This window comes from Neofelis nebulosa, chromosome 1, assembly GCF_028018385.1.
Source record: "Neofelis nebulosa isolate mNeoNeb1 chromosome 1, mNeoNeb1.pri, whole genome shotgun sequence".
NCBI lineage: Eukaryota > Metazoa > Chordata > Mammalia > Carnivora > Felidae > Neofelis > Neofelis nebulosa.
In genome coordinates, this window is record NC_080782.1 from 116,828,121 (window position 1) to 116,972,299 (window position 144,179).

The 144,179-nt window shown below is 37.3% G+C and overlaps 1 protein-coding gene, 1 long non-coding RNA gene and 1 pseudogene across 2 annotated transcripts; 1 reads left to right on the plus strand and 2 right to left on the minus strand.

Annotated features, from left to right (window-relative positions):
* Positions 1 to 1,378: 1,378 nt before the first annotated feature.
* On the minus strand, positions 1,379 to 76,792 carry SPINK5 (serine peptidase inhibitor Kazal type 5). Its single transcript, XM_058732539.1, has 33 exons — positions 76,659 to 76,792; positions 75,164 to 75,189; positions 70,938 to 71,065; positions 68,947 to 69,019; positions 53,547 to 53,674; positions 51,456 to 51,519; positions 50,229 to 50,356; positions 48,732 to 48,798; positions 44,385 to 44,512; positions 42,970 to 43,057; positions 41,743 to 41,870; positions 40,413 to 40,494; positions 38,915 to 39,042; positions 37,338 to 37,416; positions 36,887 to 37,014; positions 34,248 to 34,296; positions 32,122 to 32,249; positions 30,205 to 30,292; positions 27,406 to 27,533; positions 26,694 to 26,760; positions 25,464 to 25,591; positions 23,790 to 23,892; positions 22,254 to 22,381; positions 18,544 to 18,613; positions 17,521 to 17,648; positions 17,021 to 17,099; positions 14,026 to 14,153; positions 12,931 to 13,003; positions 11,720 to 11,847; positions 10,731 to 10,830; positions 7,001 to 7,131; positions 4,660 to 4,750; positions 1,379 to 1,677 (listed from the first exon to the last, which is right to left on the minus strand). The coding sequence occupies exons 1-33, from the start codon at positions 76,711 to 76,713 to the stop codon at positions 1,669 to 1,671; spliced, it is 3,186 nt and encodes a 1,061-aa protein (XP_058588522.1). The 5' UTR covers positions 76,714 to 76,792; the 3' UTR covers positions 1,379 to 1,668.
* On the plus strand, positions 40,489 to 47,602 carry LOC131513188 (uncharacterized). Its single transcript, XR_009262458.1, has 3 exons — positions 40,489 to 40,650; positions 41,385 to 41,518; positions 45,760 to 47,602. It is a non-coding gene; the product is annotated as an uncharacterized LOC131513188 (long non-coding RNA).
* Positions 76,793 to 79,936: 3,144 nt separating the features above from the next.
* On the minus strand, positions 79,937 to 80,721 carry LOC131513021 (transcription elongation factor A protein-like 3; annotated as a pseudogene).
* Between the last annotated feature and the right edge of the window lie 63,458 nt (positions 80,722 to 144,179).

The window sequence follows — 144,179 nt, forward strand, 5'->3', positions numbered from 1 at the left end:
TTGTAAACGGTTTATTGTTTATATTTCAAATGTTCAAAGTGACATAAAAAAGCAACTACTTCTCAAAAAACAATATGTCTTGGCCATGAAGATAGAGTTTCTGGATTTCCGAGAACTACCCACTTAGGAGATAAAATCTCATGTTAAAGAATCTCTAACCCATCCCTTATATCCTGGAATTGCCAAAGAAAATAGCAACATTGTTTTCTCACTTTTTTTTTCTTTCCAGAAATGACAGTATTTTCATGCTTGAAAAAAAAAAAGGATTTATAACCTTCTTTTTTTTTTTCTGTTACCTTAATGATAACATAAGGGGAAAAACAGCATAGAATTGATTTTTCACGCAGTTACAAAGGACAATGATTACAAAATCCTAACTGTAATTGCCCTAGCAACAACTTATCTAAGAGAAAAGGGCAGAGGGAAAAAACAAAGTTAACTCCCCAAATCCAAGTAGACCTACCATTCTGGGTACAGTTCTTCAGCTGAGAACAACTTCAACCATGATGGATTCTCCATAGCTTTTTCCCTCTAGGATGTGTTTATCCCATCTAGGTGCTGTCACAGGATGTCAGTATCAAGATGCTGAACGTGACAGAGTTTCAGCGCTGAGGCAGGAGCTTACAAGCTGTTCCATCCCACCCCTACCTAGCACTTGTATTCCCTGGTTAATTTCTCAAGTGCATTAGCTCACTGTCTCATTTGGTGGCCTCTAGCTACATGTAGCACTTGAAATGTGGTTGGTCCAAACAGGTATGCTGTGAATATAAAATATCAATGACCTGCTAAAATGAAAGTGTATATTGACTATATTTTGAAATGATAAGAGTTTTGACATACTGGGTTCTAAATAAAATACATTATTAAAGTTGATTTTACCCATTTCTTTACCTACTAGAAAATTTGAGATTACATGTGACTTGAATTCTTTTTCTATTGGATTGTGCTGCTCTAGAGACTTGCAACACATTGGTAATTCTCATCTGCTTAGTCTTCTCCCAGACTGTGATATAGGAAATGGTCAATAGGCAACATGACCGAATATGAGAAACTACTGGTTTGTGTCTTTGGATGGTATCTGTGTCACAGAGGTAGTTACGCTCTGCATGGAAATACGGAAGTTACATAGGAGAGCTGGTAAAGTGACAGATATGGAAGGTGATTCATAGCTGGTTTGGCTTTATACAGCTCTTGAATGCCTGGAGCCCATACCTCCCTACCTCTCTTCTAGACATTTCTTCCTAACTAGGACAGCAACTTGAAACTGAAAAAAAAGTGAGCATTTTGTGTCCACCAATAGCTTAGCAAGACAAAAGGGTAGTTTTCAGCTTCTGTAAAGCCTGTAAATCCAGGCAGTGATGAAGAAATCCCAGAAATGGTGTTCTGCTGGGTTTACTTTTATTGAACAAGTAGTTGAACAGACAGCATTGTGATCAGGAGATTTTCAAGCACAGACAGATGGAGATATCTCTGTGCCCTTGGATCACAGATTCTAGGAGGAAAGAGATGAGAAAGACTGAAAGTCAGTGAGTCCATTCCCCCAACAGCACTGTATCATTTTCTATAGTAAATAATAAGCTCTGAAGAATTCTTTGTATATACAGATGGTGAGAGGCAATTCAGAATTAGGGCATATATTTTCCCTCATGGCTTTCTCCAATTCTTCCATCATTTGTCCTGGAAGAGAAGATGGATAGTTTAGGTGCTAGAAACTCAGAGATATAATAGAGATGTGGGCTATACATTTATAGTTATGTTGTAGTCAGAGAAATCCACAGATCCCTGCATTCTGCCAAGAACTCACCATTTAAAATCACTTCCACATTTATTCAATTGATTCAATGAGTACTGAACACCTAGTACATACTACCTGTTGAGACAGATACAAATACGAACTCTGTGCTTGATTACATGTGGTCCTCATGGTAATGAAAAGAGGTAGGTGTCATTAACATCGTTTGACAGAGCAGGGAACTGAGCTCCAGAGAAGGCTAGTGACTTGCCAAGGTCTTACATTTGGTCAGAACTTAAATCCAATTCCTCCAACACTAAGGCTTTACTATTACAGCTTCTTTGGGTTGTAAGAATTTAATCATCTCTCTGATTTTTAGAAGAAGGCAAGGGCCTCAGGAAGTTTTCTTCCATATTACTGTGCGTTATCAGCTAGTACCACCTGGAGCACCAGCAGCACTGTTGTTCTAAACCTAAACCTCCAGTTTAGTCCTCACATCCACCCCAGGAGATTTACTTTGGTTTGAAAGTGGAAATCTATGGTCTTGTTACATCTTTGAAAATCTTTGTCAGGAAATTTCCTTTCAAGGTAGCTAATTTTTATTTAATTGAGATATGTAATCCCTTTTCTAGAGCTCCTGGTTTTCAGAATCTCCTGATAACCAAGGGATAGTAGCAGAGCATAAGCTCTGAAGTCAGAAGACCTACACCAGACCCAAAATGTAATATTGAATAATTCTGATAATTGCAGGATCTTCCCCGGGCTGATTTTCTATAAAATGGGAAAGATAATAATCCCTGTCCTAATCACAGGCCTACTGTGAAGATGCGCACAAGGAAAGAGCACATAAAATTCCGAGTTACATAAATCATAGTAGTTATCGTACAATAGAAAATACTTCTTAGATATTAAGTGTAAGTATGTGTTCTAGGATCCTCGGTCTGTTATTCCAGGAAAGTTGTGATCTGGCGTTTAATTCATTCTTCAGACTCCAGACTGTCTTATAGAATCTTTCTATACAGGAACAAAGTTCAGGCAATAGGTTTCGACCTCCAGGACACGCATCATCATAGTCATCAGAGCAATGCTGGGCCATCACCCACCTGTACCACCTTGGTGTATCCAAGATCACACCACGAATCCTACAGAGGGAAATGAACCCATGTTCTGGACATCTTTTGTTCTAATGATTTATTCCATCATCTAATACCATAAATAAGTCCTGTTGTTAATAATGTCTGTTACATAATTCTAGTGGAAAGAACACACCCAAAAATGAAAGGAAGGCATTCTCTTACAAAACCTTTTAAAATGCTTAGCCCTGGCAACTTCCTTATTTGAATAAATACATCTTATCAGTATTTCCTATGGCAAATTCCTCATAAAGTACTTTTTGTCAAGTTGTCTACATGAGATAACAGCATGATATGGTCTGAGGTGTGGTCTTTAGGATTCACATAAAGAGTATTTTTACATCCCTGCCCTCAGTTATATGTAACAGGGTATGTTTGTGAGATGGGAGGGATAATATATTCTGTCAATAAGGAACAAACCACTAAGAATTTAAATGTAATAGTTAAAAAAGAATTTATATTTAATAAGACAGCAAACACAATAATAGGAGTAGAGCAAAAGTTTATACCTTTTCTTTATGGATGTGTAGAATCCAGAGAAAAGAGATGACTGCCAAGTACACACGAGGAAAAAGGAAGGTCTCCTGATTTCACCCCTATACTCTGCCTACTCTACCTGGCCTTCTAGCCGCTAACGTAAAACCGAAAACACCTAGCTTACGTCTCTTATTTTTCCAGTTTGCCATGTCAAGGCTCACTGAGTAGTTCTTTTGAACATGGTCTCATCTAGTGTTGCTTTGGAGCCCCAAATCTGGCAGAGAGGTTTCCAATTCCATTATTGCCAAAGCTTTTTATGGCAGTGGAGTGGCATGAAACCAGTTGTGAATAATAAGAAATATTTTTTTAGTAAATGTAATTGATTAAAATATTTTGTTTTATTGAATACAAATATATATTTTAACATCAAATGTAAATTTATTAAGCTATAATTTGTTAATATTATTAAAAATACATAAGCACTCTACCAGGGTCTGTTACTCTAAGTTTATACTATGGACTCTTTGTCTAACTTCATACTTTGGTCTCTTCAACATAACAATAATAAATGCCATTAGTTTGTAGACACTGTGCCAAATACTTAAAAGTCAGTATTTATTGACTATTTTCAATAACTTGGTGAGATCTTTGGTTTAGATCTTTGATTTGCCAAAGGTCTCATATATGAGGAATATAAAAAACTGAAATTTAAACCCCTAGTTACCTGAATAGTTTCTCTTATTTGAAAATTCCTACATTTTCCCCCAAGTTACATATCATCTTGCCTGAGGAAGAGCATCCTCAAATGCAATCATCAGGGAGAATGGCAAACCCAATAATGTGTGTCAAAACGTCTTTGCAGGGATTTAAGAAAGACCAGCTGTTCATGCCGGGAAACAGCTTAATGCACTATGAAGTGCAAGAACATGTGGCTTACACAGAAATGGTTGAAATTTGGTTCTGTCACTGTGTGACCACTCTCAATCTTTGTCCTGTCTTTTTATGGTAGATCACAGAAAATAAAACCTACTTTGCAAAAGTCGTATGTCAGGGACATTGCTTATAAACAATCTATTAATGATCCCAGTAAACAGTAAATATTTTAAAATATTAACTATTATATTATTATCCCTGCATATTTCAGTAATTAATTATCTTCACAAGGAAGACGTGACCAGTTCTGGGGTCACATGACCCAGAATCACTTCCCTAGCCGAGAAACGTCCATCAGCCAGTGGAAGACACAGAAGCAGAACCACTGCTCTGACCAGAACCAGTGTGGCTCTGACACTGTAATCACAAATGTGGTGTACTTACAGATGCTGGCACATCGAGAGGTGTTGTTCCTGGGGTGCTGTTCTCTTCACACCTCCCTTCACTGCGTATGTGTGTGCTAGTCTGGCGTATTCTAAAACAGAACAGAGGAAATTTAAAGGCTGGAAAAACTCACAGTTATAATGAGAAAACAACAACAAGGATCAATGTGGGTGACATCTGGGCATCACACCAGAACTGAAATTAAAGGTAGGACCTGGGATCTGAATTCAACTATTTTCCAGTAGGGATCACCCAGGTTCAGTCCTCTCTTCAGATTCAGCTCCAAATTCATTCCCCAGTCCTAGATCCATTCCATCGCATTTCAATCCACCTATCTACTTATGAAATTGTTCAACATTGGAAATAAACCTGGAAACTATCTAGTCCAAAGCCATTATTTTACAGATGGGAAAACTAGATAATGTGGGATTACAAAATATAATACATATACATAATAAAATACATAAAATATACTAAATATAGAATATAGATTTTATAAAATATAACAATACATAATCAGTTTGAATTTTATTGCTGGAAAAATCTTAAAAGGTATGAAATTTTAATGCCTCTCTTAAGAAATATCATATATTAAACATCTACTTGTTTGCCTCTGTGATGAGAAACTCACTATCTATCAAGATAGTTTGCCTTGTCTTTGGACATTGCTCAAGTCAAAATGGCTTCCCTCTAACTTCCTCTGAGAACACAGAAACCAGTACTATTCTCTCTTGCTTGGATAGCCTGGATCTTCTCTCCGTAATATATATTCCCAGTTCCTTTAGGTAAAAAATCCATCCTGAGGCATGCTTTATTAATATTTTTACCATTGAAGTGTGTGACTCAATGTTCCCTTGACTAGAGTATCACTTGTTATGGGTTTATACAGTTAATGGAATGACAAGAACACTGAGTGGATAATTTAGGCTCTGACCTTTACAGTAATGGGAAGTTGAAAATTTTCTGGGCTGAAGAGAAGGCATATATAAAACAAATTCCTGAATGGTTGCGTTCATTTCTTGAATGGAGATTTCTTAATTCTTAAAACTCTGTAAGATCCATGGATGGATTTCAAGAGATTTATGAGCCCATAGATAATAAACATACAAATTATTAATGTTGCTTCATTTTTTTTTCTTTTCTGGAAAGAGGTAACTTTCTCCATATCGACAAAGAAATTTTTGATCCCCAAATGTTTAAAGAACTACCACCTTGGATATAACAGTAGTGTAGTGGACAGAAAAGAAAACTGTATTTAGATCTAAACCAACAAGGTTAAAATCCTGTCTGATCTACTTCTTAGCTTTGCGACTTTAAACAAATTACCTAGACTCTCTGAGCCTCAGATTCATCCTCTGTACAATATAGTGAGGATTCAGTGAGAGGATTAAAGTGCAAGTGCTTTACCTACAGACGTGAGAACACATAAAACACTCTTCAGATGTTATTCTAAGTATATGAACTGCAGAGGGTACCATCCTCACATTCTGACCTTTGCTTATAGTGTCCTCAGAAGACTAGAACATACATGGACTACAGTGCAAATCTAGGTGGGGTGAGGCAGGATGGAAAAGTCAAGATTTGTCACCATGCTTTCACTCCGAGCTGGTCCAATGGAGGCTGGGAACGGAGGGGAGGGTAAGACAGTATTTGAGCAGAAAACAACAGAGCTAAAACCAATGATGACAGTATTAAAACAAATCCCTTATATTTAATTTCAAATAAAAATGGCAATTCTTCTTAACAACCTAGTGAAGTCAGCTGGCTCAGAGAACAGTGTGCATTTCTCCAGTGGAAAAACTGAATCTCCGAATGATAATATGCCCAAGATGCACAAATCTGAGAGCCCACAGCAAGTCTGCCATTTGTTCCCAGTTGCTTTCTCTTGCATGACACCACTTCTTCACCAAGAAGACTTGGAGAGGATCTGAAATACCTGGCTATCAGGTAGTCAATAGGCCCAGTAGAGGTTATAGGCTGGGCTGACTCAGCATAGCAATAATTCTCAACTTTTTCCTTTTTATATAGTGGGTGGACGATGTTCACATTCTCCTGAGTACACATGGGCTAATAGAAACTTTCTCTAATTGTTATAACCCCACCACTTTTCCTTTTTCTTCTACTCAGTAAAGTATATAAGCAATTTAGCCAAAAGGATAATCTTCAATGTTCTCTATTTTATATATGAATAAGATCATCCACAAATTTTGAATTTTTAACTGTTATGGTTAGTAAATTGGTACAACACACCTCAAATTGCTATCAGTGCAGTGCTGTGGGTCAACACCACAGTCAAGAACCTCTACCCTTGAAGATATAATAGTGCAACTTGTAGACTTACAGGTTTTCATGACAGAGCATGCAGGGATTGTTGTATGTCTGGCCATCATCACCACAGACAGGATGTAAATTCTTCGGGCAAAGGTAACCCATCTTGGGTAATACTCGGTAGTGTTTGCACATCTCAGAATCCTGAGCAAGCAAAACATAAATCAGATTTTGTCAATGGCACTCAAGAGGGATGGGCTTGGAAAAACCTTTTGATTTCCTCAGTCACATCTGAATAAAAGATTAGTAAAGGAACTGTAACATAGGTCATAGGCACTCACTATTTAAAAATCAACCAACCCACTTCTAAATAACTCATGATTCAAAGTAATCATAATGGAATGTAGAAGTGTTTTGAACTGAATGATGACAAAACTACCAGATGTCAAATCACAGCAGCTAAAGCAGTGATATGGGGACAGTTGTAACAATTTTATAATTGGCAAAGAAGAAAGTTTTAAGATCAGTGACCCAAACTTTCATGTCGAGAAGCTAGCAAATAATAAACAAACTAAATTCAAAGAAAATAGAAGAAAACAATAATACAGAAGAGAAATTAATGAAATAGAAAACAGAACAAAGCCAACCACTGGTTGTTTAAAAAGATTAATAAATTGATAAACCATTTGCAAAACTGATAAAGTCAAGAAATATACATTACCAATATTAAAAATAAAAAGGGGTTTCACTAGATATAGATATTAAAGGATGATGTGGATATGTTATAGCTATATGCCAATAAACATGACAACTTAGATGAAATTAATAAATTCCTTAAAAACCACTCTTTGAAATAGACTGAAAAGATAGAAAATTTAATAGTATCTTATCTGTAGCCATTCATACAGAAATACTTGTTTGCTAGTGTAGTTGTTTAGATAAATAATTAAAACATCCAAATAGACTGCTTTAGATTATGGTGAGTTCCATATTAATAGATAATCAGGGAGAATTTAGACAAGCACTGTCAATGAATCACTGACAAAGGTAGGACTGAACCACATATATCCTTAGTATTTTTTCATGTATCTGCTGCTACAAGGTTCAAAACTACTAGGATAAAGCATTATACAGAAGCATCAAAGACAGGCTGCTTTTCTTTTTTTTATATATTAAAAAACAATTTTAATGTTGATTTATTTTTGAGAGAGAGAGACAGAATGCGAGTGGGAGAGGGGCAGAGAGAAAGGGAGACACAAAATCTGAAGGAGGCTCCAAGCTCTGAGCTGTCAGCACAGAGCCGGATATGGGGCTTGAACTCACAAACCGCGAGATCGTGACCTGAGCCAAAGTTGGATGCTTAACTGACTGAGCAACCCAGGCATCCCTGCTTCTCTTTTTTCTTATGTAGTACAACAACTCTGAACCAAGTATGGTTGATTCTACCTTCAGAGCAGACCCAGGATCCAACCACCTCTCATGACTTCTACCACCACTGCTGTGGTATAAACTACCTCCATCTCTTCCATTGATGACTGCTATGACTAGCCAGCTGTCCAGATTTTGCTCTTGCCTCCCTGTAGTTTATTTTCAATATAGTATGCAAAGTTATTCTTTTAAAAAATAAATCAGATCACATCACTCCTCTTTATAAAACCTTGGTTCAGAATGATAGTCAGTGTCTTTATTTTTTTAATATTTTTTAATGTTTTATTTATTTTTGAGACACAGACACAGCATGAGTGGGAAGGGGCAGAGAGAGAGGGAGACAGAATCTGAAGCAGGCTTTAGGCTCCAAGCTGTCAGCACAGAGCCCGACATGGGGCTCGAACTCATGGACCATGAGATCATGACCTGAGCCCAAGTCTGACGCCCAACCAACTGAGCCACCCAGGGGCCCCTCAGTATCTTTAGTCTGGTCTACAAAATCCTATATAATATGGCTTTCTGTTACTTTAATGACCTCCTCTTCTATGGCTCTCTTTGAGGTTACTCTATTTCAGCTACACTGGATTCTTTGCTGTCTTTAACCCCTTCCTTGGAGCTTTGCTATTCTTTTCTTGGAATGCTGTCTTCTCACTTACATGTATGGAATCAATCCCATTAGGCCTTGGTGTAAATGTACCTGTACAGGCTACTTAAAATTGTATCCCCCTCCTTACTCCGATCCCAGCACAATGTAGCAAACTACATCGTTATTTTATTTTATTATCCCCTTGGATTTATGCTTTATTCATTTATGTTATCGATTACCTATGTTCTTCAAATATAAACTCCATGAGTGTAGACAGTTTTGTCTGCTGTGTTTATGGCTATCATTCTCATACACATAAATAATGCTTGGAAAATGTGGGTGTTCAATAAACATTTGTCAAATGAATGGATGGATGATGAAATGAATAATGGATATGGTTCTCATCTCCAAGGAAAAGCTCAGCTCAAAATGAGATTGTACATTAGGAAGAACCTTGATGAGGCTTCTGGTCTGCTGGCAATACCTCATTTCTTGACTTAGGTGCTATTATCACAGGCGTGGTCCCTTTGTGATATTTCATGTAGCTGTACACTCATGAAAAGCATACTCCTTCTATATGACTATTACACTTCAGTAAAATGTTTAAAAAAAAACAGTGAATAAATCTTAAATGTTCTCAACACACACAAAAATGGTAGTTATATGAGGTGATGGCAATGTTTGCTAACACTATGGTGGTATCATTTTGGAACAAAGAAGTGTACTAAATCCACACACTGTACATCTTAAATTCACACAATGTTATATGTCAATTATATCTCAATAAAGCTGGGGAAAAAAAGAACAGATTTGTGAATAGTTTATTTTCATGCTTATGGGATTCCTAGCGAAGTGTCTAATTTACTAGAAATATGTCATTACTATGTATTTCACTAGTGCAACTCATCTATTATCCTACTTAAATTGGGCAAATAATAAGATAAAATTCATGTTTGATACTTTTCTTTCTTTTTTTCTTGGTCATCGGACTAGGTGCTAAAGTCTTACTTTTCGGGGCCAATTTGATATTCTACTTCATGAGTATACTTCATGTTCTCTTACCCCCCTTTCCTCCTTTCTAGTCCCCACCTTGGCAAAGCTCTAAAAAAGCAAACAGTGGGGCACTTGTTTGGCTCAGTTCATTAAGCGTCCAGCTTCGACTCAGGTCATGATCACACAGTTCATGAATTTGAACCTGACATTGAGCTCTCTGCTGCCAGAGCAGAGCCCACTTCAGATCCTCTGTCTCCCTCTCTCTCAGCCCCTCTCCCACTCGCACTCTCTCTCTCAGGCTAATTTACACTAAGGTATACATTACTGATGGCCTTCAACTTGTATTTTGAAGAAGCAAGTTTTAACCACTGTGAATTGCTGATCGGTGGAATTTCACAAGTTTGAACATGCTCAGCATACCTCTCTGGGCTATTGGGAGGAGGGCTGGTTTGGGGATGAGGAGCAAAAGGAAGCTGGATGAGGAGTCTTTCTGGTCTGCTAAAATTATTTATTGGACCACATGAGCAATAAGTCACATTCATGTTTTAAAATGTTGAAAACGTACTAAATTGGCTTGGAGCAGGACTAATAATCTAAAAGAGCACAGAATAATATGCCCAGTCATCCTAGAACTCTCACTGAGCATGAACTACAGACAAAGGATTTGGAGTTACACTGGATTAGCCTTTCCAAGGCCTTTCCATAGAAATGAATTTCATGGAGAGCAAGTGGCAACACGCCCCAAGCATAGGTGCTTTAAGTTAATGAGTAGCTTTTCTGAAGCAGCCATTCTTACCAGAGAAGAACTGGAGGAAGCTGGGCTGTTTTTCTCTGCAGAAGATCTAATGTGGGATGACTTTTCTCGAATTCTTGCCCTTTCCAAAGCTTCTTTTTGACTATAGAAGAAGACAGAAAGTAGTTTAAAGGTATAGCCACAAAGACTACCTCCTATAACTTCCAGGGGGATGTTAAGTAACCCTGAATAAAATGTGATATAGAACATTCAACCAGAGGATGATGTAAAGAAAGGTACACAAAGGCGAACTGGTTTAGAGTGCTCATCACTTAATCGACATATAACCTTGGACAAGTTGCTTCAATTCCTTGAGATTAGCTTTCCTAGAACATAAAAAGAGGGTAGTATTGATGATTCTTATCTCCAGGAACATACTACAAAGAGCTAAAAAAAAAAATACTGATTATTATTATCATGTTCACACAGTGTTTTTCATAGCCATGCTCATTAATCTCTACCATGTCCATTGTCCCCAAATATGGTTGTTTGTCAAAATAACCTAGAAACCCTTTCTAAAAAACAAGTTCCTTAGCTCTGAATTTTCTGACAATATATTTTGGGGTGTAAAAATCTATATTTCTTAAAAAGAGACTTCTCTGATGAGTCTGATCTAGTCACAGAACAAAGATTTGGAACAATTTCTTGTAGCTATGATCCTGAGAGTTGAAAAAAATTTTTCTTTTGAGTGACACAGTTAGTAAATATCATAGTTAGAATTTACACCTGGATTTCCTGTCTCCAAGTCCAAGTGTTCTTTCTCCTATACCAGGTGTTCTCAACTTTTAAGGGCCTTGAATCTAAAGACTTATTTTAAGGATTCCATTGATTTGTGTGCACACATTTATTTAACCAGCAGCTCCTAAAAATGCAATTTCCACATATCCTATCTCCATGCTTTAATAAAGACTCCTTTTTGCATTGAAAAATATAAAAATAAAAATAAAATGCAATTGCCCCAATGAAGAGGGTAACAGGATCCTCTTACTCACATGATAGTTCTGCACATGTAGCACTTGTTTTTGTATAACTTTCCATCAGCACCTCGCACGGGGTCATTCTCTCGCGTGCACATGAGCTCATCATTCCTCACGTACTCCCGAAAGTTACTGCACTCATCCTAGAAAATGAGAAAGGGCAAGTGAACAGGACTTTCCCCCTTCTTGGCTTGGTGGCTTTCTCAAGCTTGATTTCTGAAAGTCTTTTCTTAGCTCTGAGTTCAGACTCAGTGCACTTCCCCTGGCAATGTAGGCCAAGGAGCACCCAGACTTTAAACTTTCCATCCCCCACTTCATTCTGAATCTCTCTGCACTGGTCCCAAAAATGCAGGGGGGTAATTCTTGACAGATCTCCTTGTCTCCCATACCCTTTCCTTCCTTGCTTCCTTTCTTCCTTTCTCTCATTTTCCACATGAGGTGTACTTTTGACCCAAGGACAATATCACAGGAATCTAATGCTACAAATGTGATTATTATTGCAAAGGACCAAACATGTCTTCTTTGCATTGAAAAGTAAATAGAAAAGGCAGCATCACACATACACACTATTGAGTCATTGATGCTCAGAAAGCCATCTGGAGGAAACAGAAAAAAGAGATCAAGGAGAGAAGCTGAAGAGGAAGCTTTGAAATTAGTTTATATTACCTGAATTGTAAAAATCAATGTCAACAAACTACCTGAAACCTCATTTCACATTTAGTGTCAGAGATAAGCATGCAGTTGAGGTTGTAAAGATTTTTACACTCTATTTTTCAATCCCTATTTCTCCCAAAGAGGAGAGAATAAAGCAATAGTGGACACACACTGCAGGAAAATTCTCTACAAAATTGAGAACAATGTTAAACCTTAAGGACAGAAAAAAATGTTGTTATAACCAAAATGCAAATATTAGCAGTCTCTTTTCTTTGAAGCAGAACATTAGCATTTTTATTATCCAAAAACTGGAGAATGTAAGATGCTGAGGATAGATGGCAAAATAGTCATCTTCATATCTTTTAAGAAATAATCTTTGTGGGGTGCCTACGTGGCTCCGTGGGTTGAGTGTCCAACGTGGGCTCACGGTTTGTGAGTTCCCAGCCCAGCATCGGGCTCTCTGTTGTCAGTGTGGAGCCTGCTTTGTATCCTCTGTCCTCCTCTCTCTGTTCTGTCCCTCCCCTGCTCGTGCTCTATCTCTCAGAAATAAATAAACATTAAGAAAAAATAACCTTTGCGTCATTTGAGGGCTTGGTGTTTGATTTTTCTTCATCGTTCTGTTTTCTTTCATTAGCTTCTCGTTCACTGCAGAATAAAAAGGGCTAGATCATTTTTTTTTATAGGGTTATTAGTGAGTTTTTTAAACTAAGTATTTCTCTAATTCTAAACCTTAGCAAATTTAACACCATTTTCTTGAATCTAAAAAATATCTAATATCTATCTATATATATATTTACTAATGAGTCCTAATTGTTGGAATTGTCATAATTCATTTGTGGCAATGTTATCAACTTTCATAAGTTCAGCTACTATGCTGTCACCCGAATGATATATGCTCCTAGAAGGCCATTGCATGTTTTCCTTAGTAAAATATTTGTATGGCCCTCATGTGGTGTGATGTTTCATTTCTCTTTTTTCTTTTTCATATTAAATTAGAACTGAACTCTCCAATATTCATTTTCATTATATAGTTATATTGCTTTAAAGTTTATAAATGTTTAAAAAATATTATCTCCTTGAATCCCCACAGAAAGTCTATTATGTAGTAATTTCTTCCTTTATATATAAGAGGAAGTGAAACGCTGCAGAGTGAACTGGCGTGTCCCGTGTTCCTCAGCTCCTGAAAGACTGTGATTTTGGCACACTTTACAACAGCTGTCTCCCTGTCCCAGATGCTCCAGGTACAATTATGCTTCTCATTATCAAAATGAAAATTTCTTATGAGAGTGTTCTAGAAGCTTACTGTCCTCTTCTAAAGTGAAGGCCTACTATATTTTTAATGTGTGATGCCCAGGGTCTTAACTTTTAAATTAAAAAGAATTATCTCTAGGGCACCTGGGTGGCTCAGTCACTGGTTGAGTTTCGGACTTAGGGTCAGGTCATGACCTCATGATTTGTGGGCTCGAGCCCCACATTGGGCTCTCCAGTGTTAGAGGAGAGCCCGCTTCAGATCTTCTGACCCCCTCTCTTTCTGCACTTCCCTGACTCACTCTCTCTCTCAAAAATAAATATTAAAAAAGAGACAAAAAAAAACATTACAAAAAAATAACTATCTCCTCACAAATGAGCACAACATGACAAAGTGATTGATAAACCTCTTCACGTACAAGATGCTCTGACACATAGCACACTTGTTGACGTGCATCTTGCCATCGGGGCCTCGAACAGGGTTATTTTCTCTTGTGCAGATAAGCTTTCCCTCTCTCACCATGCTCCGGAATTCATGGCATCGATCCTGAGGGAAAAAGAGGTGTTAGATAGTCTGATCTCTAAAACTTAAAATTTTTTTTTCTAATGTTTATTCATTTTTGAGAGATGGAGAGAGACAGAGCATAATCAGGGTAGGGGCAGAGAGAGAGAGGGAGACACAGAATCCAAAGCAGGTTCCAGGCTCTGAGCTGTCAGCACAAAGCCAGATGCAGGGCTCGAACTCACAAACCGTGAAATCATGACCTGAGCCAAAGTCAAACGCTCAACCGACTAAGCCACCCAGGCGCCCCGGATCTCTAAAACTTTAAATGTAACTTGCGAGATATAAACTCATAATACTTAAGGGGGGAAATAAAAATCTAGAGACAACAAAATGTTGGAGATGGAATGTGTTTCAAAGGAACTTTATTCAATATCTGCTTATGAAATTAGAATCCTCTCTATAGCATCCCAGTGGAATTCTACTACTGTGTCAGGCAGCCTGTAGTGTGTTAACACAATTTTCAGCAGGCTGAGTGCTACACCTGTCTCCCTGCACCTCTACATAATACTCCACACATACAAAAGCCCTGGAATGAACTGAAAGATGTTCTCTTGGCAAAAATCAAGTCTGTATTATCATATGCCAGGCATTTTGTTGTGTGCTCTAGTGGATTTCCTTGGGTTGTCATAAAAAAAACCTAGAAGATAAACATTCATTATCCTCATTTTACAGATGAGAAAATAAGGCTCAAAGTGATGAAGTAATTAAAGTCAACATTGGAATCGTGTTCAGAAATCTGTCAACAAGCTTTCCCGTCTTCTGGGCTTTCACCTGGCAGAGAATAAAACTCCTAAGCACTTGTAAGAAGGTAATGTGGCTTTGTACATTCATTGAAAAATAAGAACCTTAAAAAAAAGGCAATGGAATGGAGTCCATAGGATCTGGAAATTTTTGGACATCTACAGAAATTTGTAAGTTCAAAGAGCCAAAGTAGAGATATGGGAAGATGCCCTTGAAAGACACCACTAGTAACCTAGATGATAGTTAACCTTCTTTCTTTAAAGTGTGATACCCATGAACAACTCCAGAACTACTTTTAACTGCAGCAGTAAAAAAGTCCTCTGGAATTGAATACTTGATCCAAATACTAAATATCTCACAGCCATCATTTTTGGGAGTTGCTGTATTTCCTTTTCCATACACTCCAAATGCCACACACTTATATGTTTATGATAGCACCATATTGCAATCTTTGCTTTATGGGTGCAATCTCCGGCTTTTCTATTTATTATCTCTGTGTAGTTAACTTCCCTTGAGTTTTTCTCAACTGAAAAATTGCAACAGTACCGCCTACTGCATTGATTTTGGGAAGGCCTGTTTATTAGTTTTTTTAAGGAGGTATAACTGATGTACAATATTATACTAGTTTCAGGTATACAACATAGTGATTTGGCACTTGCATACTTTGCAAAATGGTCATCACAATAAATCTAGTTACCATCTGTTACCATATAAAGTTAATACATTGTTACTGACTATACTCCCCATGTGTACTTTATATCCCCATGACATTTATTCTAGAACCAAAAGTTTCTACTGGGCTGGTTTATATGATGATGCATGTGTTCTGTGAAAAATTTTACTTTGCATTTGTAGGTAAGACCATAGTTCTCTTTTTGGCACAAAACACACACAGACAATGTCTGGATATTTTTCATATATGAATGTAGAGAGTATTTTTTGTTTGAAATTTCTAAAATAGATAATTAAAAAGAGAAAAACATTGAGCAGGATTACAAATAGAATAGATGGCCCAAAGAGATCATTTAGGGTTCGATAACAAAATCTTTTCTCAAGCCCATTCATTTACCAAAATGCATATGTCCAACATATTTTTAAAAAATGAAAATTACTATTCATGGTTCATTTTGTAAGTCAGTATAGACCTAATGAAAAGTTCCCTCATTAATGGGAAAACTTCCCTGGGGAAACGTCACAATTTCTCTTTTCTAATTGGAGTCCATAGATGGATTGGAGGAGATTATGCTGTGTCACAGTCTATGTGTTAGTATTATAAAGCACTGAACATTGTTTTTTCTATTATTTTTTTAATGTTTATTTTTGAGAGAGAGAGACAGAGACAGAGACAGAGACATGGGGCTCAAACTCACAAAACAGGAGATCATGACCTGAGTTGAAATAAAGAGTCTGATGCTTAAACGACTGAGACACCCCATTGTACCTTGAACATTATTTTTAAAGCCCAAATTGGGGGCACATGTGTGGCTCAGTTGGTTAAGGATCTGACTTTGGCTCAGGTCATGATCTCACGGTTTGTGGGTTTGAGCCCTGCAGTGGGCTCTGTGCTGACAGCTCAGAGCCTGGAGTCTGCTTCAGACTTCAGTGAGTCTGGGTCTCCCTCTTTCTCTCCCCCTCCCCCACTAGCACTCTGTCTCTCTCTCTCTCAAAAATGAGTAAACATTAAAAAAATTAAAAAAAAATTTAAAGCCCAAATTGAATACAAGATGACACTGGACCACCAAGTCAAGAATTTATCATCAGAGCTCCAAGTTTTTGATATTTGCTTTCTTGTTCGTAATTTTGGTGTCTGTTTGCTTAATTGTTTGTTTATTTGTTTGTTTTAAAACCTCAGACAAGAAATCCCCTTGATAACAACCAAAACTTGACACTTGTCACTGGTCCTGCAAACAGGTGGTTAAGTGCATCAGAGTTGCTTTTAGGGCACTGGTTCACATGCTATTTCTTTGCCACATCTGGCTATGGTTTCCTGTTTATCATTATGCCCACAATGAGTGGGTTCAGTTGGCATTCCATCAATATTTGTTGAAAGAATTAACCTTACAATCAAGCATCCAGCTTTAAGTGTTAGTATGTCTAACACGCACTACCTGGTTTTCATTGCTCTTTTCCCCTGTGTTTCTCATGTTGTCCTCCTCTTTCTTTTTTTTTTCAGCTGCTTCCCTTTCCCTTGAAGAAAAAAAAGGGGGAAAAAAAAACCAAAAACATTTCAGCCAGAGTGAACGAACACCTCATTAATAATTAGATCTGTTTTATTTTTTTCATTAAAAAACATTTTTTTAATGTTTATTTATTTTTGAGAGAGAGAGATAAACAGAGTGTGAGTGGAGAAGGAGCAGAAAGAGAGAGTCATGGAACCCGAAGCAGGCTTCAGGCCCTGAGCTGTTAGCACAGAGCCTGATGTAGGCCTCGAACTTATGAACCACAAAATCATTACCTGAGTCAAAGTCAGATGCTTAACTGACTAAGCCACCCAGGCGCCCTGATCTGTTTTAAAAAAAAAGTCATTTTCTCAAACTGATGAGAAAGGAGAAACGGTTATTATACTGTAATATTCACAATTAAAGCCCCATTTTTGAAAAATACTCACAGTTTGTCCTTACACATGGCACATTTATTGCCGTGTGTTTTGCCATCTGGACCCCGAACAGGGTCACTTTCTCGGGTGCAGATAAGTTGCCCATTTTTCATTTGGCTTCTAAACTCATCACACGTATCCTAAAAATAAGGAAAGATGATATTGGAAATGACTATTTTCACATAGTATTTGATTGGGCTTGAAAGTCTGAAGATTTTGACTCAAGAGTCAGGAAGCCACTTAACCTTGCTGGGAGGCAACATAAATGACCTACAAACATGACCAGATTCTAATTGCTGGAACCTATAAATATGCTACCTTACATGGCAAGGAAAAATTAAGGTGGAAGATAGAATTAAGATTGCTAATCAGCAGACCTTAAAATGGTGACAGATTATCCTAAATTATCTGTGTGGCTCAGAGTGATCACAAAGGTTCTCAGGAGTGAAAGAGGGAGGCAGGGAAGTCAATATCAGAGTGATGCCGCATGAAAATTATTCGTGTGGACACCGCTAAGTTTAAAGGTGGCCATGAGCCAATGCAGGAAGCCTCCAGAAGTTAGAAAAGGCAACGAAACAGATCTTCTCTACAGCCTCCACAAAGAAACGCAGCCCTACTGACACCTTAGTTTTAACACAGTGTGAGATCCAGTTAGGACTTCTGAACTCCAGAAATATAAGATAACGCATCTGTGCTGTTTCAAGCCACTGTTGATAGCAATTTGTTACAGCAGCTGAGCCTCATTCTCCCCATCTATAAAATAAGGTTAAAAAAATGTATTTGATCAGGTTGTTGAGAGAAATAAACTACGATTTATAAAAGTGCTTTGTAATGTGTTAGACTGAAAGATTTCCGTTTGGCATGAAATTTCCACACTGAACAAGTTATCAGCAATACTGACATTTATGATGGCTTCTGACCTTCTTAGGGCAAAGATCTTAGTTGGCAACATTGACATTCTCTTTCTGTATTTTTGATAGCCAAGTGTTGACTTACAGAAAGACCGTTTTTATCAAAATCTAGTTAGTGACTCACCTTTTCTGATGCTGATTGAGTCTCATTTGATCTATAGTCAGAGTGCTTATTTTCCTCTGCTTCTCTTTCTCTGGAAGAGACAAGAGTCAATAGTCATCCTGTTAGTAGAAACTCAGGTTTGGACGGAGCCTTTGAGTTCATATCCTACATTTCCTTCACAGAGAATATCTGTGCATCCTCAAAGCTGAGAGTCAGCGTGGTTATTAAGAAGCTTCCTCATCACAGGGTCTATAGGGTAGATAGGTATTCTAGGTAGACAAACTCAAGTAATTTCAAAGACTCCTTTATTTGTGTCCAAATTTACCTTTAACTTTCGTCCTTTGGTCTTCACAATCCCAGGACAACACAGAACAAGTTTGCTGAACCCATTAGCTCTTCTCGATATTAACTCATCAGATATTTAGAGGCAAGTTTCAAGTCTCAGGACCGGTGTCCTCATCTTTTCATGCTATGTCTTGGTTTTTAATACCTCACCAATTCACCAGTCTAGTGCCTTGACTTGTAGATCAACCCATTAGGGTATTAGTTTTTAAAGTATGGAACCCAAGATAGAAAGAAGATAAGTAATCTAGAAAATACCTTAGGATCATGTTTTTTTTTTTTTTTAAACTCTTTTCTGATAAAATATTTATGCCAGTGGTCTCTAAGTTTTCATGCACATTAAGAAACACCTGTGAAACTTTTAAAAATTCAGATCCACTGACTATCCCAACAGGTTTACTGACAAGATCTAGACTGGGACTCTGTAGCCTGATTTTCAACAAGCCAGGTCATTCTGATGCAGTTGGCTCAAGATCTAGTACATTTACTTTTCTTTCCAAGTTTCATTTGGTGTTGTACACAGAACAACATGTGTATGTATGTATATAACATATATACATATATATATTCTTTTTAGGGAGTTCCCTTTGCATGTATAAGAAATAGGGAAGTGGCAGTAAAATAGATCCTGAAGATTCAAACAAATATAAAGTCATGAAATTTTAATCAAGTACTATTGGATGAAGAGGGTACTGTAATGATTCGGTTTAATGCCACTCGAGGGATAATCATGGCTCTGATCAAAAGCCTCCAGTGACCTCTGATCACACATGGAATAAAATCCAATATCCTTCTCTTGGCCTAAAAAAGCCTTATTTAATGTCCCCATACTCATTTTCTGCAATCTTCTATGCAATAATTTTGAGACATGATGACCTCCTTTCTGTTTTTCAGCTTGGTAATTTTACATCTTCAAAAGTTTTCACTGGTTCTTGCTCTGCCTGAAACTTTCTTCCTCTAGATGTCCACATGGTTCACTTCACTTACTCTTTACGGGTGTCCCTCACACGCCAGGCTTTCCCTGAACACCATAAATAAAGCAGCAACTGCAATCCCTTTATGTTGCCTTACTCTGCTTTATTTTCCTTATTACCATCTAGCCCTGTGCTATGTAGTTATTCTGTTTATTTATTTATAACTTGTCTGTTCTATATTACATTATAATTACATGGCAGGAACTTTGTCTTGTTCACATGAAGAATGCTTGTCCATGACCAGTGCCTATTACAATGCAGACAGTCAAAGACCATTCATTGTCAGATGAGTGATTTCTAAAGATTGTAAAAAATATTCCATGTATGTTGTGTTTTGTTAAATACTCCAGATGAGTATCTTATAATATAGATGACAACTATTACATTGGCAAAATTTTATCTTATACATTTTTTGCATTGGAGAATCGTCATTTGTTCCTTAACAAAATTATCTATTAATATATGTGGCAAAAAGAAGCAAAGTCCTAAGTGAAATGCTCTCTCAGTTATGTTAGTCATATCTGCAAAGTACAAGTTGTGCAAAAGGACAACACAGTGTAGTGCAGGAAATCATAACATTAGTTATTATTTATTAGTATTCATGCTGATGCCTATTATTTACTGAACACTACTGATGGTATTAATAGTGACAATTCACATTTATTGAATGCCTTCTTTGTGCAAGGCACTGTGTAGAGAGTTTTACCTGGTTCTTTTCATTTACCTTTCAAAACAAACACTAGTGGCTATGATGATTATTGTTGCCTCTACCACCATTATAAATATGAGCAGATGGAAGCCTAGGAAAGTGGAATAACCTGTCCAGAACATGAAGCTGAAATTATCTGATGCTAAAACCCTAGCACTGCTCTACTCTACTGCCCTGCTTCTATTGACAAATTTTCGTAATGTGAATAAATATTAGGCTAGTATTCAGAGGAACTGGATTCTGATTTTGGCTCTGAAGTTCACTTCCCCATGAGGACCCTGAAGTTAAAAAAAATTTCAGGGGCGCCTGGGTGGCTCAGTCGGTTAAGTGTCTGACTCTTCGGCTCAGGTGATGATCTCAAGGTTTCGTGAGTTCAAGCCCCGCATTAGGCTCTGTGGTGATGGTGCAGAGCCTGCTTGGGAGTGTCTCTCTCTTTCTTTCTTTCTTTCTTTCTTTCTTTCTTTCTTTCTTTCTTTCTTTCTTTCTTTCTTTCTTTCTTTCTTTCTCTCTTTCTCTCTCTCTTTCTCTCTTTCTCTCTTTCTCTCTTTCTCTCTCTTTCTTTCTCTCTTTCTCTCTTTCTCTCTCTCTCTCTTTCTCTCTTTCTCTCTCTCTCTCTCTCTCTCTTCTCTCTTCTCTCTTTCTCTCTTTCTCTCTTTTTCTTTCGTCTTTCTTCTCTCTTTCTTCTCTTCTTCTCCTTTCTTTCTCTCTTTCTTTCTCTCTTTCGTTTCTCTCTTTCTTTTCTCTCTTTCTCTCTCTCCTCTCTCTCTCTCTCTCTCTCTCTTCTCTTTCTCTCTCTCTCTCTCTCTCTCTTCTCTCTCTCTCTCTTTCTCTCTCTCTCTTCTCTCTTCTCTCTTTCTCTCTTTCTCTCTCTCTCTCTCTCTCTCTCTCTCTCTCTCTCTCCCTCTTTCTCTCCCAGCCCCGCTCTGTCTGTCCCCTACTCACACTGTCTCTGTCTCTCTCAAAATAAAAAAGTTAAAAAAAGAAAAATTTCAGTTTTTCTCATCCGTAAAATGCAACATTTGAACTAATCAGATTTTCTCACATGGCCTACACTATCACAAGACTGTAATTTCTTTTCAAGGAGAAAGGTGAAAAAGATGTATGTGTGGAGAAGCATTAAATGCTTATTAAATTCATATCGATTAAGAGTCATAATTAATAGCATTATGATATATGCATCAAATTTTAAAACTATGAGTACCTATCAAGGTCACCCAGAAAACTATCTCTGTGTACAAGGGTGGTTATGCTCCTTGACCCAGTAACACAAATCAAGAGTGGCTGAGTTGGATCAGAAAGCACTCCATTTCAGTACACTCACCATGGGAAAACACACAGAAGAAACACTCTGGATTATGCAATAAATGTTTCCACACACATGGCAAGAAACAACCCTCTTAAACTATGCTGGTCAACTATTCCAAATGACCTTCGCGAACTCTCCACAGGACTTAGGCATTATATGTTCTAAAGTGAAATGCTCTATCATGATGGCAATTGCAGGTCACAGAATTATGAGAGAACACAGACTAGGAATCAGACAATGATTAGCTGCCATTGCTAAGGCTCATTGTTTCTTACGGGATACAAGGGAAAGAGATAATACTTGGGAATTAACAAAAACAATTTTTCAGGAGGGAGCTATAAGTAAATGAGAAATAGCTAGTCATTCAGCTTTGAGACTGCCAGCTGAAAGAAGTACTTACAGTATCTCCTTACACATGGTACATTTATTGTTGTATGCCTTGCCATCAGCGTCACGTACAGGATCACGCTCCCGAGTACAGGTGAGTTTTCCGTTTTGCATCTTTCCCCGAAACTCTGCACATTGGTCCTGAAAAAGGAGAGGAGAGTAGGTCTCTTGGATTACTTGGTTTGTTGCATTGTTAAGTTCATGAAACAATTTGAGTTTCTGTTATTACAATGTCCAGCACTGCTATCTACAGAGAAAGAGGGACTGGAATCACCCATATTCTAAGAGGTCAGTTGTCATAGTTAATGATGTTGCTTCTAAGGTTCTACACAAGGAAATTATAAAGGCTGGCTGGGATTTAATAGCACAGATGAAGGGTCGGCAAACTATAGCCTATAAGACTATATAGACTTATATATAGGGGTTTTACAAATCAAAACTTGAAACACACCCTCAACTCATTCATTTAGATATATTTATGGCTGCTTTCCCACAATAATGTCAGAATGGAATAAGAGAAACAGAGTCCATATGACTCACAATGCCTAAAATATTTGCTATCTGGCCTTTTACAGAAGAAAAAAAAAAAGCTGACCTCTGGTGTAGACAGAAGGGAGAAAGAATTGCTGGAAGAAAGTACAAAGTTATACAAAATGCTAAGGAAGACAGGCTCAAGACAACTGTGGAGAAGACAAACAGGGGACTTTTGAGTCCTCATTCCTGAGAGTGAGGATGTAGCCTCCTTAAGGAGAAAAGATAGAAAAACAGAATAGCCAGAACTTATCAAAGACATATGTCAGGCCTGTGTCAGATCTGGAAGCAAAGAGAGGATCTTGATATCCGAAGGTCGTAAGAAGTGAAATCAAGCAGCTGTAATCTTATGCAGTAGTGTTCACAGGCCCAAGGACTGGGTTTATAGGCAACACTGTCATTCTGACTCTTAAAAATGTCTCAGCAAATGTGCTAAAAACTTGCCTAAATTATTTTATTTTGTCCCTGTAAGAGTACTGCTAGATAAGGGAAGCTAGAGTTCAGCGACATGAAGTAATTTATTCAATGCTGCATAATGGGTTGCAGGGTCTACCCCCAAACTATGTGGTTCTGAAAACCATGCTCTTTCACCATATTATGCTGCCTTGGTTCAACAGAAAAAATGCCCTGAAAAAGTGACCCTATCGAAGGAAAGAGAATAATAGAAGAAAATAAAGAGCATGTGATGCTGCTGAGGACTATCTCCATGTTTATACCACCTAACACTCTTATGATCAATTAATGGCCTGAGAGCTACACTATATAAAAAGGGGTCAGGAGTCTGGGATGAGGTCATCATGTTAATTATTTCCAGGGTTAAAGAAATCAAAACGAGCCATAGAGAGACTAAAATTTGCTGAGATATTACCCTGCAGTTTCAAGGGGAAACTCCCCTGTCCTTCAGAGAACACTTTCAAACTCAGCCTGACATTCATTCCCCTTTATGCCAGGCTCTGCCATGGTGCTCTTGTCAGATACTTGCGTCCACCCTGGTCGTGGAAATTAGAGGTCCTCTCACCTGCTCTTTCCCTCCTCCGCCACCACCACCATGGGAACTATGCCCCGCAGCGTTTCTCTGATCTTCCTCTTCTTTTCTCTTTCTTTCTTCATCTTCTTTCTGGCTGGAAATTAGAAAGGGGGAAGTACGGAATAACAGATTACAGAGAGCAGAGCCCATTTCTGTGAGTTGCTCATCGTGTGACCCAAATAGATTTGTACAGAATCCACCAGCATTTACTGAACATCCACTATGTTGCAGGCCCTCCTTTGAAAATAGAAAGACGAATTACATGGAGTCCTTCTGCCTAGAAGAGCTCTCACTACTGTAGAGGAAAACCAGCATGTACACAAACAGAAGCAAGGCCACGTGAGCGGTTTACTACCACTTCCTAAATGCTCACTGTGATTCTCTAGCTGGATTCTTCTCAAACACCTCATATTCAAGAGGTCCAACAAGAACTACCTCCTCCACCAAATGTGTCCTTGCTCCTGGATTCTCTACCATTCATGAAGAAGAAAACACTAGAGCCATCTCTGTCCCCTTCCCCGCAGCCCCCATGGCTGTTGACACTGTGACACTGTTTTCACATCTCCCATGTTGATCCATTCACCTTCCCTCTTATTCCTCTGGCTCTGATGAGATCTAGTGGCTCCTGGATTCCTACAAACCCCTACCATCACCAGTAGCATTCTGAATCTTAGTCTTTTCCTTCTCTTTCCCCCCCTTTTTATTGTTTATGTATGGATCTTCCCAAAGGAACCATATTTATGCCACTTACTCTCTTACCCGAAAAATGTTAGCAGCTTCCCACTATGTATAGCATTGACTTCAAAATCCTTGATCTGGCATTCAAAGCCAGCAAAGTGGCTAAGTTCTAACTAAACTACATGACTTGCTCTTTGTTGTTCAGATTACTGTTTTCTTAATTTCAGAGCTTTACCCATGCTGTTGCCCTCTGCCCCTCTCATTCCTTCCTGTACAGTTCATACCTTATCCAAATTATAAAGACCAGTTCTATGCCCCCTATAAAACTTCCTATTAACTCTCTCTTCCCTGAAGTACCAGAATACACTGTACACATCATTTTTCATTTAGCAGTTCCTCCCTCATATTTTATTAACTTGTACCCATGTCTAATCTTTAGTCAACTATATGATTTCTGAGAAGATTATTTAATCCATCTATGAACAATCATTATTCATGTTGTACATTGTAGATAGTCAGTAAATGGCTATTAAATGAGTTAAATATTTGATGTGTACTTCTGAGCTTTGTATAAAGAATTTATTTTCATTCTGTGAAAAATGTGATATTTTAAAAAATGTAGGTAGAAGAGTTAGACTGATAGCAAAATATGTGTATTATATTCCCAGTGGTAATTATAATCTAGAGAAGGGATCCATTTGACAGCAAAGGACCTAAAATTTTACCAAGAAAGATGTTGTGATCTATTAATAGGTAGGCTCTACCCCAGAACTAAGAGAGAATGTAACAACCTAGATATATTGTCTATTTCTAGAAGTGTAAATCTTGGCCTTTATAGAGGAAGATTTGCCTAAAAATGCTCTACAGATAATAATTTGCTCCTTTTATATGTAAAGAAAGGACAAACACAATGTATATTATTATCCTGGCTCTTTGCCTTCCACCATATCTGCCAGCTCACAGCAGGGGCTTCATTTGTGTACTCACAAGACAGCTTTACACATGGCACACTTGTTGCCGTGGGTCTTGCCATCTGGGCCACGCACGGGATCGTTTTCTCGTGTGCAGAAAAGATTTCCATTTTGCAAAAGGCTCCGAAATTCACTGCATGTATCCTAAAGGAGGAGAAAGGGCAAGAGTAGGGGTATTTTCTTATAAATTACTTTGTTGGGTTCCTACTAAGTGCTTCCTAGAAACAATAAAAAATGACCTATAGATATATTTTTTCCTGGCGATTGAATTTTTCAATCAATTCCTACTAAACACACACGATTTATTTATTTTTTTTCTTTTTTTTTTTCAATATATGAAGTTTATTGTCAAATTGGTTTCCATACAACACCCAGTGCTCATTCCAAAAGGTGCCCTCCTCAATACCCATCACCCACCCTCCCCTAAACACACACGATTTAAAAAGAGGTTTCTCTTCCTTTTTCCTTGAGGTGTAACCCCCAAATCCAGACTGAATCTGCAATCACACATAAGACTCGTTTTTGATGGGGGCAAGGAAATGACCACAAATTTGAAAAAATATACTTGGAATCAGTCTTTTTTTTAAGCCAAGAAAATGTTATCCTAGATTATCCTAGTGTACCCAATATATTATTTTTATTTTCCCCCAAATGCTGTCACCAGAAATAAAGGTAAAGCAAGGAAAACAACTGATTTCACCAAATGTGGTCATCGAAAACTACATGGTGGATTAGGAGTAATGCTAGATTTGGTGTCCAGAGGTCTAGGTTTCAGTTCTTTTGTTTCCATTTTTTAACTGTGAGTACTTTGAAATATGAAGATGTGGATTCAGATACCAATAGTCCCACTGCCTTTGTAAGCAAGTTCTTCCTTCTCTCTGGATTTTAAACCTTCATTTAAAACTCGGGAATGAAGTAAATCATATGTTTGCCAACTATGGCCTGTAAGCAAAATCTGGCCCACCACCTCCTTAAATAAATAAAGTTTTATTGGAACATAGCCATGCCATTTGTCTGCATATCATCTACGGCTGCTTTACAGCTACAAGAGCAGAGTTGTGACAGAGACTGGATGGCCACAACCTAAAATATCTACTATTTGATCCTTTAAGAAAATTGTATCAATTCCTAGACTCGATGAACCTTGAGTTCTCTGACACAGGCTTTCAGTAATTGCATGTTATTTTTACAGAGAAACTGCAAAACCTCATCTTTTAGTGTGGTATTAAACTTCCAGGACAACTACCTTTTCAGCTTCTCTCTTAGCTTTTGCTTTGGATTCAGCTTCTTCTTTTTCTTTTGCTTCTTGCTGGCTGCAGGAGGGGGAGGGAGAAGAATCTTTCCTAGTACCCAGTACATGTTATCCTAAATGGGAACTCTCTCTAGATAGAAATATCCCATTACCTCCATACCTCTACCAACTCAGTTGGGAGTAGGAGAGTAAACGCACACCTGTCCATATTGTTTTCTGTGTTTAATGTTGCTTAAAGAATAAGACACACATGTCATAGCAAACCAGTAAGCAAATTTACCACTACAGTTTTCTGGAAAATAAAGATATGGTTTTTCTCCCCAGAAAGCAATAAAGATGCTTGAAAATATTTACTAGATGTTAGCAAATGTTCCATTTGTTACCACCTAACGATCACATCTTTGGATTATTCATGGTAGTATGTAAGCAGAGAACAGATTTCTCAGTCCTTGTATGCCATTAACTCTGGGGGACTTTGCCCTTAGCACATAGTACTCCCTGGAACAATTCAATTACAGTTTAGAACACTGAGAACACCTCAAAGAAATGTGCTAAGGATTTGGCTTTTTAACTGTAAATCCTTGAAAATAATGCAAAGATAGCTTCCATATCTACCTCCTAGAGAAAACCTTCAAAATCACCTCCCTTGCCTGTCCCAGGCCTATCTTCTCTCACACTCAGCAGCAGTGGCTGTGGTTCTACTCACAAAAAGGCCTCACACATGGAGCACGTATTGCCATGCATTTTTCCATCTGGGCCCTCGATGGGGTCATTCTCTCTGGTGCAGGGAAGTCGTCCATTTCTCACATAGTTACGGTATTCACTGCACAGCTCCTGCCAAATAACGGTGGATTTAAGAATCAGGTAACTAAATACTGGAAAACTTCCTCTACATTACCCCTATAAAACCTATGATACAATGCCCCCAAACATAGCAGATACATCAAAACGGTGATATAGAAGGTCAACATTAGCCAAGATGCTTTTTAGGGACTTTTTAAGGTCACGCATTATCTGGAGTATAAGTTTACTATTACTTAGTTCATTAGAAAACCTTCAATTCAACTCAAATATTATTCTGGGCTAGATACTGTGAGATACATAAAGAAGAATTGAGCAGGGGTGCCTCAGTGGCTCAGTCAGTTGAGACTCTTAATTTCTGCTCAGGTCATGATCCCACAGTCATGGGATCAAGCCCCACATCATGCTCCATGTTGAGCATGGAACCCGCTTAAGATTCTCTCTCTCTCTCTCTCTCTCTCTCTCTCTGCCCCTCTTCTCCACTTGCACTCTCTCTCTCTAAAAAAATACAAATAAGAAAGAAAGAAAGAAAGAAAGAAAGAAAGAAAGAAAGAAAGAAAGAAAGAAAAAGAAGTAAAGAAAGAAAGAATTATCTATTGTTCTTTTTGTAAAAAATTTGTGGTTGGCAGAACAACAGCTCCCATCCCTCCTATTTGTCCAAGTCCTAACACCCAGAGCCTGTGATCATATTACCTTCCAGGGCAAAAGGAACTTTGCAGGTGTAATTAAGTTAAGAACCTTGAGATGGGGAGATTCTCCTGGATTATCCTGGTATGTCCAATGTGACTGTAAGAGTCAGTCCTTAACAATAGGAAGAGTGAGACAATAGAGATGGAGAGGGAAATACAACTGTAGAACAACAGTCAGAGATGTGATATTGTTGGCTTTGAAGATAATGGAAGGGACAAGGACGGCTTCTAGAAGTAAGAAAAGGCAAAGAGACAAATTCTCCCCTAGAGATTCCAGAAAGGAACAGAGCCCTACCAGCCCTTTGATTTAGTTCACTGAGACCCAGGTCAGACTTCTAATGTAAAGAACCAAAGACAGTAAGTTTGTTTTGCTTTAGGCCACCAGGTTTGTGATAATCTATTAGAGCAATCATAAAAAGCAAATACAGAGTGTTTAGAGTCTTTGAAGAAAATGCATAGAACCATCTATAACTTGGAATAAAAAGAATGAGATAATTGAGAAATAAAGGAAAATTTCTGGCATAATAGATGATAGAGCTTTAAGTATATTGTATAAATGGGGAAAATCTTTGGAGAGCAGCTAATACTTATTCCGAGCCATGGAAAGTGGCCAGAATTTTGACAAATAGAAGACAAGGACAATCATGTCTGAGTATGAGGAAAACCATATAGAAAGTAAAGTTCATTGTGTGTATAATATTGAAGACTTAAGACATGTGCTGTTATATATGGGTAAGTTCCTTGGGACTTCATAAAAATAATATACATAAAGATAGTTTATTATTTTATAAGTGAAGAAACTAAGATGCAAAAATGTTAACTGTCTGCCTTATTGGTAGGGAGACAGAGCCAGTATTTGAGCCCTGACAGTCTCAGCCCAGGTCTTTAACCACAATGTGACTGAGTCCATGAGATGGGATACCTTGAATTAATGCTTGGGATGTCCGAGAAACAACAAGGTGGCCAGTAGGGCTGGCACAAGGGCAGCAATGGGTAGAAAATAGGAAATGAGGCCTGAGAGGTGGCGGAGGTCAGATCATGGGTGGAATTATAAGCCACTAAAAGGGCCTTGGTTCTTACTCTGAGTAAGTTAGAAGCCATGGGTGGCACAGATTGTCTTATGTTTTGCAAAACTGCTTTGGTTTTGGAGTTAAGGGTAGATTGTAGGAAATAAAGATGAGAGCAGAGAGAACACTAAGGAGTGAGGTCTTCCAAATTAGAAAAAGACACAGGAGAGGAACAATGAAGATCTGAGACACATCCTGTAAAAATGATACAAATGGTGATAAAGTGCAAAATCTAAGGCGCATCATGGGCATTCAAGTCAGAACTTGTGGTCCAATTGCTAGCTCTCAAATTTTTAACTATATACATTTCCTAACTTCTAATCTGAGCCTCTGAGTCCTCTTCTATAAAATACAGATAACAATCACATACTTTGAATGGTTACTACAAAGATCAGACATAAAACTGTTATATCACATGACATATGCCAGAAACTAAATAATTAATAGTCATCACCATCATCATCATCATTACGTGAGAATGTAAACCCAAGGCTCAAAAATGCTGTTAAGTAATTTTCCCAAAATCTCACAGATAATTAATTGGGATTAAAATTTAGGTTTTATTTGTTTTGTTTTGTTTTGTTTTTTGTTTTATTTGTTTTGAACTAAACATCCTTATATAAAAAGATATGGAGAAAACTTTGAAATCTGCCTCTATTGATTTGTATTCATACAAGATAGCAATCTGTATATGCTTCTTTTTTGGGATACTACAATTCACATGGTAAGTGGAGAAAATGGTGATTGACTTCTCAAATGCACAAGCAACTAAATCATACTTGGAGTGAATAAACTGAATAGGAAGAAGGGATCTTCTTATACACGAGAATCCAATACATGTCCTCAGTCTGAGAAGTTACTAAGGACATGGGATAAGGAGGTGGGAGCAGGAGGCTTGCCTGGAGAGAATGGAACAGTTATGTGGCTCTGATGGCCTAAAACAACTACCTGGACTGCTTCTCTCTTCACTTTCTCAGCCCCTACTTTCTCCTTTCCTTCCTTGCTATTATTTTTCTTCTCTTCTTCTTCAAGTTTGCTGCAATCAAAAATAAAGAAGATACAAGCTAAGTACAGTTTTCGATTCTCTTTGGTAATGTATTTTAAAAAGGAATGAGGATCTTCGAGACAAGGTCAGATTTACTCTTCGGTACAAATTTATCCAGACTAAGAGGTGCTATTACTTTGCAGACAATAATAATAAAAAATAAATAATTCAGTAGTTTACAATTCTCCTTAAAAAAATAAAACTAGCATTTTTTTTTTTTATCAGTATGTGACCCTCATGTAGTCTTTTTCTATCAGTCAGTGACTTTAGTGATCTGACTTTAGGCAAGCCACATTGCCTTGATTTTTCTAAACTGTGCAACTTTTCCTGTGTAAATAACAACCATATCAATGATCAAAGCAGAGGTGATACCAAGTCAGATGATGGGCCCTAGTCAAAATAAACCACGTTTCACTATAAAATTAAAACTTTAGATATTATTTTAAGGGCATTAATATTCAAGTTGAATTCACGTTTTAAAGTATAATAATGATCCAAGCCCAAGAAAATTCAACAACTAACATTTTGAGGTTGATCAAGAGCCTAAGCTTCTGGCATTCTTGCCATGTTCTACTGATACACAGCTTATCAAAGCTTGAACATCTATAGCATGGATCACATTATATCCGGTCATCTCCAAAGAATGAACAAATGGAGCAAGTAAGAGAAGACCCTTGATTTCCTGAATCTGAGCCCATCACCTGCCCTACTGGCCTAGTGTGTCAACCTTTCCTTTAAGGAGCTATGTGCATATACCTGAGATTGGGTGAGGACATGCAAAAAGTTACAAGACAGAAATCAACTTTGCACCTCTTTCAACAGATACTATTTAAACATTTTCCTCAGGGCTCCTGGGTGGCTCAGTCGGTTGAGCTTCCGACTTTGGCTCAGGTCATGATCTCACGGTCTGTGAGTTGGAGCCCCGTGTCGGGCTCTGTGCTGAAAGCTCCGAGCCTGGAGCCTGCTTCGAATTCTGTGTCTCCCTCTCTCTCTGACTCTCCCCCGTTCATGCTCTGTCTCAAAAATAAATAAACATTAAACAAAATAATAAAAAAAATTTAAACATTTTCCTCAACATTTACTTTAGCGTGAGACTCTGTAGAGGACTAAGAATCTAAGGAGGAGGAGAACCAGAGGAGGTAATAATCAATTTCTCCTATACTGTTTCACACAATGGAGCTCAGGTCCGACTCACCAAAACAGCAGCAAAAAAAGTCCCTGGACCTGGCTTCACAAGAAGACATTTCAATAAACACCTATTACATGGCCCTGCCTATTAGGGGTTTTACTCTCTACACTAAACCACTTATCAAAGTATTTATCTCACCTGGGCATGGTAATGTTCCTAAAAGGATAAATGTAATTCTCTCTATTCCATTTCTCATTCAGGTTATTCTAACAGTTCTTGCACACTGGCCTCATAGATCTCTGTTCAACTGGTTCTTCCTTAGCCAATATTTGAATATATTCACATAATCATAAAATGTCAGAGGTGGGAGAGAGATCAATGATATCAGTGCATCCAGATCATCAAACTTCTGCTCCCTCTTTGTTATGCATGATGATTATCAAGTGTTACAAACATACCAGCACTAAATTAAAACTTTCCCATGACTTACCTAGAGGACAGAAAGAGAACTGAATAGAGAATCACATTGTCACTGTGTGATTCAATATTACTTCCTGCCTTGTCCATGTGCTTTTCAGCTTACCTAGCACACAACCCATGGCATATATTCTACACATTTCTAAAGAAACTGAGACTCAGACGTGATGGATAATAAAGAGATGCAGTAGAACAGATGAGCACAGGTACTCACAATAGACTTGCACACATGGAGCACTTGTTTCCATGCATTTTGCCATCTGGGCCACGGACAGGGTCATTCTCCTTGGTGCATATAAGCGTCCCGTTCCTCACCTGGTTCTGAAATTCACTGCAGAGCTCCTGGAAAATATTTTCTCAGAATGATTTCTTACCCTGACTATTCCTTTGCCTATTCTGAGGAATAAGTGATGCAGAGTAAGAAGGAAAAGGAAAAGTGATTATGTGTAGCAGTAAATCAGTAAGTATTTACAAAACTTCCATCACGGACTCAGCATTGTCCTGGCACCAGAGCAGGTCTGGAAATATTTAACATCATCATTCCCCTGAGACTGCTTACAATCTAGGTGCAGAAGAAGGCTGACAAAATTGGTAGAGAACAATATAAAATGTATGTTTGTGTTGTGTTACATATCAAAGTCTATAAATTATAACTGAATGATCAAAGGTGAGGGGGGTTCAATGGACCTAGAAGAAGAGGCTTCTTGGAGGAACTGAGAATACTGGTCAGCCTTCACAAAAAAGAAGGAAATCCTGCCTTTTACAACTACTTGGATGAAACTAGAGGGAACTCTGCTAAGTGAAATAAGTGAGGTAGACAAAAAATACTGTATGATCTCACTCATATGTGTAATCTAAAAAAGCTGAACTCATAGAAACAGAAAGTAGAACGGTACTTTCCGGGGGCTGGGTGGGGTGGGGGAAATAGGGAGATGTTGGTTAAAGGTTATAAACTTCCATTTAAAGATGAATTAAGTTCTGGAGATCTAATGTAGAGTGTGGTAATTACAGTTAACGATACAATAGTATGCAATACAGTATACTTGAAAGTTGTTAAGAGACTAGATCCTAAATGTTCTCACCACAAAAAAAGAAATGTATTTGTGTAATTATGTGATGTGATGGAAGTGTTAGGTAATGCTATGGGAGTATTATTTTATAATATATAAGCGTGCCAAATCAACACGATAGACACCTTAAACTTATACAATGTGATATGTCAATTAAATCTTAATAAAGCTGGAAAAAATTAAAATAAGAATATAGTCTCCAAAAATTATTGGTAAACCTCAATTTGTCTTTAGAAGGCTGAGAAAGAAAAGAAAATGATGCCCAAACTAAGAAATAAAGACATATTTCAAAAAAAGATATGGAGGAGAGAACAAGTATGATCCCTTGGAGAAACTGACACCTTTCTGGGAGTCACTTGATAAAGCAGAGAGATGCAGATTTCATACAGGAGAGGTACAAGAGAAGCAGAGAGAAGGAAAAATGGTTTAGGACCATTTGGAAAATCTAAGATGACTTAGCAGCTGATCAGATATTATGGATAAAACAAGTGTTCAGTTTAAAATAAAAAGATGGCTCCAACTAACAGAAAGAAAGTTAATGAGCAAGTGAGTCAGTTTAAAGGCCAACTTTTAAACTGTGTCAACTTTCCCCAAATAAATAGTAGGCTTACACCTTGCAGCTGTTAGGAAATAAAACACATAAAGGTAAATCCTGTTTATGGCCATTATATGAGAGTATTTCAATATCATATATGGACAGATTTTATTGTGTTGCCTATAAAATTATAAAATTAATCATGTACAGTAGATTAAGAATAATTAGAAAGTCAAAGGATTTAATAATTATTAACTAGGATGAGAATATTAGTACTTTCTCCATGTTTAGAGAGTGAGAAAGAAAATATGATAATATATGTGTACTTTGTTTTATAAATTGGACTAATGAAAGCAATAGGGACATTGTACTGTGTATTTGAAATAATAGAGGTTGGAATGATGTAAACTGAAATTAGTAAATTGTAAAAATTGATATTAATAATCTGTGCCTGACAACAGAAATCTAAGAAAAGCCAAATATGGAGAATATACCTTACCAAGTAAGTTAACCCTCTACTTTTTATAAAATGAAACTCAAAATTTGAATTATCATGCAATATAATTGATACTCTGGAAACTTCTAATCAAGACCTTTTTTTCAGGGTTTTTGTTGTTGTTGTTCATTTCAGGCACGACAATTGAAAAGGAAAACATTTCTGCTAATGAGATATCTAGAATGCTTTAAGGAGAAAAAAATGTCAAGGCATAGCATTAGCAGTCCTGAGAAAATTACCTTTGTAGCTTCCCTTTTAGTCTTTGTTCTTGTTCTTTCTTCTTGCTGACTATAAGGAGCAGGGGAAGAAAAAGAGAGAAAAAGAAGAAATAGGTCTTAACAGAGTAGATTCTTAATGTGTACAGGTTGATCATCCGTTGCTTTAACAGGTCTCAAACACCCACAAAGATCCACTCAGCAGTTTGTCATTTTAGTGGATAATAAACTGAAATGATTCACTTTACCTCAAGATAATAGTCTGTAAGAAAAAGTCCCTTCATGAGTAAAACCCATTTAGCTCCTCAGCAAAGGCTGCAATAATACTTCCTGTTTACGGATTCTTTTGCATCTGCGATAACTCCTTCTACTTTGGTAATATTTGGCTTCTGTGGGGCAGTCAAGCATGGTTAAGGGGACAGACTCTGGAGTCAAACTGCAGAAGGATCACAAGAAATGTCTGACCCTCTCTGTGCCTTCCTCATCTTTAAATGGGGAAGGGGAAGGGAGGGATAAGAGAAGTAGCAATGAAATTAGTTTTATAGGATTGTTGTGACTGTAAATGGGTTAATACATGTAAAACAAGTAGAATAAGTATTCGGTACATGATAAAGTGATTGTCAAAAGCAATCGGTGTCATCATCACTGTAATTATTATTACGAGTCAGTCCTCCCAAAACAGGCATATGATGGAAATAAAGTAGGGGTGATGGATCTTAACCATTTTGGATAACTAAACTGAGTTCAGCATAATTGAACCTACAGCACAATTTAATCCTGGTGTACAGACGGAAAAAAAATTAAACAACATGTAAGAAGTTTTAATTTTAAAATGCAAAAATGTTTTAGATAATATGTAAAAATTAGGTTATGTTTCAGTCAACATAAGGCTTGCTCCCATTGATCAAATTAAACTTCCTTAAAAGGTGAAAAGACAGTTTGCATTTGGTATGAATGTGTGCAAGACGAGACCATGGAGGGAAGAAGGATTCTCAAAAAAGGCAACAGCCTTTGCTAACATACCCATAAAATATGAGGTAATAAATAAAACTTTATTTCTTTTTGATAAGGAATTAAAAAAATTTTTTTAATGTTTTTGTTTATTTTTGAGACAGAGAGAGACAGAGCATGAGCAGGGGAGGGGCAGAGAGAGAGGGAGACACAGAATCCGAAGCAGGCTCCAGGCTCTGAGCCGTCAGCAGGGCTCAAACCCACACACCTGAGATTATGACCTGAGATCATGACCTGAGCTGAAGTCGGACGCCCAACCGACTGAGCCACCCAGGCGCCCCTTGATAAGGAATTTTTATAGGGATGGGAGAAAAGTACTAAAATAGTTCCAAAATTATGAGATTTCTCATACTTTTTTATATGGAAACTGACCTAAACTTTGCCATGAGTCTAAGTTGACTAAAATATTTAAGAAGCATTTTCTTTCCATCCTGGGAAATCATCAGAGGAAGCAGCAGAGCTGACCACTAGGTGGCAGAATTCCTTCCTCATCACTGAAAGACTGATGTGGAGACAGAAAAACAGACTGAAACAAGCCTAAATTCAGGCAAATATAATTACTCGAAGTAAATGATTATCTTCTATCTATACCATAGGGTGAGAAACATTATTTTCTTCATTTTTTTTTTTCCTGCACTAATGTTTCTAACTTTCCCAACTCTCTAGGCCTTTATTTTGTCATCTATAACTTGTGATAATGTAAGAAAGATCTATTTCATGTTTGTCTTGAAGATCAAATGAGATTGGGCAGCAAAGCTTTTTGCAAATATTTGTTGATGATATACATTCAATAAATGTTGGTTATAATGATTATATGTTCATGATCTTGACTTCCATCTAAGAGGTTTTTAACATTTCCGTGCCCAACCACTATGGGACAAATATTGTTCTCTACCGGGAAAGACTGAATGAATCCTTTCAGAGATTCTGAGTTTATAGCAAATCAATTGGAGTGTTTCTTGGGACAAAGATCAAAGCCTTAAGGAATATCATAGACTCTTTTTTTGTGAGAATACATCATGCCATTTATTCTACAGTTACCCTTTAGTCCCCTGTAAACAAGGATCCAACTTCCACTGTTCCTAAAACAGGCTTCACCTATTTCAAATATTACAAAGTTCATCTTTGTGTTGTGCTCAAATCTGTGTCCCTATAGCTCTCATCCATTTTAACTCTACTTCTTAAGATCACACAGAATGAGTAAGAAGAAAGGTAGTAAACTAAAACAAACACTCTCCTAAAACCTGCCATGCACCATAATGATATTTTATATGTAATCTTATCCATTTCCTATTTTAGCTGATAATCCTTCAAGTAACTAAAAAGCAATTAGTGTGGTTACCACAGAGTATTCTCTTCTCTGAATCAAAGATCTTGAGTTCTCTCTAAAATCTCTTTGTATCGCAATCATCATCATCTGAAAGCTCTCCACTTGCTTTTAGGTTTTGTATTTTAATGTGTGTGTGTGTGTGTGTGTGTGTGTGTGTGTGTGTGTGTGTGTGTGTGTGTTTAGTTCATTTAAATGTGAAACCCCAAAATGACTGCTGTACTGAAGAGAAAAATGCATTATTCACAACTGATTATTCACAAATGTTTGAAAACTTCGCTCGGTTCCTTCTCCCCCACCATCAGCAGTCCTGAGCTTTACTCACAAGAAGGCCTCACACATGGAACAGGTGTTGCCATGCACTTTCCCATCTGGGCCCTTGATGGGGTCGTTCTCTCTGGTGCAGAGAAGCTGTCCATTCTTCCTTAATTTGCGGTATTCGCTGCACAGTTCCTGTGAAATTGAGGAAGGAAGTTCGAGGTCTTGAACATAGGTTAGATCAGACTGGCAAAACAGCTGCATTTTTTCTCAAATGGGGATCAGCAAGTGACTTATTTTAGAATAGGTCTTAGAAGACATGACTATTTTTAAAGGATGAAAGTTATAAACACTTAACCTAGAAATAGTCACATATGCACATGTGTATATACTCACATGTAAACAAACACAAACTGTACAAACGTTTCCTACAACTTCAGGGCATTTATGAGTTCCCTGAATGCCATCTATGGATCCCAGGTCCACATGCCTCTGACTTTTGGAAAAGTTTCCCTTACCTCAAAGGAAGTTGTGTTCTTAGATTGTCTCTTATTTCTTGACTCACTTTCCTTCTTTTTCTTTTCTTCTTCTGCTTGACTAAAAGAGAATATAGAAAGAGATCTGTAAGGATCATAGAATGCCCAAATTGAAAGTGATCTCAAATATCAGTTAATTATTGTAGTTAACATTTAGTAAATTCTTACTATGTACCTAACCTCGTGCTCATACCATGAAATCTTCTCAACTGCATGTTGTAAAACTTCTATTACGACCCCACAGGTAAGAAAACTGACAGACAGAATGGATCACTTCCCCAAGGACACTTGCAGTTTTCCAATCTTCCAGTACTCACAATTTTCAATACTCAGTATGTCTCATTACTATCTAGCTTTGCTTTAATCTGCCAGTAAATTCTCTACTTACATCATCCGCGAAACCCCACATAGGTCATTCTACCCCTGAAGTCCTCAAACTGTTAGGAAGTTGCTCTTGGCATTGAGCTGGACCCCTTCCAGAGTTTCAACTCATTGTTCCCACTTTCATCCATACAGACAGCCTACAGTGTTGATTCCACATTTAAAAACAAAAGATACTTGGGTATTTCAAGGCCATAACTCTCCCCTTGTTAAGTATGCCATGTCTTAACAGTCCTCAGGGGACATGGTTTGTATTCATTTCCTCTAAATATGTTTTTGCTTTTCTGCTGAAGTGGAGCTCTCACAAAGGAACACAAAGTTAATCTGGACTCAGTGCTTACATTTTCTAGAATCCCTTCCATAACAACAACAATTGTCTATTGAAGAGAGAGATGTTGAACATATAGCCACACATATCAATTTACAGCTATACTAATTGTGGTTAGTGTTATAAAGGAAAGTCCTTGTCACCAAGATGGAACAATTGAGGGGCTAGGGGCATGGAGTAGGCTTCACCATGATTGTTTCAGCTGACAAGTCAACACATGGAGGGGTTTACTGTGCCAGATACTCATCTTTCCTATTCCAAGTCGTTCCCCCAGGTCCTGTGTATGGACTAATGTACCATTTTGCATACTGATATGTTTGCTTTGTGATTTGTTGTGTGATTTCAGATGACTTCACAACCTGCTCTGTAGGGGTGAGATCCTTGTTTTATATCCTGTACACTTCCAGAGGAACTCAACCAGTGATTGATATGCAGGAATTATTCTTTGGAGTTGGTTAGGAGTGACATCACCATGATGGCAACATAGGTGGTTCCTAACTTCCCTCCCCCTCACGAGAACAACCAACCTCTATTCAAGAACACGACATGACTGAGAGAATCCTACAACACAGGGGTGAGGCTGAAGCACACACTGGACCTGAGACCAAGACAGGGTGCATTAAAAGGGTAAGAGAAGGAGCTACACGTGAACCTCTCTGCCTCTCTCTCAGGACAGAACAGGAATTATTCTCTGATAATTATGACATTGTGCAAAACTGCCACTGACAAGAAATAAAACACAACTTAATTTTTAAGAAGTAAATACAACAAAGCTAACATTAAAAAATTTAAAAAATGAAGCAGAAAGGACAAAAGTCTCCTTCATTTTTCCAGCTACAGCGCTACTCACAAGAGCACCTCACACATAGAGCAGGTGTTGCCATGCATTTTCCCATCCGGGCCCTGGATGGGGTCGTTCTCTCTGGTGCAGGGGAGTCTTCCATTCCTCACAAGCTTACGGTATTCACTGCACAGCTCCTGCCGAAACAGAGAAAGCAAGTTGGGGATACTTGCTTTTATGCCTATTCCAAGCAGAATCCTGGAACATCTACAGTGGCAGAAACTAGTGTTATGTTTCTTTGATTCCAGGATTTCAGCTGTGTTTCTCTCACATGTAAAATTCAGTTCAACAAACAAAACTCATCATTTGCTAAGAGATGGGAACAAGTTGAACACAATAGGATGTCAAAATATGATACATGAGGTGGGCAAGTAAACTCCATTTTAATCTAAATGGAATAAAATAAGTGCAAACATGTAGGTACAAGAAAATCTGAGAATGCAGAGGTTGAGGCCATGAGATCTGATTGTGAAAAGCAGAGAAGATGTCATGGGACAGGAATAATTTGTATGAGACTGAAGAGCAAACAGGATTTTGTGGGTAAGAAGACGATTGGGGAATATGCATACTAGATTGTTAAAACAAACTAAGAAACAAAGTTGTAAACTACACGGGCATATAGCAGAACATGAATTTCTAAATGAAGGTAAGAAGCCAAATAAAATAGAGATAAGGAGGTTGAGGTGTATGTTGCAGTTAATGATGAGCCATTTGTGGGCTTTAAGCAGATTAATATTTTGAAACTTCAGTTGTGTTAGGGAGGATAGTTGGATAAGGGAAAGACTAAAACCTAGAGGGAGAAGTAGGAGACTTTCATCATCTAAACAATAGGTGATGGGGGGCCTGGGTGGCTCAGTCAGCTGAGCATACAACTCTTGATTTTGGCTCAGGTCATGATCCCAGGGCTGTGGGATCAAGCCCTGCATCAGGCTCTGTGCTTACTTGGGATTCCCTCTCTCCCCTTCTCCCTGCCCCTCCACCACTTGTATGCTCTCTCTCAAACACACACACACACACACACACACACACACACACACACACAACCCAAGGGAAAAAAACCCCAAAACAATATGTGATAATAACTTAATAAAAGGCTATGGAAACAAATATTATAACATTTCAGGGATAAAAATCAGGCTTTCTGTGTGCAGAATGAAGGTATTTTTATCCCAACTCAGATGTGAAATTTCCAAAACTTGCAGGTAGAAAATATACACGTAGAGTCTCTGGAAACTGGTTTGCCAAAGCTAGCACAGTCTGTACTGGTGAAACCAGTACTAGAAGTCAGTTTTTTCAGACTTCAAAGGAGTTATTCTTATTGTACAGGATTAGTCTCTGAAGCAGCGAGAATGGATCAAGCACCCATAGCAGTCATCTCAATGTCATCTCCAGAGGAAAGGGTTAAGATTTCCTGGGAATTTTTGCAGGACAATATTCTACCCTATAGACTCTGAAATATGTTCAAATTATAGTGCCCAGTAGGACTCATTGGGTGGGTTCCACTCACTGCGTATGAAGGTGCTTTTCCAGATTCTCTTTTACTTCGTGCTTCATCTTCAGCCTTTTCCTTTTCTTTAGCTTCTGCTTGGCTGAATGAGAGAAAACGAGAAGAATCCATAGGACCAAATACAGGCAATTATTTGTCCACATTCCTGCATTGGTAATTTCTCCTCCCTCTTTAGGAAGAGCAATTTTGGCCTTTTATCGCTAAACCAATGAGAAACAACAAAATAGCCTCCAGTATGGTAAGATACCATAACTTCTTCATAGTTTTTGCTTAACATTGAAAAAAATATAGTGATTGTGGATTTGGAAAACTTGCTTTCTGTAAATTACCTTTCTTGCCTGAGGTCAGAACAGAAATGTCATCAATGTCCACAGAGGAGGTATCAAAACTGGTACCATAGTGACAGTATACCTGGAGGCTGAAAGTGGCCTTTACAAGCACATTGACTGGTTCCCTTGTTTCACAGTAAGGCAGAGGCAGTTTTGGCTATACTCTTAGGACAGGACTACAACTAAACAAGTTCTCTCCTCTTAAGTCTATAGTCTATCTATCACATCATGCACACCCTAGCTTTATTAATTCACCTTACGTGTATTGCTTACTCATGGCTGTGTTATCTAAAAACAAAATATAGGGTGGTGGGAAAAGACCAATAATTTTCATACACTGATAAACCAAATGAGCTTACATTTGCTTGGCACAATGGAATTGCATAGTATGTACAGCTAACTGATGGCATTTCAATTACACAAGGCTGTCAATCAAAACAAAAGACCATAGATTTGAAATGTAAATCAACTACTTAATCTGAGCTCAATCAAATAAACTGGGAGCAATTCCAAATTTTGAAAGCAAACTGTCAATTCTAACTTATTGAGAAATGTCACATTATATATAGTAATATTTAATTTTATAAGGGTTCATGGTCGTTTCATGGGCAACACTAACTCTAATAATCACTTTCTGCTTTAGGTGTTCACTTTGGGCCCTAACGTCTCCAGAGGATGAGATGCCACAAACTTGTACAACAGGTTCACATATGATGCTTCAGCAGTGGGAAGAATCTGATATTTGCACAAGCTCATGGTTGTCAGGATGTTCCAGTGGTAAGAGGATGAATGTCGGGGAAACAGACATATTGGAATAAATAGTTCCCAGCTTTATTGGCTTTATTGCTAACATTCTATGTAAGTATTCAACTTATTCAACTCCTTTCCCTATTTTGAGCCACAGCTTCCCCATCTATGAAAGTAGCTAGTTCTATTAGACCATCTGTAAGTTCCCTTCTCTCTTTGGTGTTCTTTTAGACACTTTGACATTCTATACTCACTAGAAGGCTTGACACATGGAACACAGGTTTCCATGCATTTTCCCATCTGGACCACGAATAGGGTCATTTTCTCTGGTACAGAAAAGTATTCCATCCTTTGCATGATGCTGATATTCACTGCAGAGTTTCTAAATAATGAAAATGAGACACTTTAGATATAGTTCTCTATTCTGTTTATACATTTTAGATACTGTGGAGGATTTGAGTGACAGGAGACTGAAGTTAGAGAAAATATAGAAAAAATAAGGAAAGAAAGGGAGGGAAGAATTGAGGAAGAAAGGAAGGGAGGGAGGAAGGGAGGGAGGGAGGAAGGAGAGAGTGAAGGAAGGAGGGTAAAGAAGGAAGAGAAGGAAGAAACTGGAAATGAAAGATAAAAGGATAGTTTTGATTTGAGAACTAAAATTAAAGGATTGTGGGAAAGAAACCAGTTGAAGATGAGGGCTTGACAAAAAGATGGAGTTACATGAAGTCAGAAGGGGACTAATGAGGTAGGCTGTTTTATGAAACTGTGAAACTGCACACTAGAGAAGGTGGGCTAACTCACTGTTAGAAACAACTTAAATAGAGTTTCTTCATGGAGTGAAATGGTCCAAATATCCTCCAGGATACCTTCAAATGTTGGCTTGTCATACTACCACTGGATTGTGCCAATATTTCTGACTCTATGAACACAATGTGGAAGATGAACTGAATCTTGAGGACTGAGGGAGATGTTGGCTACAGACATAGAGACTAGGCAGAATGCTAATACCCTGACACAAAGGAAATCTATTAGAGATATGAGCTAAGTCAGTAGCAGGAGAAAAAAAACAACAACAATAGATGCCTGGTTAAGATATGTTTAGAAAGTAGAATGTGATATGATTTTAAAGGAAGCATATTAAAATGTTACCCTGAAGACCTCCAAACAACTACCACACATATCAAACTTTGAATTCAGATAGTGCTTTGATATATTACCTTCATTTAGGAACTATTTTACTAATATGACTTGATTAATTTTCTCCAAATAGAGCTAAAAATTGTAATGCCATAATTATTCTTATAAATCTTATGAATTAATAACTATAAATCACTTTCCAGAAGATCCATCAGTAATGGAGGAAAAATGAACCAACATCGAAAAGGCTTTCTAGAGTAAAATGTAAGCACACACACACACACACACACACACACACACACACACACCCCGAAAAGTCAAAACAAGGTGATCAAACTAATCATCACCTCAATTTCTCTTTTAACTTTAACTTTTTCTTTAGCCTTCCTTAGGTTTTCATGTGCTTTATTTTTTTCATCTGAAAAACGCCGTTTCCTGGAGAAAAACAAGACAAAATAAATGTATACAGATGCTTCAAATCTTTATGTTACAAAATAGTCATTTAGGTGAAGGTGGAAAAACAGCCACATGTTCATGAGTTCTAATACAAACATTTTCCAATCATCTTAAAGATCCTAATTAGATTGAAATCTTCACTCTTTACCCCCCCCAATCCCTTTCATTTTGCTTTCATGTATCCACTGCAGTGATTTTTTTTGTCATCTTCCTTTTTTTAAAATCCCCTTAGCTTAAATTCTACCTTCATTAAGAAGACATCCCAGATCTCAAAGTGGAAATGGGTTGTATAACTGTCACTGTATTTTCATACCTGAATATTCTCTTATGGGATAGTTCTCACTCTGTCTTGAAATGTGTGTGTTTGCGGAGGCACTTATTTGTACTCTTTAACTTTAAGCTTCTTGAGAGCAGGGATCTTCACTTGTACATTCGTTCAACATTTGGCCAGTAACAATTTTTTGTCAAGTGCAGGGCACTTGGGCATATACTATAGCAGCATACAAAACAGACATATACCCTGTGTTCTTGGAATTTAGAACCCAGTAGAAAAGACTAACAGTCAACAAATAGTCATAGGAATAATTACACAATTACCAGCTGTGATGATTGTTAGGAAATAAAATTAAGAGTTACAAGGATTGATTTCAATTAGGAATTTCAGGAGTCTTATCCAAAGAAGGATAATCTTGAAATGCAATCCACAGAGGGGGAGACACTAGCTGGCCAAGACTGAGACAGACTTGCTGGAGGACAGCATAAAAAAAAGAGCTTGGAAAGATCAAGGATATGAATGAGTGACAAGACCTTGTCTGAGACATCTTCATAAATGCCATGATTTCTATGTTGTGGGATTTGCCCTTCCCCAAGGTCAGATGCCCGAGATGAAAAGATAAAGTTAATCTCATTCACATATGAACCTCATGTTTTTGTGGGTGTCAACATCTGTCTATCACAATGGGATAATTACTGAAGGAAAACAGTCAAAGTCTTGGTACCTGCTTTTACCCTCATTCTGTATTATGAGTAGCTCATAAAAAGGCTTACAAAAGTGGTGGGAGGAAATATTAAGAAGTATTTTGTAATCCAGTCTTCTAACTGGAAAATCGAATCCATCTGTACTCAGAAACAGACATACATCATGAGGATCTATTTACTAGGTGATATCATGTTTTGTAGAGGGCAGAAAACTGCTCAAAAAATTCTAAACAACAAAGCTGTACCTCAACATCGTGCTTATTCACCGTGCCAATCAATCTCCACTTCACGCGCCCATTCACTCCAAAGAAACTGCATCTATACTCACAACATTTCAGCACACAGGGCACATTTGTTGCCATGCATCCTGCCATCAGGGCCATGAACTGGGTCACTCTCCCGTGTACAATAAAGTCTTCCATTCTTCACTTGGGTTTCAAATTCCTTACAAAAATCCTTCAAAAAGATAACTAATTACACTTAGCACTTTTCTACTCTTGAACACAGAAAATGTATACCATGGATTTATAGTCACAGAATGTCAGGTGTAGAAGATGTTGGTAAACATATAACATATTAATGAAGATTAGTAAGAAATAGAAATAGTAATTATGTCATGACATTACTTGGTACCTGTATCTACTATTTGGTTTATTAAAAGGTAAAGAGCATTATAAAGAATAAGGCTGAGCATTTATTTCGTAAAACGAGATAGCTCTTGTTAACTTCCAAGTCTATGAAAAAAGGATTATAAAAAAAAAAAAAAGATCTTTCAACTAGTCCCAACAAAGACATAACAAAACGCAGCTGCCAAGACAAAAGCAAAAATTTGTCAACAAGCAGAACAGAGAATCTGTGAGATGTGATGCTTAAACACTATTTAATATGGACTGAATCAAGAACAATCCAATATGGCTTGCAAGGAAATAAGGTGGCATCCAATGACATTACACTTTCTTTCATTTGTTCTCTCTGTGAATCTGGGGCCTCCTTTACTGATGTTCATTTTTATGGGCTCTGCTTCCTTTATTGATATCTATTTCTTTTTTTTTTTTTTTTTTTTTTTTTTTTTTTTTTTTTAAATTTTTTTTAACGTTTTATTTATTCTTGAGACAGAGAGAGACAGAGCATGAACGGGGGAGGGGCAGAGAGAGAGGGAGACACAGAATCGGAAACAGGCTCCAGGCTCTGAGCCATCAGCCCAGAGCCCGACGCGGGGCTCGAACTCACGGACCGCGAGATCGTGACCTGAGCTGAAGTCGGCCGCTTAACCGACTGAGCCACCCAGGCGCCCCGATATCTATTTCTAATACGGTAGATAGAAAGCACAGAAAATGAATCTAATTTTCATTCACTTCCCACTGTAGAGAGAGGAAAAACATCAAGACTAATATTTATTTAGAAAACCTTAAAAGGCTGTGACTTCCCCAAATGTTCCAAGAAAGGTTTGTACCCAGATTTCCCAATACTTTAGTTCAGTGGTTTCAGGTTTTTCTCTCTGTTTGGAAATCCTACTATTAGATGAAGGCTAAACTTTATATCTATGTCTATATTTCTATCTATACCTCCCCTAAATTGCTCTAGACTTAGGGATCTCTCAGGTCAACAAACATGTTTTGTGATGGTGTATATTACTATATAACCTACAAAAAATGCTTTTCAAAGCCTTTTTCAACTGTGTGACCTTCATTTTCCCATTTCAGCCAAGAAAACATGAGCATAAAGAATGTGGTTTGAAGTCTGAAGACCTGAGCAGCTAGATTGCCTTTAACTCCCTGGGAGATCACAGCAAAGCCCCATCACCTTAGAGACCTCAATCTCACCTACCTACACAATGAGGCTTTTGGAATAGATGCTCTTTAGGACTTTTTCTAGATCTAGTATTCTCAATTTTTAAAAAAGAACTCCTATTTCATGAGGACACTTTAAAAAAGGACTCTAATTGACTCCTAATAAGAAGATACTTGTTTTTGGAGGAGCAGTGGGTGTGCTCCAAACTTCCTGGTTATAATAATCTAGGAATAAAGACATAGAAGACAATCACCTGATAATCACAGCATAGTAACAAAATTACTGTTCAATGGTTCCCAGAAGAGAAACAATGATAATTTCAGTTTATAAGTTGTGATTCATCTAAGGAGATTCTGAAGAAATACTTTTGTGAGCAAACCACTGACAGGTTAATTATGGGGCAGTTATTGAGCCATCACTATAAAGCATCCCCATTCAATACAATCATGTCCTGTGACCCCACCAAAACAATGACCCCAGCTACAGAGAAAAAGAGGGAAAAATAGCCAAGACACGATAAAAGACAATGGAAAAGATATGTGTTTCTGAAGTAATAAAATGCTCGATATTACAAGATGACCCAACATTTTTGACTGAAATTTAACCACCAAAAGAAGAGCTTTTCAAATCTTAGTGAGTATTCAACAAATTACTGACAACTCTGAATGCTCCACTTTTCTTCATTTAAACTCTCAACACTCTATTTAGGGTGGAAAATATGCTTCATTGAATAGTATTATGAGGTGGAAGCTTAGCCCAGGTCCACCAAAAACTGGACCTATGACTATCATAGGAAAACATTTGCCCATCATCCACAAAAATAGTATCTTGTGATGCCTCTCCCGATCTGATGGGGAACCCCAAATGTGGGGTGAAAGAATTCACCCAAGGCAGAACAAAAGAGATAAAAGTTTATTGAATACATCACAAGGGTGGGGGACAGGAGAGCAAAGGAGAGGCTATCTGCCAGGAGGCAGTGGGGACTGTATTTAAAGAGGGAAAGTGAGGAGGTATGGGAATGTTTGGAATTTTCCTTTTTTGGTAAGAGTGCCTGGTTGTAAGTAGCCCATTTGTTAGTTAGGACTTGTCAATATTTTGAGGTAGGTTGCCCCAGGGTCCTGTCTGTATTCAGCCAGGGGTTAATGTGGGTCCTACGGCCTTGATCAAATTTCCATTGCTCAAGGCTATTGTCTAAAAGCAGCTTCTAAACTTGTATTAGCATGAAAAGGTACAGAGTGTGTAATCACATTCCAACAAGAAAGTAAAAATTGACATTTATCCAACCTCCTTAATTTGGAACAAAGAAATTGAGGTTCAGAGAGAAGAGATGACTTGGTCAGTTTCACAGAGCCAGAGCATAACAGAACTATAGCTAAAACTTAGATGTTCTGACTTCTCAACAAAAAGTTAGTCATTTAGCAACATAATTACTGTCACTGTCATTGAAAGTATGGTTTAATAACTGTGGTGATTTAGGAAATCCAAGTTGTATGATCTACAATGCTTATTCAATTACGAAAGGAATAATTTTTGTATAACTAGGTTAAACAATAAAATCATACAATAATTTGAAAAAACTTAAAGGGTACTTTAAAAACCACAATCTCAGAGTGCTTGGGTGGGTCAGTTAAGTATCTGACTCTCGATTTCAGCTTAGCTCATGATCTCACAGTTTGTGAGACTGAGCCCCACATTGGGCTCTGTTCTGACAGCATGGAGCCTGCTTGGGATTCTCTGTCTCTTTTCCGCTCTGTTCCTCCTCTGCTAACACTCTCTCTCAAAATAAATAAATAAACTTAAAAGAATAAAATAAAAATAAAACCTACAATCTCAATATTTGTGTGGGGTTTTTTTTGTTTAAACAGAAGCAATACTTTTATAAACATAGGCCTCATTGAATGTAATAACCATAATGGAAAAATAACTCCAATTTGTATCAGTGGGATCATATATAAAATACACCAGTGATATACTGTTTAAAAAACTCTAACTGGGTGTTGTATGGAAACCAATTTGACAATAAACTTCATATATTGAAAAAAAATAAAAAATAAAAAATAAATAAAATAAAAATAAAAAACTCTAGACTTATTTAGAAGTTATTCTGTCTATATTTATGTTGCATTAAAAAAATTTATTCAAAGCAAAATTAATCTACACTAAACCAGAGAGAAGACTGGGGGAAATTAAGTAGAACTTAATTTGCATGTTTTCTTTTTTCTTTCTTTCTTTTTTTTTTTAAGTTTTTTTTTAACATTTATTTATTTTTGAGACAGAGAGAGACAGAGCATGAATGGGGGAGGGACAGAGAGAGAGGCAGACACAGAATCAGAAGCAGGCTCCAGGCACTCAGCCATCAGCCCAGAGCCCGACGCGGGGCTCAAACTCATGGACCGTGAGATCGTGACCTGAGCTGAAGTTGGACGCTTAGCTGACTGAGCCACTCAGGCACCCCAAATTTGCATATTTTCTCACTTACATTCTTTCTCTCTTTTTTTCTTAAGCAAGGAGGGAAATTGCTTGAACTTTAGGTGTAGAAATGCTATTTTAAAATTGAATCTAATGATTAATATAGGAATAGTATTAATAAATAAATAAATAAATAAATTAATATTAATTTATAATAATTATAAATAATTATAAATTATTATATTTTATATATAAAATATATTAATATATAAATTATAAATTATAATAACTAATTAATAAATATTAATATAGGAATTAATATAGGAATAGCGAATGTGGTAAAGTTTGAAATTAAGGGAAACAATTTATTGTAAAAATTAAGGACAATGACATTATTGAATTACCTCAAAGTGTCACACCTAAGTCTGTTAATATTTTGGCCACAAGAACCAAATTATGTTGGTGAGTAATTTACCTTTTCAGCACTTCGTTGAATTCTGGTTTCACCTTCTTTCTTGGCATTTTCTTGAGCTTCTTTTAAGCTGTTATGAAAGAAAACAGTTGGTCAGTTTATGGCTCAATCATATTTTCAGCATCCCTGTGCTAGGTACTTTCACATCCTTGGCCATAACTGGTTAAACCGATCCATTTACATGAGACAAGCTTTTCCCTGTCTTGATTGAGCCAGAAAATTGCCAAAGATAAGGAAGGGTGTGAAACTGACTCACTGACAGTCAATTAGAAGCTCTGTTCTGTAAAAGTAGATGGGTGTGACTCCTTGATTGACAAACAGAAGATTGTTAGGAAAATCCCCTTTAAAAGGCAGAACTAAGAGCTTTAATACAATGCTGTGACTACAGTGAAACCAAACTAAGCATTTAAAGTATTGCCATCCACGCCCTTATGTAAACCTTTTCTATACCTTGTAAAGTATTTGTTTGCCTTCATGTAAAAGCACCTCTGTTAAAAAAAAAAAAAAAAAGCTACATTGAACTGAGCTTCTAAGTCCTCTCATATCTATTACCTACTTGCAGTCTCACCCTGGAGATGGGCATTATTAGTTCTACAGAGGAGAAAACCAAGAGTTAGAGAGGTCAAATTCTCTTTTTTAGCTAGTGCATGAAAAGAAACAGAAAGTCACAGAACTGAGGCAGGCTGGAACACTAAAATCACATGCCTCCTAGATAAGAAAGTGGAAATTAGGCTTATTTCCTGTCTGGAAACTGGTTATAATCACTGTTTTGCAAACCTGATAGGATGTGCCCCTGAATTCCATAAGAGCACACTGTAATTTTCAAAGGCAGGTGTGAAGTTTATTAATCTCTTAAATCTATTGAGGTAACTGGAACATTTTAAAGCTTGCTGACATATAGAGAGTCCATACCTTGTTTAACAGCCAGAATATTCAAAAGACTCACTGGATGGTCTTCATATCTCAGCCTCAGTACTCACAACAATGTCAGACACTCAGAAAAAGATAACCCAATTCTTCCCTTTCATAAAGTTCCACCTTTTATTTTAATAATGAATTCAGCCACATGACATTATTGTTATTATTATCATCTTAAATTAGACTTACTTTTAGTAAGAGTCTCTATACATATTCAAATGAAACAATGCATGTCAAATGACTGACCTAGATTATTCCATATGAAACTGCTTTCTAAATTTTAAAATATTGTGCCTTATAAAACATGGTGCATTGTCCTGTCGTTCTAATTAAGCAAATTAAGAGTACTGAATTTAATAATGTAATCATCTCATCCACTTCTTTTAAGAAACACTAGTAGATGACATTAATCAAAAAGAAAAGCCACTCTGAGAGCAAGGACTATTTCACCTTATGAAGACAAAGAATTATATGCTTCATGAAAAGGACTGTATCTCTCTGTGGAGTGGTTCTCAACACAGCAACCAAATGCATCCTCACCAAGTCCACCTACGTGCCCTGCTTGGGGATGACGATACTTACAAAAGCTCAGCACACATCGCGCATTTATTGCCATGTGTTTTTCCATCAGGTCCAAGGACGGGATCATTTTCCCTTGTGCATCCAAGTCTTCCATCTTTCACATAAGGCCGAAAAGCACTACATACATCCTGAAGAACAGGGAAAGGAACTTGACATTCACCATACTGATTGTAATGCCTTCCACACTGTTTTCAGAATTTTTATAATTCTCAGTGCTTCTCTGCCCAATGCACAGTAGCCACCTGGAGCAGTGCCAGATGCCTAGAAGTAGCTTAGTAAGTACTGCATTAATCATGTGGTTTAGTATGGTGCCCATTTACCTATTCATTTACTATTAAACACAGATACCCTAGTATGTGCTAGAACCAAGGTAGAACACGGTCCTTGCACTGAACTTGCTCACGATCTACTGGGGGACACAAAGAGACACTTAAAATATGATGTGTGGGGCACCTGCATGGCTCAGTTGGTTAAGCGTCTGCCTTCAGCTCAGGTCATATCTCACCAATTCATGAGTTTGAGCACCTGATTGGGCTCTGGGCTGCCAGTGCAGAGCCTGCTTGGGATTCTCTCTCCCTCTCTCTGCCCCTCCCCCACTCATGCTTTTTCTCTCTCTCTCTCAAAATAAATAAATAAACTTAAAAAAATATACATGATGTGCTAAATGTCTTGGTAGGTGCTCTACGAGCATAGAAAGGGCACCAAACCTTGACTTAGGCAAAACATTCATCTAGAAAAAGTCAAACGTGACATGTCTGAGATACTTATTTCTTTCTCCTATCATCACAAGTGCATAGAATTTTAGCCTAGAGAAAAGCCATTTAATACAAATCTCACTTTTAGATATGGAAACACTGGTACAGTGTGGGTAAGTAATTTGCCCAAGATCTCCTGACAGCAAGTGACAGTGCTAGGGTTTCAATTCAGGTTAAGTGCCTGATGCATAATGCCCTTTCAACTACAAATGTAGTTTTGTTTTGATTGATTGATTGATTGATTGATTTCTCTTTTTCATAGAAAGCAGAAAGAGAGCTGAAAGGTCTCACTACCAAAATAAGCGGTTCCAGTTTCAAGAACTATCAATTGCTTTTCATCTAAATGAGCCGTGTTTAAATGAGCAGAAGTTGCCTCCTTCCTCACACCCCACCCAAGAAGGAAGAGGAGAGCATCTTTTCTCTCTCTGGTCAGCCTCCCAAGCGTTTCCACCATTTTGACACTTGTCCTCACCTGCTCTGGATTACTGGTCTCACATTCCCCTTCACTTTTTATGCCAACTTGGGACCTGGTTTTGCTGGAATTGAAAGTTAGCAGACACAGAAGTTTAGCATCACAGAACATCTTACCATTCAAAAAATAACTTATTTTCATTGTATTATGATTCTCTTTTACCCTTGAAAACAGATGTCACACTGCATTCTTTTCCTGACTTACTCTTTATAATGACAGCCTGTGTTTATACCTTGGAGTCAAAGAAATAGAATCACGTTGGAGGGCTAATAAGATTCAGACCTGAAAATATGATTTCCAGAATTTTCCTTCCTGTGTCTAGAGGGGATCCATAACAGGAGAGAGGGAAAAACTACATCTTGTAACTAGATATGCCCCCAAAAAACTATGCTGCTGTCATTGATGGTTTTTTTAAATATACAAATTCAAGTTTATTGGATGCAACTTGCTACTATACTATTCTTTGTTTGGTTGATGCTAATATTTTAGTTGTCATGGAAAGTACCTAAAGTCCTAAGAATTTTATTCGGTCTAATAGACCTTTAAACCATCTGAAAACAGAACCATAAATGTAAAAAACACTTTCTACTTTATAAAAAGATAAAAACCACAGCATTTGTGTAACAATAAAAGACCAATATAAGGAGAATAATGAAGTCACTAAAAGCGATAAGAAAAAAGTTATATCAAAAGATATCATCGAAGGGAAAGAAAAAAATTGAATCCTAATGTTATTGCAGAGTCTTCTAGCAGACAGAGCTAAGACAGAAACACAAAGAGCAGTATGGCTATCACTGTATTATAAAAGAAGTATACCAGAAATCAGGAGAGAGAAATTTACACCTAAAACAGAGAGTTAAAGAATCTACCACAGGATCCCCACATAAAGCACAGTAGTCATTAACTGTTCAGTGTGCTCATAATAGTATTACAAAATGCATATCTAACAAAGCCTGTCTGTTCTCCCTAAGGTCTATTTGTGTTTTCATTTATGTTGGCCACTGGTGAGAGTTGAAGGCATAATTTCAGAGTACATCTCTGAAAATGGAGTAATGTGAGGGACCAGAGTGATTTAATTCAGTTGTCTTTTGGTAAAGATACTAATTACAAGGAAAGATAAAGCTTGCAGAAGCTTGAAGACCGAATATTTATTATATCCTTTACTAGCCTCAAGCACTGGTTCTTATCATTTTTGCAAAAACTGAAGAGTAGACAATTCAAGACTGAGGGCACAAACCAGAACCAGAAAAGCAGGTATGCCATCTTGTTGATTGAAGACAATTGATAACCAAACTAGCACTGAGGGTGGAGAAAAAATCAAAGAGGGACAAAATATTGGACAGTGAGATGCTTTAGCTATGTGACAAAGGTCGAATAAATGGAAAGAAGTTCAATATTAAAAGTTCCAATTAATCTACTCTAATATTATAAGTTACAGAGTATTTAATAAAAAAATACTTTGATGATTAAATAATTCTCTGTGAGAAAAGACACACTCCTAGACACATAGAAATAGATAGGTGTCTGTATGTATATGTATGTGTATGTATGTGCATATACATACATGTGTACTTATCTGTGCATGTACCTAGATATATCAGATGTCTACTTCACAGAGACACTGATAACTATTTGATAAATTACACACAAAAGTGCTTTATAAAATATAAAGTGTGACACAACATATTTTTTTCCCTAAGAATATAGTAAAAGGAGGGGCACCTGGGTGGCTCAGTCAGTTAAGTGTCCAACTATGGCTCAGGTCATGATCTCACAGTTTGTGGGTTCGAGCCCCACGTCGGGCTCTGTGCTGACAGTTCAGAGCCTAGAGCCTGTTTTGGATTCTGTGTGTGTGTCTCTCTCTGTTCCCACCCCACTCATACTCTGCCTCTCTCTGTCTCTCAAAAATTAATAAACATTAAAAAAATTAAAAAATTAAAAAAGAATATAGTAAAATGAGTGGTCCTAATAATTTATGGATGGCTAACTCCCACAAAATGAACTGATATTTTAAAGACTATAAGAAAAAAATGTGTCCTGTAATTATTCGGAGAGCATGCATTAGGGAGAAAGTCTGCTGCCGATACTCACGCGTTCTCAGCACACAGCATACATTTGTTGCTGTATGTTTTCCCATCAGTGCCACAAACAGCTGCATAATCCAGAGTACAGATAAAACCCCCATTTCTTTCTCCTTTTCTGAAATCATCGCAATTCAACTGCAAGAGACATTATCAAGGAACATCAAAATACAAGAGATAAAATATTCCTTAGGTACATAAATGAGTTAATATTTTAAACCCACAGCAATATAACTACACTGGAGAACAAAACAGGTTTAGGAGACTATAGTACACTAAAAAAGTCATGGATAATAAAACATGGTCCAAGAACAGAGATACAATTAGATTTCAGGAGAAAGAATTTCTATGTGATTTCAGTAGGGCAAGTCAGGCACCTCTGTGAAATTTAGTTTCCTGTTTGTCTGTCAAATCCTGCCTGTCTTCTCTACAGAGTAGTAATGAGGCCCAGTAGATAATGGATATGAAAACTCTCTGTAACTATAGGCTGTAACAAAGTTTTTATTATTACAGATGAGGATAGTGATCAGAAGCCAGATTGCTGGGTTCATAATTCTAACTCTCCCACATACTGGCTTTGTGATTTGGGAGTTACTTAACCCCCCTGGGCTGTAGTGTTCTTACTTGCAAAACGTGTACAATATTACTAACTTCTTAGGATTACAAAGAGGTTTCAATGTATGAATACATGCCCAGCACTTAGAATAGTGCATGGCATTTCGTAACCATTGACTATTGTTGTTTTGTTGTTATTTTAAACATTTTCCCCACAGACAATCAGGCCAATAAGACTACACAACTTTTTTTGGATGACAGAACAAATGCCCAAATCTCAGCTCTAGTGATATGACATGTACTTAGGGACACAGCTGTGCAGGGAGACAGCAACTGCTTGAGGTGATACCTGGAGACCAGCGTTTGAATCTCAGACCTGCCACCCACTCACTTCACCTCTTTGAACCTCGCTTTCCTCCTTGCCTGACAAATGGAAATTCACACCCTGGTAATATTACAGATTTATGCTGGGGATCAAGTGAACACTTGAGAAACCTTATTTGGCAACACTATTGTGACATGAGTTAAGTAAAGAAGACCTCAAGTTAACATGCATTTAATTTCTATCTAAAAGCAAACAATAACACTAGGTATTTTTTCAGTTATCAGAGGGCAACATAAGTTTTTGATTTTATTGTCATAACAAAAATATTTTAAATGCAAATGTGGAAAACTTACAATGTATAGATCTGTGACCTAGTATGTCACACAATACAAAGACTAAAAGTACAATGGATACAAATATATAATGAATTTGTGAACCAAAGGTGACATTGAGGACTTCGGAAAGACAATAAAAAAGGAAAAAGAATGTAGAATAGTAAAGAAAAGCTATGGGACATGCCCAACTATTCATGTCATATGTTTAGGAAGAAGTTAAAATAGAGGCAAAACAGGGTAAGTAATGGCTCTATGTGTTATTTCACTTGTTCGGTTGTTCATTTGTTCACTTGCGTTCTGATGAGAAGACAAAGACCATAAATATGATAATTTTAAATTATAATAAATGCTATGAAAAATAAACTGAACAATACCCACAATAGTGGCGATTTTAAATACAGTGTCGAGAATGGTCTCTCTGTAAAGGTAACATTTGAGGTGAGATGGGATTAATGAGAAGGAGCCAGACACTGAAGATCTGAGGGAAGACTATTTCAGGCATAGAGAAACTACAATTGCAAAGGATTTGTGATAGGAACTAGATTGTCCTGTTTAAGAGGCACCAAGAAGTGTGGCTGAAGTAGAAGGAAAAAGCAGGAGAGCTGCTGGCTTTCTCTCTAAGGTCATTTCTGGAGAAACGACAGAAGCATGGGTGATAGGGATTGATTTTATTAACTTGGGACAATCACTGTGATTCCCCTTCACCAGCAAAAGCAAAGGCAGCATACTAGGTCACAGGTGTTGGCAGGGTGATGACAGGGCAGATCAAGAGCCCAGCTGTGAGGTGATGAGAACAGGTGCAGGTAGTTACTACTCCACTTCCTCCTCCCCCTCCAAACTCCAAGGGCTGGTAGATCACAACCTACAGAGAACACCTCTTCCTATTGCTAACAGATTCTGAGAGCGGACAGATGGATTTCTAACCTGTGGAGTAGGGAACAAACTGGAGGAGCAACACTGGTTCCAGAACATTCTGATCTGGGCTTTATCTCTTTTCCTATCCTTACACTCAACAGGAGAGGCAGAGCCTGAAGTGTGGCCTTAAACACCATCTCACTCACTGTAGCAGAAAAAGTAACTAAAGCTATCATGGAATCTTAAGAGTAAAAATATTTGTATACATGAGGAGCAAAACAAGGTAAAAGAAATATGGTAATGTGAGCAATATTCAGTATCAGTTGAAGCAGAATTATTGGAATGCATAGAAAAATAATTTATCAAAAGTGTAACTATGCTTTAGAGAGATAAAACATCTTCAACGTGAAACAGGAAAAAAGTTATAATGGGAAAAAACTGGAAGTTTTAGATATGGAAATATTTAAACGGCAATAAATAAAACAATATAAAGAATAAAAGAAGGATAGGTGCACATACCTAATGAATTTGTGAACCAGACAATCAGATCAAGAAACTCTTATAAAAGGCAATGATAAAGGAAAACAAAATTTAACATAAAAAATTTAAAGAACATGGTGAATAGAATTAGAAGTCCCCCAAAGGAGGCAAATATATATAGACAATAATATTTGAAGAAATAGGGAACATTTCTAGAACTAATGAAAACTGAAAAAACAAGAGAAAGAGAAATAGACATAGCAAATCAAAAATAGCATCTGGTCAATAACAAATTGGGGGAGGTTTAGGGAATTTTAAGCAAACCAGACTAGCCTAACATATGTTAGGGGAGAAAATACAGATATTGACAATAAACAAAGATGTTAGCAATAGTGATAAATAATTATAAATATGGATATTTGGTTAAGGGTAGTCATAATAAGAACAAAAATAGGTATGCGACCTTTAACTCATCATCACACAAAAGCTGGAAAGAAGAGACTACTTTTAAAATATGTTTTTATTAAAGTCTGGTAACTGAAACTATGAAACATTAGGAGAACCAAGTCCTAGAAAAACAGAAATAACAAACTGTAAATGGGCTAAACACACAAGTTAAAATATAATTTGTTATTGGATTTTAAAAATTAGGATCAAATCAGGTATGGATGATAAGAGAAAAGTTAACATTAAAAAACACACAGATACTAAAACAACAGGATAAGAAAGGATACAAGGTAAAAATGAATAAGAAGAGAGCAGATGCAGTAATATTAATACTAGAAGTATAGAATTCAGTTCAAAATGCATCATAAGTGACAAAGAAGGACTCTATATAAAGTAAAAGAAAAAGCAGAACATGAAGACATAGTAATCACTGAGTATTCATTCAGTTAATTAAACAGGCTTTAACTATGTCAAACTACAACCATCAGAATGTGATAGAATTAGATAACCAGGGGGCACCTGGGTGGCTCAGTCGGTTGAACATTCAACCCTTGATTTTGGCTCAGGTCATGATGTCACAGTTCATGAGATCATGCCCTGCGTTCGGCTCTGGGCTGAAAGCATGGAGCCTGCTTGGGATTTTCTTCCTCCCTCTCTCTGTCTCTCTTTGTCTCTCTTTCTCTCTCTCTCAAAAATAAACTAAAAAAAAAAAAAAAAAAAAAAAGAATTAGATAGGGGTGCCTGGGTGGCTCAGTCAAGTGACTTCAGCTCAGGTCATGATCTCACTGTTCATAGGTTCAAGCCCCACATTGGCCTCTGTGCTGACAGCTTGGAACCTGGAGCTTGCTTGGGTTTCTGTGTCTCCCTCTCTCTCTGCCCGCACCCCCCCACCCCCGTCAGTCTCTCTCTGTTAAAAATAAATAAATATTTTAAAAAATTAAAAAAAAAAGAATTAGATAAATCAGTAGCTGGAGTTACAGACTTCAGCATGCACTTCTCAGAAATTGATAGATCAAGAGTAAAACGTTAAGATGCTTAAGCCATCAGATTTTGATAGAAAACTACATCCATGACACAGAAAATAAACACTTTTTCCAAGACATAAGAAACATTTATAAAAGTTGAATACTTATTAGGTCACTAAAAAAGTGTTAGGAAATTCCAAAGGATCAATGTCATATGATCTATGTTCTCTGACCAAAATTCAATAAAATCAAAGTTAATTTAAAATAGGCAAAAATCAAATAATCAAATCAATAATATAAAGAATGTATTACTGAATAACTTTGCAAGGGAGGAAAATTAAAGAATGTTTGGCAAAGAATGACAAATGGAAACACCTGAAGTACCAATCTTTAGATAATCATTAATATCTTTAAGTACCCCGGTCACAGAATTTTAAAAGTTAAAAATTTTAAACTAGGTATTGTGCAATCCATTATAAGATGTGCAGGAGAACAAGATTATAGAAACAAGAATGAGTGACACAGATAACATAAACAATAGAGAAGATAAACAAAAACAGCTGGTAAGATAGATTTCTAGTACAATTGATATGAGAAAGAGAAGATGGAAATAAAAAATACAAGCAATGACCATTGAAAATAACTGTGTAAATGTTGAGATATACATACAATAAAAGCATATTAGGAGTATCCATATGCTAAAACATCTGAAAACCAAAATGGAGATATGGCTTAAAAAAAAGTGTAAAACACTCTCCATTGTTTAATAAGAAAAGTTGAACAGACCAAAAGCATTAATCCAACTGATATACTGGCCTGAGATAATCCCTCCCCAAAATGCCACAGTCCTAATAGCCTTAAAATCCATTTTTCTAAAGTTTTAAATTAAGAGGAAAACTTATATTGAATAACAATAATTTGTTATTCCAAAAATTGAGAAAGCGTGTAAACTGAAAAACAATTACAGTTTTACTGAGGTTTTACTTAACATAAAATTCATGAATTTTAAGTGTACAATTCAGTGATTTTGGGTTAATTTATGGAGTTTTACAACCATCACCATAACTCAGTTTTAGAATATGTCTGTCACCCCAAGGGGTTTCCACTATGACCATGTACAGTTAATCCCAGTTCCCAGCTCTAACCTTAGGCAACCACAGAATTTTCTGACTATAAATTTACCTTTCCTCTATATTTCTTATAAATGGAATCATAAATATGCAATTGTTTGACTCTGGCTTTCACTTTGCCTAATGTTTTTGAGGTTCATCCATATCATAACAGTAACAGTAGTACTTTCTTTTTATTTCAGAATATTTCATTCTATAAATGTAGCTCATTTTGTTCCATTATCAGTGGACTTTCAGACACTTAGATCATTTCTAGTTTTGGATTATTAAAAAGAATGCTGTTATGAACATTCACATGCATGGCATATGAGAGAGAGAATTTTAAATAGGCTCCACACTCAGCGTGCAGCCCCACTTGGGGCTCGATCCCACGATCCTGAGATTATGACCTGAGTCGAAATCAAGAGGCAGATGCTGAACCCACTGAGCCACCCAGGTGCCCCCAGTGTAGCTACACTCTCGAGTACTCTTACCAGAAATCTGCAAGTGTTCCAGTTTCTCCACAACCTTAAAAACATTTTGGTTTTTTTTTTCTTTTTTTGTCTTTATGATTATAGCCATTGTAGTGGGTGTGTAATGGCACCTCATTGTGGCTTTAGTGTGCATTTCCCTACATAATAGCAATGTAAAACATCTTTTTAAGTGTGCACTAGCCATTAAGATATTTTTAGTGTAACAGCTGTTTTTAATTGAATTGTCTTCTTATGTCTGAGCTGTAAGCGGTCCTTATATATTGCAGATAGAAGTCTTTTACCCAATATATGAATATATGAAAATCAGAAATTTTCTCCCAGTCCATAGTTGCTTTTCTGTTGTTTCAAGGATTTCATTTGAAGCCCAAATGTTTGTATAGGCATACTTTGGAGACATGGCAGGTTTGGTTCCAGACCACCACCATAAAGCAAATACTGCAATAAGGCAAGTCAAATGAATTGTTTGGTTTCTCAGTACCTGCAAAAGTTATGCTTACACTATGCTAGTGTTTTAATAGTGCAATAGCATTATGTCTAAAAAACACCATGTACATACCTTAATTAAAAGATAGGTTTTTTGGCTAAAAAATGCTAATCATCGTCTCAATTTTCAGTGAGTCTTCATCTTTTTGCTAGTTGAGAGTCTTGTCTCAGTATCAATGGCTGCTGATAATCAAGGTGGTGGTTGCTGAAAGCTGGTGTGGCTGTTGCAATTTCTTAAAATAAGACAACGAGGAAGTGTGCCATATCGATGAGCTCTTCCTGTCATGAATGATTTCTCTGTGGCATGCAATGCCATTTGGACTTCTTTCAAACTTGGAGGCAGTCCTCTCAAACCCTGCCACTGCTTTATCAACTAAATTTATGGAATATTCTAAGTCCTTTGCTGTCATTTCAACAATCCTCACAGCGTCTTCACCAGGGGTAGATTCCAGCTCAGATTACTTTCTTTGCTCATCCATGAGAAGTGACTCCTCATCCGTTCAAGTTCAATCACAAGATTGTAGAAATTTAGTCAGATCTCAAGCTCCACTTTTAATTCTAGTTCTCTTGCTCTTTCCATCCCATCTATAGTTGCTTCCTCTGCTGAAGTCTTAAACCCTTGAAAGTCGTCCATGGGGGTTCTCAACTCCTGTTAATATTGATACTGTATTTTGACCTCTTTCCATGAATCATGAATGTTCATGAATGTCAATTTCTACCAAAGAAAAAGACTGCCACAGGATTTTGGTAGGGAAGATGTTGAATTTATAGATTACTTTTGGGAGAATTGTCATCTTGATAATAATTTCTCGATTGTTCATCATCAGTATACATAAATAAAGTTGAATTTGCATTATTTGTTTGCATGCTGAAATCTTGCTAAACTCATTTATTAGTTCTAGTTTATTTTCTTTTTGGATTTTCTATATATAGTATCATGTCCCTACAATGAAAAAAATTGTTTTTTTTCCCAAGCAGAATGTCTTGAATTAACTAAAACATTTTGCCTTATTATATTGGCTATACCCTCCAGTTCAATGTTGAATAGAAGTGGTGTGTTGAATAAGAGCGGTTAAGAACAACCATCTTTGCTTTCTTCTCAATCTCTTTGGCCTCTAATCATTAAGTATGATTTTAGTTATAGGTTTATCATAGATGTCCTTTATCAGCTGAGAAAGTTTTTGTCTATTGGTAGTTGTGTGTGTGTGTGTGTGTGTGTGTGTGTGTGTGAAAGAGTGTGTTTATCTTGAATGAGTGTGGAATTTTGTTAAATGCCTTTCTGCATCTATTAAAATAATCATGTAGTTTTGCCTTTATCAATGTGGTGTAATAGATTTTCTGTTGTTAAACCAATCTTGCATTCCTAGAGTAATTCCTACTTGGTCATGGTTTTATCTTTTTTATGTTGTGGATTCTGTTTGCTAATGTTTTGTTAAACATTTTTCCATGTACGTTTATAAGTAATATTTGCCAGTAGTTTTTCTGTAGTTGTGTTATCTTCATTTGTTTTTTTAAAACTTTTTAATAATGTTTATTATTTATTTTTGATAGACCGGAGGAGCGGCAGAGAGAGAGGAAGACACAAGACACAGACTCTGAAGCAGGATCCAGGATCTGAGCAGTCAGCACAGAATCTGATGCAGGGCTCGAACCCTACAAACTGAGATATGACCTGAGCTCAAGTTGGATGCTTAACCGACTGAGCCACCCACATGTTCCACTTCTTTTGGATTTTGTATCAAAATAATACTGGCTGGTGTTACTTCTTCTACTTCCTGAATGAGTCTATAAAATATTGATACTGTTTCTTCTTTCATTATTTGCTGGGGATCACCACTAAAGTCTGAACTTTTCTTTGATTTAATCATGGATTCAATTTTTTTGCTTGTTATACATGTATTTTGATGTTCTAATTTTGGGGTCAGTTTTTAATAATTCATTTATTTCTAGGATTTTTTCCATTTCATGTCAGTTGTCTACTTTTTTGTGGCACAAATTTATTCATAATACTCTACTATAATCCTTATAATTTCTCCAGGGCATATATTGATATCCCAAATCGCATTCCTGATTTTGGTGAGTATTGTCTTCTCTCTCTCTCTCTCTCTTTAGGTCAATTTATTTAAAGATTTGTCTCAAGGAACCAATATTTGGTTTATTAAATTTTCCTATTGTTTTAATAAAGTTTTGTATTTTATAGATTTCTGCTCTAGTCTTTATTATATCCTTCCTTCTGCTTGGTTGAGATTTAGCTTGCTCTTCTTTTCCTAAGCTTCTTAATGCGGAAGTTAAGATTATTAACTTGTGAACTTTCTTCTCTGATTTATGCATTTAGAGCTCTATAGAATGCTTTAGCTAAATGCCCAAGTTTCAAATTGCTATGTTTTTAAAAATTTTATTCAATTCAAATTGTGTTCTAATATCTGTCAGGAGTGTTTCTTTTATCCATCAATTTTTTAGGAGTATGCTGCTTAACATGCAAATATTTGGGAATTTCCAGAATTTCTTTCTCTTGCTGGTTTTGTATTCAATTCTATTTTTCAGAAAACATACTTTGTGTGATTTTAATTCTTTTAAATTTATTGAGATACGGGCTCCTAGGTGGCTCAGTTGGTAGAACACCCAACTCTTGATCTCTGCTCAGGTCATGATCCCAGGGTTGTGGGATCAGCCCTGCATTGGGCTCTGCACTGAGCATGAAGCTTGCTTAAGATTCTCTCTCTCTCCCTCTCCTCCTTCTCCCCCACTTACACTCTCTCTCACTCTCTCTCAAAAAAATAATAGATTTATTGAGATAGATATCTAATAGAATGTTCCATTGTTTCTTAAAAAGAATGTACCTTCTGCAATCATTGGGGAAATACTCCCTATATTTCAGTTAGTTCATAGTATTTTTCAAGTATTCTATATCTTTGATGGTATTTTCTCTAGTTGGCTCTTTGAACTTTTAAAAGTAGAGTATTAAAATTTCTGACTATTATTGTTGAATTGTCTCTTTCTTTAATTATAGCATATTTAGTTTCACACATTTTGAGCTTCTGTGAGTAAGAGCAGTTATAATTGTTATATCTCCTGATGTATTAATACTTTTAAAATTATAAAATGTCCTGGGGTACCTAGGTGGCTCAGTTGGTTGAGTGTCTGACTTCAGCTCAGGTCATGATCTCACAGTTCGTGAATGTGAGCCTTGCATCGGGCTCGCTGTTTTCAGCACAGAGCCTGCAGAACCCACTTTGGATCCTCTGTCATCCTTTCTCTCTCTGCCTGCCCACGCTCTCTCTCTCAAAAATAAAAATAAAAACGTTTAAAAAAAATTATAAAAGGTCCCTATTTGTCTCCAATAATATTTGACTTAATGTCTATTTTGTTAGATAGTAGTATAGCAAATCCTGCTCTCTAGTGTTAACTTGTCATGGTATCACTCTTCATTTCAGACTCCTGTGACTGTAGATCTAAGGAGTATCTGTTGGAGATAGTTTATAGTAGCTTTTTTTTAATTAAACAACAATCTCTGACTTTTGATCAGAATGTTTAAATCATTTACATTTAGTATAATTATTGATATAGTTGTATTTATATTTGCTATGTTTCTGCTTGTTTTCAATATACTCTTACCCTTTTTACTTCTCTGTTCTTCCACTACTGCCTTCTTTTGGGTTAAATATTTCTAGTATGTCTTTTTAATACTTCTGTTGATTTTACATATTTATTATATATATCATTTTATTGCTGCTTATTCTAGTGATTATCATATTCATCCCAGTTTATCCCAATCTATTACAGATTAATATTTAATTCTGGTAAAATATAGACATTTTGCCCCTATATAGCTCCATTTCCTTTATCTTTGTACTATGGTTATCTTAAATATTTTATCTATACACCCAATAAAACAGCAATTATAGTTAATGCTTTATAAAATATTATATTGTTAAAAAAACTAGGTAAAAATAAGGGGAATATATTTATAAAGTAGTTCATTTTAACCCATGTGTTTACCATTTCTGGTTCTTTTCACTTCTTTCTATAAATCCAAGTTACTATCTGGAAGTGATTTCCTTTCGTCTAAAAGACTACCCTATTATTACTTGTAAAACAGGTCTGAAGGCAATAAATTTTCTCCAATTTCACTTATTTGGAAATGTCTTTATTTGACTTAATTTTTATTGGTTAATTTTGGTGAATATAGAATATGGATAAACATTTTTTTTCTTTCAGTACTTTGAGCATGTCATACCATTGTGTTCTGGCCTTCATTATTCTAGATGAGAAGCCAGTCATTAATTCAAACCATTATATACAATGTGTCATTTTTCTTTTTCCACTTAAAATTTTTTCTCTTGATTTCAGCATTTTAATCATGATAGGCCTAGGTGTTGATCTCTTTGTATTCATACTATTTGGGACTTGTTGCAATTACTGAATGTGAAGAGTAAGTTTTTAAAAATCAAACTTGATACATTTTAGGCCATTATTCCTTCATATAATTGTTCTGTTTATTTGATCTTTTTTATTTTTGGTATTTCTATTGCACATGTATTGACATGCTTACTACCTCAGGGATTCTTTGTGTCCATTTTTAACCAATATTTTTTCTACTTCCATTTTATTTATCTTTCTACAAGTTTACTAATTCTTTTTTATGCAGCCTCAGAGCTTCTTTTGAGCCTCTCTACTGAGTTTTTTGTGTGAGTTATGCTATCAACTCCAGAATTTCTATTTGAGATATTTATCTTTGTCTATCTCCGTCTCTATCTCTATTTACTGAAAATGTGCATTTATTTATTCTTTGTTATTATACTTTCCTTTAATTATTTCAGTAGTGTTTGAACTATTTAAACACTTTTAAAATAGCTGCTTCAAGCCTTTTTCTGCAAAATCTAACCCCCAGAGGCATTCAGATAGTTTCCATTGGCTTTTTTTCCCTCTGGGTAGGGGTCATACATTCCAGTTACTATTTTCATATTTCATAATTTTTGTTGATGGCTAGACATTTTGGATAATGATTTCACTATAAAGAATATTTTTGCTGTTGTGTTGCTTATTTGCATCTTCGGCTGGGCTAACTCTCTGATTTCTTGCTGTCCCACAAAGTACAGTTGTTGATACATCTGCTAAAAAAATGTTTATAGTTTTTATTTTTTTAAGATTGGGTCTTTAGGTTTTTCTTTCCATATCTCTATAGCTTAGCAGATGGCCAATGATTAGACACAGTTTGTGCTCAAACATCTCAAGCTAGTAAGGCTTCCATCCCCTACAGATAGGCCTGTGTATATTGAGGAGGACATTCAAAATTCAGAATACATTTACATCTACCTCGGCATTTGCTTTCCACTGGGATTTTTTCATGTGTGTTTTCTAAGTGCTTGTGCACAATATTATGGCCAACGAAGACTTTGTGAATTGCTCGGTCTTTCTTTACTCTCTGCTGCCTATGTATGAAGACCCAGCCAGAAATATGCTTGCCTCAACCACGTTACCACTTCAGGCCATTGTCTTTACTCTGGGTGAAGATCATGACATTTACTGGAAACACCTCTGGATACAATTGTTGCCCACTGCTCTAAATTACTTCAATAAGACAGTGCAGTTGCTGACCCTCATAGTCTGCCCAACTGGTGGACATTCTATACCAACCCAACAACAAGAGTGAGATGGGAGTTTCCTTAAGAAGAACATCACAGACTCCCATTGTTCTAAATCAAAGTTCAGCAGTTTTTCAAGCATAAATGCTTATCAGATTGACATAGGCTACTGGTCAATTTCCAGATGCTATAAGGTTGTTTTGGTCAATTTTGTCTAGATTTATAGTTGGTTTTTGGGGAAAGGATTTGCTAACCTTGTTATTCAGCTATAGTCTTAAGTGCCACTTCTCAGGGTAATTTGATATTGATTTCAAAACCAGATAAGAATAATTAAAAAGAGAAAAGTATACACTCATTTTACTTAGGAAAATAGTTTCGAATTTTCTAAATAAAATACTAACTATAATTCAACAGTGTATCAAAAATATTAAAAATATATTAAGGTTAGTATGATTTACCCTAAGAAAACATGAATAGTTTAACATTAGCAAATTTATCAAGAAATTTATTACATTAATAGACTGAAAGAGGAAAGTTAGAAAATTATTTCAATAGTTGCAGAAAAGGCATTTGACAATGATCAAAACAGATTTAGAATATTAAGAACAGAAAGAAATTTTTCTAAACCTGCTATAGTTTATTTAAAAAACACCTACAGTAAACATACTTAGTGGAGAAACTTTAGATATATTCCTTTTAATATATGAAGAGAGGGCAATCTGATGTTCATTATCATCACTACTATTTAACTTGTGAATTCTAGATCCTGCCCAATGATACAAGAAAAGAAAAAGAAATAAAGGAGTGATGAAATGCAAAAGAAAGTTATGAAACACCCACTATCTCTTATTATGCAGATAATGTGATGAACTACCAAGAAAAAAATGATAAAATTAATAGATAAACTATCAGAATTAACAGAAGATGCCATAAAGCTATTCAGTGTAAGATTAACTTGTAGAAATCAAAAGAATTTTTCTATACCAGCAATAACCAGAAAGAAATACCATAAATAAAATACCAATCAAAATAGCAATAAAATTACAAATTTTGTAGGTATTAGCAAAAATCATAAAAATCTCTGTGGAGAATATAGATTTCATGAAGTACACAGAAATTATTATGAAGTAATGATAAGGTATATTGTGCTCTTGAGTTGGTCAAGTTACTACTATAAAAAGTCAATTTTAGGGGCATCTGGGTGGCTCAGTTGGTTAAGCATCCAGCTTCTGCTCAGGTCATGATCTTGTGGTTTGTGAGTGCAAGCCCCACACCTGGCTCTGTGCTGACAGCTCAGAGCCTGGAGCCTGTTTCAGATTCTGTGTCTCCCTCTCTCTGCCCATCCCCCACTCACACTCTGTCTCTCTCTTAAAAATAAATAAACATTTTAAAAAAGTCAATTTACTCAAATTAATTTATAAATTCTTCGTATCCCTAATCACTTTGGGTTCCCAAACTCAAGTTAGATTTTTTCATAAACTGAATAAACTGTTTATTTGTAATATAGGGGGGAAATATAGGTCTATACATAGGTAAGTCAACTTTGAAAAAGATGAATTAAGAAAGGGGACCTGCCTTATTAGTTATTAAAGCAATGAACTCGTCTAAACAGAATAGGTAATCAGGAACACATACATACACACATATGAACTTAATATCCTACACAGTTGGCAACCTAAATCATAAATAAATGAATCAATCAATTAAAAAATAAAGTCTCTACACAGACCAAATACATTAAAGATTATGAGGAATTAGACGAGGGTGGTAGAAATGAAAATGGTAAAAAGGAGTCATACTTGGGATATACTTTGGAGGCAACACCAATGACAGTTGTAGATGGACTGGATATTAGAGTTGGAAAGTGAAAAAATGACATACTAGTGAAGTAGAAATTGATGATGCAAGAGAGAAAGGATTTCTGTAGGAGGAAAATTCTTGAACTGGAAGAGCACCTTATTCTGAAAGTGAGTATCAGGGTTGATTTTTGATGGGAGGAATCTAAGCACAAAAAGTGGGTAGATTTTTCTCTCTTATAGTAGACAGAAAGTAAGAACAAAAACAGTGTAATTACATGAACGATTCAAACACAAATAAGTAAAAATCTAAACAGAAATTATCTGAAAGGCCCAGAGACAAATATGAACCACCTTAATTTACAAGTACTTTCCTAGGTGGGAAAAAAGTAACCATAAGAACTTAAGAGGTAAAAATTATAACTCAGGCATAAAATGATAACAGAAAGGTATAATGTCTTCAAATTCCAAAATTTTATTTCTTAAAAATCCTACTTGATTAAAATTCAGCAAATATATGCCTACATGTGAAAACATCTGACTAGCAATATTTAGAAATAGTTTTGTTAAAATTGGTATGTTTGTATAATTCATTTTTTGGTTTGTATTTCCTTGTATTTTATATTTTAAAACATCACTGATTAGTTTCTCATGAAGGAGAAAGATGGGGAAGAGAAGGTGGAGGAGAATAGATCTTACTGAAGGAGGCTCTCTCTAAAGGTGACCAGTAAGGGCAGAATTGGAACTTACCAGTAAACCTTTCTGATCTCCACAGACTTTACAGAGCACAGAAGCAGCTCGCTTTTGCTCAGATAAAGGATTTTCAGGGATTGACCAATTGAGTGGTGACTGCGTTATTGTTTTGGAAGTGAGATTGGTTGAGTTCAAGCAAAGAATTTGGATGACTAGATTTACTGTGGAGGCTAAGATTCTCAGACAGACCTGAGTAACGTTGACGGGGAAAATTTTAGCTCGGTTAGCCCAGGGATGTTACAGCAATTTGGGTGTGCCTCCCCTGACTGATTATTTTAATTATGTGTCAGGGACAGGAGTGGAGGAGAAAGAAGATGTTGGAAAAGAAGCTACAGAGGAGATCTATAGTGATATGAGTTGTCAGGATTCCTAGTGGTAACCCCAGCTTTGTCAATAACTTACTGTGACACGGTATACCCTAGAAATTTCCCTTAATCTGGGTCTAGAATTCTTATTTTTTTGTAGAAATACAAAAATTGTGTATACATAAAAAAATAAAAAGTGAAATCATTGTGTGGTGGCTGGCAGCTGTATGGTTTCATTTTATTTGATTTTTTATCAAAAAAAAATTTTTTTTTTTTACCACAGAGCACTTTTCTCAAACAAATATTAGCCTGTATTCCAATCTACAAAATAGATACAAACAAGCAACTCTAGTTGAGTTAGGGAAACTACAGTTATCAGAAAGGACATGAGTAGGAAATAAAAGAAGGAAAGAAAAAACAAAGAATCAGATGCCTGCTAACACATGTTAAACCTTGTACTTGGCTTTTTAAACTTAGTTTCTCATTTGGTCCACATTCCATTTCACAGATGAAAAAACTGAGACGCAGAGACACATAAATTGTCCAAGTGACATACACAATAAATAAGAATTCTGAGATTTGAACTTAGTTCTAATAGTTCCATGAAGGCTCTTGGTGAAGCCGAGACAGGACAGGAGGAATGAGAAATGGCTATGGAAGGCAGACATCACACTCACTTACTCCACCTCTTAGCATCTGTCAGTGCCCAAAATGTTTTCTGAGAGTTAGGTCATGGGTTGGGCATAGGGACAAGCTGTACCAGATAGTTAGCCCACCCCTGGACTAAGCCATGTTCCCTCCCTTCCTAAGTAGTTGGCTTCACAACAGGTATGACCTAGTAATTAGGAAATAAACAAATAGTTTTAAATAGTCAAACATAATCTTGAAAGTAAATATGACAAGTTGACTTCAAATAATCTCACCGTTTCTGGGGCATCGGCCTGAGTGGCTCTTGTTAAATGCCTAGCCCTCTTCTGGGATTTTGCTTGTTTTTCCCTGGAAGAGAGCAAGGAAGAGCATAGCTTGCTTAGATATGTTTTCCCAATTTGGGGGATAATAGCATACATGTCAAACTTAATTTTGACTCTTACCCTGAGCTCAATCAGGTATATCAGAAGTGAGGTACATGCAGAAATGAGTCAAGGTACCATAAATGTCTCCTCAGTACTGAAAAATATCTCAGATATGGTTCCACAGAAGGCAAGAATCTTTACCTTTAACTGCATAATGACTACTCCCCCACCCCTTTCAGTGCTTTCAACATCTAGGTGGTCACCAACTCTAAAAGCCATCTCTGCCATTGTTGGAATAGTCTCTTTGAAAGACCATGTTCACACTGAACCAAAATCTATCTGTTTGTTTCTGGTTCTACACTCTAAGGTCCCACGGAGAAAATTCAGAAATTTGAGGATAGCTTTTATGCCTTGCACAGTTTCCTTTCCAGATTAAGAAACCGAGTTTATTCCGACATAATTTAAGTAAGTGATAAAAATAATAATTGAGTGAATGACTTCAAAGAGATAAACTGCCTTGTATGTCTCAAGGCATTCTACTTTTGTTTTAAATTATTTTTCAATAAATGTACTAGGTTCATAGTTTCAGTCTCCTGTCAAGACAATCCTATGTAACAAGGAGGAAGCTTTGTAGTAACTAATACAACTGCTAGTTTACATTCAGGGTTCAAGAGAATAATTTGCCATAGGTCTCCCCCCATCCCCACCTAAATCTTGATCTTTTTCCTTCATCTTCCCCCAGTTTCTTCACTAGCAGCAGCATGTGTGATCATGGCTTCATTATCCCAATATTATTGACTATGTCAAATTAAATCCCCTGAGATTTAATTAGCATTTAAAAAGCTAATTATAACATAATTATCTTAAATGGATCAGCTTAGTGTTGGCTTAGTATCAGTGTTGAAGTTTTGATGGTGGTCAGAAATTAAAGATGACCTCCCTATTCAAAAACAAAATAGAACACTTTGATTTGAGGATTTTCTATTGATAACAAGCCTTCTTCCACCTTTGGGTGTCATCAAAGAGAAGGAAGTCAAGTTAAGAAGCATTACATGGATGTTGGTAAACTTTCAGGACACTCAGCCTTTCTGAGCTGCCGGGATGTAGAAAATAAAATTAATTCTTTAGACCTTTTCATCCTACTGTAATCCTAGGTGTCTACAGACACTGGCAGCTCACAGGGTCAGAGTGCAAGATGTGTCCTGCTTAAAGCCTTCTACTGTTTGGCTGCCATAAGGAGAGCTTGGCATCATTCCCAGGGTTGGGGGGGGGGTGGCTTTTCTCACTCCTGAGGGTACCACAGAGTCAGGGCTTAACACATCTAAGAATTCTTTTTTCCCAGAGTCAGGAAACTCAAATTGGAACTATATCCTTAAAAGACTATTAAGTGCTACATAAGGTATTGACCCTCTACCCTCTGGAATGTTTTAGAATACCATTTGAGTGATTTAAAAATCTTTCCAGGAGGCACCTGGGCGGCTGAGTCAGTTAAGGGTCCACCTCTTGATTTCAGCTCAGGTCATGATCTCGAGGTTAGTGAGATCAAGCTCCACGCAGGGCTCCGCGCTAACAGTATGGAGCCTGATTCGGACTCTCTCTCCCTCTTTCTCTGCCCCTCTTCCGCTCCCTAGCGTGGTCTCTCTCTCTCTCTCTCTCTCTCTCTCTCTCTCTCTCTCTCTTTCTCTCTCAATAAATAAATAAATAAATAAATAAATAAATAAATAAAAGTTAAAAAAAAATCTTTCCAGGTAGGAGGTACTTATCCAACTTCTGCTAAGCATTTTTATTTAACCATTTAGATTTAGAAAAGTACATTTGATGGGATATAAAAAGAATACATTTACTATTTCAGAGAATAGCTGGTAACTCAAACACTCAAAAGAACGAGAACTTTTACTCACAGTATCATTTTACATGTGGCACACCTGCTGATGAATGCTATTCCATCCGGGCTTTGAAAAAGTTTTTTATCTTGGGAACAAAATAATTTTCCATTTTTCATCAATGCCCGATATTCATTGCATGTTTCCTAAGGAAAAGATTTAAAGAACTGTGTTTACTGAAGCTCATAAAACCAAGGCTTTACCTTCTAAGAAGAACTTCCTTGAGCAATATTATTTAATGGCCACTACCTGATTTCTATCGAAGCCAATCACTCAATTGACACAAATAACACGAATTCAAATAATGACTGGATTGTCCCTTGGGGATTGAAAATCCACTTAATAAGCATTCATCTAAAACAACGAGTAAAATGGAAAGACCTGACCTCATATTCCAGGGCTGTCATTCCCAAGCCCAATAGCCTTCTCAAATTAAGTTCTCAATGGCTAACTTACCCTATCTGTAAAAACAGGATATAATTTCATACGTTTCATGTCTTGTGAACATTAAATATTATAAGTATGTGAAACATTCAAAGGTGCTTGATACATAGTAAATAATCAATAATTACATTCCTCTCCCCTCTTCTTCCTCCTTTATTATTATTGTTGCTATTATTATTATTATTGGAATATGATGCATATAAGATACCCAGCACACAGTAGGTCAATAATAATTGCTGTCAAAAGGAACATGAAAAGACTACTGAAAAGGTAAATTCAATATATTTCATGGAAGGCTTTCTGTATGTCACTATTTTCTAGGAACTTAAAATCAATGGTGCACTTGCACTATCTCATAAAGTACTAATTTAATATGTCATACTTGCTATCAGTTTAGAAAATCCACTAGGTATTTAGAGCAAGCCTTTAGAATGTAAGTTCTTTTTTTTTTTTTTTTTTCCAACGTTTATTTATTTTTGGGACAGAGAGAGACAGAGCATGAACGGGGGAGGGACAGAGAGAGAGGGAGACACAGAATCGGAAACAGGCTCCAGGCTCTGAGCCATCAGCCCAGAGCCTGACGCGGGGCTCGAACTCACGGACCGTGAGATCGTGACCTGGCTGAAGTCGGACGCTTAACCGACTGCGCCACCCAGGCGCCCCTAGAATGTAAATTCTGTGGGGTTTTTATTTTGTTTTGATTTTGCCAAAAAACAATATTGCCTCAAGATGTTTACATAAGAAAAAAAAATTAAACAATGCTTTTGTGTCCAACTCTGACAAATACAACCTCTTCAAAAGAATTGATCATAGAATTCTGTCCAGCCTCCTATATCTTTATAATAATCATTCAATAAGTTAACAAAAAGTCATTACAATATTAATATACTTTGCTAAGTGCCATGTATATAGCTAGATGCATGGATAGAGCAATGAGGCAGGAGCATCCTTGCCTGAATTGTGCTTACCATCTAATGGATACTAATGGATAATGATGTACTTCACCTAGCTTCTTTAACATGGGAGGCAGTTGGTAGCACTAGCAGAATAATTAATGGAGAAGAGGAATAAATAAATAATATCAGTGACAAGCCCTGGGAAATTTTGCTAATGGTGACCTACTAAAATACCTCAGAAAATGATTATCACCACCCAGTGATGTTATCTGAGTAGCACAGTAATAATTTCTGGCAACTGACTGATGACTAGGCTGCTTGAGCTCTGTGTAGTCTCTGATTCTATAGTATCTTTTTTTTTTAAGTTTATTTATTTATTTATTTTGAGAGAGAGAGAGAGTGCATGAGCAGGGGAGGGGCAGAGGGAGAGGGAGACAGAACCCCAAGCAGGCTCTGTGAGCCTCACAAACTGTGAGATCATGACCTGAGCCGAAACCAAGAGTCTGACGCTTAACCAACTAAGCCACCCAGGAGCCCCTGATTCTACAGTATCTTATGCCAACATGGAAAGTTACTGCTTAGCTTGCCGGACATAACTGATTCTAAAAAGTCTAGATGCAACTTTGTCATAGAGAGAAGAGCCTAGTATTTTTTGTGATGGAAACATATCCCTTGTGAGTTAAGATAAAACTCAATGCTATTTTTCTGAGTTGTGAAATAATCCAATGGATTCTCTTGGCAAACAGAAAAAAGGCCATAAAAATTAAAAGCAGGAGGTGGGTTTTTCCCTGGAAAAACCTTTGGCTTGTTTTCATTTTGTTTTGTTTTGCTATTGTTGTTGTTGTTCATGTCTTCTCCACATGTCTCAGAAAAACTAAAGCCCTCCAGGGCCAAGCTCTGTCCTTTACTGGCTCTGACATAGCTCATTGTCTTCTACTGTCTCTCCTCCAATATCATAATACAATCCCCCAGGAGCTGGCATCACCTCCATTCTGTGTTAGGGCACTAACAAGGTGCTTTTGACTATAATAACCCTTCTGTGATAACAAATTTAAATGTATGGTAAAGATCCTTGCAGATGACTACAGTCATTTTCTGTGCTGTTCCGGGTCATGTTTATAACATTCAACATGCTTTTCTGGAGCTGTCAAGAACTCAAGCTACTGAATTTGGAAAATAAAAATTCCAGGACCATAAGAAACATTAAATCAATACTTCTCATTTCTGACAAAATATACAAAGATTGCTATCAGAAATATTTCCAGAGACATAATTATTTCTTTGTGTTCTTCTTGCCTATGCCAACATAAAGGGTGGCTAAATTTATTTTTAAAAGAAAAAGAATTTGTACAAAGTCCCAGTTGCAAAATTGCCTGGATGGCTCAGTCGGTTAAGCGTCCGACTTCAGCTCAGGTCATGATCTCGCAGTTAGTGGGTTTGAGCCCCGCATCCAGCTCTGTGCTGACAGCTCAGAGCCTGGAGCCTGCTTCAGATTCTGTGTCTCCCTCTCTCTCTGCCCTTCCCCTGCTCATGCTCTGTCTCTCTCTCTCTCTCCTTCAAAAATAAAAACATTTAAAAATTTTTTAAAAAATAGAAATATCTATCAGAAATCACCACCCATTATCATAGAGTCTGAAAAAGCAAATTATGGCTTCATGCACAGTGATATTTATACAATACTCTTCTTTTTGCCAGTATAAAACATGCAAGTGAGCATGCTCTCTGACTCCTTCAAATCCAAGTTTTTTCTAGTCTACTCTACTACCCTACTTATTCCATAGAGGTTTCTGAGCCTCTCCTCAGACAGCAAACTTAGGTGAAATAATAGAGACTATGGTGAAATTTTCTACAGGGGGTGCCTGGGTGGCTTAGTCAGTTAAGTGTCTCATTCTTGATTTTGGCTCAGGTCATGACGTCACGGTTGGTGAGACAGAGCCCTGAGTCAGGCTTTGGACTTCAGATCTTTGTTTTAATGCTGTCTTTTTAGAGAAAACTTCTTGACTATCCTAAGAAGAACTGATACTACCTCCATCCCCAGAAATTCCTACCTTCCATCCTACTTCATTTTTCTTGTGACACTAATCATTATTTAATGTGCTATACATTTTATTAATTGACTCATTAACTTGTCTGTTTTTCTCCACTAAGATGCAAGTTCCACAAGGACCAGGTTCCTGTCTGTTTCCTTACTTTCCAATATCTCCAACATCTCAAACAGGGTCTGACAAATGGTAGATGCTGAGTAAATATTTATTGAATGAAATACATACACTGACATACATATACGAATATATACTAGGTAGAGACAACCCCTTTATACACAATAATCACAAGAGCACTCACTTCAGCTTTCTATGTATGTTGTTACTTTTTCAGGTGTTAAACTGAACAATACTAATTCACTGGTATGTTTATGGAATTTTTTTTAAGTTTATTTATTTGGAGAGAGACAGAGAGAAGACATGGGGGGTGGGGCGGGGGGGGGGTGGCGCGCAGAGAGACCATCGCAAGCAGGCTCTGTGCTGTGAGCACAGATCTCAACCTGGGGCTCGAACTCACAAACTGTGAGATCATGACCTGAGCCGAAACCAGCAGTCAGAAGCTTACCAACTGAGCCACCCAGGTGCCCCTGTTTGTGGAATTTTGAAGCACTCCTTTAGCATGGTAGATTGCCTCTTACAGACATCCATCATCATTTGTACATTGATATGTGTGTCTGTGTGTGTGTGTGCGTCTGTATGATTCATGTCTTCCTTCATAAAGACTTGTTTCTGTTTTTAACAAAAGCTATTAGTACCTATCAGTATAATATGTCTGTATTATTAACGTGAAGGTGTTGGCCACAGATCATTTTTCTTTAGAGATCTTGGAATGGATTCAATGAACAGAAAAAGCAGGACTAACCTGATTTTCACCCTCACTGGCAGCATCTGGGACAAAAATATAGAAACCAAAGTTAAGGGAATGTAAACTATTCAATAAACAAACAATTCACTCAGTGCAGTGTCTTGCTTATTTTAATGGCAATATGTTATAAAACCACAAATTGTTTTTGAACACATTAAAACTTACGATGGCAAATAAAATGAAGGCACTGCACCAAGAAATCAGCACGTACACTCACAGAGGTCCAGTCACTCATAAGAATCTAAATTACTTTGGAAAATAATACTCATATACTTTCTTACCCCCTTAAAATATCTGATTTCAAAAAGATCCTTTCACAGAAAAGTATGAGAGACCTCTCTTAAAATTATAATGTAACAAATACCAAGTATATCACAGCAATTATAATTTAAAAGTATAGTGTAGCGTAAAGTTTATATCATATATACACATAAAATTAAATTTTCTCAATTCTGGCAACTCTGCCTCCTTATTACAGCTACAAGAATTAGAGATTTGACAAAAATTAAGAATGATTAAAATCCCAAGCTATTATACTCTCTTATTAACAGACTCCAGCGCCCCCCTTTTTTAATGTTTATTTTTTGAAAGAGAGAGGGCGAGCGGGGGAGGGGCAGAGAGAGAGGGAAACACAGAATCTGAAGCAGGCTCCAGGCTCTGAGCTGTCAGCACAGAGCCGGTGCGAGGCTTGAATCCACAGACAGCAAGATCATGACCTGAGCCAAAGTAGGTTGCTTACCCAACTGAGACACCCAGGCGCCCCAACAGACTCCCTTTTGTACCTACACACTTATTTTAGGAAAGTGACATCATTTATGTATAATAATCTCCAGACTCTTCATCTCTGTGATTTTCTTTTAAAAAATGCAAATGCTTCAGAGAAGATTGAGCCTAGGCAATTCATGTTTCCTTCAAATTCAAATAGCAAGTGCAAAAACTTACCTTTCACTTCTTATAAAAGTCTCTTACCCTTTAGGAGAGATGCTCTCAGTTCATTTAGGATTTGGTAATACAAAAATAAAATATACTAGAAGGCACTGCTACTTTAAAATAGGAATAGATGATTGAATTTGATTTTTAATTGTTTATATATAGTACTATATATATATATATATGAAATATACATCTACATTTTAAATATCTACTACATACATAATTCCTATCAGTATGAATTGATGTAGTTGGTTACGGGAAGATGAAGAAGAATCTATTAGCTTTTCAGAACTAATAAAGAATTAATAGAAGGATTTCTCATTGGTAAAAATTCAGATTACGTCAAACTACTTGCCATTTCTAAAGATAACAACATATTTATTAAGCCACATATGTAATCCTTCAAAACTCTGTCCGGCAAGATATTTCAAGATTATACATACACACATACATATATACATACAAACACACATTTCAGGAGTAGGGGGAGGGAGACAAGTCCCTGCCTAGGGCTTTACCATGTGTGGCAAGAGGCTTAGATTACATGCAAATTGCTCACCTTGTATAAGGCAAACAGCCAGGGTCAGAAGCATTGGCACTGTGGCTATCTTCATGTTGAAGATGATGTAAGTTGGTTACAAGTCTGCTCCGTGCATTGCTCACCAGCTGGTGCTCTAAGACTGAACCCGTGGAGATGCAGCCTACTTTTTATATATACTGGCAAATACTGGTGACACCCACAACAACAACCAACATTATAAAACCAGTTGTTCAAGGTCGTGCTAGACTTAATACACCACATCAATTTAGTTTCCATCCTTTAGCATCCTGTCAAGGGAGCAGATTTGAACCGATAATGTTTATTTCTACAGTTCTAATATGTTTTCATGATACCTCCCCCAAAAAGCGATAGATTGAATCCAAGAATGTCATTAAAGTTTAATACTCCACGGTTATTAGTATCTAAGAACTGAATTCTTCACCAAGACCAGACACATTACTTTTTAGACAAACATGTTTCTAACTGGGCTCCCTTCATAAGTGGGAGGGGAGGGAAAAAGACAGATGGATTACCCTACTAGTCAGAGACTTACAGATTCCCACATCTGGAGAAAGTTGCCTGTAGTGAGAGAAGCTGTTGCTTCCATCCGCAGATGTTTTGAAGTGTCTCAATTCAGTGCCATGGACTCATGTACAAGTTAGAATTAACAACCCACAGAGCTAACCCAGCAAGATTCTAACACTGAGTACATGGGAAAGCTGAAATTCAGAAAAGGAACACTGACTTTCCCCAGAACACACAGTTTAGAAGGAAGACTCAAGGGTGGTACTTGAAGAAGACCACAAGTTCAACACTTTTTTCAACTTTTTTCATGGCTTCCATCACGCATTAGTAAAGGCAGAAACTGTGTGAAATCAAAGCTTGCACATAACTACTTTTAAAAATTCTCAACCTGAAGGACATTTTACATTCTAAGGTCTCACTTTTTGGTCTAACCAAACATCGTAATCATAAACATTAGAGTCTCCAGCTTTAAGTTTCCACAACCCATCACTCCCCAAATGACTGTTTGAAAAACTTGTCTCAACCAATTTTCTCCTAAATTTAGTTTACTCCTATGTTGACTCATTATTTAGTCTCCCAAGGAGGAAAGAAAGAATAAAGTATTTAAAAATACGAATATATCAATGTAACATTTTTCTAGAGATAGTATCTTCTCCTTAGTTCCTTCTTCCATTTTACAAGTAATGCCTTTTGTCTACCTGCTTACTCTACTCCAGTAGCTCAAGAAAGCACCTGAAAAATTATGTAAAAATGGTTGAAGCCAGAGCCCAACAGTTTGATTCCAGTACTCCAAAGGGTCTCTACATTCATAGAGGGAAAGTTTTAAACTTTATGGGATCAAAACCCTTTTAAAGGTTCTTCCAGAAAACTGATCTAAGGCTAGCCAATTTGAGAATGATGTCAATATTCTGGAGACCATCAAAGCCAGAGTATTTCCTTTTCTTTTTTTTTTAATGAAATAACTTATTTCCTATAAAAGTATAATCATTGGTTTCAAGGTCTGTGGTTTGTTTCTTCCAATAGTTTCGTAAAATGAGTGTCTACGGAAAGCAAATTCAAACTGCATTACTGTTATAGATTAGAAAATTGATATCCATCATGGCGTAATCGAAAGAGAATGGAACAGAGAGTCAGGAAATTTGTTTCTATTCCTGTCTTTGCAACCTTACAGCGCAATGGAAATGAACTTGGCTTTGACGTATGGTAGACATGGGTCCAAATCTTGACTCATCGGTTACTAGCTATGTTGCCTTGGGCAAATCACTTATTTTCTCTCGGCCTCAGTTTCCCAATATGCAAAACAGGGGTAATAAAATTGCAGTATACAATTGTTGTAAGAGTTAGAGGAAATTCTTGTGTGTGTGTGTGTGTGTGTGTGTGTGTGTGTGTGTGTGTGTATGTGTAAGGCTTAGAATAATTTTGAGTATAGTGATAAGTCTTATAGTTAATTATAGTTGGTTTTGCATTTTTATGTTATTATAATGGTGTAGGTGTATTAGTTAATGTCAAAGATCCCAAGAAAAGTCAATATCACTTGGACATGGACCTCAACAACAGATTTAAGTTTACTCATCATGGAATCACACCCCCAACACGTTCTGAACTAAGATTAAAAAGTCAAGATATAAGTTCTCCTTTTCATTTTATTATATTCTCTTTTTCTTTTTTTTAAGTTTTATTTTAGACAGAGGAAGCGTGCACACATGCGCAAGTTCCAGCAGGGGAAGGACAGAGGGAAAGAAAGAGAGAACCTTAAGTAGGCTCCACACTTGGTGTGCGAGCCTGACTTGGGGCTCGATTCCACAACCCTGGGATCATGGCCTGAGCTGAAATCAAGAGTTGGACCTTCAACCAACCGAGCCACCCAGGCACCCCATTTTATTATGCCCTAAACCACAATACCTAAAACAAATCAGACCATTTGCTGTTTAAAACTTGTCAAAGTCATTGCAAGATTTCAGTCACCATTGATTCCTTAGCTTTTTCTGTACAAGTGTCTTCTAAATATTGACACACCAGTATCGATTTTTTATTTTTTATCTGCTCTGTCAGATCATATGAAATGGGACCCAACAATACACTCTATTACTGGTGATAAGGAAGTTTAATGCCTTAAAGTAGAATTGGTGACTGTGTAATATGCTCCGATGAACCCCAAACCTAGCCCAAATGGATAGTATTCCCAGGAGTGGAAGTGGTGTGAAGGCAGAACAAAAGAACCAAAAAATTATTGCATCTCTAAAGAATCTCTGCTATGAGGAAAGGTTGAGGAGTTGGTTTCCTTCTTACTGGAAAAGTGCTCCTCAATGACACCCAGTACGTCTGAAATGATGAATAAGAAGTTTGGAATGGATAGCCTCTTCTATGAGGAGAGGGAGCCAAAAGAAGATTCAATAAGCACTCCCAATATTGGAAGGAAAACCAGTTGCCTCTTGACATCAGGGCTTTTTCTCCATTTCATTTCAGGAATGTTCTAAATCCAGAGGTGATTCATCACAGACTCTGTTAGTTACTCCATGTTTCTGACAACCACAACATTTAAATTAAATGAATGGGATTGAAGTTTTAGAAAAATGGGGTTTGGGTTATGAGAGTACTTTTGTGTGTGAGTGTGGTTCTGAAAACTGTTTTTCTTTATTGTTATTTTACAATGTACCATGAAAACCTCTTCCATGCACATGAGTGAAAATGTCCTACTGACAGAGAACACTGCAGTTGGATCAAAAGGCTGCTGGCAACAAGAGTGCCAGCTAAAGCAAGGTATCAGCTAAAGGTTAAAGCCAAAGTTTAGCTAATGCTAAAGCAAAGTATCAGCTTAAGGTTAAAGCACATAGCATGGCAAATGCCTGCCAGGGAAAGCAGAGTCAGCAATATTTTCATCAGAGAAATCAGAATTTAAGACCAAAGGCATTAGAGATATGGGATATCATGTAAGCCCACTTGGCCCCTACCTCCACCCGTGACTTTCCTGACACCCATGGTCCCCTTGGCGAGAATGGATCCCGTACATCTCTTTGCATCCAAAGTAAACCACCCATTTTCTGTTTTTTCCTTAGCTCTTCCTGAGCCCTTGACATATCTCCACGTTCTCTCATCATCTCCTCACACTGCCCGAGTGCCCTTTCTGTAAGTCCTCCTGATAATCCTTGGGGGAATCGTCTGTTCCCCTGTCCGTTTTTCTTTTTGCTTTCCTGGGCATGTCATCTTCAGCCAGGCGTTTTTCCGCATCCCACAGCTCGCTCTCAGGATTTGCCTGGGATTCTGGCTTGCTCTCACACTGCAGCCTTCCCTCATTCTCGGACTTGCCCGGCTTTTCTTGCTTTCCCTCATCTTCTGGTTGTCCCTCATCATCTGGCTGTCTCCCATTCTGGAACCTTCCCTCATGCCCTGGCTTCCCCCTCTACTTCCAGCTTCTCTTCCTCATCGGATTTCTCTTCATCTTCTGGCTTTAGCCTCGCTTCCAGCTTTCCTTTCTTTTCATCATAGAGTTTTTTCCATGTTGACATTTCCCCTTTTTTCCTGCCCTGCAGGGAACCCGGACAGGTTCCTCTGTCCCTTCTAGTCTTGCAGAGTGCTGGGGACTGACGCGGAGGTGCCGGCCGGCAGGCCCCCGCGTCCTCTGGCTCCGGTAAGCGCGCCCCCCCCCCCCCTCCCCCGCCAGCGTTCAAGGAGCAGGTTCTGCGCAGGTGCAGGGACGCGCCAGCAAGGCAAGCAGGGAGCGTGTGTACTTTTCCTTAAATTCCAAATTCCATCTTTTCTTCTTCTTCTTCTTCTTCTTCTTCTTCTTCTTCTTCTTCTTCTTCTTCTTCTTCTTCTTCTTCTTCTTCTTCTTCTTCTTCACTCTTTCAATTATTCATGAAACATGTAGAACCTTTTTTCTTCTCATGAAGAAGGAACAGAACTAGAGTACAAGAAGTATAAACTTTACAGTTCAAAACAGGTATCAAGTGGTCCAGAATCTGAATTCACGTCAAGGATATTGACACACAGAAAAGAGATGAGAAAACTATAAAAGCAAACGAGATTTTGTAGACCAGTAGTGTTGCTAAAGGCCAAATTTATTTCCTAAATCCGAAGTTATCAGACTGTGGTTCAAATCGTCTTTTTCTATGTAGAGATATCCTTGATGATGACCATAGTTTAATAAATAACTATAGTCTCTTAAGATAAAATCACTTTCTGCATTTTCAAAACAATCTGCCATTATTAGCTGTCTTGATTTGTTTATGCAATCACGTGAGGTAGCAAAGTACCTGTTATTCTTTTCTTACCTGCCCCAGATGGTAGCATGAATGAACCCCAGATCAGGAACTAGCTTGGAAAGTAATCCCAGCCTTGCCTCTTGCTCACCTTATACACCCGATAAAGCTCTCCCAGAGCCTTTTAGGGAGTTCAAAGAGAATCTAGACATTATAATGCTGTAAACTAGGGACAGCGTGCTACTGATCATTTAGTTCTTCTCATGCCTGCTCTCACACACTCATGCAATTGCACACATACACACACAAAACCATTCACCCATAATGGCTTGGGCAAAATAAATGTGTTGCGATCATGACTGTAAAGTATATACCCTAATAGATCTTAGAAGATGAAGTAATTTACTTCTTATTTTCTTATCTGTAATTTCCTTTCCTATAATTCTCATATTTTTCCCCATTAATTTAACAGGTCTGTCTGTATTCTCTTTTTTAAAAGATGCTAACTGGAAAACAGCCTTCACCCACCTTCTTATCTTGCACTGTTCCATTAACAGCTAACTTCACTCCCTCTCTGGAAATTCCCCTCTGTTTGTCCACAAAGCCTTAGAAACTATAGAGATAAGCATCTCATTTTATCTAAGAACAAGATGGGATGGGCACTGTTTGATCACAGACCCTACTATTTATAGATATTGTTGCTTTTATTAGATTAGGATTAAGAAAACAGGAAAGTTTCAATACCTAATTTTTAACTGGATTAACTTTTACATACTGGGTTATATTTGTTCTAAAATACAATATCCCTACAGTTGATGCTACTAGAACCACTGCTCCATGACTCCACACTGTCCATCACCTGGAAATTCAGTACATTCTGGAGTCTCCTAGGAGTCATTCTGACTCTGCAAAACAGAAGTCTGTGCAGCTATGGTCCTTGGGAAAAAAATCACAGTAAATTACTTTGAACTAGCTAGTATAATGAATTTTGTTGAAAGAATATTGTGTATTTTATATGTGAAATATTTACGTGTCTATGTATATAGTAAGCAAGAACAAAATTGCTATATTTATAAGTAAAATTCTGAAAAGATAATCTGTGTTTTTGATTTATATATCTGTATAAAATTATTTGCAAAGAAATATAAAATTTGCTAGCTTTTTTTAATTAAAATTTTTTTTAATGTTTATTTTTGAGGCAGAGAGAGACAGAGCATGAGCGGGGGAGGGGTGGAAAGAGAGGGAGACACAGAATCTGAGGCACGCTCCAGGCTCTGAGCTGTCAGCACAGAGCCAGATGAGGGGTGTGAACTCGTCAACCACGAGATCATGAACTGAGCCGAAGCCAGCCGCTCAACCGCTCAACCAACTGAGCCACCCAGGCGCCCCTAATTTGCTAGCGTTTACTGTATACTAACTGACAGGTATAACAGAAAACCTAAAAGGAAACTATTTTGTTCTTTTTTTACAGGTAAAGAAATCGAGGTTTGGTAAAATTCTGTAACTTTCTCAAGGTTGTACAGCCTATAAGAAGTAGTTTTTACATTGCAAGTAAAGGCAAACTCCAAAGCCCATGCTCTTAAATATCGCACCGTAGAGACCATGTTACCTACACCTGTAATTAACTTATCTCAGATACTCACTGTTATAGTCTCACTTGTGTCCCTCCAAAATTCATATATGAAGCCTTAACACCCAATACCTCAGAATGTGACTGCATTTGGAGATAGGTCCTTTAAAGAGGTGATTAAGTTAAAATAAGGCCATTAGAGTTGGGCCCTGACCCAAACTGACCATTGTCCTTATAAGAAGAGATTTGGACACGCAGGGACACACCAGTGAAGCATGCGCACAGTGACTTACACCAAGCACCTGGCTTGTAGGTGGTTAAGCTGAGAGTCATATCTAGGTCTTAAGACTTGAAAAATTTCATTCCATCAAGTAACACACTGATTGTGTCATGTGACAATCTTTATTCATTAGACAGAAAAAAGCAATAAAGGGATGAATAGTAAGCTTGAAATCAGAGAGTTCTAGGGTATAGGACCAAATGATTTAAAAAGTTAAAAATGTGAGTCCAAAGTGAGGTGCTATGGTATTCCAGCAGATTGCATAGTACTCCCACATGAATTCAACAAATATTGACTAAATGCCTACATTTGCCTGGCACTGTGTGAGAGGCTAGTGTTAGATTTGTGAATAAAAAGTCATTACCTCTATCTTTAAGAGGTTATGGTCTAGTGGAAGTGGTGAAAAACAATCATACAAATCATTGTTCAGTCAAATCTGTGAAAGTGTTTTTTAAAAAAATGTCCATGGAGTAAAGCTAGTATATTAGCACAGGTATTTAGCCTCTGAAGGGGGATTCCCTGATGAAATCAAGCTCAATTTAAAAAAAATGATCTGGGATTATAGGTATTTCAACTCACCTATCTGAAAAATTCACACAATCAGAATGCATCATTCCTTAAATAATTATGAGAGCCTAAGTTTTGCTCTGGTAATTTCTTTTATCTGATATTTTCAGTTTTTACTGTATCACTAGTTAGTTATCTAACAACTAGGCAAGAGTTGAAATTAAAATTGAATGTGAAAGTGATTTTGAATCTAGTGGGTTTTTGGTTTATTTTGAGTGATAACTCCCAGGTGATATTAATGCGTTTCAAAGCCTCACTAAAAAACTAATCTAGTTAAGAAAATATTTTTCCTTAAAAGTAATTTTAATATTTCTAAATGAGGAGCTGTAAGTGGTGGACATTTATTTGCCAACCACAAGAACACTCTTGGAAAATGCAATAACTAGCTTTAGTCTATAGTATAAGATAGCAGTTATTTTTTCTCTCACTCTTAGAATATACTTCTTATGCTTCTGGGAGAAGTGTTTCGTTTTGTTTTTAATTTTTTTTTAATGTTTATCTTTGAAAGAGTAAAAGACAGCATGAGCAGGGGAATGGGAGAGAGAGGGAGACACAGAACCCAAAGCAGAGGAGGAGCAGAGAGAGGGAGACACAGAAGCAGAAGCAGGCTCCAGGCTCTGAGCTGTCAGCACGGAGCCCAATGCGGGGCTTGAACCCACCAACCATGAGATCATGACCTGAGCCAAAGTCAGATGCTTAACTAACTGAGCCACCTAGGTTCCCCCGGGAGAAGTACTTTTAAAGTGTACAGGAAATTATTTTAGAACTCTATGCAGTTACTAGCATTAATAAAGGTATTATTATACTGTACTTATATGTAAATTTTATTCCAGAATAATAATACTCATAGAATACTGTATAGTACAATACTAATTTGTACACAGTATAAATATGTGTACGCTGTTTATATTTTATATATTTGATCCTCATATTAACCCTTTAAAGTAAGTAGATAATTTGTTATTTCCATTTCATGGTTGGTAAAACTGAAAATCAGCACGATTGAATGATTTTTCCTCAAATCTATTAGCCAAAGAGTTGGCAAAGGAATTCATGTCTCTTGACTTTTATTCTGATATAGTTTTTTTTTTTTCACTCTCATATTTGATAGATCTAAACACTAATTCAGTGATATTAGGAAAGAAAAGAAGGAGAGGCGTGCCTGGCTGCCTGGGTCAGTAGAGCATGCAACTTTTGATCTCGGGGTCATGAATTTGAGCCCCACGTTGGGCACATAGATTACTTAAAGAGAAAAAGAAAATTAAAAAAAGAAAAAGAAAAAGAGGAGAAAATGTTGAAAGAGTACTAAAGGGTGTTTTAAAATACATATTCTCATTTGGGCCTCATTACTAACCTGGTGAGTAGGTTAGACATATAATATTGTTAGTATCCCCATTTTACAGAAATTTAGAGAGATACAGGAAATTTCTCAAAGGCAGTAAATGGTTAAAGTTGGAATCAGACAGGAATTTAATGAATCAAGATTCTATTGTCTTTTCCCAATGACCTTTGGGTCTCCTAACAATGTAAAAGATGCTTAAAGATATACTTTTCAAAATTTCATTAGGAGGAAAATTATGAGAAGGCTTTGAGAAGACAGGTGGGAAAAGGAAAATACCTGCTTTATATCCTGAAAAGAGAAACAGAAATTAGTATGTATGCTAAGGAGTTCACTGGTTTGTTTTTAAATAATAAGTAAGATTTATGTTCTCGCTACAATGGAGTAGTAACAGGGAAAGGATATTTCTTCCTACCTGAAAAAAAAAAAAACAGAAAAACTACACAGTTTTCTGACATCAGACATCAGATAGTACAGGTCGGTGATCTCTGGGAGAGGGAACAAGTACAGAGTAAGCAATACCTACATTGCTCACTGTCTATCGACCATTTTCAGGCTGGTACACAGAGAGAGAAAACCCAGGCAGAGCCTAGCAGTTTCCCTAAATGCAGATACACAGCTGAGAGTTGGGGAGACCAAGGGAGTTAAAATTCACATGGCATGGGGTGCCTAGGTGGCTCAGTCATTGGAGTCTGACTCTTCATTTCAGCTCAGGTCATGATTCCAGGGTAATGCGATTCAGCCCTGCTTAGTGCTCTGCACTGAGAATGAAACTTAAGATTCTCCCTTTCTCCTTCTGCCCCTCCCCTGCTTATGTGTGTGCACACACTCTTTCTCTCTTTCTCTCTCTCAAGAAAAAGGAAAGAAAAGAAAAAAAAATCACACGGCATGGACTAAGAGAAGAGAACTTCAAAGAAAGGTCTTTAGAGAGCTGCAGCAAATAATAGTCTTCAACTGAGAACTAAGAAGTAAATGTAATTGAGAAAGCTACTCAAGTCGAGGGGAAAAAAAATCACCCTACAGGGAACAATATACAGAACTTAAACAGGAGAGGAGATACCTTGTATTTCATCAGTAAAAGGGAAAAACCTTGTCATTCAGTTAGTGATCTGAGAACGGTATTGCTCTAGCAGTGGGGCAAAATTAACCCCAAAGGCTGCTTTGGTTCCATCCAAAAAACTTAAAATCAAGACTTCAAAGTATCAAACTATTTCCAAGTAACTTAACTGTGTCTCAGAACAAAGCTCAAGAACAGAGGAATACAAAAATATTTATCACCCAACAGAGTAAAGACAATGACTAGTCTACAATAAAAACTTAACAAAGTAATAGGAAATAGAACCTGTAATGAGAAGAAACATCAATAGAAAGAAATGGACTGCTGGGGCGCCTGGGTAGCTCAGTTGGTTGACTTCGGCTCAGCTCATGATCTCGCATTCCGGGAGTTCAGCCCCGCATCAGGCTCTGCGCTGACAGCGGAGCCTGGAGCCTGCTTCAGATTCTGTGTCTCCCTCTCTCTCTGCCCCTCCCCCACACGCGCTCTGTCTCTCTCCGCCTCTCAAAAAAAAAAAAAAAATTAAAAAAAAAAAAGAAAGAAATGGACTGGACTCAAGAGTCCAGTCAAAATGAAGTAAAGTTTTAGGATTTTCCTGAACCATCTCCTACAGGTGGAGCCTGACAATGTCTGGGTAGGGAAGTTCAATTCTCCAAAGTGCACCATAGAAGACCAGTGATTTTTTGGAAATGTGGGACTTGCTGGCATTTTGACGTCATGCAAACCATGATAAGAGTATCATCCATTTGACAGCATTGTTAAGCAGATTGAGATGATTCTGTGAAAAAGCCAAAGCCACTATTATATTGGTAAGTGTGAATTACATAGTGAAGACTACTTGAGAGCCAAAAGTACTTTAAACTTCGAAGTTAAGTGTTTGGCTTTGTATCGATGCTACTTGGATTCAGAAACTGGCTTTTGTGATATGTGGCCAGGGACAATTGACCGAAACTCCCTGTCTCAATTTCTTCACTGCTAAACTCAAAATTGTAACAGTGATGCCATGAAGATTACATGAGGTAATTCCTGTAAAGACTTCAGATGATTCCTGGTGTATGGAGAATACAAGTGTTAGATGTTATTAGAAAGGTCTTCTTGTTACCCTGTTGACAATATTGAATTAGAGATCACGGTGGGGAAATCCAATTCTTGGGCTTTGAAAGTATTGAATATTTTATGGAAAGTGCCAAAACCCGGGGCCTAATTTTATGGGTACAAACTAATAGCCTCCAGGGTAGAGGAGTCATTTCCTCATCATTGCCCCTTCCTTTGGACAGCTTATTGCACTCCAGGTGGTGAGGCCTTGGCAAGGAATTGGGTCACCCACAATGAACAATAGCCACACGTGGCTGGATGGACTGATAGGTCATTTGAAACATGAAAAAGTGACACTTTTTCAAATAGGTCAGAAAATGAAACAGCTCATTTTAAGCTCTTACATTTTCAAATATTTCCTCTTTTAAAAGAGAGGAAATATTTTATCAGCTCTCTGGGGATGGGGGTGGGGGAATGCCTTTTCCTACCGTTATGAGTCCATCTTAGGCCTTTAACTCATTAGCAGGTTCATGAATACAGCCAAATAGTACTTAATGTGGAATTTGGGAGTCTGCATTTTAACTCCAGTCCTCACTTTTAGCTGAAGTGAGACTGTGAACATGGATTAAATTTCTAAATTACTCATGAGGCAAGGCACATCGGAAAATTGACAAAAGGAACAAAATGAAGGTAGACTAGTTAAATTTTACTAATCAAGTATATCAACCAATGTAATAAAAACATTGCCTTCAGACAGGATTTTTAAGATAGTAAAACTACTCTGTACAATACTATAAGGATACACATATATTATTATGCATTTGTTCCAACCCATAGAATCTACAACAGAATGAACCCTAAAGTAAACTAGGGACTTTGGGTGATAATGATGTGTCAAGATGAGTCCATCAATTGTAATAAATGTACCTCTCTGGTGAGGATGTTGATAATGGGGGAAGCCATGCATGTATGGTGCAGGACATATATGGGAAATCTCTGTACCTTTCACACAGTTTTGCTGTGAATCTAAAACATCTCTAAAAAACAAGGCCTACTAAAAAAAAGTTTTAAAAAATACAGTCTTCAAAGGCAACAACGCCTAGAACAGCATTCAGTAGATAGCAAATTACATGATGACCCTTTTGACTAAAATACCCTATCAATAAGTCATATAGGTAACAGCTGTGAAAAAAAGTGTAAGATTTGGAATAAAAAAAATGGGTCCCATAAGTTATCTGTGCAATTTTAAACCTATTTATTTACATCTCTTAGCCCATTTTCTCATTTAAAACATACACCTTGGGGCGCCTGGATGGCGCAGTCGGTTGAGCGTCCGACTTCAGCCAGGTCACGATCTCGCGGTCCGTGAGTTCGAGCCCCGCGTCGGGCTCTGGGCTGATGGCTCGGAGCCTGGAGCCTGTTTCCGATTCTGTGTCTCCCTCTCTCTCTGCCCCTCCCCCGTTCATGCTCTGTCTCTCTCTGTCCCAAAAATAAATAAAAAACGTTGAAAAAAAAATTTAAAAATAAAACATACACCTAATACTGCCATCTACAAATCAGTTTTGTCGTGAAGATAAAATTAAACAGTAAGAGTAGAAGTATTCCATGAGCTATAAGGTGCTAAGCCTAAGCTCATTGCTGTTCTTGGTCCATGCTGGTATTATGTGCCTCAAGCTGCCTCAACTCATATATTTATCAGCCACATTCACTTACGAGGCTAGCTCGTTACATCTCAAAATCTTAAAAAAAAAAGGAGAGTGGGAAAGAAAGAGCTGACACTCTTTTTTTTTTTGCCCTAATTAATTAATATATGCAATTTTAATTAAAGTTCTTAAAAAATATGATTCGTCGTCATCTGGGTGTGGCTGCAATAGTAAGATGCCACTGCTGTGAGGGTGGCTGGTGGTGGCACCAGGCCAAATCCGTGGTGGGTGTGGAGACATCTAGAATAATAAAGTATCACTCCACCCAGTTGTCTGTCACCTAATTAACTGGTGTGCTCTGAAAACAACTCTTGGGAGTCACAGTAATCTCTCAAAGTTGTGATGCAATGGAAAATGGCAGCCTACTTATGGCGGAAATGCAGAATATCCTCTGACGTTTGTTTTCTGGGAAGAGAGTCAAATGGAGAGAACAATTCCCATGGAAGTTCACCCTTGACTCCTTGCCCACTTGAATTACATTTCCGAGCCCAGCAAAAAGTGCTTGCATAAGCAAAACTGCCAGAAAGAAAAAAAAATGAATATTGCAAAATAGATGCCTTTGCCAGAGCACACTTTTTCCTTCCATTGCTCATAGAATTAAACAGTGAGGGTAGATATAGCATGGAGCCCTGTTAGAAAAGAAAAAAAAAAAAAAAAAAAAAGAAAGAGGGGAAACCTGTCAGGTTTTCTTGTTTTCAACAAGAAAATACACTCAGCTCTCTTGAGTGTCTAGTCTTTGTGAGAATTCAATAGCCAAAGAACTAGGTGAACATTTATGAATAGTCACAAACTTATCATAGTCTTTGAACTGGAATGGGTCTCGGTATATTCTAGTATTTTCAAATATCTTCATTTTATCTGTAAGGCCGATGAGGGGAAGCCATAAATTCAAGGACAAACAGCTGAGAACAGCAAAGCTGAAACTCATTCCACGTCTCCTGACTTCCAACTCCATGTGCTTTCTCCCACACCTTTTCAATCACCTACTCATGCCTGATTTGGGGATTGACTCTTCTTTCACACCCTGTATTTTGGGGAATAAACTCAGACTCATCTATACATAGAATTTTATGTAATGGTTTGGACTCTAGGTTACATTTTATTAGCTTTACTCTATCTTAACTGGAGGCAATTTTGTCCCCCTTCTCCACACAACCCCGGGGACATTTAGCAATATCTGGAGATAGTTTTAGTTGTTACAATTAGGGATTTTCTATGGCACTGGTGGATAGTGGCCAAGGATGCTGTTAAACATGCTGTAATACACAGGAAAGCACTTCTGGCCCCCAGAAAAGAGTTACCCAGTCCGAAATCCCAATAGAGATGTTCAGAAACCCTGCCTTATGCTTCCTAACCAGAATTAGCTTCAAAGTTTTATTAATTATCTTGGTGATGAGACAGTTATTTCTGGAACAAGGGATTCTGCTGTGACCCACAGAGGGTATAAGGGTACTGTTAGAAAAGCCAAGTATTTATTTTTTAATGATTTATTAGATCGGCCAGTTTCTCATCTCTGATTTTAAAAATTGTATCATTACTTGCCTGCAGAATGTATACACAAATCCAGAATCCATCTTGGCCAGAGATACACTTTTAAGAGAAGATGTAGAACCCTGGAGATTTTACTTTAGCCTTCTTTCTATCCTTTTCCTCCTTGTTTTGCAATCATTATTTTGTCATTAGCATCTCCATGGCTGAACTCCTCTGAGATCTAACTTCCAAGGACCTTCTTTGAGTGGCTTGTTACCTTTGGTGGAACTTCACCAAGCTACCTAGGTATTCACAATTGGCCACATTCTAAAGGTTTATTTGTATTGCTGACTCTCTTCACTGTTGTAACAATGGCCTATCTCAAATTTCCACTCCAAAGACTGCTTTCCTAACTACCTCTCTTCCTGTTCCTTTAGAACTTTCCTAAGTGTCTTCTGTTCTTTTTCTGGGGCTTACAATGTTTCTGTCTTTGCTATATTGAATTTAATGCTTAAACAATAAAATTTGTTCAAATAAGATTGTGAATGTAACCATAACATATGTAACAAATAAAAGTATTTTGTTTTCATGTAGAAAGGGGAGGACCAGTGTGCCTCACCCAGCTTCCACCTTCATTACTTTCTACTTTTTTTAAGTTTTTATTTAAATCCCAGTTAGTTAACGTACAGCATAATATTAGTTTCAGTTGTATAATATGGTGATTCAGTACTTCCACACATCACCCAGAGATCATCAAAAAAAGTGCACAGAGAGGGGGTGCCTGTGTGGCTCAGTCAGTTAAGCAGCCAACCCTTGGTTTCAGCTCAGGTTATGATCTCATGGTTTGTGAGTTCGAGCCCTGCATTGGGCTCTGCACTGACAGTGTGAAGTCTGCTTGTGATTCTCTCTCTCCCTCTTTCTCTCTCTCTCTCTCTCTCTCTGCTCTTCCCTCTCTCCTTCTCTCTCTCAAAATAAATAAATAAACTAAAAAAAAGTGCATAGAGATTAAATTACCAGTGTGTATCTAGTATCTAGTACAGGGAGTACATGCAAAGACATTATATACATATTCGTTGATCAAAATGAAAGAGGGAAAAGATATAAACCGTTTGAAAATTAGTGATGCCAAGTGTGGCCTTTTCTCCATGCTACATTTTTCCCCTGCATCTCAATTGCTCTGAGTATGCTGAATCTTGTATCAGTTGAATATTCTTCATGGTATGAAGAAGTGTATCTTTCACCACTGAACACATTACTGATTTGCTACCCTTTTTCTTCATTTTTAAAGTCCACTTCTCATTTTCCATTATCTCTATCAAGATGATGCCTTCTTTGTGCTCACTTCAGCAGTACATAAACTAAAATTATTCATTCATTGATTTGCTGAGTCATTACTGATCATCAATTTCAAAGTCTGTGGAAGTTACTAAAGATGAATCAGGTATAAACCTTGCCTTCAAGGATCTTCTAATTTAATAGGGTAGTCAAGGCTAATCCCCAACATAGCTCTACTTTGTTTTTTTTTTTTTTATTTTTAAAAAAAAATTTTTTTTTTAACGTTTATTTATTTTTGAGACAGAGAGAGACAGAGCATGAATGGGGGAGGGTCACAGAGAGAGGGAGACACAGAATCTGAAACAGGCTTCAGGCTCTGAGCTGTCAGCACAGAGCCCGACGCGGGGCTCGAACCCACAGACCGTGAGATCATGACCTGAGCCGAAGTCGGACACTCAACCGACCAGCCACCCAGGCGCCCCAACATAGCTCTACTTTGAAATAAACAGTGATAACCACCAAAAGATGAAGTGCCATGGGAGTTTGTAATGAGAAAGTTTACAATCAGCTGAAACATTAAGAAAAGATTTATAAGAGACATGAAATTTGATAAAAGCCTTGAGAAAAGAGTGATCTGAAACATAAAGACACTCAGGTGAGGTTCAGGAGAAGTATATTTTGAGGAAAAGGGATATTGTGGAGTTTAACTAGACTGTAATAAAAGGTAAATTAAAATAGTGGTAGATACAATTAGAATAGGATAATGAGACCAAAATGTAAAGGGCCAATACCTAAATCTTGAGTCTCATTCTGTTTTATTTCTCATGGCTTTTTCTACCGATATTTTAAGATAGCAAATATTTTCTTTATTGAAAGTCTTTGTACTGGGTTAATGTTCTATTAAAATAAACATCTTAATTAACTATTCTGCCTTAAATATTTGCTGAGTATGCAAAAATTTTGACATGCAAATTTAACAGTAATCTGATACATCTTTGTAAGTCAGATAATGTAATCAGTGGAAATGGTTATCACTTACATATGGTCAATAAGGAAAAGTACTTAAAACTCGGCCAAAATTAACAAAAAAGACATTTAAAAATGGAATTGAATAAGCGATTTTACTGGAAATGAGCCAAGCTTTATGAATAATATTCTGAAAAAAAGTAAAATGAAAAATTATCAAAGTTATTTAAAAAGAATACTGCAAGCTTGTGGTTTTTAAATGTACCTGTATATTTATATGTCTGCATCTATTGATACCTGTTGCTATCTATCCAAACATTCCGTGGTGATAACATTTACCATGACAAATGCAGTAACAGATTGGTACTGCTATGAAAAAGTTGCCACATGCTAGTTTTCTTTACTAATGCTGATTATCACAATGGTGGTACCTGGTACAGGAGAAACATTAGAGGTAGAAATCTAGAGACACAAACTATAACTTGGCTACTAATTACAACTCATCTGGCCTGGGGCAAACTGCATCGTCCTGTTAAAACAGAGATTACTCATTTATGCCATATTGAGAATAGACCAAATAACTTCTAATTTCAAATAATGACATTAATAGTAATTTTGTCTTCCATGATGCCTGACCTCTATGAAAAGTTGTCCCACCCAATTTCTTTGAGGAAAGAGAACTCAGGGCCCTTCTTTCAGCGTGGGGAGGCATGACTACTAATCAGACAAAGGGTGACATGTAGTCCGAGGACAGTCAATACATAGGCTGAGGATACTTTGCACGAGGACTTCTGTGTAATAGGGGTGATGGATATTATTTTAGCTAAATAATGCCCCCCCCGCTGGAATTTGAGTAGTGTAATATGGAAAGAATCAACATACTGATAAATGGAAAAAGAAATAAGATACAGAAAAGTAGGTGAGGGCCGGATAGTAGAGTCAGAAGAACCAGTGAAAGGGATGGCAAGAAAATCCATTGCTCGTAGTGATGAAGGCAGATGTTCTAAGCATTACAAATATATTGGCACAGCTCTCTACAAAATATGGAATTCAAAATTGTAAGATTACTAAACACCAAAGCATGGGCACAGCAGTCCAACACACTTGAATTTTCCCCTTATGACTATGAACTGACTGTAATGAAATATCAAAATCTTAAAAAAAAAAAAAAAATCCAGTACCTTGTCTTTGAACAAGTCTTAGGTGCCTGGAGCACATTCTCAGTCTTTCCTATTGGATCCTATTGGATCATTTATTTGAACTGTGATCCTTCTTTTTTTTTTTTTTTTTTTTTTTTTTTTTCTTTCTTTCTTTCTTTCTTTCTTTCTTTCTTTCTGATAGAAACTATACAACATAAGATTTACCCTCTTAAAACATTTTTAAGCATACACTACAGTATTTTTAACTACAAGCACAATGTACCGATCTCTAGGACTATTTCATCTTGTGTGACTAAAACAACTGAACTGAACAACTCCTTGTTTCCCCCCCACCCCCTAGCCCCTGGCCTTGATCATTCTAGTTTCTGTTTCTGTGAATTTGACTACCTCAGATACCTCATGTCAGGGGAATCATGCAGTATGTACCCTTCTGTGACTGTCTTGTTTCACTTAGCATACTGTCCTCAAGTTTCATCTATGTTGTAACATGTGGCAGGATTTCCTTTTTGATGAAATAATATTCCATTGTATGTATATGCCACATTTTCCCTCTGGGATCCTTTTTTCTTACTATGACATGTTATCCTTATAATACATTCCTGTTACTAGAAATAAGTAGTTTGGGTAAAACCTTTTCTCCCTGGAACTTAGATAACTAATGACTATAATTTTTTCCACCTGTCATCTGATTTAATGTTTCCTCAAAACCTATGAGGCATTATTATCTTCATTTTAAAATTATTATTTCCACGTATAATTCTGAGGTTCAGAATCTTACCCCAAATTACAAAACTAGACAGTGGCACAGACTGCCTTCAAACCTAGAAATGTGTGGCCACAAAGACTATGCTATTGTGATGCCTTCCAAATGTAAATTACCAACAGGCTGTTATCCCACACCTCTAAGGAAAATGATAGTGCGATATTTTTCAAAATACTTCTATGTCTTTAGCCCGTATCTTCATATCTTTGCTCCAGTGTGGAAGTTAAATGAGAAAGGTAATATCATTTCCATTTTCAGATATAGAAACCTAGCATGCCACTCAATCTGGAGACTGTATAAAGTAAACCATTGCAGAGGAAAGAACACATGCCTGCCTCCTCCACTTACCAGGTGTATGAACTTCTGTGCTTCACTAATAGGGAGTTCCTATGTCAATAATGATATTGATCTCATAGAACAATGTTAGGATTCATATTAAATGAAATCTAGCTCAATAAATGGCAAGTAAAAGATATTCAATAAGATGATTGTTCTCTTGTTATTTTCATTCCAGATCCCACCCACCCTCTTTTTAAGAACTAAATCACACTGTGTTTAATGTCCATCAAACTCTCCAAGGTCAAATTATAATGTGAAATATATGAAGGATGATTCATCATATAGGATTTCCTTAGATTTAGAGTGTCATTTTATCCCAGACTACTCATGTCTATTTCTGCTCACTTGCTAATTTATTTCCACCCCGCCTTGTTCTAAAAAGAATTTAAGGCAGACAACTCAACTCAAATCAAATTGCCAGGATATAAACAGTGACATAAACTTGAGAGAGCTCATTCTTTCAGTGGTCTTTCAACTTAGGAACTGCCTGTAGAGGGGTGCCTGTGTGGCTTAGTCAGTTAAGCATCTCACTCTTGACCTCAGCTCAGGTCTTGATCCCAGGGTAATGAGTTTAAGCCCTGCAATGGGCTCTGCATTGGGCTCTGCACTGGGCATGAAGCCTACTGAAAAAAGAAAAAAAAAAAAGCCTGCTTGTAGAAAAGAAAAGAAGTGCTGATCTGAAAGCCAGATACATTTAGAATTAAGTACTAATTTCATCATCAAAAAAGCTAGATTTAGGAAAATTGTCCTCTCTGAGCCTCAGTTTCCACTTGTGTGAAATGAAGGAGTAGGATTAGTTTATTCTTCATTTTTATTCCAATGTTTATGATGCTATGTTATTATGGGTGTAGAACACCAACAGAGAACCTGGCCACTACCTTAAAACTGAAGTGGAGTGGACTTCCTGTCCACTTGTGACCCTTCCCTCCACTAACCTCTTCTATCATACACATATTGTCTTCATCACCCATTTGATGCATTATTTTAAGATTAAATTATGATGTGCTTTTTGTTTTCATAGGTGTGTAGTTAACAGAGAAGACACATAATTAACAGAGCCTTATCCATGTTCATAACTCCAATACCTGATAGAGTATCTAAAGAGAGTGAATACTTGATGATAAGGGAAACTTTTGTTGTTGTTGTTCTCTCGGGTTTAAAAATTTAAACACCTTAAATGTGTTTACAATAATGTGTTCTCTGGTTCACACAAAAGAGTTCTGTCATTAATGTTGGTCCCAGACATTGTAAAGTCTTTTCACCTTAATTATTATGTTTGATGCCTCCACCAGCCTCAAATCTTGCACAGTGATCTACATCCTACTACTGATCTACATTCCTGTAACATTTTACAAGCAGGGAATCAAGACAAGTGAAGAACATGTGCTTTAAAATTGGATCAGGTTCTTGGTTATGAATCCACCATTATCAGCAATGAAAACAACAGCAAATTATTGGAATTTCTGGGTCTTGGCTGAGATTAAACAATTCTATAGTTATCAGGAGGATTAATTAGCTAATATTTGAAAATTTCTAGGCTTTAGTAGGTAGTCAATAAATGGTAACTATTATTCATTCCACAAAATATTAAGGCATATATAGGAAGAAAAACATAAAATTGTCTTTGTTCACAGATGATATGCCTGTTTCACTAGAAAATCCAAACAAATATACAAAACAAATCCCGGAACCAATAAGTGACTATGGCAGGGTTGCAAGATACAAGGTTAATATGCAAAAGCCAATCACTTTTCTATATTCCAGCAATGAACAAGTGGAATTTAAAATGAAAACCACAGCACCATTTACATTAGCACCCAGAGAAATGAAATATTTGGTTCTACATATAAAAAAAATATGTACAAAACCTATATGAGGAAGGCTACAAAACTATGGTGAATGAAATCAAAGAACTAAATAAATTAAGAAATATTTCATGTTCATGAATAGGAAGACTCAATACTATCAAGATGTTAGTTTTTCTCAACCTGATGTATGGATTCAATGCAATCCCAGTCAAAATCCTCGTAAGTTATTTGTGGGTATTAACAAACTGATTCAAAAGTTTATATGAAGAGGCAGAAGACTCCAAATAGCCAATACAATGTTGAAGGAGCAAAACAAAGTAAAACAAAACAAAACAAAAACAAAAACAAAAAACAAGCAAGCTGGAAGAGTAACGCTACCTGACTTAAAGTTTACTGTAAAGCTACAGTAATCAAGACAATGATGCTGGAACAACTGAATATCCACAAGCAAAAAAAAAAAAATCTTAATTCAGCTTTTACACTCTTCACAAAGATTACCTCATAGTGGATCACAGATCTACATGTAAAATGACATAAAACTTCATATAAAACTCCTAGAAGATAACACAGGAGAAAACCACAATGACTTTGGGTATGGAGATCACTCTTTAGATACAGCACCAATGGCATAATCCATGAAAGAAAGAATTGAAAAGCTGGAGTTCATTAAATTAAAAACTTCTGTTCTGCAAAAACAAGTGAGTGAGAAGACAAGCCACAGACTAGGAGAGATAGTTGCAAAAGATGTCTGATAAAGAACTGTTATCCAAAATATACAAAGAACTCTTAAAATTCAACAATAAGAAACAATCTGATTTTAAAATCAGATTGGGCCCAAGACCTTAACAGACACCCCACCAAAAAATATAGATAGATAACAAACAAGCATATGAAAAGATGCTCCATGTAATACTTCATTGGTAAAATGTAAATTAAAACAACAAAGATACCACAACATAGTGATTAGAATGGCCAAAATCCAGAACACTGACAACACCAAATACTGGTGAGGATATAAGCAATGGAAACTCTCATTCATTTCTGGTGGGAGTGTGAAATGGCACAGCCACTTTGGAAGACAGTTTAGCAGTTTTTTACAAAAACTCTTACCATACAATGCAGCAACATAGCTCCTTAGTATTTACTTAAAAGGATTGAAAACTTATGTTCACACAAAAACATGTACATGGGTAATTATTCATAATTACCAAAATTTGTAAGCTACCAAGATGTCCTTCAGTAGGTAAATGGATAAATAAACTGGTGTATCCAGAAAATGGAATATTATTCAATCTAAGAAGAAATTAGCTATTAAGCTATGAATAGATATGGAGGAACTTTAAATGCATATTACTAAATAAAAGAAGGCAATCTGAAAAGGCTAGGTACTGTCAGGTTCCAACTGTATGAAATTCTGGAAAAGGTAAAAGTATGGGTACAGTCAAAAAGATCAGTGGTTGCCAGGGGTTAGGGATGAATAATTATAGCACAGAAGATTTTTAGGGCAGTGAAAATACTTTGTGTGATACCATAATGATGGATACATATCATTACACATTTCTAAAAACTCATAGGATGCACAGTGTAAAGAGTGAACCATAATGTGAACTATGGACTTTAGTTAATGATATTTTTTATGCTCATCAACTGTAACAAATACTCCACCTGGGTGGGGTAGGCTAGGCATGTGGAGGCTGGCAGGGGTATATGGAAAATCTCTTTACCTTTCCCTTAATTTTGCTGTGATCCTAAAACTGCTGTAAAAAATAGACTTGATTTTTAAATCTTACCTTGTGATTTCATTCACAAAAAATCTTCCAGTGACTCCTCTCAGACTCAGAATCAAGATGTTCATTTTCATTTCTGCTTTTCAAAGACCATGTAATTTGTCTGTGGCTTACCTATTGGAATATAAGGGAATCTATATGAGTCCTTTGACCTTAACAATCTAGCTTTTGAATACCTCTTCTTGTCCCTCCATTTGTCACTATAGAAAGAATAGGATTTTAAAGCTAGTCACAGACAGAAAAACAGATTGACAGAAAAACGTCATACCTATAGGATCTTACAGATTTCACTTAACCTGCTCCATCTGTGAAAAGGTGGTGGTAATATAAGGATTGCTGCTAATATCTATATTATTTAGAACTCAGGACCTGGCACATAGTAGGCCCTCAATAGTTGGCATTGATGGTGATAATGAGGATGATTTTCTGGCCACTGAGCAGAGATGCAGGAAGTAGAAAAAAATTTTCTTTCAATACTTTAACCAAGTTTTAACTAAATCATTATTGACTTATTCAGCTCACATGTGTTTTTCTACTAGACAGAGTGACATCTGTACCCCATATTCTATCTCATGTTGTTGTCTTTATATAAGTAAAACATTCACCAATCCAGTGTCTTACAGATTGCCAACGGAATTTAATGATTAATGTATGGATTCTGGAAATAAATTGCTTGGATTTGCACCTGCCACTAACTGTGTAAGGCTGGACAAGTTTCTTTATCTCTCCTTGCTTCCGTTTATTCATATGTAAATTATGGATAATAATAGCTGGATAATAGTAGCTGGAAAATAGTAGCTATCTCTTAATTCAATAACTAAAATTAAATAAGTTAACACATGCATAAAGTGCTTAGAATGGTTCCTGGCAATCATAAGCTCTCAGTAAGTATTTGCTATTATTATTTATTATTTGATTCTTTGTTCTCTCTAACCCTCTCCCCAGCTCCCTCTCCAAATATTTAGCATTAGCTGGGAGGGTCCTGAGTATTTAATGACTTGAGATAGAATGCAATTTGGATTTACAAGGCTTGAAAAGAAAGACACTGGTAATGCTGGAAGAGTTTGTGGAAACTGGTACAGCCTTTCTGAAGAGCAATATAGATAGTCCATAACTATTTTAAATGCATATCTTAGTCCGTAATTTAACTTAATGCCAATGAAATAACAGATCAAATGCACTAACCTAAACATAGATGTTTAATAATTGTATAGCTCTATATAAAACAAAATAACAACTTAAACATACACCAAAAAGAAAATGGTAAAAGAAACCATAGTGGAGCACCTGGGTGGTTCAGCCGGTTAAGACTCCAACTTTGGCTCAGGTCATGATCTTGTGGTTCACAAGTTCAAGCCCCGCAAAGGGCTCTGTGGTGACAGCTCAGAGCCTGGAGCCTGTTTTGGATTCTGTGTCTCCCTCTGTCTGCACCCCCCCCCCCCAACTCATGCTCTGTCTCTGTCTCTCTCTCAAAAATAAATAAACATTAAAAAATAAATAAATCACGGATTATTCACAGTGCAGCTATCTAGACTTGAGTCTATCAACTCTTGCACCCTAGCTGTACTCTTTATCACCTGTCCCACCTATCCTGAGCCTATATCAGTAAATGTATTTCTCAAGTCAAAAACCTAGGATTCTTATCTGACTCCTTTCTACCTAATCTTCCAGTAAGTCCAGTCAATTCTTCCTCTACAACATATCTGCCTCTACGCTGTTACCTACTGACCCAAACCATCCCTCCTATGGACCGCTGCTCTAGCCTCCTCATCAGCTTCCTTGCTTCCATTTTGACCCCCATGCTGATCAATTTTCCACACAGTAGTTTGAGATATGTTTTAAAAATACAAATCACATGAATTAGACTAACTACTTAGAACTTCTGATTATTTTCCATCTAACTTCACATTGGAATTACATCCAGACTTTCAGCTCTGGCCTACAAGATGCTAATGAATCTTTCCAATGTCAATTTGCACTATTGTTTTTTCTCACTTATCATATTCTTTCACCATCAGCCTTTTTCCTGTTTCTCCACCATGCAAGCTCCTTCCTATGTTAGAATCTTATATGAGCTTAACCTTCTGTCTGGAAAGCTCCTCCCCTAGTTTTTGAGGAGTTGACTCCCAGACAGGCCTCAACTTAATTTTTTTTTTTTTTTTTTTTCAGACAGACCTTTCTTTGTAACCAAATCTAAAGCAGACCTTCCAGCTACTGCATTCCCAATCCTGGTTGTTTTTATGACCCAGTTTATTTTATTTTCACTGTAAAATAATCACTCTCTGGCATCCTTTTGTTATTAATCTGTTTACTTCTTTACTATGTGCCTTTACCACTAGAATATAGGCTCCATAAAGAAAGACTCTTTCTCAGATTTTACTCCATGAAGCTGTACTTCATGATTATTGTTATTGGTATTATTGATGCGGGACCATAAGGCACACTGAGGGCCAAGCACAACCTAGAATTACCTGCCCCCCTACCCAGGTGGGATATGTGTGACGTTCCTCAGGCACTCCTGGCTGCCCAAGGACAAAGGAAAGGACTGAAAACAAATGGGTAAGCTGATAAAGTCTCCATCAGTTTACAAATATCTTAGTAAATTATAAGAAAAAGGAATCTTATCAATAGCCTAATCTCTAGAAACCTATAGACTCAGCTTCCTGGAGCCCCAACATCACCCTCCCCTCCACAGTGATATGGGAAAGAAAGGCAGAAGGAAATGGCAGATAAAATTGAATTTCTTTATAACCTGCAGCCCATTGACAAATACGTGAGGCAGGCAGACTAAAACATTTCTCTAGGAACCCCCTACTGTCTTACTGTTAATGCTTTGCTAGAGGGGAAAACAACCTTAGCTTGACAAATAGCTAGGCCTTCAGTAATTTGTGAGTCTTTAGCATGTGGAAAATCCCTTTATGAAAATTCCTCTTGACTTTACTTCCCCTGGCCCCATAGTATATAACCAGTCACTCTTCACAACCCCAGGGCAGCTCTTTGTGCCCCCGGGTCCTGTCCTGTGCTTTAATTTTTTTTTTTTTCAACGTTTTTTATTTATTTTTGGGACAGAGAGAGACAGAGCATGAACGGGGGAGGGGCAGAGAGAGAGGGGGAGACACAGAATCGGAAACAGGCTCCAGGCTCCGAGCCATCAGCCCAGAGCCTGACGCGGGGCTCGAACTCACGGACCGCGAGATCGTGACCTGGCTGAAGTCGGACGCTTAACCGACTGCGCCACCCAGGCGCCCCAAGTCCTGTGCTTTAATAAAATCACCTTTTTGCACCAAATACATCTTCAAGAATTATTTCTTGGCCATCAGCTCTGAACCCCACCATCACCCCAAAACCCCATCATTATCATATTATTATTATTATTATTATTATTTATGTGACTTGAGAATTTTCACTTGGTTTCCCCTATTTCAGAGCAAAAATAAGAGCATTCCTTTGTATAAATCTCATATACTACAAATATAACTTCTTCCACTCATTTTTTCTTATGCTCTCATTAAAAAAATAGTAAATCCATTAATTTGGTGCCGATGATATTTAATTTTCTTAAATCTTCTCATCCTATCACATTCCCAGACCTCTTTTTATACATTATAATTTTTCTATAGCAATAGGACTTGAAGTATCAACTATATCTCTGTCAGTCATCTAACCTACTATACCTCATTTAAATGCCCTCAACAACCTGAAGAGGTGATATCATCATGCCTATTTCATGAATAACAGCTAACATTTGTTGACTGATTATTCTCTACCAGGCACTGTTGAACATGTTCTCAAATTAACCAATCTTCATGACAACTACCATTTTACAGATCAGGAAGCCAAGGAGAAGAGAAATTAATTAACTGGTCTGACATTTTACAGACATTATTAATGACAATGTCAGGACTCAAACCTAATTCACCTGACTCTGGCCTCATTTTTTTCAACTTCTATATTATCTAGCTTTCACATATGAAAAAAAAAGTTTCCTTTGGGAGAGTTTGAGGAAATGGAGAATACGTAGCAGAATGGGGTTTGAATGAAAAATCACATACTCTAAACTATTAAACTATTTTGTTATCCCAGTGATATTTAGTACCTCAGTCAAGAGTATGAAGTGTTTTATGATTAGCCAAGTTGTTAGAACCCTTTTCTCACTCCCTAGACCATTGCTTGTTCTTCTTGTTTAGCTGTCCCACACCATTCTTAATTGACAGTTTTCCTCTTCATAGGATTGGTAAGAAATTCTGTGGCTGATCACTACCCACTGCTTACACCCACCCTTGTCCCAGCAAATGTGAACAAATAGAACTGGCACAAAAAACCTGAAACATTGTAAATGCAGGAGACTTTGCAGTCTGTCAGAGTTAATAGTCATCCTTGAGGAAGGATTACCCATATTCCAGGCACAATGAACACTTTACATGCGTTATCTCATTTGGTTCTTTACAACAACCCTATGAGGGAGCTATCATTATCTCCATTTCCAGGTGAGGAAACACAGACTCAGAGTTTAAGACTCATCCAAGGTCACACAGGTAGAAGTGAAGCACCGAGATTTGAGTATGAGTTTTCCTAACACTGTGGGCTACTCTTAAACTCTTAAACACTACACATATAGATTTCTAAATAAAATTAGGAGGGAGCTTTTCACTAGAGTTCTATTCTAATCCTGTTTGTCAAAAACTTTTAAAATTCTAACATGGGCGGGGTGCCTGGGTGGCTTAGTCGGTTGAGCATCTGACTCTCAGTTTGAGCGTCTGCCTCTTGATTTCACTCAGGTCATGATACTATGGTTGTGGGATCGAGCCCTGAGTGGGGCTCCGTGCTGAGTGTGGAGTCTGCTTAAGATTCTCCCTCTCTCTGGGGCGCCTGGGTGGCGCAGTCGGTTAGGCGTCCGACTTCAGCCAGGTCACGATCTCACGGTCCGTGAGTTCGAGCCCCGCGTCGGGCTCTGGGCTGATGGCTCGGAGCCTGGAGCCTGTTTCCGATTCTGTGTCTCCCTCTCTCTCTGCCCCTCCCCCGTTCATGCTCTGTCTCTCTCTGTCCCAAAAATAAATAAAAAATGTTGAAAAAAAAAAAAAAAAAAAAAAAAAAAAAGATTCTCCCTCTCTCTCTCTCTGCCTCTCTCCCACACTTGTGCGCTCTCTCTCTTGTAATATGGGCAATTCAACTTAGTAAGTCACACAAGAAAAATGCTGAATAGGGGAGGGCTCAGGAGTCAGTGAGGGCATCCTGAGATAGAACATGGTTTCTGTCCTTACATAACACAGGTGCATAAAATGTTCCCAGCCCAGACATGCAACATCAAAGTTCTCATTGGATTACACATTTAAAGCTGTCATTCCCAATATTGTTATGGTATCATAGCAACTGATTCAGGTCAGAATTCCTGCATTTTAATTCTTGCCTAATAGTGAAAAGGAAAGAGTGTCTTACTGTCAGAACTCAAGAAGCTCTTAGAGTTCATCTAGCCCAACCTCTTTCATTGTCTAGATTAAGAGACTGAAGCCCTATTGACATTAAAACACGAGACAGCAACTGGATGAATCTCGAAGACATTCTGTGGAGTGAAAGAAGCCACATACAAAAAACTAAATGACCACCATGTAATGTTTTTATACAAGAAAACTAGAGTGAATTACCTGTTTAAAAAAAAAAAAAAAGACTACACGGCATATAATTCCTTTTATATACAGTTCCAGACAAATAAAGCAAATCTGTGGGGATAGAAGTTCAAATAATGGTAACTTCTGTGGCCAGGGGTGGGGGAGGCATCGACCATAAAGAGGCACAAAGAAACCTTTAAGGCAATTTCTATATTTTAATATGAAAGGTGATTCTATAGGTCTATGCATATATAAACATGCAACAGACTGTACATTTATGACTTGCGAATTTCAGTGTATGTAAATTATATCTAAAAGGAAAATGAGAAGGAAAATAACTGTCTGTATACTAAGAGGCCTGTGTGAATCTCATCTTTTACTGAATACTCAGAGACCATTTTGTAACCATTTTGAAAGTTACATTCAGTACTGCAGATGTGGGAAGTTGCTCTGTAGAACAGGGAAGACATTTACTCAAGATCACAGACTAATGACATAGCTAGGTTTGGATTTTATATTTCATGCCATAATGGCTTAGAAATACCTGAAGCTCTAAAGAAGTTTTGATGGAGGCCCCAGCCGTACTGTGGAAAAAAATCACAGGAGAAAGGGTACTGAATTTGAAGCCAGATAATTTGTATTTAAAGATCAACTTTACCATTATTTCTATAAATTACAATGCCTGGCACATGGTAGGCATTCAATTTATTTTTAATGAGGGGGTGTGTGAAAGGATGACTGAAAGAAATATGATCAGTAATTTAACTTCTGAATTTAGGAAGAATAAAAATAAAAATTTTTATGTATTTTAAACAGTAATCTTCAAAGTATGCTCCATACAAAACAAGTATTTACAATTGTATCTTTAGAAAAAAGGCTTTTAGGGTCAAATGTGTCTTGTCAATCTTTTTTTTCTTAATGTTTATTTATTTTTATTTATTTATTTTTTGAGAGAGGGAGAGAGAGAGAGTAGGGGAGGGGCAAAGAGAAAGGGAGAGAGAATCCCAAGCAGGCTCTACACTGCTAATGCAGAGATCATGACCATGAGATTATGACCTGAGCCGAGATCAAGAGTCAGACGGTTAAATGACTGACCCACCCAGGCACCCGATTTATCAATCTTGGTTTAAGCAAATGAAATAACTTTACCTAGCTGCAGGACTCCTTTCAAGTGCTAAAAGATATGTGAAATCTAGAGAAAAATTAAATATAGAACATTTCCTAAAATCATTTAGCCACTAAATTATCATTAGGTTGGACTATTATTAAAATCTCAAAAAGCAAAAATGCGTTATAGAAGGGAAACATCCTATCTTTTTAAAGGATGAGGAAAAACGTCAAATTAGTCCATGATATCCAGAACAAAAATGAATGTAATAAGATGAGATTTCAGTTTTACTAACTTCCAAACCCAAATTTAAACATTTTTTTAATTAATAACTTTAAAAGATATGATGCCCTAAAGTTAAATATATTTGTGGGTTTATTACATAGAAAGAAATTAAACATGACCACAATGGTATGAATGACTGCAGAGAGGAAATGAAAATATACTATTGTAAGGTTATTACATGCTCAGTGGTTGGCATAATATTTAATCATAGATTGCGAAAGCTTAAAATGTATATTGAAAACACTAGAGTAAAACTTTAAAAAATTTTAAAAAGGTGTAACTAATAAACAATGATGCAACAAAAATGGAATCATAGAAAAATACTCAATGCAAAAACAGCAGGAAAATGAGAAAAGGGAATCAAAAACAGGAGGAAAGACTCACAGAAAATATATAGTAAGGAGGTAGATCCGAATCCAATTATTGTCAATATCAATTGTCAATAAAATGAAAATACTAATTTGAGAAGACATACTTACTTCTATGTTCATTGCAGCATTATTCACAATAGCCAAGATACGGAAGCAACCTAAGTATCCATTGATAGATGAACGGATAAACACACACATACACACACACACACACACACACACACACACACACACACACAGAGGAATATTACTCAGCCATAAAAAAGAATGAAATCTTACCATTCACCACATAGATGAACCTAGAAGATATCATATATGTGAAATAAGTCAGAGAAAGACAAATACCATATGATTTCACTTATTTGTGGAATCTAAAAAACAAAACAAGTGAACAAACAACAACAAAAGAGAAACAGACTCATAAATATAGAAAACAAGCTAGTGGTCACCAGAGAAGAGACGGGTGCCAGGATAGGCAAAATAAGTGGAGGGAATGAAGAGGTATGAGCTTCCAGTTATAAAATAAATAAGTCACAGGGATGAAAAGGAGAGCATAGGGAATATACTTAATAATACTGTAATAATTTTGTATGTTGGCAGATGGTGACTACACTTGGTGAGCTTTCTGTAATGCATGGGACTGTTGGATCTCTATGTTGTGCACCTGAAACTAATATAATAAATGTCAGCTATACTCTAAGAAATAAATTTTAAAAATGTTTAGAAAGAATTGTTTTAAGTTTATTTATTTATTTTGAAAGAGACAGAGAGAGCATGAGTGGGGGAGGGGCAGAGAGAAAGGGAGAGAGAGAGAATTTCAAGCAGGCTCCACGCTGCCAGCACAGAGCCTGACACGGGGCTCGAATGCCGAAACTGTGAGATCATGACCTGAGCCAAAACCAGGAGTCGGACACTTAACTGACTGAGTCACCCAGACGCCCCTAGAAAGAATTATTTTTTAGTTAAAATATATAAGGCCATTTACAATAGCATCAGAAACAAAAAATTTAGGAATAAATAGAATGAAAGCTGTATAAAACCTCTACACTAAAACTATGAAACGATACTTGAAAGAAATGAAGGAAACTGAAAGAAATAGATAAATACATGTTCGTGGATACAAAGGATTAAAATTATAAAAATTTCAAATGTACCCAAATTTAATGTACAGACTCAACTCAGTAGCATTCAAAATTCTAGCAAGACTCTTCATAGAGAATGAGTAGCTGAATTTATAGTACATGTTAAAGTGCAAAGGACCAAGAAGAGCTGGGTCCTTTGCAAGGATACTTATGATGGGATATTAGCAATAAATGGAAAGTTGCAATTAATGATGGCTAAAATCTTTTCTTTCAAGCTCTAAACTTCATATTTCTTTAAAAGAATGAAGCTCTTGGGGGTGAAAGTTGAGTTCAGAAGACCCAGGCTTTCACACTGGTCATCTTTATTTACTAGGAGAAACAACCTTTGACAAGTCATTTAACTTCTCTCTTCAGTCAGTAAAGTGAAAATAATCCCTGCTTTTTCACATTATTGGGGTGAGGACAAAAATGTACATATGGAAGCATTTTGAAAACTGTGCCACGTATATATATTTATTACTGCTTTTATTACTTTGGGAATTTTACTTATATCAAGAAGAAAACAGAAAAACTACATGACAGAGGCTATTTTGGGCGCTATTAAAAATATCTGAGTGGGAAGGAAGCAGCTGGGACTCTCAGGTGGAATGTGGGTGGGAATTTCCTGAGTAATTATCTGAAGAAGGGAAGAGCTTATCAAACATGGCGAAAGGGTAGCTCAACTGAAATACCATCAAAGAATAGAGAAGTTTTTTGGGATTCTGAGGACTCCTGCACCTACTGGCATTATACTTAACAGACACATAGCCAACCTGGCCGTGTGTGACAGAAGAATCAGTTAAACAATTGGGCCACAACATTTAGTGAGTATACAGGTTGTGGGAATAATTTTAAAGAACATGATATCAGTAAGCCAATACCTTACAGAATGAGTTATTCAATATGATCGAGATTTCTGAATAATTCAGAATTTCCCCTTTACATTCCACATAGCTTAACCATGTCCCAGAGGGGAAAATATTCTAAAAATCTCTACACACACATTTTGCCTCCTTGAATAAAAAATAATACACAAAATTTAACTATCCTTGACAATTGTACAAAATACAGTTACAACTTGTGGATTTTATTAAGGTTCATGGGGTTGTCTGCCTTGCACTGTTTTTATTGTCCAATTTATGTGTTCTCTGAATTCTCCTATTAGCTTTCCTTGTGGAGTTTTTTACAGAGCTACACTCTGGCCCTCATCATCACAGGGTATTCTCCACCCCCAAGATGTAAAACTTAAAAGTGCCGTTTCTTGGCAATGAGAAAGAACGAAATATGGCCTTTTGTAGCAACATGGATGGAACTGGAGAGTGTTATGCTAAGTGAAATAAGTCATACAGAGAAGGACAGATTCCGTATGTTTTCACTCCTATGTGGATCCTGAGAAACTTAACAGAAGACTATGGGGGAGGGGAAGAAAAAAATGGCTAGAGAGGGAGGGAGCCAGAACATAAGAGACTCCTAAAAACTGAGAACAAACTGAGGGTTTATGGGGGGTGGGAGGGAGGGATGGGTGGGTAATGGGTATTGAGGAGGGCACCTGTTGGGATGAGCACTGGGTGTTGTATGGAAACCAATTTGACAATAAATTTCGTAATAATAATAATAATAAAAGTGCCATTTCTGATCAGATCCCCTCTTTCCATCTTTCCCACTCTCTCTCACTCATCTTGCTCCTCACATTACTCATACCCAAGTTCCTTCTCCTCTTCCTATTATTGCTAACTGAATATCTTGTCTTAGTTTTCTCTCTCGTTCTTCCAACCTAAATCCAATGCTCAACATATCAGGTATTATATGTAATATCAGGTATTACATATACCTCACCTTCAGTAACACATAATCTCGAGTTTCTACCCCTTCTCTTTGCAAAATTCCACACCTAATCAACAAAGGACAGCTATTTTCATGTGGAGGTATAGCTTATATTTAAGAAACTAAGCTCTAAATTCAGGCACATCTAATTTTGAATTTCAATTCTTCCATTTACTATTTCTTTGAACCAAGGCCATTTATTTAACTTCTCTCTGCCTCAATTCTCTCCGTAAGGTATATTCCCCTGGTATGTCCATGGTGCCTGACAAAAATCATATGCAAGGTGAGTATTTGTTGAATGAAAATGAACATTACCCTCCTTAATGTCATGGAAATGCCATTAATTTCAACTACTGTTCCTTCTTTTCACTTCAAAATACATTTACAGTTTCAGTCATCCTTTCCTTTTTCCATTTTGCCTCAGGAGAAGGATGACTTACAATTCTTCAAGGCTAATCACCCACCTCTCTTCTGTATTCCAAGGACTCCTACGTCTATAGTGCATTGCCTTATCAAAGTTCCTTATAATATCCTCACTACAACAGGATGTTTTCCTTTAACCCACAAACAAGCTTTATCTTTCTCCTGTAAGTTACTCCCTCAGTTCTCCCTTGCCTCTTGTGTTCCCAAGGTCCTCTGAAGGGCAGTATCTACTTATGGCTTCTGCTACCTTGCCTCTCATTCATTTATTCAGCATTAACCAAATCTAATTTAGCTTCTCTCCTACAATTGTACTGAAAATCACTAGCATTAGCTATTTAAAGATAAATTCGTTTCTCATTTTATTCAATTTCTCATCAAAATTCGAGATGATAGTTGCACTTCCCTCTGAAGTCTCTGTCTTTCATTTCAGCGCCACTACTCTCTTCACCTATGCTTTTACCATGCAGAACATTCTTTCTCAGTCTCATTTCCTTATTTTCCTTTCTTTCACTGCCTAGCTCTCAAGTCTGGTATGTCTCAAAATTTAATTCCTGACCCATTAACTGTCAGCTACGTGACATTAACTCCAAATCATCTCCATCTCCCCCTTCAACCAAACTTCTAACTTCTAACTTTCCATCAGTCATAATTACTCACATATCCAAAACCAAACTCACTATTTCTTCCTCACACCCAAGTCTCCTCCTCTCTTGTTCCCTATATTTAGAGCTTCCCTATCCCCAGCTAGAAATGTAAAAGTCATTTTAACATCTTTTTATCCAGGTACATCTAACTGGTCACAACACCTTATTGATTCTATTAATAAAATCCCCAATCTCTATGCTTCTTTTTTAACTTCATTACTGATGCCTGCATGCTGGCTCACTTGCTTTTATTCATTCAAGATAGGGGTGCCTGTGTGGTTCAGTTGGTTAAACATTTGACTCTTGGTTTCAACTCAGGTCATGATCTCACTGTTCGCGGGATCCAGTACTGCATTAGGCTCAGGACTGATACCATGGAGCCTACTTGGGATTCTCTCTCCCCTCCACTCTCTGCCTCTCTCTCTCTCTCTTTCAGAATAAATAAATAAACTTTTTTTTAAAAAATATAGAACTCGTGACTTTCCCTACCTGACCTTCACCTACAGTCTGTCCTATTACAGTCAATTACACCATCATTTTCCCAACGATGCCCCAAACCTAGCATTTGTCTTTGGTTTCTCAGTTCTCTCAATGATCACATGCAATCCGTCATCTATACTAATTAATCCATGTTAATTAACTTCATCTTCACAACACCCCTATGAGGTCTAAGGCTCAGAGAAGTTAAATAGGTCACTTAAGGCCAAAGACCTAAATGAAATCAGGTCATGTCTCTCCTTTCCTAAGCAACCACCCAACAGATTTCCGTTACATTTATAATTAAACACAAATTGTTTATGGCAGGCAACAATGATCTCATCCTTGCCAGTTCTTCATCTTCATCACATACTGCTGTCATGTGTGTTCACACAAACTTGCCTAACTCAAGAGTTTTGCTCCTGTTAGTTCTTTTACCTGGAAAGCTCTTCTACCTAATTCTTTCCATACCTTACTTATCTCAACTTTCAGGCCTCAAATTAAATGACACCGTTTTCCCTGAAAAACTTAAAGGCCCTAAAATAAATAAAGGCCCTCATTTTTTTTTTTTGTCAAAGCACAATTTGGATTTCTTTCATAACATTTATCATATCTGTAACTATTTTGTTCATTTATTACTTGTCTGTTCCTTCTCTTCCATTACATTATACATTCTGCAAGGTCAGGAACCATGCCTTTTTGTTTAACACTTTAACTTCAATACAACACTTGACACAGTCTCTAGGACAAGGGATATTCACAGTAATAATTGCTGAATTACTCATTTGATAATTCAAATTTTATTTTTTAAAAATGTTTATTTATTTATTTTGAGAGAGAGAGAGAGAGAGGAAGCAGAAGAGGGGGGAGAGGAAGAGGGAAAGAGAAAGAATCCCAAGCAGGCTCTACACTAAGCCAAAATCAAGAGTCAGACCCTTGGGGCACCTGGGTGGCTCAGCTGGTTGAGCACTGGACTTCAGCTCAGGTCATGATCTCACGGTTCATGAGTTTGAGCCCTACATGGGGCTCGCTGTTGTCAGCTCAGAGCCCGCTTTGGATCATCAGTACCTCTGTCTCTCTGCTCCTCCCCCGCTCATGCTCTTTCTCAAAAATAAAAATAAACATTAAAAAAATAAAAAGAAAAAAGATTCGGACCCTTAACTGACTGAGATGCCCAGGTGCCCTGATAATTCACATTTTAAAAATCTATGTTAGTTTCTACCATGTTCTAAGTGCCTGGAATACAAAAATGATCAATGTGGTTTGTAAGAATGTGGCCTTGTATAGAAATAGACAAATAATTCAAAACTATCTGAGAGATGCCATAGAAAGGCATTTGTAAGAAGAGAAAAACTCTGTTTTTCTAAGGGAGACAAGAAAAACTTTATGAAGAAGTTGACATTGGAATTAGATCAAAGATTCTCATATGGTTGCAATTTTTGTCCCCTGGGGGACATTTGGCAATATCTATGGACATTTTTGATTGCCACACGGAGAAGAGAGGGACTGCTATTGGTGTCAAGTAGGTAAACACCAGGGACATCCTGCAATGCACAGGACAACACTCCCAAAACAAAGGATTATCCAGCTCAAAATTTTAATTGTGTCAAAGTTGAGAAACCCTGAATTAGCTCTTAAAAGATTAATGAAGATTTTCTATCAGCTAGGTAACAATCATAGTTTCCTGTCTTCCTGAAAACATCCATACTATACCCAGGTGCCATTGGCTTTCTAAAATATAAGTCTATGCTACCACTCTGGAAAAACAGTGTGGAGGTTCCTCAAAAAAATTAAAAATAGATCTACCCTATGACCCAGCAATAGCACTGCTAGGAATTTACCCAAGGGATACAGGAGTGCTCATGCACAGGAGCACTGTACCCCAATGTTTACAGCAGCACTTTCAACAATAGCCAAATTATGGAAAGAGCCTAAATGTCCATCAACTGATGAATGAATAAAGAAATTGTGGTTTATATATGCAATGGAATACTACCTGGCAATGAGAAAGAATGAAATATGGCCTTTTGTGGTAATGTGGATGGAACTGGAGAGTGTTATGCTAAGTAAAATAAGTCATACAGAGAAAGATAGATACCATATGTTTTCACTCTTATGTGGATCCTGAGACACTTAACAGAAGCCATGGGGGAGGGGAAGGGAAAAAAAAGAAGTTACAGAGAGGGAGGGAGCCAAACCATGAGACTCTTAAAAACCGAAAATAAACTGAGGGTTGATGGGGGGTGGGAGGAGGGGAAAGTGGGTGATGGGCATTGAGGAGGGCACCTGTTGGGATGATCACTGGGTGTTGTATGGAAACCAATTTGACAATAAATTTCATATTAAAAAAATAAAATAAAATAAAATAAAATAAAATAAAATTAAATTAAATTAAATTAAGTTAAATAAAAATCTACTTATACCATGCCTGGTTCACCATGTTTTCTGATACGAATATCTAAAAATTTATTGATCCATTAGCACATGCTAGGGTCTTCAAAACAACCTCATGAGGTAGGCATTACTGCCTCCATTTTACTGAGAAGGTAACTAAGATTCAGATAAGGTAAGTAACCTACAAGGTCTCACAACTGATGGCTTTCTTTTTCTCTAGAAGAACACCTTGGCCCCTCGGCTTACTGCACAGTCTGATTTATAACCTTCTTTCCCAGCTTTGTTTTCTTAGAAGTTTATTTATTTAATTTGAGAGAGAGAGAGAAAGCACGAGCAGGGAAGCATGAGCATGAGAGAGAGAGGGAGTAAGAATCCCAGGCAGGCTGTTAGCGCAGTGCTCAGAAGTGGGACTGAGACAGGGGTTCGAACTCATGAACCGTGAGATCATGACCTGAGCCGAAATCAGAGTCAGTTGTTTAAATGACAGCCACCCAGGCACCCGGGCAACTTTATTTCCCAACAGTCTTCCTAAACACAAAAGTTTAATCACAACTAAATACCAATTACTAATTACAAATTACAAATTTCCAAAAACACCTTGGAAAACAACACTATCCAGAAAAGTTGAAGATATAGGCACCATATGAGCAAGCAATGCAAATCCTAGATGAATATGTTAGAGATACTCTTGTACTTCCACACTAGGAGACACGTACAAATACTAGTTTTTCCAACAACAACAACAACAAAAAAAAACGAAAAGAAAAAATAAATCAATATGAATATCCATCAGTAAGATATTCCCATGAGTGAATTGTGGTTTATTCATACAGTAAAATAGTACAGAGTAATTAACATGTGATATATGTAGAAATATACATATCAAAATAGATGAAACCTCACAATTAAACATTTAGAAAAAATGCAAGTGGTAACAATATAAAGTGTATAATAACATTTATATGAATTCAAAACTTACAAAAATCTAAACAAATCACTTGAATGTCCTATAAGGAACAAAGTTATTCATATATGCACATATAGAAAAGCAAAGGAATGGGGAGCCTGGGTGGCTCTGTTGGTTGAGCGTCTGACTTCGGGTCAGGTCATGATCTCATGGTTCTTGAGTTGAAGCCCCACATCAGGCTCTGCTGACAGCTTGGAGCCTGGAGCCTGCTTTGGATTCTGTGATTCCTTCTGCTTTTTTTTTCTTTTTCAACATTACTTTGGCTATTGGGGTCTTTTGTGGGTACATACAAATTTTAAGATTGTTTGTTCTAGCTCTGAGAAGAATGCCGGTGCAATTTTGATTGGGACTACATTGAATGTATAGATTGCTTTGGGTAGTATCGACGTTTTAACAATATTTGTTCTTCCAATCCACGAGCATGGAATGTTTTTCCACTTCTTTGTGTCTTCTTCAATTTCTTTCATAAGCTTTCTATAGTTTCAGCATACAGATCTTTAACCTCTTTGATTAGGTTTATTCCTAGGTATTTTATGGGTTTTGGTGCAATTGTAAATGGGATTGATTCCTTGATTTCTCTTTCTGTTGCTTCATTATTGGTATATAGAAATGCAACTGATTTCTGTACATTGATTTTATATCCTGTGACTTTGCTGAATTTATGGGTTAATTCTAGCAGTTTTTTGGTGGAATCTTTCAGGTTTTCCATGTAGAGTATCATGCCATTTGCAAAAAGTGAAAGTTTGCCTTCTTTGCCAATTTGGATGCCTTTTATTTCTTTTTGTTGCCTGATTATGGAGGCTAAGACTTCCAACTCTATGTTAAATAATATTGGTGAGAGTAGACATCCCTGCCATGTTCCTGATCTCAGGGGGAAAGCTTTGTTTTTCCCCCGTTAAAGATCATATTAGCTGTGGGCCTTTAATATATAGCTTTTACGATGTTAAGGTATGTTCCTTCTATCCCAACTTTCTTGAGGGTTTTTAATAAGAAAGGATGCTGTATTTTGTCAAATGCTTTTTATGCATCTATTGATAGGATCGTGTGGTTCTTATCCTTTCTTGTATTGATGTGATGTACCACATTGATTGTTTTGCAGATATTGAACCAGCCCTGCAGCCCAGGAATGAATCCCACTTGATCATGGTGAATAATTCTTTTGATATACTGTTGAATTTGATTTGCTAGTATCTTGTCGAGAATTTTTGCATCCATTTTCATCAGGGATATTGGCATGTAATTCTTCTTTTTAGTGGGGTCTTTGTCTGGTTTTGGAATCAAGGTAATGCTGTCTTCACAGAATGAGTTTGGAAGCTTTCCTTCATTCCTATTTTTTGGAACAGCTTGAGAAGAATAAGTATTAACTTGGCTTTAAATGTCTGGTAAAATTCCCCTTGGGAAGTCATCTGGCCCAGGACTGTTATTTGCTGGGAGATTTTTGATAACTGACTCAATTTCTTTCCTGGCCATGGGTCTGCTCACATTTTCTATTTCTTCCCATTTGAGTTTTGGTAGTGTCTAGGACTCTGTCCATTTCTTCCAGGTTGTCCAGTTTATTGGCCCATAATTTTTCATAGTATTCTCTAATAATTGCTTGTATTTCTGTGGTGTTGCTTGTGATCTCTCCTCTGTCATTCATGATTTTATCTATTTGGGTTCTCTCTCTTTTCTTTTTGAGAAGTCTGGCTAGGGCCTTATCAATTTTGTTTACTTTTTCAAATAAACCAGCTCTTAGATTCATTGATTTGTTTTACTGGTTTTTTTTAATTCTATTTTTTTAATTTCTGCTCTAATCTTTATTATTTCTCTTCTTCTGCTGGCTTTGGGGTTTCTTTGTTGCTCTGCTTCTAGTTCCTTTAGGTGTGAGATTGGGTTTTCTATTTGGGATTTTTCTTGTTTCTTGAGATAGGCCTGGATTGCAATGTATTTTCCTCCTAGGACTGCATTTGCTATATCCCAAAAGGTTTGGACTATCATGTTTTCATTTCCTTTGCTTCCATATATTTTTTAAATTTCTTCTTTAATTGTATGGTTGCCCTATTCACTTTTTAGTAGGATGTTCTTTAACCTCCATGCATTTGGAGGCTTTCCAAATTTTTTCTTGTGGTTGATTTCAAGTTTCATAGCATTGTTATATGAAAATATGCATGGTATGATCTCAATCCTTTTATATTTATTGAGGGATGTTTTGTGACCCAGTATGTGATCTATTTTGGAGAATGTTTCATGTGCATTTGAGAAGAATGTTTATTCTGCTGCTTTTGGAAAAAAGTTCTGAATATATCTGTCAAGTCCATCTGGTCCAATGTATCACTCAAGGCCATTGTTTCTTTATTTATTTTCTGCCTATATGATCTGTTCATTGTTGTAAGTGGAGTATTAAAGTCACCTACAATTACTGTATTAAGATTGCTTATGTGTGTAATTAATTGATTTATATATTTGGGTGTTTTCAGGTTGGGAGCATAAACATTTACAATTGTTAGCTCTTTTTGATGGATTGACCCCTTAATTATGATATAATGCCCTTCTTCATCTCTTTTTTGCAGTCTTTAGTTTAAACTCTAGTTTGTCTGATGTAAGTATGTTAGCCAACTTGACAATAAATTATATTTAGAAAAAAAGAACCATGAAAGTCAAACAAAAGAATAGAATGGAGTGGAGAGCAGGGGGAACCATCTGGAGGCTATTGTGAAAAAGAGAAGGATCTGGGACAGCATCTAAGGACACTGGTTAGGGACAGAACATACTCATTTACTAATAGCATGAGAAAAGTATGGGGGTTTTTAAAAGAGTTATCTCTAAAGCTTAAGTATCATATTCTAGGAAATTAACCAAAATCATCTCCCTTTTGCTAAAGATATTCTATGGAATGAAATCAGTCACACGAATAAATTGCATTAATTCAACAGGATGCCAACTTGACAATTAAATTATATTACTGAAAACCTTTATTTTCTGGAAATAATAAGTACCACTTTCCAAGGTGCTTACATAACTTTCTAAAAGCTATTACTTATGTCCACAGCAGGTCTCAAGTTGGAAGGGTCAAAGACATGCAAAGCTGGACATGGTATGGTACTAGAGATTATCTAGTTCATCCCCTTAATTTTACTAATGAGGAGACAGATGCCTGGAGAGGGGAAGTAGTACTTAGCCAGGTGACAGGACAAGTTATTTCATCCACTCATTAGGGTAAATATTTATTGAACTCCTACCTTGTACTAAGCGCTGGGTTGGTATTTGAGCCAGGAATAAATTCCAGGTCTTCAGATTCTCAGCTTCAGGCCCTTGTGCCACAACATGTATGGCCAAGCATTTAATAGCATATTGATTCACCAGGGACAAATTTCAACTTACATTTCTGTAAATGAGGTCCATGGTCCACCAGAACTGGAGTCCTGGGCACTAACCTAGACTTACTGAGAATCTCTCTGGAAAGGATTATAAAAACTGCATTTTAAAAATTTCCCCAGGTAATTCTCATTAATATGATATTTGAGAAACACAGCTCTAAGGGAGTAGACAGGAAAAATCCAGGATTTAGACCTTTCATTTAATTTAGAAGCAAACAGCTAATACCAGTCAGCATATTCCAGAAGTAGGAAAGAAACTGATCCTCTAGCCAGATTTATGGTATCTTAGAATCTCACTCACTGGTTAACCATTTATCTACAAGGTATACTTCACCATTTATAAGTGCTTTCACATAAATTATCTCGTTTGATCAAAACAAAAACACTAACATATATTGGCACAATTACCTTCTTCTCTCTCCTATAAGGAGACAATAACTCAGGAAGGTTAAGTGGTTTGTAGGAGGTTATATAGATAAAAGGCCACAATTATTCTCACTGTACCACTATGTCCTCATCTGGCAGATAAAGAAATTGTACTTAATGAAACTTAAAATTCTCTGTACGAGGTATGAAAACTAGAACATGTGTTTGCCAGTGCTTATCTATATGGTTTCATTCACTGCACAGCCAAAGTCTGTGTTTCCTTAAAAAAAGAAGAGGAAAAATGAAAGCCAAGCATCTCTTGCCAGACTGAGACCTTGAAACTACGTAGGGGAGAGTATCATATGAATGTCCAATCTCTGGGGCTTCAGGAACTTACTCCCATGCCTGCCATCTGCCTATGTATATCCTTTTCCCAGCAGATGCTTCCTTGCAGGTGTCTGTATGACATCACAGGCCTATTTCAAACAGTGTCCACTATGCTCTTTCTCCTGGAAAGAAACTGAGTTCACATTCCTTCTATTGATACTAATACCATCTTACATAAATTTAGCACTTTGTAGTTTTTAAAACGTTCAGAATCTTTTTATCAGACCCCAGGTAGTTCTTGGTTGCTATGTTCTTCTGCTGAGGCTTCAGGGCTCCAGATTCAGATCCACCCCAGCCTAGCACTCTCAGGGCTCCCCCTGAGGCACTTTTCTTCATATTCTCCTTCACACTTAGGGGCCTAGGCAGCTAACTTCACTTCTATTTGGTCTCGTTTACCCAAAAGAACTATCAGCCCCTTTAAGTGTGGGGATTTGCAATGCCTTTTCCCCACCTCCCCACAGTCCAGAACATTAGGTAGAGCACAGGTACATGCTCTGGAACACAGAGACAGAGCTCCCTGATGCTTTCACTTGACAGGATGCCCAAGTAATGTCCTCTCCACTTCCTGCCATAATGCTTAGCCATAAGAAACCACTCCCCCCAAATTTAATATTAAACTCCCTTAATGCTAACAGCAATACAATTACTGTGTCTAGGAGATTGCTAAGTGCTTTATATGTATGTATATCTCACAAAAGTTCTGCAGGAAAAATATTATTACTTTCATTTTATAGATATGTAAACTGAGGCCACAAAGACTAAACACTCACTCAAGTCACACAGCTAATAAGTGGAAACTTTGAAATCAGGTCTGTGAAACTTTAAGAGCTATGCTCTTAACTAGTCAGTTAGACAGTCTACTTTAACCATTACTTGCCTCTCGCCATACTCTTCTTAGAAATATTGAACTGTGTTGGCTGGCTGAAATTCCTAACTGCACCATCTGCAGCCGAGTCCCTGCCCACCACTGTCCCATTCAAGTGGGTGGAGGAAGTTCCAAGTTCCAGACTCTCCCAGTCATTAAATTCCACTAAAGTTAACCAGGCTATGCTTGGAATTATATTTGATCTTCCCAGAAGCTCTGTGAAATTGACACCACATAGATCATAAATCCCACTCTCTGGTTGAGGATGGCTGAGGCACAGATAATTTGATTAGTCTGGATTTAATAGAGCTAGCAAGTGGCAAAACCATGAAACTCAGGTTTCAAACACTAAAGCACTGTACATTTAAGGTCCCCTCAAATGCATTTAAGTTAGGCAAGGAATACAGAAAATTAAATGCACTGAGTCTGATTCATCACAATGTCGAAGTGCATAGAAATTCAGTTCCGTATGAGGGCTTGAGGCTAAGATGTTATCAGCCTCTTCACCCTTACTCATCACCTCTTTGTACCATGTTGGCCCATACAGTAGAGCAATAATCAATTCAGTGTATGAAGTAGCCACATCAATGATCCAGAGTATATGACCCAGTAGATTTGAATAAAATTATATAATTAATGGAAGGAGAGGAACAAGGAATGAGGTAATAATGAAGTAAGATCTGGGGTAAGTCTGGACAGGAATCAGGAAAGGAAAGATTTTGTTAAAGATATTGAAAATGTACAGTGGTAAAATAAATTTTCCTCATAGGGTACCCTGGGTTTCCCCAGTTTGGGCTAAGCCATATCAATATCTGACATTTCCCTAGAGAAGCAAGATCAATCACCACCACTGAAATAAGACTCAGTGAATATGGAGGCTTCTATCCAACCTTTCCTATTTTTTAATTGAAAATCAAAAGAGGAAAAGAAAAACCCTCCAGAAGTCACTCATTCTGTGCTCTTGCTTGGAGATACAATCACTCCCATTTAGCTCTTGAGAGTGATACAGAATTTTGAGTAGGAAGGGCCTCGAGGGTCATCTCTTGTAACTCCCTCATGTTACAGATGACACAGTTGATGCACAGAAAGGATAAATGACTTGCCCAAGGTCACACAGTGAGTCACTGTCAATGCTGGGCATCAGCACCCAATGTGCTGTTCCTCTCAGGACTTAAGCAACTGAAGTCTTTCTTCTTATTATTTTATATTTTATTTTATTAGCATGGGGTAAAATCTGATTATTTACGAGCCAGAAAAAAATGAAAGCAAGATACTAGATTGATTACTGTGTTTTCAGTATTATGAACATTTGTTTGATAAGGGGGATGGTGAAAAATGGATACATCCCATTAGCTACAGTAACTGTATTTCTATTTTCTTTGGAGTATAAAATGATGAAGTGGCCAACTCATTAATCAAATGTAGAATTAATCTTTAAATTCAATTTGGGTTAGACTACATTACTTCAAGATTTCTGAAAACATTTGAGACTCCGTGATCCTGGACAGAGAATGGAATGGGCCTTGGACTCTGAGTCCAGAGATATCAGCTGAAATTCCAGTGCTAACCTGACCAGCTCTACAACTTGAGATAAATCATTTAATCTTTCTGAGCTTCATTTTTTTTTTCTTCATATGAAATACTAATAATCTATGGCTAAGCCTCAGGCCTATAAGGAAAATAAGAGATCATGTATTTAGCAATAGTTTATATTCTATATTATTAGTATTACTAATATTAGTCTGTAGTAAGTATGTAGATGCATGTATATATGTATGCATTCATGTCTGGATAGATAGATTCATAGACACTTCTGCTTTAGCTCTCTGTGCCCAGTTTGATTCAGCTGTACTGTCTCATAATGGCAACACTTCTCTAGGGTATACCATACCTGCCCTAATTTGACTTCCTATGAACCGTCATCCCCTTCCCCTTCCTCCTGAATGCATCTGCCATGGTTCACATACCTGGCATTCATGACATTGTACCTCCCAAGTCTGTGGATGGTACGGCTTACTGTTCTGTTTCTCAGTATTCCATTTTGCGATTTCAGTTTCAAGTTACATTTTAAAAAGAACAAATCAGATTTTTGTTTTTCTCTATTTTTTTTCCTCAGATCTCCCAGGATTTTTTTTTTTTTTTGTAGAAAATATATGTGCAACTTTGCCTTATGAAATTTAAGCGCCAATCCTAGATATAAAGCCTGTGAATTGGAAGTCTTTGAACTGAGGATGTGGTCACTTTATTGAGTCTTTAATTTATAGATGGGGTGGGAATAATCATCTATAATCATCTGGGTGTATACAATGTCTAACATAAGACTACTAGTTGAAGACTTGCTCTGAGACATAAATTTTATTCCCCCAGAGTGAATTTCCATTATTTTGTTACTTCCTGATGTTCTCAGAGCACCCTATTTTTAAATTATTAAATCATTTTAAGGATTCCATGAATCAGAAATTGTATCTTCGTGTTCTTGGTCTACCAACAATACCTAATGTGCATGCAGACCCCTTAACAGTTTGCAAAACTTTAGGAACCCCGTCTCACCACAGAAACTTGATCCCCTTCCCTGGGAACCACTACTTTTACATGGTTTGCAAAGTGGCCTGTGTGAAAAGAGCCTGTGTCAATTAGATATTAATCAGAAAGGGAGTCATTATTTCACAGAACAGGAAGTCTAGAGGTGGAGCAGGCTTTAGGACTGGGTGACTCGGCAGCATGGCTTGCATCTTCCTCATGCAGGAGGCCAACTGGCTGCAGCAGCTCCAGGCATGGAACAAGACGACAAAAGACCATTTCTTCTTCAGGCATCTGTTAGAAGAGAGGAACCTTTTCCAGAAGCCCAGCACAGATACCACCAGTCTGTATTGAGTTCAGGTCATTCCTGAAGCTAAGCACTGGCAAGGAGAATAGTACTTCCCTTATGTCAATGAGGCCCAGCCTGGGCCTGTAGGTAAGGTCAGCTTCCTAGAGGCACAAGGCTATATGCAGAGATGAACAATGGACAAAAATCAGCCTTCTGTTAGGCGGAGAGTGGAATTCATGCTGAGTACGGAAACAACAATGGTCACCGGGGGCCAACACATGGGCATATCTCTAGTGCAGGAATAGGACCCAAAGGAATTCTTCACTGCAAGTCCTAAAGTTAGATGATAGCATTTGCCTTATAAATTTCTTCAAAATTGAAGCCAACACCTGATATTTTAGATTGAAAGTACAATTAGTACATTTCCATGGTCTATTAACGTGAATGACAGAAAATGACCATTTGTGATCACAGTAACAGTGTATTATTTTTAGTAACTCATTTACAAAGTTCATTAATCAATTTAGCAGTCACTGAGCAAGTGCTACATGATGGATAGTATTCTAGACAGTGAGTATAACAGCATAAATTCATGAAAGTGTGTGTGTTGTGGGTAAAGGGGTAGAGACAGACATGTCAATTATTATAATGTATTTTTTTTTCTATCCTATACAAAGTAGAATGGAAGGATGGTCCAACACATTAGATCAGGGCTAATGAATGGCCATATATACATGTATATTGAGATATCATAAATAAGTATAATAAACATATGCACATTTCCATCTTAGCAGTAGTAGAATGGAGACTCTTCATTGTTCACTCTGTTGTGTAGAAGTGGTTTCAACACCCAGGGCAATATAGATGTTATACTCCAGCAGAAAAATGGAATTGCATGAAGACATACATAGGTAGCACGGCTAGTATCCAAAGGGCAGTCTAACAAGACCTGACAGCTAACTAACTACAAGCTATGTTTGCTGAACATATGAGAGACAACTCTCTATCCAGAATAAAAATGGATCATTGAAAATGGAACCCAAAGCTTAGTTAAAAATAAATAATAACAGGGGCACCTGGGTGGCTCGGTCAAGCGGCTGACTTCGCCTCAGGTCATGATCTCGCCGTCTTTGAGTTTGAGCCCCGCGTCGGGCTCTGTGCTGACAGCTCAGAGCCTGGAGCCTGTTTCAGATTCTGTGTCTCCCTCTCTCTGACCCTCCCCTGTTCATGCTCTGTCTCTCTCTGTGTCAAAAATAAACGTTGAAAAAAAAATAATAACAAATATGATCTCTTATATTAAGTACTTATCCACATTACAAATACAATCTTATTTAATCACTGGAAAGCCCCTGAGGTAGGTGGTATTATTATTACTATTATTATCATGAATGATTTTACAGATGAGGAAACTGAAACTCAGAGGAGATTAAGCAATTTGCCCCAGGTATATAAGTAATAACAGATGAAAAGAATTGGGCCCAGACTCTTTTGTCTCCAAAGCCTGTACTTTTAATGATTCAACCACTGTTTTTCAAAATGTGGCCCATGGTCTATTCACAACAAAATCACCTGGGATGCTTATTAAAAATGCAAACTCTTCAGCTCCATCTAGGCCCACTGAATCTGCATACTTCGATGGAGCCAAGAATTGATCATTTCACTGCCATTTGTTTGTTTGTTTTTGTTTTTGTCTACTGCCTATTAACACATTGATAAGCTACTCTGCCTTCTGACATTTAAGACATCATTAGGGGGGAAAGGTGAAAACCTTACTAATACGTGCACATGAACAAAGACTTTCTAGAAGTTATTCCATCTAGAAGCCTTCATTGAATAGATAGGAAAAACCAGCGACCATAAAGTGTAAGGTCTAAGACTTATGCAACAATCCCAAAATTACACCATGGGTGGGAGTACCTATGGATACCTGAGAATTCTGGAGCTTTCACCCTCCTTCCTGACTCTACTTTACTCTATGACTTTGAAGAGGTCATTTTTTATCTCTATGCATCAGTCTCTTTAGTGTTAGCTTCTGGTGAGCTGACCTACCCTTCCCAAGGACGATCCCAAGATCCACTCGGGAAGAGAATTTTCTTAGACCCTGCAGCTCAGTCAAGTGCTCTGGGATTTCTAGCTTTGAGCAAAGAAATGCTCATCAAGACAAGGGAATAGAATATTCTCATTTCTCTGTTTCAGTGTCCTTGAAACCACCCCCCCCCCTTTTTTTTTTGGTTACCATTTCCCACCATCTCTAAATTCTTTCAGGAGCAAAACTGAATATAACATGTAAATACATGTCCTTCCTACTTTCTTTTAGGTGGCTGCAAAAAGTAGCAAGTTCAATAAAATTTCACCAGGTTATTTAAAGCATGAGAGGTAGAAGGCATCTTGAAGTATTTATTTTCACTCTCTTTGATTTTTATAGGTGATAAAACCAGGCAATAAACGGCAGAGGCAGAATCCAGTGAAATACTATTATGTTACTCCACTGCAACTGATAAATGCTTATGCCTCCTAGTCTCTGCTTCCCCAAACAGTGCTAGTGTCAGCACGCCTGGGTGGCTCAGTCAGTTAAGTGTCTGACTCTTGATTTTGGCTCAGGTCATGATCTCATGGTTTGTGGGTTTGAGCCCCACTGTGGGCTCTGCACAGACAGTACAGAGGCTGCTTAGGATTCTCTCTCTCTCTCTCTCTCTCTCTCTCTCTCTCTCTTTGTCTGACCCTCCCCTGCTCAATCACATGCACACACACTCTCTCAAAAGAAAATAAATAAACTTAAAATAAAAACAAAAAATAGTGCTTATGTTGCTATAGCTGCTACTTGTTTTCTGTACCAGTAACTTTGGCCCATGGCCCTGTGGCAGAGTAGGGAAGCAGTTCTCAAAGTCTGGGAGCTTCTACCCTTGTTGATTTTAGGTAATGTTGAATCACATTTTTCCATTGAAAAATAATTCCATTAACAATTTAAAAAATATTTTTACTTATTTCAAAGAGAAAGTCTCTATACGGTGTTAATATAACTTTAAAACCTCTGTGACTTGATAATCTCTGTTTCTAAGAAATTGAGAGTGGACAGTTTTGTTTTGTTTTATTCTACTTATATTCTTAGGATTACCTTCTCTTTATGCCAGGTAAGATAAGCTTTCCAAATATGATGGTGATATGAATTTTTCTTTTACAATAAATAAATTTAAAGAAAAATATTATGCAAATAATAGTATAGGTGTTATGATAAAATTCATGAAAATGGTACGAGAATGATTAGGGTACAGGAGACACTAATAAAATGTTTGAAACACAGACTTTGGAGTCAAACGCACTTGGGTTTCCCACCCAATTTCTAGATGCATAAGATTTGTAGCAGCTTATATATTCTTTCAGCAATTCACTTAACCATTGGAAAAATGGGAATACCTATCCACAGTTTGTTAAGAAGATTAATAAAATGATCAATGTCAAGCTCTTACCACAGTGCTTAGCATATAGTGAGGTCAACAAGTGCTAACTGCTATCTTATCAACAGTGGTAGCATCAACATTGCCTTAGTGAGGAATGTTGATATATTTCATCTTCTAGGAGCACAGATCATAAAATCTAGGTATAAAAACACATCTCTAAAGTTTATCTAATCTAACCTTTCCCAGACCCTACCACTCCATGCTTAAATTTTCTCTAAGGGAGTTTTTCACCTTTATGGTTTTAACCTTTATGGTTTATGACATTTAATAATCATTTAAAATATTTTTTTCCAAAGAAGATATCCATATGGCTAACAGACACATGAAAAAATGCTCAACATCACTCATCATCAGGGAAATACAAGTCAAAACTACAATAAGATACCACCTCACACCTGTCAGAATGGCTAAGATTAACAACTCAGGCAACAACATATGTTGGCGAGGATGCAGAGAAAGAGGAACCCTTTTGCACTGCTGGTGGAAATGCAAACTGGGGCAGCCACTCTGGAAAACAGTATGAAGGTTCCTCAAAACATTAAAAATAGAACTACCCTACGACCCAGCAATTGCACTACTAGGTATTTATCCAAGGGATACAGGTGTGCTGATTCAAAGAGGTACATGCACCCCAGTGTTTATAGCCGTGCCATCAACAATAGCCAAAGTATGGAAAGAACCTAAATGTCCATCGATGGATGAGTGGATAAAGAAGATGTGGTGTGTGTGTGTGTGTGTGTGTGTGTGTGTGTGTGTATTTAATATATATATAAATTTATATATATTTTTATATATTTAATATTTAATATATATATTAAAATATTACTTGGTGATCAAAAAGAATGAAAATCTTGCCATTTGCAACAACATTGTTAGAACTAGAGTGTATTTTGCTAAGCGAAATAAATCAGTCAGAGAAAGACAACGACTTTCATATGACTTCACTCATATGTGGAAGTTAAGAAACAAAACAGATAAACATAAGGGAAGGGAAGCAAAAATAATATAAAAACAGAGAGGGAGATAAACCACAAAAGACAAATACAGAGAACACACTGAGGATTGCTGGTGGGGAGGTGGGTCAGGGGATGGGCTAAATGGGTGATGGACATTAAGGAGGGCACTTGCTGGGATGAACACTGAGTGTTATATGTAAGTGATGAATCCCTAATTTCTATTCCTGAAATCATTATTACACTATATGTTAACTAACTTCGATTTAAATTTTTAAAAATATAACAAATAAAATATTTTTTAAAATATAATTTGTCAAATTGGTTTCCGTACAACACCCAGTGCTCATCCCAAGTGCCCTCCTCCATGCCCATCACCCACTTTCCCTTCTCCCCCACCTCTCATCAACCCTCAGTTTGTTCTCAGTCCTTAAGAGTCTCTTATGGTTTGCCTTACCCGCCCCCCCACCCCCCGTGACTTTTTTTTCTCCTTTCTCCTCCCTCCTGGTCTTCTGTTAAGTTTCTCAGGACCCACATATGAGTGAAAACATATGGTATGTGTCTTTCTCTGCCTGACTTATTTCACTTAGCATAATACACTCCAGTTCCATGCACGTTGCTGCAAATGGCCAGATTTCATTCTTTCTCATTGCCAAGTAGTATTCTATTGTATATATAAACCACATTTTCTTTATCCATTTGTCAGCTGATAGACATTTAGGCTCTTTCCATAATTTGGCTATTGTTAAAAGTGCTACTACAAACATTGGGGTACATATGCCCCTATGCATCAGCACTCCTGTATCCCTTGGGTAAATTCCTAGCAGTGCTATTGCTGGGTCATAGGGTAGTTCTATTTTTAATTTTTTGAGGAACCTCCACACTGTTTTCCAGAGTGGCTGCACCAGTTTGCATTCCCACCAACAGTGCAAGAGGGTTCCCGTTTCTCCACATCCTCGCCAGCATGCATAGTCTCCTGATTTGTTCATTTTAGCCACTCTGACCAGTGTGAGGTGGTATATCAGTGTGGTTTTGATTTGTATTTCCCTGATGATGAGTGGCATTGAGCATCTTTTCATGTGTTTGTTGGTCATCTGGATGTCTTTTTTGGAAAAGTGTCTATTCATGTTTTCTGCCCATTTCTTCACTGGATTATTTGTTTTTCAGGTGTGGAGTTTGGTGAGTTCTTTATAGCTTTTAGATACTAGCCCTTTATCCAATACGTAATTTGCAAATAAAATATTTTTAAATGCTTTCCCTAATCTAAAACTAAAATTAAGCAAACATTTTAATACAAGTAGTACTCTGACCTCATCACCAGTGGTAATTATATATACACATAATATTACCGGAAATATTAACATTCTTTGCCACTCAGGAATTATAGTAGTTATTAGAGGGGTTGAACTACATATTAGCATATTAAAGAAGAACAAATGTATTATTAGATGACAAATGTATAATATTTTGATAACTGCATTTCACTATAATTCGTTTCCTTGTAATTTTATGCATTTCAAGCATTTTGAGAAGAAAATAACAGGCATTACCACACCACCACAGGTGTCTAGAGCACACACCAAAAGTTTAAGGATCCTTACTCTACAGCATTGCCATAAAATATCTTTGCAGTCTGCTTGCATACTTCGAGCTATTTCCTTTCTCCAGAGACAATCATTCCATATCTGTCCAGAGTGAGTGTTTAAAACCATGGACAACAAATTCCACTTGGTGGCAGAAAGAGAAACCAATGTGCCGACTAAATTTCCTAAAAATATAAACTAGTTCTGCACCTATCTTGCAAAGTTATCCAAGAAAAATACTAACTCAAGAGGCAGAATTTCCAATATTTAAATCACCTACTAAATAAGTAGCAGGATTTCATACTGTTTCACAGTGTACTCTGTCTACAGGCCACTTTCTTTTTTCTTTGGTTTTTTTTTTCAATCAAAGTACAATTAACATGCAGTGTTGTATTGGTTTCAGGTGTACTATATAATGATTCAACAATTCTATACATAAGTATACTCATAGGATAAGTGTACTCTTAATCCCCTTCACCTTTTTCATTCATTCCCCAACCCAGCTCCCCTCTGGCAGCCATTGGTTTGTTCTCTGTATTTAAGAGCCTGTTTTTATATTTGTCTCTTTTTCTCTTTGTTTGTTCCTTTGTTTTGTTTCTTGAATTCCACATAAAAGTGAAATAATATGGTATTTATATTTGTCTGACTTCACTTGATATCATACCCTCTAGGTCCATCCATGTTGTTGCAAATGCAAGATCTCATTCTTTTTATGGATGAGAAATATACCATACCACAATATATTGATAAACACTTAAGCTGCTTTCATACCTTGGTTACTGTAAATAATGCTGCCATAAACATGTATCTTTTCATGTATCTTTTCAAATTAGTGTTTTCATTTTCATTGGGTAAATACCCAGTAGTGCAATTACTGGCTAATTGGTAACTCTATTTTCAGTTTTGAGGGAACCTCTCTACTGTCTTCCACGTAGTTGTACAACTATGCATTCCCACCAAGAGTGTATGAGGCTTTCTTTTTCTCCATATCCTCACCAAAACTTGTTATTTCTTATCTTTTTGACTCTAGTCCTTCTGACAGGTGTAAGGTGAGATCTCACTGTGGTTTTGATTTGTATTTCCCTGATGATTGGAGATTTTGAGCATCTTTTCATGTGTCTCTTGGCCATGTGTGTCTTCTTTGGAAAAATATCTATTCGGGTCCTCTGCATAGGCCACTTTCTTATTTACTAGCTCAGAATTAATATTGTTTCACTGTCACCACTCACACATCACTCATCTTGCTAAAAAAAATGGGGGAGGGATTGGGTGCATCAGCTTTCAATTATTTTGCTTAAACTATTCTCTCTGCACAAGACACAGGTAATTAAATTAATCAAATTTTCATCTGTTTTATTATTTTTTCAGCAGGTTTTTGTCTCTTCAGAATTAAGAGGCAGCTTCCTACACCATAACAAAAGACCACAGAATTTAGGTTGGTAGTCAAGCAGCATGTAGATCCAAGGCATTCTTGCTTCCAATTTAATGCCCTCTGTAGCACTCAGGGCCAGAGAAGAGGATTATGGAAACAATAGGTAGACAGAGGAAGAGAAAAGGATAGGACTAAGGAGAGTCAAGGAAGAATGAATTAATAATTTTACATTTAACAAAGTGTTTCCATAGAATCTCTCTTTACATGCTCCAAACAACAAAAACAACAAACACACAACTTGTGTGATATTACCAATACTTTCTTGATGAGCAAACACAAGAGAACACAGAAGTTAAGTGATTTGTTCAAATTCACAGAACCATAAGAGTGCAGTCAAGGTTTGAGCTCAGGAAGGCTGGCAAGAAGCTGCCTCTGGCCTTGTCCTTGTCCCTCCCCCAAATCCATTCCCCTATAGAGTGGGTGGCACAATCTTTCTAAATGAAAGATATGAACATGCCACTTTCAGATTTGGTATCTTCCAGAGTCTTAGCGATAAAGTTCTGTACTTGGAGATCTATTTTGATCTGACCACTGCTTATTTCTGCTATGCTAGAGCCAGTTCCTACTGGCCTTTGGGAAATGATAAATATGAAGGAATTTTGCAAGTCCATTGATAAACTATTGGAAGCTTAGATTTGGCAATAGCAGGAATATTGACACCACAGAAATGAGCAAAAGTTACAAATGAAGGTTGTTTTTTTGTTTGTTTTTCAAGAACAGATTTACCAACATACTACTGCTCCATACCACATGTCATTTGACCACACCCTTTCTCTTCTTTTCAAGCATGCTGAACTACTTTCTGTTCTCCACTCAGTAATGATTCCTTTGCCTAGCCCTAAATTTTCCTTCTCCTCTTCCTTTGACTCTACTCTTAGGAAACTTTCAAGTTTCAGTTTTTGTTCTACTTTCTTCCTGACATTCATTTCCCTCTGGCCCTCATCACTACAAGACTGGGTGAGATGTCCCACCAATGCCATCCCAAAACACACCATGCTGTCCACTCCTGAGGCAGTACTGTAATTGCCCTATTACTGGCCAGACTGTGTCACCTAACTACAAGCTTTTCAGGTGCAGGAACTCCATCTTATACTTTATTTTAATAACATTCTCTACCACTTGTCTGACATCTAGTGAAGGCTCCATATTTGGTCAATGACCATGATGAATGACTAGCATTAAGAAGGTTTCAGGGGACAAGATTCCTAGAAAATAGAACTTCTAACTTAATTTGTATTCAGAGGTACGACACAAGGAATTGGGAAATCATTATCAAACCAAAAGAGAACTTCAGGAAAGAAAAAAAAAAAAAAGACAAAACCAGGGTCTTAAGAGACAGGGTTGTCAGTTTACTTCTGGTTCTAGCCCTGAAATGACAAATACTTGTCCAGATGACACCACTACCTATTACCAAGGGTGTGAGAAGCTTCCATGTTTGATACCCTTTTCTGCTGAGCCCAGGAGACTCCTCCATGCCCAGGCTGCTGTCATCAGTCAAAGCTGGCATTTAAATTGAAACTCATTTGTCAACCTGGAGAGGTCATGAGACACAGTAACTACTGCCTTCCTCCTGAAGCCTTTCTGCCCTACTTTCAAGTGTCTTTGCCAGCTTGCTCTCTTTCAGTGTCAGGTTTGAAACAGAGAGGAGAAGGAAGAGGAAGTGAGGAAGCCGCGTGGGAGGGGGAAATTTAGGCAGAGGCCATTGGCGAGGGCCACCTGTAACCTGCTCTCACGTTCCACCTCCACCCCTGTCCTGCCTTTCCTTGAGTTTCCTCTCTCTCCTTCTCACTACTTCTCACTGTCATTGTTCACCCACTTGCCTTGTCCTTCTGAGCTTTTGGCTCTTTGTTAACCCATGCTTTTTACTCTGCAGCAGCTTCTCATTTCTTCTCAATTTCTTTTTCTGACCTTCCCATCTCTTTCTCCTCTGCCACCCCCATTCCTTCTCAGCCTCTATTTTTGTCTTATATTTCCTCCTTCCCTTCAAACAGTTTCCATGAACTTTCTGGGAATTTTTGGTGTCTCCTCTCATTTCCATCTCTCTCCTCAGCTAGATTTTAGCAGAATTATCTTAATCTTGAACATGACTTTCCTCCTGTTTCCCTGGCCCTACTTACCTTTATCTTTCAAGTTTCACCTTCTGTATCACTGACTTCCTGACCCTGAGATCCCCTCCTAGCCCTCAATTTCCAAAAGGATGGGAAGAAATTTCTTTAGAGCACTGTTTTTTTCTTAGTAGATGTTTCAACTATATATCAAAATATTTTATTTAAATGCAATAGATAAAAAATCATTGTATCACATACACAGTAATATAACCTTGCAAATTATTTTCTAGCTGGCTTTACAAATCTTACATATCTTCTAAATTGACCATTTAATCATGCATAGTTTTCTTCAAATTAAAACCTAAAAGCAATGATCACAAAAATTAATCCTGTCATTTCTTGAGTGTCTACTATGTATACATTGCTCAATGTATTACTCAAGTTCTAAAGCCTTTGCTTTTCCTGTCTAGACTTACATGTAATCTTATTTCTAAAGATATTTCATGAGAAAATTTGTTTTTAAATTAGTACAGATTAATTAGAACATTATACATTTGTACTGTCCTGTTAATGAACGTTGAATGCCTGTACATCCTGGAAAAAATGAGCCATGACCTCCTAGAGGCCTTTGGAGTAGCTTTCTTAATGAATGTCTGTGCCTTATCTCTCATTAGCTTAGAAACATTAAAAAAAGTCATGCTGTTTCTTAAAAAGTGAAACACAAGAATTCTGAGTAAAAGACAAGGTATTACTGCTAGGAAGAGGCAACGTCATAGGCAAGGTGTTCTTCATAGGGTTCTTCACAGGGTGGGGAAGCTTGGTTGACCTTGTTTTTAGTAGGAAGGTATCGGTGTTTCCTTAAAGTCTGTCATTCCAGTGACAGACAAAATGCAAAAAGCTCAGAGCTAATAAACAAAACAAAAGAAATTCAGCAAGTCTCTTAAGAAAAGCCCCAAGTATTAGTATCCAAAATCTATAAAGAATCTCTCAGTCTCAAAATTCAAAAAACAATAATCCAGTGAAGAAATGGGCAAGACATGAATAGACACTTTTCCAAAGAAGACACCCAGATGGCTAACAGACACATGAAAAAATGCTCAACATCACTCATCATCAGGGAAATAAAAAATGAGACACCACCTCACACGAGTCAGAATGGCTAAAATTAACAACTCAGGCAACAACAGATGCTGGCAACGATGCAGAGAAAGAAGAACCCTTTTGCACTGCTGGTGGGAATGCAAACTGGGGCAGCCACTCTGGAAAACAGTATGAAGGTTCCTCAAAACATTAAAAATAGAACTACCCTATGACCCAGCAATTGCATTACTAGGTATTTATCCAAAAGATACAGGCGTGCTGATTCAAAGAGGCACATGCACCCCAGTGTTTATAGCAGTGCTATCAACAATAGTCAAAGTATGGAAAGAGCCCAAATATCCATTGACTGATGAATGGATAAAGATGTGGTATACATGTATATATATATATACATGTATACCACATATATTTATTTAGCTTAGCATAATACACTCTAGTTCCATCCATGTTGTGGCAAATGGCAAGTTCTCATTCTTTTTGATTGCCGAGTAATATTCCATTGTGTGTGTGTGTGTGTGTGTGTGTGTGTGTGTGTGTATACATATATATATATATATACATATATATATATATGTATATATATATATATATGGTATGGTAGAAGATAGGGTATATATATATATATATACATATATATATGTATCATATCTTCTTTATCCATTCATCCATCGATGGACATTTGGGCTCTTTCCATACCTTGGCTAGTGTCGATAGCACTGCTATCGGGGTGCATATACCCCTTCGAAATAGCATACCTGTATTTCTTGGATAAATACCTAGTAGTGCAATTGCTGAGTTGTAGGGTAGTTCTATTTATAACTTTTTGAGGAACCTCCATACTGTTTTCCAGAGTGGCTGCACCAGTGTGCATTCCCACCAGCAATGCATAAGAGATCCTCTTTCTCTGCCTCCTCGTCAACATCTGTTTTTTCCTGAGTTGTTAATTTTAGCCATTCTGACTGGTGTGAGGTGGTATCTCATTGTGGTTTTAATTTGTATTTCCCTGATGATGAGTGATGTTGAGCATTTTCTCCTGTGTCCGTTAGCCATCTTCTAGACATGTTAGCATGTCTTCTTTGGAAAAGTGTCTATTCATGTCTTTTTCCCATTTCTTCACTGGATTATTTGGTTTTTTTTGGGTGTTGAGTTTGGTAAATTCTTTATAGAGTTTGGATACTAACCCTTTATCTGATATGTCATTTTCAAATACCTTCTCCCATTCCATCAGATGTCTTTTAGTTTTACTGATTGTTTCCTTCACTGGGCAGAAGTTTTTATCTTGATGAGGTTCCAATAGTTCATTTTTATTTTTGTTTCCCTTGCCTCTGGAGATATGTTGAGTAAGAAGTTGCTGTGGATGAGGTCAAATATATATTCAGATATATTCAGAACATTTCATCCTAAAGCAGTGGAATATACATTCTTCTCCAGTGCATATGAAACATTCTCCAGATCACACACTGGGACACAAATCAGGCCTCAACAAGTACAAAAACATTGAGACCATACCATGCATATTTTCAGACCACAACTGTATGAAACTCGAAATCAACCACAAGAAAAAATTTGGACAGACAACAAATACTTGGGAGACTAAAGAACATTCTACTAAAGAATGAATGAGCTAACCAAGAAGTTAAAGAGGAAATTAAAAAGTACATGGAAGACAATGAAAATAATAACACCATAGCCCAAAACCTCTGGGATGCAGCAAAGGCAGTCACAAGAGAAAAGTATATACGAATCCAGGCCTTCCTAAAGAAGAAAGAAAGGTCTCAGATACACAACCTAATCTTACACTTAAAGAGCTAGAAAAAGAACAGCAAATAAAACCCCAAACCAGCAGAAGACAGGAAATAATAAAGATTAGAGCAGAAATCAATGCTATCAAAATAAAAAAATGAGTAGAACAGATCAATGAAAGCAGGAGCTGGTTCTTTGAGAGAATTAACAGAACTGATAATCCCCTAGCCAGTTTGATCAAAAAGAAAAGGACTCAAATAAATAAAATCAAGAATGAAAGAGAAGAGATCACAACCAACACTGCAGAAATACAAATGATAATAAGAGAATATTATGAGCAATTATACGCCAATAAATTGGGCAATCCAGAAGAAATGGACAAATTCCTAGTTTGGACATAAACTACCAAAACTGAAACTAGAAGAAATAGAAAATTTGAACAGACCCATTACTAGTAATGAAATCGAATTAGTAATTAAAATTCTCCCCAAAACCAAGAGTCCAGGCCTGGATAGCTTGCCAGGGGAATTCTACCAAATATTTAAAGAAGAGTTAACACCTATTCTTTTGAAGCTATTCCAAAAATTAGAAATGGATGGAAAACTTCCAAACTCATTCTATGAAGCCAGCATTACCTTGATTCTAAAACGAAACAAAGACCCCACTAAAAAGGAGAACTACAGACCAATTTCCCTGATGAACATGGATGCAAAAATCCTCAACAAGATATTAGCCCACCAGATCCAATAATACATTAAAAGAATTATTCACCATGACCAAGTGGGACTTATACCTGGGATGCAGGGCTGGTTCAATATCCGCAAAACAATTCACGGGATTCATCACATCAGTAAAAGAAAGGACAAGAACCATATGATCCTCTCAATAGATGCATAGAAAGCATTTGACAAAATACAGCACCCTTTCTTGATAAAAACCCTTAAGAAAGTAGGGATAGAAGGATCATACCTCAAGATCATAAAAGCCATATATGAAAGACCCACCACTAATATCATCCTCAATGGGGAAAAACTGAGACCTTCCCCCCTAAGGTCAGGAACACAATAGGGATGTCCACTCTCGCTACTGTTATTCAACATAGTATTGGAAGTCCTAGCCTCAGCAATCAGAGAACACAAAGAAATAAAAGGCATCCAAATTGGCAAGGAAGAAGTCAAATTTCACTCTTTGCAGATGACATGATACTCTATATGGAAAACCCAGAAGATTCCACCAAAAAAACTGCTACAATTGATCCACAAATTCAGCAAAGTCACAAGATTATAAAATGAATGCACAGAAATCAGTTGCATTCCTATACACTAATAATGAAGCAACAGAAAGAGAAATCATGGGATTGATCCCATTTACAATTGCACCAAAACCCAAAAAATACCTAGGAATAAACCTAACCAAAGAGACGAAAAATCTGTACACTGAAAACTATAGAAAGCTTATGAAAGAAATTGAAATGAATTTCAAATCATTTGAAAAATTAAAAATATGAAAGAAACGGAAAAATATTCCATGCTTATGGATTGGAAAAACAAATATTGTTAAAATGTCGATACTACCCAAAGCAACCTACATATTCAATACAATACCTATCAAAATAACACCAGCATTCTTCACAAAGCGAGAACAATCTTAAAATCTGTAAGGAACGAGAAAAGACCCCAAATAGCCAAAGCAATCCTACAAAAGAAAACAAAGCTGAAGGCATCACAATCCCAGACATCAAGATGTGTTACAAAGATGTAATCATCAAGATAGTATGGTACTGGCACAAAAACAGACACTTAGATCAATGGAACAGAATAGAGAACTCATAAATGGACCCACAAATGTATGGCCAACTAATCTTTGACAAAGCAGGAAAGAATATCCATTGGAAAAAAGACAGTCTCTTCAGCAAATGGTGGTGGGAAAAACTGGACAGTGACATGGAGAAAAATGAACCTGGGCCACTTTCTTACACCATACACAAAAATAAACTCACAACGGATGAAAGACCCAAACCTAAGACAGGAGACCATCAAAATGCTAGAGGAGAAAGCAGGCAAAAACCTATTTGACCTCAGCTGATTAATTACTTTTCAAACTGCTTTGCTGGGAGGAAGAAAATAATTGCTCACCAGCCAGGGATGAGAACCCACCATCTCATCCCAGTTCCTCAAAATATCTAAGTTACAGACTTATTCTCATGGACAATTGTAACCTAAATACTACTCTAAGATTGCCTTTTTGCCAAGAGATGAGAAAGGCTTTCATGTATCCACAGGAAAAGGAGACCCACAACACTGGGAAAAGGGAGAAGAAAGTTGACCATGATGTAGCCCTGAAGAGGAAAACCCAAAGAGCTACTTGGAAAGGGTGCAAACAGTATATATTTGGAAGGAATTGTTAATTTATCTGGAAAAAAGTTATGATCTATAAAAGGGTTACATTATTTATCAAGGATGTCTTTAGTTGAGACTTTAAACTTCAGCCCCACAAGCACCCCACCGCCATTACTAAATGAGGCACTGTCATATTCCACAGGGCTGGTGTGCCTGGAGTCCGCAGTTTGTGCACATTTACATGTCTATGCCCAGTAGGCTGTAAATTTTATAGTGATGGTATAATTGTTCACCATCCTTGTAAGAGACCATTGAAGGAGACAGATGCAGTGAGAAGTGAGGAAAACATTTCTGCCTCTGGTGCTATTAGCTTTGTGGTTTTCCTGGTCAATACTAAAAATCCTGAGGTTATTTGTTCTGTCACCAAACCTTTATTTGCAGCACGTTGAGGTCTGCTGTACAAACCTCAGAGTAACAGCTTTTCTCTCCAGATTAAAATTAAAACTGCCTTAGGCAGTGAAATCTTAGAGCTTTCATTTTAAGCAACCAAATTAGTTTGCAAATCTTGTTCTTTTTATAAAACATTTTAAATTAACCAAATTTTAATATTACTATTTTTTAAGTAAGCTTCATACCCAGCATGGAGCCCAACACAGGCACCAACTCACGACCCGAGATCAAGACTAGAGCTGATATCAAAATCTGGATGCTCAACTGACTGAGCCATCCAGATGCCCCAATTAACCAAATAAAAAAATTTTTTTAATGGCCTCTGAAATATATTCGATATCTTTTCAAAAAATTAGTTAATATTCTAAAACTGAAAAAAATACATTTATAAACTTAATTTCCCTTTGAAGTATTTTAAATGCCTTTTTAAAAAGTGTTTATTTTGAGAGAGAGAGTGTGCAAGTGGGGAAGGAGCACACAGAGAGGGAAAGAGAGAGAAAGGAGTGGGGGAGGGGCCGAAAGAGAGGGAGAGAGAGAGAATCCCAAGCAGGCTCCTCACCGTCAGCACAGTGTCCAAAGCGGGGCTCAATCCCACAAACTGTGAGACTGTGACCTGAGACGAAATCAGGAGTCAGATGCTTAACTGACTGACTGACTGAACCATCCAGGAGCCCCACTATCCACTTTTTCAGTTAAAAAAAAGTTTTCAGAGGACGTTCCTGCTCACAATAGACCACAATGAGCTATACCCTCACTCTGCAGGGGTGAAGTTTACTTTCTTTTCTGGCAGAGAAACTGTCCTTTTGACTTCTCATTCTATCCCTAGGTGTAGCAGTGGACATAATGCTCCATGAATATTACTACAAGAAGAGGGAACAGAGTTTGTGCACTGGTAAGGAGAGGTTGAGAAACACACTTAGTATGGCTGAGGGTAGGGTGTGAAAAAAGGAGTGGCATAAGATATGCAGAAGTGATGTTATACCCATTTCTGGAAAATCCTGCTGGGTATGAGTTTCACTAGTGGGCTGTGTTACCTCATTTAATTAGATTTACTGACCCTCCATTTCACTTTGGAATACTCTGTACATTCTTAAGCTTCATCTTCTTCTTTATGATGAGGGCCTTAAAATAGTTCACAAGAATCTTCATTTATCTGTTACCATAGGCGAGTACTACAAAGAGAGGAGGTCCTTCTGTATTTGTTTATTTGCTTTGCTTTTCATTTTGTGTTGTTTTCTTTGCTGGAAAACTAAAATTCTCACTTATTGAAGTCAATGTCAGGGGGCATCAGGGTTAGTGCGTCCTGATGAAGAATCAAGACTCCCTTTTATGTGACTGGCCAAGTGTCATTCACCCATCATATCATATTCTTTCCTTTCTTTCACTCTGAATATACCTAAATTTGACCAAGTCCTGTGAATTCCAACTCTAGATTCCTTTTGGCACCCATCTTCTGCTCTTCATTGCTGTCAACACAACCTTGCTGTTGTTCTCAAACCACAGCATTTCAGTTGTCTCTACAATGATACCTGTGTTTCCAGGTTCTCTCCCTCTTATCCCATACTGAAGCACCAGTGTTACCTATGTGAGATGCACATAGTGTTTCACTATTCCCTGTGTGAATAAGGGAAAAGTTCATAATCACTAGTGGGGCATGAACATTCCTTCAGATCTAGGACAGTAGACCTTCCCATCTCCTCCCCTCACTACAACAAGCTACACTTTTCCTTAGGCTTTTTCTTTCCCTGAAAAGAGTATATTGTTATAGTTCCTTGTGCTATCACCTCTGATTGGAATGACTCCCTCCCCTCTGTCCACGTGACAAAGTCTTGCTTAGTGCTCAAATGTCTTCTCTGAGCCTTCTCTGACTTTCTGAAGCAGAGACATCTCTCCTCTCATGCCCATGAAATTGTGTTTTTCTCTAATGTGGTATTAGTCATATGATACTTAGTCATATGTGTGAGTTTATATAGGGATCTTGTCTACTAGAATTTGCTTCTCAAAGTCTTGGCTGTGTCCTTTTCATCTTGATATGCCCAATAAGTATAATATTCATATATATGATATTCAATTATATATAAATAATATATAGTATACACAGTACTTTGCCCAGTGGCTAGCAAAGAATGGATACAACACAAAAAGCCAATGAATGTGGAATGAAAAAAATGGGTCCATGGCATTAATTAATCCAAAAAATATTTGAATCATAAAGATCTCTACTTGCCATGTAGGATGTATTGGGTGCATTCTATAGGTAATAAGATGGGGTTTGAGGTTTTTAAGCAGGAAATGCACCTGATTTTATTTATTTTCCTTAGAATATTTGAAACTTTGCCAAATATGGGCTAAAGGGAAAGGGCTGAAGAGTCCATTGAAAAGCAGTAGATCAGACCACTTTCATTTAAAGTAAACAAGGAAATGAAAGGAATGAAGACAATGGTTATTCCAAATGTAAACTTAATAGGAGTTAGCAAGTTATTAGATGTATAAATGGTGGAAGGTAGAATGAACCAAGTTCTAGAGTTCTGTTGTGTGAAAATGAGTAGATAAGGATCCATCAACATATGGAGGATATAAAAGGAATGGCATGTTTCAGGGGTAGAGTCATTACCAATTTTGCACATGCTGAATGATGGATTTCTAAGATAGGTCTAGTTATTAAGTTCAAAACACCAAAATATTATAGATGCAAATAAAAATTTTTGTTAAAGATGAATTTAATCTAAGGCAAAAAGCATGACACAGCCAATTACCTATAATACCATACAGCAAATGCTACTTTAACAGAACAAAATGCAATAGAAACAAAGGAGGCAACAATTAAGTGAAATAAAAACTGATTAGAACTTCATGGTGTAGGTTAAAATAGAGCTGTATTTTGAGGAGTAAATTCATTCTTGATCATTCATTCTTGGTCATTCATGAGGCAATCTGCTCAAATAAGGAAAAAGAACAAAAGGATCATGGGATAAGTGCTCTGTCTGAGCCCCTGTCTCACTTCTTTTGTGGTGACCATCACAAAGGGGTGAGCTATCAGGCTTTTTGTATGTGCAGCCCTTAAATCTGCACATCCTGTTTACACCAGGGCTCCTTGAGGCTCCTTCCATATCAATTCAGGTGGATTAGCCCTACTTTCTGAAACCACTCACAAACCTGACTACAGTTTTACACACTGTATGTGGCCAGAGCCATCTACACATACCATAGTCCTCTTCTGACGGACCCCAGGGGCCATCCTCGATTGTCTGCCCTGCTCCTCACAGGTGTATCAAATCACAAAATCCTACCTCTTCCTACTCCACCCTTTCCCATTGGGATCACTAGCCTTGGTTCTGACATAAATATGTGATGGATTGATCATCTGGGCTCGTGGCAAAGACTTCGACCACAAATCCACATCATCTGGTCTGACAAAATTAGCTGTGTATGGAAACAAGATTCTGACATCCAAGTGGAACTACCCTTTCAAACTGAAAGGTTAGGTTTTCATTTCATGTTCCCTGAACCGTGCATTTCCATTCAGCCTTTTGTGTTTCAACTCCATGCTGATTATCCTCCACTGCTCTGTGATGTCGTGCCATCTGCTTTGGCTCATGGCATTCTCACTGTGCCATAGAAACCTTCCAATCAGTTCCTACGAGGACTCTCAGTAGGGCTGGCCTCATTATCCGCTAAATCCCCTAATTTCTATTGCAAAATCCTTCTAAAAGCTGCCTTCCTTGGAGGGGTTATATTATTAGCACGTATCACTTCTGTATTGATTCTATAATAAGGAACATTAAATTCCTGACACTTCCCTTGTCAGTCTTCATGAGTAAACCTCGCACCCATCATCACCAAGCAAAGTATAAATCAAACTGATGTAGCCTATCACTTCCCTTGACAGTCTTCATGAGTAAACCTCGCACCCATCATCACCAAGCAAAGTATAAATCAAACTGATGTAGCCTGTTTATTCCTGAGGAAGTTAATTATGCTTAAAACCAGTAGGTAATATTTGTTGAGCCCTATTTTTCCTATCTGCCAAGCTCTATGTCAAGCACTTTTCCTGCATTTTTATTGAATCTTTAAACAATACTAGGAGGTACCTACTAATTTATCCCCATTTTAAGGTTAAAGAGGTAAAACTGAGGGCTAGTAAGTTAAATTAACTTGCCCAAGATAACATGGCTAGTAAGTGAGTATCAGGATTCAAACATTTGACTTTGAAACCTATGAAGCAAAAGGAAAAAACAAAACAAAACATACACACACATATCTAATTCTGATACAAAATGGATATTGCTAAGAGCCATAAGAGTGGTATTGATAGAGGTCTGTGGGGTTCTAAATAAGGACAGAATCAACTCCTGCTTGAGAGAAGAAAGTGGGAATGTGCACTTTGGAGCTTAGCTCTGAAGGGCAGAGAGAAATCAAACAACTATGAGAGGAAGAAGAGCAGAAACAGTGTGGAGACAGGAAGCATAGGCCATACAGAATGAACATCTTTTTTTTTTTTTTATTAGAGCCAACCTTACACGTGAGCAGGTGATGAAAAATCACTTTTGAAAGAAATACTAATACCAGAATGTGGAATGACTTTTATATTAGGGTAAGGATGTGTTTCTGAATAAGATTTCAAGCAGGAAAGACACGTGTTATAGGGCCGCCTGGGTGGCTCAGTCGGTTAAGTGTCTGACTTTGGCTCAGGTCATGATCTCACGATTCATGGGTTTGAGCCCCGCATTGGGCTCTGTGCTGACAGCTCAGAGCCTGAAGCCTGTTTCACATTCTGTGTCTCCCTCTCTCGCTGTCCCTCCCCAACTCGCACTCTGTCTCCCTCTGTCTCAAAAATAAATAAACATTAAGAAGTTTTTAAAAAAGAAAGACACGCGTTATCATATCCGTGTTTTAGAGAGAGTCTTAAATTAGGGAATGACTGATGCAATTCAAAGGGAGGAGAATATAGTCTGGGAAGCCAGCCAAATAATTTCAGCTGTTGAGGTAAGAATTATGAGGGTCCCCACCAGGGGGCAAATGGCAGTAGGAATGAAGAAACAGAACAAAGATGAAAGATGCTTGCTTCCAACATTGTGTGAAATGTGAAAGACTGACCTCAAAACCTTCATAAACTTCTTGGGAAGAAGCTTCCAAGAACAAAACAAGACAAAAATCAAAAACATTATTTAAAATATGGCAGTTAATGGCACAATAATGCAGAGTTAAGTATCTGTCAACTAAGGTTGAAATTTCTGGAGAAGATTTTTAATAGAGAAGGCTATTCAAACGCAACTGGGGGACATACTGCAATGTTTGGAGTCCTGTTTGGTTGTCACAGTTGAAGGGTGAGTCCTATTGGTACCTAATGGGTAGAAGCCAAGGATGCTGTTAAACATCCCACAGCCCTTCCTCAACAAAGAATTACCTGGCCAAAAATGTTTATAATGCTGAGAATGAGAAACCCTGCTTCAAAGATCACTAGGAATTTGATAGACAATAGGAAAGGTGTTTTTTTTTTTTAAGTTTATTTATTTATTTAGAGAGAGAGAAAGAGCATAAGCAGAGGAGGGGCAGAGAGAGAAGGAGAGAGAGAGAATCCCAAGCAGGCTCTGTGCTGAGCACAGAGACTGATGTGGAGGTTGAACTCACAAACCGTGAGACCATGACCTGAGCCGAAACCAAGAGTCGGACACTTAACCGACCGAGCCACCCAGGCACCCCAGGAAAGTTATTTGACTTCTGTGATTCTGCTTCCTCATTTGTAAAACAGAACAATAAGGGTGATGGCAACTCTTTCATAGAGTTCATGGCAAGATTAAATATCATGCTGGTTAAGTTTTCTTCGTAGGGCAAGTGCTCAGTAAACATCTATGAATAGCATTGACTTTTTTCAAAAATGGGAGATTGAAGAGACAATAAGTGAATTCGTAAGGAAGAATTTCATCTCATCAGAAGTCAAAATCTCTGTGCCATCAAGTCTACAACATGTAACCCCAGCTCTGACCTCCCTACCAGACTCTCTTCCCAACACGTAAAACTGCCTGCCATTTTCATTTGATTATTTCACTATTTTTTCCAAACCCAATCTGTATAAAATAGAACTCATAATCCCCCTACTAATGCATCTCCATTGCTTGTGACAGGAATCAAAAAAGAGAGTAGGTATGATTCAGAAACACTGTCTTCAAGATCCTCACCCGCTACTAACATGGAGTGTGCTATGGGGCTTTAACAGCTGCATTCCTCTTCTTGGCCTCAACTTCCCAACTGTGCAGTTGAGGACATTAGCAGGGATGCTCTCATAGGCCCCTTCCAGAACTAATAGTTTATTGCCTAGAGTGACAATTTCCTCTCTCTTTCCCATTCAATGCCAACAAGTGATGTCATTTGTTTCCTGGAAATGCCACTCACATTCGCCCCCTTTCCCCCAAATTCCAGTGGGAGCACACTGAAGCAGATGATCAATAGTTTTTCAAAGGAAAATTGTAACAGGCTCATAATGAGCTCTTTGCCTCCTAATGAGCTCTAGCCTTTATCTCCCAATCCACTGTACATGCCACATACATCCTCTTTAGACATGTCTTTGATATGCCACACCTGCTCAGAATTCTTCATCGGCTCCTGGCTGCACATCTCATTCATGAAAACTCTTCCACCTGGTGTCCAGGGCTCCCCATGATCAAACCCAGTCCCCCTTCCCAGTCTCGTCTCCCATGGCTGTCCTCCATACACTGCTGTCTAATGCACACACACCTGTCCCCTTGCTAGTACTGTAGCATGACATGTTCATTCCTTACATGTTCCTTACATTGTTATGCTCTCTGAAGTGCTTTCATGCATATTCAACCATCTCACTAGTCATGACAGAAAAATTAATGAAGGGCCTACGGAGACATAGTAAACATGGAAAAATCTATGTAAGCAAAATAAGCATGGTTCTCTGCCCTTACAGAGCTTGCAGTGTGAAGGGAGAAATGGACACTTGTCGGGTACTCACATAAGTAAATGTGAAACTGTTAACTGTGTAGAATGCTACAACTGAGAGGCACCTGTGCTGTAAGAAAACAAGGTGAGTCTGACCAAATCAAGGACGGGTGAATAGGGTTGGGGGTAGGTTCCAAGGAGCTGGTGTCTGCATAAGAAGCTAACCAGGCCAGGAGGAATAGAAAGCCCATCCGGGCCAGCACAACAGAGTCTAAATGCAAAATTGGCTTTCTTCTGACATTTGTATATGCCGGTAAAAAAAAAATAGCAATAAGTTCACAATTACATGGGGTTTGTCTAGTTTATGCAAAGGCTTAATATGTGAAAACTCATTTGACCCTGACTGATACTCTACAATCATTAATATGGGCCCATTTTATGGATAAGTATATTTGAGTTCAGAGATATTAACTGACTGGTCTAAAAGACAAAATCAGGAATAAAACTGTGGTCTCTGATTCCTGGTGCAGGACATTTTCTCCACAACCATAGTCACTGCCTCTGCATCTACAAAGTCCATTCACCTCTGCTCAACCAGCAAGCAGCCCAAGTATGACTTCTTCCCTCAAGTCTTCCCAGTCCTCTCTGACCCAGAGTCAAAAATAACTAGAACTCAGTAAATG

What these genes read in the sequence shown, in the direction of transcription:
- SPINK5 (XM_058732539.1), bottom strand. Translation starts at nt 76,713, where the DNA reads ATGAAGATAGCCACAGTGCCAATGCTTCTGACCCTGGCTGTTTGCCTT. An exon ending in GCCACATGTAAAATGATACT is followed by an intron (nt 69,020 to 70,937) that starts GTGAGTAAAAGT and finishes GCTCTCTTCCAG; the next exon opens with GGAAAAACAAGCAAAATCCC. An exon ending in AAGTTAAAAGAGAAATTGAG is followed by an intron (nt 41,871 to 42,969) that starts GTGATGATTAGT and finishes TTCATTATTTAG; the next exon opens with AAACTCTGCAGTGAATATCA.